This window comes from Hoplias malabaricus, chromosome 16 (assembly GCF_029633855.1).
Source record: "Hoplias malabaricus isolate fHopMal1 chromosome 16, fHopMal1.hap1, whole genome shotgun sequence".
NCBI lineage: Eukaryota > Metazoa > Chordata > Actinopteri > Characiformes > Erythrinidae > Hoplias > Hoplias malabaricus.
In genome coordinates this window covers 4,637,839-4,761,154 of record NC_089815.1, presented here as the reverse complement: position 1 = coordinate 4,761,154, position 123,316 = coordinate 4,637,839, and the positions used below count along the sequence as shown (strand labels likewise).

The 123,316-nt window shown below is 42.4% G+C and overlaps 4 protein-coding genes across 4 annotated transcripts in view; 2 read left to right on the top strand and 2 right to left on the bottom strand.

The window, feature by feature from the left end:
- The window catches only part of LOC136672063 (mesogenin-1-like), a 1,319-nt gene extending 884 nt beyond the window's left edge, over positions 1–435 (top strand). The window contains exon 2 of the mRNA XM_066648005.1: positions 352–435. Coding sequence (XP_066504102.1) covers positions 352–435 — 84 coding nt within the window. The remainder of the gene's footprint in view (positions 1–351) is intronic.
- A 2,640-nt stretch (positions 436–3,075) lies between these two features.
- Positions 3,076–13,791, bottom strand: LOC136671570 (aminopeptidase N-like). Its single transcript, XM_066647304.1, has 20 exons — positions 13,235–13,791; positions 12,202–12,344; positions 11,735–11,874; positions 11,396–11,522; positions 11,039–11,193; positions 10,811–10,924; positions 10,572–10,715; positions 9,918–9,983; positions 9,286–9,351; positions 9,015–9,190; positions 8,222–8,298; positions 7,908–8,038; positions 7,316–7,371; positions 6,972–7,119; positions 5,999–6,090; positions 5,521–5,631; positions 5,153–5,320; positions 4,822–4,959; positions 4,651–4,732; positions 3,076–4,245 (listed from the first exon to the last, which is right to left on the bottom strand). The coding sequence occupies exons 1-20, from the start codon at positions 13,789–13,791 to the stop codon at positions 4,096–4,098; spliced, it is 2,841 nt and encodes a 946-aa protein (XP_066503401.1). The 3' UTR covers positions 3,076–4,095.
- A 7,137-nt stretch (positions 13,792–20,928) lies between these two features.
- anpepa (alanyl (membrane) aminopeptidase a) lies at positions 20,929–47,310 on the bottom strand. The gene is made up of 23 exons (XM_066647150.1): positions 47,194–47,310; positions 39,660–39,802; positions 33,344–34,026; positions 32,468–32,610; positions 31,901–32,043; positions 31,234–31,360; positions 30,378–30,532; positions 30,170–30,283; positions 29,729–29,872; positions 28,982–29,047; positions 28,810–28,875; positions 28,403–28,578; positions 26,785–26,861; positions 26,164–26,297; positions 25,867–25,922; positions 25,612–25,759; positions 25,125–25,216; positions 24,912–25,022; positions 24,367–24,534; positions 22,603–22,743; positions 22,308–22,389; positions 21,832–21,980; positions 20,929–21,120 (listed from the first exon to the last, which is right to left on the bottom strand). Exons 3-23 carry the CDS (start codon positions 33,931–33,933, stop codon positions 21,045–21,047), a joined length of 2,958 nt encoding a protein of 985 aa, XP_066503247.1. The 5' UTR covers positions 33,934–34,026; positions 39,660–39,802; positions 47,194–47,310; the 3' UTR covers positions 20,929–21,044.
- A 5,335-nt stretch (positions 47,311–52,645) lies between these two features.
- On the top strand, positions 52,646–122,313 carry igf1rb (insulin-like growth factor 1b receptor). Its single transcript, XM_066647525.1, has 21 exons — positions 52,646–54,030; positions 57,315–57,875; positions 97,766–98,069; positions 99,661–99,797; positions 100,870–101,014; positions 101,483–101,691; positions 101,957–102,083; positions 102,255–102,496; positions 102,584–102,751; positions 103,657–103,861; positions 107,077–107,342; positions 107,471–107,604; positions 108,397–108,562; positions 109,041–109,134; positions 109,542–109,612; positions 109,926–110,146; positions 110,244–110,351; positions 110,513–110,678; positions 111,013–111,142; positions 113,679–113,813; positions 116,342–122,313. Exons 1-21 carry the CDS (start codon positions 53,937–53,939, stop codon positions 116,802–116,804), a joined length of 4,146 nt encoding a protein of 1,381 aa, XP_066503622.1. The 5' UTR covers positions 52,646–53,936; the 3' UTR covers positions 116,805–122,313.
- Positions 122,314–123,316: the final 1,003 nt, after the last annotated feature.

Sequence of the window (123,316 nt, the reverse complement as noted above, 5' to 3'; positions counted from 1 at the left end):
ATCTGGCCCAGGTCAGGCACCCATTCTGTGATTTCATGGCCCACTATTTACATGGATTGACAGCATGTGAGTAGACATCTCCCATTAATCCCAAATTCCAACATCGCCCGAAGTCACTTTCTGAGCCAGTTTTGGCTCACATCCAGAAGTGGGCAAGATCTGTTTTGGAATGTCATTAACTGAATGAGCATTTTTCAGGCTCAGCAACATTTTATTTCTTCCAGAAGTAGCCCATATCTGAATGCTATCTTGATTATCAATATACTCTGTATAGGTGTGCTATCAAATTATGAATGTATAACTAAAATACTGATATAACATTTATACATTTTGTTTTTTGATGTTTTACAGAATGCAGAATGTGCCCTTCCTCTGTCTCCAGTGGAGGACTACTGGTTTCCCCAGCAACCGTACAGTTACTATGGACAATGCTAATAGGCTAAATGCTAACGGACGCTGTTAGAAATGGAGAACAACATTTCTGGGACGTGGACTTTACTTTGTGCAATGATTTTGAGTCTTTCAAGGCTGTACATAGTTGATCATGTTTATAGGTATTTATATTTTTGTATTGTAAAGGAGAGCTATATATTTATTGATTGTGAATATTTGGGACAATAAAGAACCCAAGATCACTGCATTTGTGTCTTGTGTTTTCACGTCACAGTGGGGACAAATAGCACTGTCCAAACCGACACACGTCTCTAGAATGTTACTTCAAGGGGAAGTCGAAATCACTCTCAGCGTCTCGTTTCTATTGGTCCATCACTAGTGACAGTAACATTCAGTGTAAAGACCTGTTGACTTTTTTAAACAGTGGTTTTCTCTGGATATAGAATATACTGTATATAACTGAGTATCATCTTTTACAATAGATTAATACTCACACTGTCACATCTGTAAAAAGGTGACATGTGATTCTGCCATGATGTAAGACCCTCCTAACGACAGACAGGTGGGTGATGGTGAAATCAGCTTGTAATTAACACCTTAGAGGAAGCTCCCCTGCAGAGTTAAAAATAAGCAGGGCTGGAGAGTAAACTAATTCTCACCACGTGGGTCTTTTAAGGCGGCACTGTCGGTAAACACAGTGGAGCTCTCGGCTCAGTGGGATTCCCTCTGAAATGGAGGAGCCTGATACTTCGTTCCCTATCCCTCCAAAGGCAATATAAACAAAATACAACTTACAACTGACACTGCAATGAACTACATCTTGACATTTGAAGGCAACATATAATACTCCTCACTGTCACATTGATTCAATTTATTGTGATTCAGAAGAAGCCAAACATGAGCCTAAGCCCATGCTCAATAAGAGTCAGCTAGAGGGGTTTAAAACGCCAGTCACTGTGAAACGGTCATGAGTGTTTGTGATCCACATCTAATCGTCTAAAATCAGCACCTAACCTCACTAATGCTGTCACAGCCCCTTGCAGCAACACTCAGAATGCGTTGTGACACATTTTTGAATGCAACTATGTGTGAAACCCAATCTGTGTAGTGCAAAGTGTTTGCATTCGCTTCCTTGCGTGAAGCAAGTTTTGGCCCTAAAGCCTTCCCAAGAAAGTACAAGCTGTCACTGCAGTAAATGGGACAAACTCTTCATTAACACACTGGATATCAGACAAAATATTGGCTGCACAAGTGTCTAAAAACTTTTGGACACACATGGAGTATCACGTTGAGTATTTTTTATTGATCCTACTGCTCTGGCAGAACATATCCCTTCTGGTTCAGTCAATAGTAATAAAATGCCTGGACTGACGTGATGACATGGTTATGACTATGTTAGCATGATATATATTAGCTGTATTTAATATTTTTCCATTTGGGAAGTGTATTGCTGTAGGGTATTTTTCTTTTTCCTGGAAAATGTGTCTGCACTGAAGCAAGGACAGCTGCTTTCCTGAGGTCAGCGTAGACACTTTAACGGTGACAACATTGCAGCTGTTCCCAGACACAACAGTGACACATTACACTTCCTCTGTCCATATGTGCTGTCCTGTCTGTTTCCTCTCAGAGCTTAATTAGAGTCTGCTTCAGAAAATGTTAACCCCATGGGTCTGAATGTGTGTCTGGTGGTTCTCATGCTTATAAATCTGTTTATTACATATTACTACTTGTCTCTGGTACTTATATAGAAGTTACAAATTCATCACTAACTCACTCTACTACAACAATTACTCAGCTTACTACTTATTAGATGCATATTTAATTCACTCTGCTACTGCACTCAGCTATTTATACATTCACAACCACGTATATATTTGTTGCTTATTAATTACTAATTAAAACAGCTGCATATTGGTTGCACATTCATAGATTATTTAAATACCAAAGTCTAATTCAATTAGTTACATACCAATTATAAACTCACAGCAGTTACATATTACTTTATCAGTTTCATGTAAGTTCCATAGTGATCATTAATTCATTCATTTTAATATAAAGTTTCCATGAATGATGAATTGCATAAATAAATACATGAAATTATGTGAACTACATGGTAACTAAGTATTTACTTAATGAGTAATTCATATTACATAGTTACATATACATATTAATTTAATAGGATTGACCAAATCAATTATTTAGTGATTATTATTTACATATTAGTTGACTATATACTACAGGGTTATTAATAGAATTTACTAAAGACAGTCTTAGCCCAGTTTAGCTCAGATTTGTTCCAGTGACAACTTGAGTTTCCAGTGTTTAGCCCTCACTGCTTTTTCAAAAACACAGAGTATTGTTACACAGCTTTTTAAAGATTAGCGAGTTATAATAGAACTATTCTCTATAGGACTTTTAAGCACAAGGATATTGTCTGTGCCTGTATCATCCAGAAAAAAAAAAGTGATCACATGCTTGTATTCAACAAGGTTTACCTGGGACTTAATGGGTTAACTGCATGTTTCTAATTATCACTAATGTGTAAAATACACATTCTTTAAAATGAAAAAAAAAAGTAAAAATGCTCAAAAATCACATTGAAAATATACACTGACCATTTATTACAATTAAAACACTTAAATTTTTTATTTAAAAAAATTATCACAATATATAACTACAGTATTTAGTACATTTTACAAGTCTAGTCCCATCTCCTGTCTTCCCATGACATATACAGTATCATATCATATATGTATTATAACCATTGGAGATAAACAGCATAAATAAATACTAAAAGGCACCATTATTAAAAACACAAACAGGGATCCTTCACTGGGTTCAGCTCTGAACCCGACTCTGATTTCTTCTACGTGCTCTGTTCATGTGTTCACACAGAAACGGACACAGCAGAGTTTCCCAGGAAACTGAACACCAAATCCTTATTTCAACGGTGACAGGTGACAGTATTTTGATGTCATATAATCTCCTAAATAAATATGTGTCATTAAAGGTAACCTTTGTTGTAATGAGGAAACTGGGTTCAGTTTACTGATGAGTTGCTAGGAAACAGCAAAAAAGGTGACCCACGTAAACCTTTTCATTACAGGATTACTGCTGTGCTTATAAACGTGTTAAAAACTCTGTTCAGATTACTGTTTACATGTAAACACCCTGAGTGCTGCGAGAGACAGAGAGAGAGAGAGAGAGAGAGAGAGAGAGAGAGAGAGAGAGAGAGAGAACAGTCAGGTGTAGACACGGTAGTGTGGTCTTCAGTGTCCCAGGATGGAGGCCTGCGCTGATGAACTGCAATTAAATTATGTCCTGGCAAATGAAACCAACTTAAATCTAATCTAGTCCCTGTAAGTAACATTTCTCATTTGGAGATTACAGTAGTTAGAATGTTTAACTATTTTTAAGGCATTATTTACTTGTTTAATGTAAATGTATCAAGTAAAATGGCAGATCGTTTCGACTTTTAAAAATAAGAGAAACATCTGCCAGCAGAATGAGAAAATTCGATGTCATAATTTTCCATAAAACAAGTAAATAACGTCTCCATGAAATTGAATAACCTTATAGCATTCATTAAACAATCCCAAAATGAGAAATCTCTGAAATTTCAGCTTTCAGATCATTTCACTGGCCAATACGTCATGTTGCCATAGAGACCGTGGGACTCACGGGCTTCTCTCCCCCCTCGTCTCAGGCCAATTCTTCACCCAGCCACTTCATCACTTGCTGTCTATTTTCTGCCACCCATTTAATGTTGGCTTTGGTGGTCTCCATGGCCTGGTCCACCGCCAGAGCTGCCGAGCCGAGGCTGGCGGAGTTCTCCACTTTAAACTGCTGCAGCTGTGGAGACAAAGTGGGTTTACAGTTTGATATTCATATCTGCTGCAGCTGTTACACAGAATTACAACTCAAGGTGTTAGACTGAGGCTGTTAATCGGCGGGGTTTGACCCCTTTGCTGCAATAGCAAACTCTCAGCTCCTGGGATGGCTTTAATCGACACTAGCTGTCCAAAGTTGGATGAATTGTTCTGGATCACAATCATAGCTCCTTCTTATCCCACAGGCACTTAGAGAGCACGGTTCCACTTCATTCTGTTCTGAAAGTGTGACTGTATGTTTTGGATGTTGGCTGTTAATTTGGAAATCAACAAGAAATTTCTAAATAAATGAGGTAAATATCGATGGAACTAGCAACAGTTACTGCATTCACTCAAGCAGGAGCCTCACAGCGTCTACTGTACGTACCTGTTTCAGCTCAAATTCTGTGGAGAACCTCTTGGTTACGCCAAGAATAAGTCTTCCAAACGAGAGAGATCCACCTCCATATCTGCAGCACAAACACACAAGAGGATTCCAATCTGAAACTTCATGGTACACCTTAGGATTTCCTGAAAGAACTGGACAAATTTGACTCACTCGAAAATATGACTCCAGTTTGCTCTGATGAAGTCCCAGGCTAACGGCTGTCCGACCACATTGTTGGCAATGTACACGATCACAAAAGTGGCGTCCTGCTTTCTGATCAATTTCGGGTCTAATGTGTACTCCAGGTATCTGCAATCAACGGCAGTGTTGTGGATCATCTTAAATTCATTCAGTTGGGGTTTAGAGCTTAAAAGCCTCTATGCATCTTACACCGAGTGCACTATGAACAGAAATAACTGCACGGTGCTGTTGCCAAATTGGCTGCCAACTACACATTCTTACAGTGAGGTCTATGGGTGACCTCAGACTTTTGGGTCCTCACCTGTTTAACAGCCAGGGCTTTCTGGTGCAAGACAAAGCATGCATCAGTTTATCAGCTTCAGCAGCACTGCTGCTGTTTTTATACATGTTCCAGGCAAACACCCACTCCTTCTCCCCTCCAGATGCCAGAGCGTTGCAGTACACTGTTGACTTCAGGTTCGGATGGATTCTGGAAGATGTTCCAAAGGTCATGGATGAAATGTTAGATGATGGAAAGAAAACACCAATGGAAAAGTTAGGATCAGAGATGATTCTGAAAGAACTGGGCGTGTGCTTCAATCAATGTGTTCAACATTCCTCATTAGAAGATAGTTTTAAAAATAACACGATTCTTCAAACCTTTTTTTTTTAGTTCAGAAAGAGGCTTACGGGTTTTTGTCAGGGTTCTCCATCCACTGCCTGAACCACGCTGTGGTGAGGTTAGTGCATCCCTCCACTTCAGTGGTACACCCCAGTGAGATGGCATTCACCTGGTTATATCTGTGAAGATGTGTGGAAGTGATTATTGATTTTAAAGATGTGATTAAAACAGCATGAGTAGATAACAGCTACTTGTTGAAACCAGTTGCTGAAATGCTAAAATCTCATTACATCAACATTCAGCATGCAACCACAAGATTATTAGTGAGGTCATCTACAGGTGCTGGATGATTAGTTCTAGATCACAAACAGGTCTCCAACCCATTCCCATGAGACTGAATGAAGCTCTGTCACTTCAGAGACCACAGTTCCATTGCACAACAAACATAGACATGCATACTTCCTTTTCCTTTAAGTTACTGCAGTATGTAGTTGTAATGTGTTGTGGTGGGATATGATGCAGATTTTAAAGAGAGCTGGTCTTTACTGGTCTGTGTGACTTGTTGGAATCTCAGTCCAGTCATTGGTGATGTTCTTGAAGTAATTAAACAGAGGTCGAACTTTTCCTCGCAGGTATTTCTGCAATAGTCAGGAAAAAATAACGTCATGAGTTTCAGAACTTCCACAGGGAGGAACGATAGAGGTGGGAAATCACTTGTGACATTTACTCCATTATATACACTTTCTAGATGCTAACAACCTCATGGGACTTGCCTGTAAATCCCTCCTGCACAGGTAGCTCAAAGTGCTCCACAAGGTGGCGCCACTCCCTCACTTTTATTAACTGTTCCACGAGCGATCTATTCTGTGCTCTGCATCAAAAACACTTGTGTGGTGAATCAATTTGCTTTGTAGCCCATTAATGAACCAGTTCATGTTCAAAAGAAGGGTGGGTTAGGGTCTGTTTGGACTACCACAGATTCAGCCCCCTGGACTCGGAGCAACTATCGAAACTCTAACCTGGAGCAGCAAGGTGATTTTGAAGGTTGGCTCGAGTGACAAACATCAAAATTGGGATATGAACCAGGTACAAACTGCTAACTGAGCAAAGTCAATTCACGATCTAGAGACACTGTCTCTTGAGATTGCCTGTTTGAGTTCTGCAGGTTGCAGGCACTCCCTCGCTTAAGGGCAAGGCCTCCCTGTTCCTCCAGGCTGGGGATTCCCTAACCAAGGGTGTCATGAGTTTTAGATTTTAGAGGTTTATCATTTTATTTTAACTCCAAAGTGCATCAAAGTCCCACAGAATTTCAGTTCCCGTGCTGATAGGTTCCGTTCCCTTGCACATATAGAAGACACCCAGTACTTGAGTAGTTTTTGACCTGATTCTTTTACTCTGCTGTTTTTCATTCGAGTTTATTCGACCCAGGTAACTTTCACTCCATTATGAACAGAAGCTACTCTACACACCTGAAATATAATAGTTTCAAATGGACCTACTCTGTAATAAATTCATGTACCTGCATCGTTTCGTAGACGTCAGTCCGATCGAACATCAGAAAGAAGTAGTTGAGGTTTGTAATGGCAGAGTCCCACGGCATGTACTCCCTCTCCTCAGAGAGATATCGGGTGGTGCTCAGAGCCAACGTTGTGTTGATAATCCTTGCCCTTGTGGGAATTAAGAAATGTGTTACAGATTCATTCATTCATTTGTTCAATTCAGTAATTCATCTCCACTAAATTCTATAAAGAATCACTGGGCACAAGGTGTGGACACACCCTGGAGGGCAGTTATGAATTATGTTAGAGTTTCTTTTAACCCTTTATTTGAACTCTTAAATGAACCTTAAATGTGAAGACCTACCTGGCCAGGTTGAAGGCATCGTCCACAATCTGAGCTCTGTTGAGTTCCGGTATGACCTGCATTTAACAGCACAATCACAAACTGGTCAACTTTGATGATTTTAGAATGTGGTTTATGTAAAGCTTCTGCCTTAAATCAAAACAATAAAACAACATGAGGACATTTAGGGCGGCACGGTGGTGGTGAGCATGTTTGCCTCTAAGCACTGGGATCTTGGGTTCAAGTCCCATATGAGTGGAGTTTCCATGTTCTCCCTGTATCTGCATGGGTTTCCTCCGGGGTCTCCGGGTTCCTCCCACAGTCCAAAAACATGGAGGGTAGGTGAATTGGTTTCTAATAAATGTCCTGGTGTGTGAATGAATGTGTGTGTGCCCAGATATGGATTGGTGCTCTGTCCTGGGTGAAATCCTAGTGGCCGATGCTGTTCTCCAGGTGGATGGTCATTTGCTGTGCACGTTTGGCTGCTGCTTCTCGCCAGTGTGTGTGTGTGGATTGAGTGTTCTGTGTGTTCTGAGCAGTGTGGATTGTAAAGCGCCCTTGGGTATCTAGAAAGGCGCTATATAAGTGTAACGATAGATATATAGGAACTCACTGAATGAGCCGTCGCTAACTGGGACAGAAGTCGCTGCCAGTTGATGGAGTCATAGTTCACCCTGTAAAATCCTGACACATTCACATTGGCCAGCACCCACTCAGAGTTGGTCTTCATGGGCTCATGAGTGGCTGTGGGGGTCAAGAGAATAAAAGACATATCAGTAAAGACACTTAAAATGACATTATTATTATTATTTTATTTGTATTAATGTGCTTTATGAAGAGATACATTTAATCTCCCAAAATCAACAATACATCATTTGTCCAGTGGTGTCCAAACGACTGTAGGCCTTAGGCTGCTGTGATTCATACCTGTCTTCTCAAGCAGCCAGTGCTGACCCATGTCCCTGCCATTCTTCATCCACTTGATCGGCACAAACCACTCATAACTGTACAAGCAGAAATGCAGGAGGAGGAGATTAAGGCCCCAATCAACACTTATACTTTCAAAATGAAAACTAATCACTCCAGGTCCCATCTGAGCAGGTTAAACATCCAGCTCAGGAAACAAAAGACCTGTCTTGAGTGGTAACAAACTACAGAGAAGCTGAGAGAAAAGAAGATATATATTTCGGTGATTAAACTGATTATCTTTATTGTTGGATTCTCTGAGACGTTAAGCTGAATTTAGAAATGATGGAGGTTTTGAATCTGGCTTGTAACTCACTCAATCACATTATGCAGGCGAGAGCTTCTCCACATGGGGGCAGTATTAGCACTCAAAAAGCTTTTGGTGGTTTGTAAGAGTGGTACTTTTCATCGGTGTACTGTGTAGCCTCACCCTGGGTCTGGATGATCAGACCTTGATTGAGGCTAAGCCAAGATTGACAGAATTTCTAATATGAATTATTATATTCATAAATAATGAAACTGAAAATAAGATTAGGCTTAATCTGTGAGGGGGACACAAGTTCTGTAATGTAATGTAGAAATAATGTAGATTTCTTGCTTAGTGGCCCTTTAATGTCAGGATGTTGTTTGGCATCTTCAGCTGAAAATATTACATATCATAGCGGTCCATTTTATGCTATATATTTTACATCTATGTGATAATTATAATGGTAAACCAAATCACCACTACTGAAATACTGTGTAAGGAACGCACTTGTACACAGATGGTTTGCCCTGCATTGTGTCTGCCTCCAGCAGGAAGTGTTCCTGGGAGATACTTCCTGTTTGGGTATCGATGGTGACCACTGGGAAACCCATCTGAAGAATCCATCGGTTCATGATCTCGGTCACTGTGGCGGGAAGATTGACCGATGGGTCAGAATCCACCACCTTTGGGAAACATGAGGACAAAACAGTTTGGCACAATGTCCACTCTGTGACCTAGTGCATTCTTATTCACCTGTAAAATGACTACTGCCACTTACTTCTTGGAGCTTTCCCCAAAGGTCGGTGTACACTGTGTTGCTGTACTCATACTGCTTCAGATAAGCCTGTGGAAACGGGGTTTTAAATGAACACATTTTTACCACCAATGAGTCACAAGCAATATTTATAAAATGTATTGTTTATACATTTTTTAAACATTTTTCAATAATGTAGTTACGTCTATTACTTTGATTTCGTAAAGTAATCAGTTTATGCTCCATAGAGTGAGTCTTCTACATGGAGTGGCTATGCTTAAAGTAGGTTGTGTACAGATCTTCTGATACATCCAGGTCATCACTAAGCAAGATTTGGTCATTTTTCTCCTTTGCTACCCCTACAATTAAAAATTGTAACTTTACAGCACTGTCCTGAAACCAAGGGTGAGAATGAGGGATAGGGGGCTGGTTTCCTACCCTCCTTCACAAGTGACATAGTGCAGTTTCTGTAGCAATTACAGAGGCTGTATTATCCAAATTAGAGGCCAGCGAATCATCACAATTATTTTGAAGCTGTAATCTTAGGGTAAAAATACTACCTAATATGACTTTAATGGCATTTTATAACATGAATGAGTGAAGTGTCGGATCTCTCCTTTAAATTAATCAAAGTTGCAAGTAGCGAAATCGCTTACACTGAGTCCTCTGGCAAAAACAGGCTCGGATACGAACTTAGAGAGCATCCTCAGCACAGCAGCTCCCTGCAAATGAGAAAACACAACACAGGAATTTGTTTAACTGGGTTAAGCTGCAGTAATGTGGTTTAAAGATGACAATTTAGACATTATAACCCCTTATTTGTCGATGAAGTAGCATAGTGGGTCTGAACGGGTCGACTAGGTTTCGAATGTATTTTTGGGTAAACACAGGATACTACAAAAACGATCAGTGTGGAGTTACTTTGTTGTAAGGATGTATAATGTTTACAGTTATCAGGGGTCAAGTCTACATAGAACTGGAGACACTGAGCTTGCATTCACAGTACCTCTGTTAGGTACTAGGTGCAAGTACTAGGTGTGGCTAGGTGCAGCCTTAGTGGTGATTGATGTAGTGCTGTAGTGTTGTGCAGTGTTTAAGGTTGTTGGTGTGTGGAAATTCCATATGGTCCTGGTGGCACAGAGCATGCATTAACAGTACCAGTGGGGCTAGGTGCGGTCACCAAAAATCTATTGTGGATTTACAGTTAAGAAATAAATGAAGTGATAAGTCAGTGAATTGAGATTTGCCGGGGATGGTTCAGCTTCATTGTTGAGCATTGTGGAGACATCATAGGCGTAATTCAGGAGTACCTTGCTGTAGGTGATGGCGTCAAACAGACTGTTGATTTGTGCAGGGGTATTGACATCCTTTTCCAGGGAGGACAGAGGGTGAGAGGACGCCAGAGCGTCCACTTCGAAAGCTTGGTGGACCTCTTTCAGCACCATCAGATCTTTCTGGAATGGAAAAGTGCACTCTACATCAGCTGATTGCCATGATCAGATTGTCACTGAAGTTGATGACTTTGTTTAAGGGATGAAGAAGGGCTTACTATGTTCCAAGAGGGCTGAGCGTAATCGACCCCGAGGTACGAGGCGTAGGTGGCAAACCCTTCATTCAGCCACAGGTCGTTCCACCACCTCATGGTCACGAGGTTTCCAAACCACTAAAACAGTCCAAAAATGTCATTCAATTAATTTATTTACTGACCACTCAGAACACAAACTGCACGGTCAGTTGGGCATCAGTAGACGTGTAGGATGAGACGCTGTGGTTTTACCATGTGTGCGAGCTCGTGAGAAATGACGGTGGACACCCATTCTTTATCTCCGTTGGAGGACATGCTGGGGTCGAAGAGAAGAGCCGTCTCTCTGTATGTGATCAGACCCCAGTTCTCCATGGCTCCAGCACTGAAATCAGGCAGAGCGACCTGATCTAAAAGAAGAGACACAGAAATGATCAAACCACTCTTATATAAACAGAGATTATCCGCCATAAGATTAAAACCCTGATAGGTGACGACAGGTGAAACTGTGAAAGGGCCATGTGTTATTCACTCAGTGGTTTTAACCTTGCGGTTAATCTGTATCTGTTTACACATACATTTACAAAAAATAAACTGGAAAAGATGCTCAACCTGATTTTCTTAGTGGGTATTTGGAGTTGTAGTATTGCTGAAAGAAATCAAGGATGCTGCCAGTGATGTTTAGGGCGTAGTCTCCATGTCCAGCTTCAATGGCTTGCCTTCGAGCCCAGATGCGGATCTGAACAAAGACATTTTGTCAAAACAAGTCACAGGGAGCAACACATGAAACCAGATTTAGCCAAGATTAAAGGAGCTTCAAGCAATCAGTCATTTTTCCCAGTTATTTCTCACTTTTCATGCCAAGAAACAGTGACCCTACCACCAAGAGGCAATAGGTTCACCACACTAAGGGAAGGGTGACGACACTGAAGAATTCATCATCTTTCTTACCAAGACTTTGGCCTCTGCTAGGCTCTGTATGGACTTAAAATCACTGACAATAAAGGCTAATAGATACGTGGACATCTTTTTAGTCGGCTCAAACTCGGTCTGTAAAACCTGCTGACTGTTCAGGGAAAAGTTTTTCGTGCCTGAAACAAACAGAAGATGCATTTCCATTAGCTTTCCCTCAATCGCAAAATGCCACGAAGCTGGGGAGGGAGAAGACGTAAAAAGAAGCATGTAATTTCTTTATAACACGAGAATGCTAACAACCACATCTTTTCAAACTGTTGCTCAACACACTTGGAGGAGAACACAAACTGCCCAATCTAGCCCAATCTATCTGTCCTGTAATCTAGCAGACGCGCTGGACTTTGCTTTAAATATCAAATATATATATATAGTAAGGCATAAAATAATGCAAATATTTGCATATTGCATAAATATTGTTAAGAATCTTGGGAATGTCCAGTTACCTGTTTCCATGCCATTAGACAGAGCCACAGTACCATGGGGATGGCGAAGGGTCATGTGGAAAATGGCCTTCATCGCCGGCTCATCAAAACATGGGAAAGCTTTCCTAGCATCAGTGGGCTGCATCTGTGTAGTGGCAACAATCCTGAAGGAATGATATCAATGTGTTTATTCATAATCAGAATCACACTATAGTACAGTATATTATAGAACAGTACAGCACACTGTAGTATAGTACAGTACAGTACAGCACAGTGCAGTACAGTATAGTATAGTATAGTATAGTATGGTATGGTATATTATAGTACAGTACAGTACAGCACAGTGCAGTATAGTTTAGTACAGTAGAGTACAATATATTGCAAAACAGTAGAGTATAAAACAGTACAGTGCAGTATTGTAGTACAGTACAGTACACTACACTACAATGCAGTACATTATAGTGTAGTACATTAAAGCAAAGTACATTACAGTATGGCAAAATGTTGCATAGCGCAGGGTAGTACAGTGCAACATAGTATAGTATAGTATAGTATAGTATAGTATAGTATAGTATAGTACAGTACAGTACAGAACCGCACACTGCAGTATTGTAGTATAGTACAGTACAGTATAGTACAATACACTACACTACAGTGCAGTACATTATAGTGTAGTACATTAAACTACAGTACATTACAGTATGGCAAAATGTTGCATAGCGCAGGGTAGTATAGTGCAACAGAATATAGTATAATACAGTATAGTATATAATAGAAAACAGTATAGTAATGTGCAGGAGTATGTTATACTTGTTTTTTCAGGATACAGTTCACCACACCTGTGTTCAAGCTTTTGTGATTCAGTGTGTTCAATGCACTGGAATCTGCATTTTACATTCTTTAAAATGTAACTAACACAATGTCCCTGGAGAGCTCAAGACGCTTGGAGGAGAACACTAACTGACCATTTCATTATGTGCAACGTCTCATGTACTGAGATCTCTCAATGACAATGCCATTTGATATATACCCAACTTGACATAACCCGCCTTACCTCTTCACTCCATCCACAGTGTATTCACTCCTGTAAAATCCTCCGAGGTCATCAGCCAGCTCTCCCTGGAACTCTGTGTAGAGCCAGTAGTTCTGTCCGACCTCTAGCTTTTCACTGAGCTGAATGACCAGGTACTGAGTGTTCACTTCAAGCCAGGTTTTGGTAATGGCTCGAGCTTTAAAATCATTCAGACCTGTCAGCATTGCGTGGTGTCCATCTGGAGTCAGAGTGTAGTTCAGTTTGTTGGAATGAATCAGGATAAAGGCTGTTTCAGCCATGCAGGTGAAGGCAACCCCTGAAGTTCCAGTGAAGATGTACAAGCCATCGGCGTTCACTGAAAGCCGAGGCCAAAGAGTCACATTATAATAAAGTGGAGATAGTGAAGTAGGTAACCTGTAGCTTTTCCACAGTTCAGTCTCGTTTGTGGGCTGTACGTAAGTTCTGGACTTCTCCTGACTGTAGACCACTGAGAGGGTGATGATGGTGACCACTGCTATAACACTAAACAAAATCACAGCGATCCCCACCGGCCGACTGACATAGAAACCCTTCCCCATGACTGCAGGTCTCAGTGAAGTCTGCGTTTTTTGTTTCTCTCTTTGTCTTATATAGTGTCTCGAGGCGTGGAAGTACTCTGACTTAATAAGTGACTCAGTGTGTCACTGAAAGATAAGCATTTGAAGCATCAAAAAGGTGCATGACAAAAAAAAGTCTGCTGACGTTTATGAACCACACTGACCACTTCCCTACTCTGGAAAATACTCTGGTCACCAAGTGAAAAAAAACAAAACAGAAAAAACTGAAGTCAAAGAGCAACAGTCATTCATGAGCCCATATCTTACCATGTGTTAGGTGTAAAGATTATTATAATAATACATTTATATTAATATATTGTCAGTGTCAAGAAAAACCTTGTATGTCCAAAAAAGTAAAAGTTCAGGATCTTACCGTTTAGCGTATCATTTTTCTCGTTTCCTTTGTTTATCTGAAATTTAAACACAGTGTGAAGGGCAAACGGAATCTTCCTTTCATTAATTTATTCATTCATTTTGTAACCAATTCATCCAAATTAAAGCACTGCAACAAAACAAAAGACATGATTAAAAAATATTCAGACTTATTATAAAGCAAATAATAAACAATTAAAAGAAGATTAAGAAAAAAATATATATATATAACATTAATTATATTAATTACATATTATCAATAATATAAGGGGGCCTACCTGGAATCATTGGGCTCAAGGCGGGAACACACCCTGGAGGCGGCGCAATTGCTTCACAGGGCGACACATACTCACACATTTACTCACACCTATGGACATATATGAGTTGCTAATCCACCTGTGTCAGTGTCTCAAAAACCTGTGTTTTTGGGCTGTGGGAGGAAACCGGAGCACCCGGAGGAAACCCGTGTGGACACAGAGAGGACACACCACACTCCTCACAGACAGTCACCCGGAGGAAACCCATGCAGACACAGGGAGAACACACCACACTCCTCACAGACAGTCACCCGGAGGAAACCCACGCAGACACAGGGAGAACACACCACACTCCTCACAGACAGTCACCCGGAGGAAACCCATGCAGACACAGGGAGAACACACCACACTCCTCACAGACAGTCACCTGGAGCGGGACTCGAACCCACAACCTCCAGGACCCTGGAGCTATGACAGACACTACCTGCTCTGCCATATATAAAATATTAAAATATGAAAATCATTTTCATAAAGTAAAAATGAGAAATCACAAAGTTAATACAATATAAATATGACTAAAAATAAATTTAAAATGTTTTTGCTAAAACCACACGAGCTCCTCAGGAAGAGATCTCCACAGCTTTGGGCCGTAGCGGCTAAAAGCAGCCTCCTCAGTTTTCCACTTAATTTTGGGAATTACCAGCAGATGACTGTGGACAGAACTAAGAGCCCTTGCTGGAACAGATCTAACAGGTGACCAGTGCAGTGATGGAGTGCAGGTGTAATGTAATCTTTCTCTTGAGAGCTCTGGCAGCAGGGTCCTGGACTCACTGCAGGTGTGTAATAAAGCCCTTTGGGAAACCAGATAACAGCATTGCAATAATGTAATCTTGAAGAGATGAACACATGGATGAGTTTCTCACTATCTGTAGGAGAGACCATGTCCTTGGTGATATTTTGAAGGTGCAAGTTGTCATGCTGTGTGACCTAAAGCTGAGCTCCCTATCAACGATAACGCAGTGTTTGGATGTCAGATGCACATTGTTTAAACAGGTCTGAACATCATGTGTGTGTGTGTCACTTCCAAGGACAAGGACTTCAGTCTTATCTTTTTTTAGTTTCAGAAAGTTGTTAGACATCCAAATCTGTGTGTAGCCTGTGCATTCAAACATTTATTCCAGGGCTTTTGGTTCTAAGCAAATTTAAAGCTGGGTGTCACCTGCATGTTGATGATATTGACTCTAAAAGCCCTTCCTTGGAAAGGCTTTAGTAATAGTTCACTAGCTGTAGTTGTTATTGCTGTGGTTACTTTCCTAATCTAACTCTGAAAGTGCAATGTTCATCATGTAATAAGCACTTTAAAGTCATGAGTTTAAGCACAAAAGGTTCTACACTTCAATCAGCCTTATTAGAAATAATCGTTATAAAGTACATTTAGTTATCATCATTATTACTCATTACTGCATTAAGCTGCATTTTTCCATCACAAATTGCATTAAAGGGAACATCTACGATTGTGTGGAAACCCAGCTCTAAGCTCTGAGGTTTTTAAGGTGGAACAGTGTGTTTGAGGAAAAATAACGACTGTTATTTGGACATGTCTCTAAGTTTTTATTTACTGATTGAATCACCACAAAAAACTCATCTGTAACTCGGGTTGTTTAGTGATGTAGCACTTATGGTAATGCAGTTAGCTGTCTCCTGTGTTTGGAGACATTTCTACCTTAAGTGATCTGAAACAGCAAAAATAAGTAAATATTACCCACCTGGAGCAGGACTAGAGCAATATCCTCATTTCACTTCATGTTTTTCGGCATTTGGAGTTCTCTCCATTGTCTAAAACAACTCCAGATGCCTCTGCCATGAGCAGTGATAGAGAGTGTAAGACTAGCATATTGGACCGAGCCAGTTTGTTTTTATTTATTCATTTACAAGACACTGGGGCTTCGTAAACACTTCTTCTGATTTTTATAAATGTATTACCATCCTGTACACCCACACCTTTACTGTGCTTTTTCTGGTCTGTGTTTGTTGTGGCTTTTTGTGTACAGGGACAACAGTTGTGTGTTTTCATGGTCTCATGGGTTCTGTGCAGTGTTGGTGTCCTCCCGTGTTTCATGTGGTTCTGGTAGGGACCGGGTGTGATTTTCTAAAGGCCCCAATGAAAATAAAGCATATTTATACCTAAAGTGAAAAAATGTCCTCACCATCCTTTCAAGGAAGGGCCAGATCGATCCTAAATTATGACCCTAAATCCAAGCTGGTTCGACTTACAGAATAATTTGCCACAGTCAGTCCAGTAAACAGTGATCTACCTCTACTTTACAGTTACACAGAACAAAGACTAAAGTTGGCTGGCTAAGCAAGGAAGTGGTCTAGAAAAAGAAAGAAAAACAGCTAGAAACTAAGATGTGGTCAACAAATTCAATGTTTCCTAGTCATAGATTTGAAAAACAAAGTTGGATATCTTCACTGGAACTGCACACAGACTGTTGGAAAATTTCAACAGAAGACCACTTACATGACCAGATCCGCTTTCGAGAACAAACCAGTGTTTGTAAGAGCCAGCAGCTTCAAGTGCATCCTCCGTTAATTATAATATCACAGCCTGAAAGTGTGGCAGGCGGGAAAACACCCTGGAGGGGGCGACAGTCCTTCACAGGGCAACATTCACTCACACACTCACAACTACGGACACTTTTGAGTCGCCAATCCACCTACCAACGTGTGTTTTTGGACTGTGGGAGGAAACCGAAGCACCCGAAGGAACCCCACGCAGACACAGGGAGAACACACCACACTCCTCACAGACAGTCACCCGGAGGAAACCCATGCGGACACAGGGAGAACACACCACACTCCTCACAGACAGTCACCCGAAGGAAACCCCACGCAGACACAGGGAGAACACACCACACTCCTCACTGACAGTCACCTGTAGGAAACCCACGCAGACACAGGGAGAACACACCACACTCCTCACTGACAGTCACCCGGAGGAAACCCACACAGACACAGGGAGAACACACCACACTCCTCACAGACAGTCACCCGGAGGAAACCCACGCAGACACAGGGAGAACACACCACACTCCTCACAGACAGTCACCTGTAGGAAACCCACGCAAACACAGGGAGAACACACCACACTCCTCACTGACAGTCACCCGAAGGAAACCCAAACAGACACAGGGAGAACACACCACACTCCTCACAGACAGTCACCCGGAGGAAACCCACGCAGACATAGGGAGAACACACCACACTCCTCACAGACAGTCACCCGGAGGAAACCCACGCAGACACAGAGAGAACACACCACACTCCTCACAGACAGTCACCCGGAGGAAACCCACACAGACACAGAGAGAACACATCACACTCCTCACAGACCTCCGCAGGTGTGTGTGACTGAGTGAGCGTGTAAAACTGTCCGCAGGTGTGTGACTGACTGACTGAGCGTGTGAAACTGTCCGCAGGTGTGTGTGACTGAGTGAGTGTGTGAAACTGTCCGCAGGTGTGTGACTGAGTGAGTGTGTGAAACTGTCCACAGGTGTGTGACTAAGTGAGTGTGTGAAACTCTCCGCAGGTGTGTGTGACTGAGTGAGCGTGTGAAACTTTCCGCAGGTGTGTGACTGAGTGAGTGTGTGAAATTCTCCCCAAGTGTGTGTGACTGAGTGAGTGTGTGAAACTGTCTGCAGGTGTGTGTGACTGAGTGAGCGTGTGAAACTCTCCCCAGGTGTGTGTGACTGAGTGAGTGTGTGAAACTGTCCACAGGTGTGTGTGACTGAGTGAGTGTGTGAAACTCTCCGCAGGTGTGTGACTGAGTGAGTGTGTGAAATTCTCCCCAAGTGTGTGTGACTGAGTGAGTGTGTGAAACTGTCTGCAGGTGTGTGTGACTGAGTGAGTGTGTGAAACTGTCCGCAGGTGTGTGTGACTGAGTGAGCGTGTGAAACTCTCCCCAGGTGTGTGTGACTGAGTGAGTGTGTGAAACTGTCCGCAGGTGTGTGTGACTGAGTGAGTGTGTGAAACTGTCCGCAGGTGTGTGTGACTGAGTGAGTGTGTGAAACTCTCCGCAGGTGTGTGACTGAGTGAGTGTGTGAAAGTGTCCGCAGGTGTGTGTGACTGAGTGAGCGTGTGAAACTGTCCCCAGGTGTGTGACTGAGTGAGTGTGTGAAATTCTCCCCAAGTGTGTGTGACTGAGTGAGTGTGTGAAACTCTCCCCAAGTGTGTGTGACTGAGTGAGCGTGTGAAACTGTCCCCAGGTGTGTGTGACTGAGTGAGTGTGTGAAACTCTCCGCAGGTGTGTGACTGAGTGAGTGTGTGAAATTCTCCCCAAGTGTGTGTGACTGAGTGAGTGTGTGAAATTCTCCCCAAGTGTGTGTGACTGAGTGAGCGTGTGAAACTGTCCCCAGGTGTGTGACTGAGTGAGTGTGTGAAATTCTCCCCAAGTGTGTGTGACTGAGTGAGCGTGTGAAACTCTCCCCAGGTGTGTGTGACTGAGTGAGTGTGTGAAACTGTCCACAGGTGTGTGTGACTGAGTGAGTGTGTGAAACTCTCCGCAGGTGTGTGACTGAGTGAGTGTGTGAAATTCTCCCCAAGTGTGTGTGACTGAGTGAGTGTGTGAAACTGTCTGCAGGTGTGTGTGACTGAGTGAGTGTGTGAAACTGTCCGCAGGTGTGTGTGACTGAGTGAGCGTGTGAAACTCTCCCCAGGTGTGTGTGACTGAGTGAGTGTGTGAAACTGTCCGCAGGTGTGTGTGACTGAGTGAGTGTGTGAAACTGTCCGCAGGTGTGTGTGACTGAGTGAGTGTGTGAAACTCTCCCCAGGTGTGTGTGACTGAGTGAGTGTGTGAAAGTGTCCGCAGGTGTGTGTGACTGAGTGAGCGTGTGAAACTGTCCCCAGGTGTGTGTGACTGAGTGAGTGTGTGAAATTCTCCCCAAGTGTGTGTGACTGAGTGAGCGTGTGAAACTCTCCCCAGGTGTGTGTGACTGAGTGAGTGTGTGAAACTGTCCACAGGTGTGTGACTGAGTAAGAGTGTGAACCTCTCCGCAGGTCTGAGGTTTGTCCAATGGACAGGTGCCCTCCTCCAGGTGTGTTCCTGCTTTGAGCACAAAGACTCTGGGAAGGCCCTTGATCCACTGGGACCCTGACTGTAGCGAAGTGGTGACAGAAGATGAATTGACAGAAGATAATCGAATAGCTACTGTACAAACGTGTTAAGGAGAAAAAGGCTTCAGGGGTTGGTTTTATGTTGTTTTTGTTGTATCTCGGATTGGCACAGGTCACTATCTTTAAGCAGGGCATCCGAGTGTGAGGCACAGCTGAGAGCCACGTGCTGAGAGCATGCTTGTGCAGCTGGACTGAAACATCAAGTGCACACCGTGTGGTTCGTCCAACACAAGATTCCTCAGAAAATATAAATCAATAGTGAAGCTGAGAATAGAAAAACAGTGGCGTATCTCTGTGCAGAGAGAAAGAGAGAAAGAGAGAGAGAGAGGAGAAAGAGAGAGAGGAGAGAGAGAGAAAGAGAGAGAGAGAGAGAGGAGAAAGAGAGAGAGAGAGCGAGAGAGAGGAGAGAGAGAGAGAGAGAGAGAGAGGAGAGAGAGAGAAAGAGAGAGAGAGGAGAGAGAGAGAAAGAGAGAGAGAGAGAAAGAGAGAGAGCGAGAGAGAGGAGAGAGAGAGAAAGAGAGAGAGGAGAGAGAGAGAGAAAGAGAGAGAGAGAGAGAGAGAGAGAGAGAGAGAGAGAAGAGAGAGAGAGGAGAGAGAGAGAAAGAGAGAGAGAGAGAGAAGAGAGAGAGCGAGAGAGCGAGAGAGCGGAGAGAGAGAGAGAAAGAGAGAGAGAGGAGAGAGAGAGAAAGAGAGAGAGAGAGAGAGAGAGAGCGAGAGAGCGGAGAGAGAGAGAAAGAGAGAGAGGAGAGAGAGAGAGAAAGAGAGAGAGCGAGAGAGAGGAGAGAGAGAGAAAAAGAGAGAGAGCGAGAGAGAGAGGAGAGAGAGAGTGAGAAAGAGAGAGAGAAAGAGAGAAATAGAGAGAGAGAGAGAGAGAGAGAGAGAAAGAGAGAGAGAGAGAGAGAGAAATAGAGAGAGAGAGAGAGAGAGGAGAAAGAGAGAGAGAGAGAGCGAGAGAGAGAGAGAGAGAGAGAGAGAGAGAGAGAGAAAGAGAGAGAGAGAGAGAGAGAGATAGAGAGAAAGAGAGAGAGAGAAGAGAGAAACAGAAGACTAATATATATATTATAATCTCATTATTATTACTATAATGATGTTATTCACCAGCCTAGCTTTAACTGTCATTTCTTACATAAACATTAATGAAAAGTAACACCAGGCATTAAAGAGTTAAAGCTGGTAGGAGGAGGTGGAGGAGGAAGGTCATTTTTCCGCTTACAAACGTATAATGAGTCTTACTCATTACTCAACATCACGAATGACAGAACACACTCTAAAAGCAGAACTATGGCCAGTGACACCATGATGTGACCAAATGGGTTTATTTATAAAGAGCATTATTATATTTTACAGAAACAAAAGATCTTTTTTTTTCTTTCATGGGGTTGGTTTTTGCGAGCCCTCTGTAGTGTGGAAGGATGTTGTAGGAGAATCCAGTCTTCACCAAAGAGATCCACTGCCTTCAAACGTACTGTAACTGGCAGAGAGGGAGGTCATTCTTCTTTTACATAGGTGCCTTCAAAAAATAAAGAGTCTGAGGTGTCAGTCGTTTGGAGTATACTCCGAACTGAAATAAGCGATGTACTGAATTTACTTGATTCAAATGTGTGCGTCATTCCCATTAGTGAACATATTCTACCCCTGTTCCATAAGGGAACACGGTTCTGAATCTTAATGTCTGTGACACGCTTTGGTCAAAACACCACAAGGATCAAACCACAGAGCAATTTTTGCTGACTGTCTAAACAGCCCTGTTCAAAACGACTGCTTTCAGTGCATGTTCCTTTAAATGATAATGAGCCACACACAGCTCATATGCAGTGGGATGCAGCAGCGTCACGACTATTTAAGGCGCCCTGATGACCTCATAACCTTCCAGACTTGTAGTGTTGTGCCATATTGAGCTGTTTATCTGGTAAGTGCCAGTTTCGGTGTGACATCAGGTCTTGCATGGTTGTTAGCTGCTGCTGTCTCTATTTCTTTTCTGACCTGCAGTTTGGTTTCACTTACTTTTTCCTTGACTTTACCTTTAAATATGGTCCTAATTAATGTCCTGTTGAACTTAATGGACGTTTGACTGGATATTAATGGAAAAGAAATGTGGTCTCTGAATTTTGCTCAGTGCTGTGGGTAAATATTCCATGTGAAAATGCTGTACACATTTGACTGAAGTGAATTCAACGCATTCTTGTTTTCCCTGTAGCTCCAGAAGTGCTGTGTTGCTCACGCTGACTGTGAGGTGAACCACTGCAGAACTTGCTGTTTGTTCTCGTCCAGCCACTTGATCTTGGCCGTGGTCTTCTCGATGGCCTGCTGCAGAGCCTGCGTCCCGGAGCCAAAGCCAACACCGGCGTTGTCCGTCTGGAACTGTTTTAACTGCAAAGCAAATAAAAAACAGCACATGCTGGAGGACATCACACTGAAACAAAGGTCAAACACATTCAGCATGAGTTACACATCATCAACAAGAGCATGGGAAGGTGAAACGGCTTTTGACAGGGGTGCCCAAACTTGTGCATAAAGCTGTATCCCTCATTAGCTCCTTTCACACAGGCGCAGTAACCCAGAAAAGACTACTCAGAGGAGTTGTAGTTCTCAACACGACCACCTCTAACCCTTGTCCTGGACTTCACCAGAGTTCTGTCCACCACTCGAGAAGATAGACAGATCTTATCTGGGCAGTCGAATGAACGTGACAAGTACCTGACTGAGTTCAAACGGTGTGCAGAATCTGGACGTGATGTCACTTATTAAGCTGGAGAATGCAAATGATCCGGCTCCGTACCTGGGAAACACACAACAGCAACTGCTCCTTAATTCCGAATGAAGCATGAATCAACGTTCAGAAGCTCAGTACATATTTATCTTTGTATGAGCTTAAATCTCTAATTCTATCCTTTTCCATTCAGTCAGAGTACATTCATCAATTTCTGACAAAACCCTAACATCTCCAAAATTGTACCTGTAATATTTCTCTATTGTATTAAAAGACTCTTACACTTTAAACAGATACTCCCATCTCGCTCGGACAAAGTTCCAGGCCAGAGGCTGACCCACCACATTCCCGGCAATGTACCCTATCGTGGAGGTCGCGTCCTGCTTGCGAATCTTTGCAGGATCCAGTGTGTATTCAAGGAACCTTCATTTTGAAAAAGAATAAATTAGACATAATGGAAAATACACAGTTGTTTTGTTTACATTATTCATTCATTCATTGTCTTTAAGCTCTAACCAGTTCAGGGTCACGGTGGGTCTGAAAGCCTACCTGGAATCACTGGGTGCAAGGTGGGATCACACCCCAGGGATGGTGTCAGTCCCTCACAGGACAAAACACACACACACATTCTCTCACACACTCACACCTTTTGGCACCTACCAACGTGTGTTCTTGGACTGTGGGAGGAAACCGGAACACCCGGAGGAAACCCACGCAGATACAGGGAGAACACACCACACTCCTCACAGACAGTCACCCGCACCCGGAGGAAACCCACGCAGACACAGGGAGAACACACCACACTCCTCACAGACAGTCACCCGGAGGAAACCCACGCAGACACAGAGAGAACACACCACACTCCTCACAGACAGTCACCCGGAGGACACCCACGCAGACACAGGGAGAACACATCACACTCCTCACAGACAGTCACCCGGAGGAAACCCACGCAGACACAGGGAGAACACGCCACACTCCTTACAGACAGTCACCCGGAGGAAACCCACGTAGACACAGGGAGAACACACCACACTCCTCACAGACAGTCACCCGGAGGAAACCCACACAGACACAGGGAGAACACACCACACTCCTCACAGACAGTCACCCGGAGGAAACCCACGTAGACACAGGGAGAACACACCACACTCCTCACAGACAGTCACCCGGAGGAAACCCACGCAGACACAGGGAGAACACACCACACTCCTCACAGACAGTCACCCGGAGGAAACCCACGCAGACACAGGGAGAACACGCCACACTCCTTACAGACAGTCACCCGGAGGAAACCCACGTAGACACAGGGAGAACACACCACACTCCTCACAGACAGTCACCCGGAGGAAACCCACTCAGACACAGGGAGAACACACCACACTCCTCACAGACAGTCACCCGGAGGAAACCCACGTAGACACAGGGAGAACACACCACACTCCTCACAGACAGTCACCCGGAGGAAACCCACGCAGACACAGGGAGAACACACCACACTCCTCACAGACAGTCACCCGGAGGAAACCCACACAGACACAGGGAGAACACGCCACACTCCTCACAGACAGTCACCCGGAGGAAACCCACACAGACACAGGGAGAACACGCCACACTCCTCACAGACAGTCACTGAAGCAGGACTTGGAGCTGTGTGACTGCACTCCCTGCTGCACCAGCGTGCCGCCCTCTTCTACATTATATTCTTTAAAATATTTAAAAGTATTTTTTACTTGAGCATTTTTCAGTCTCTCTTTGCCCATTAGAACTGAACAAGCTGTTTTAAGTAAATAAAAGCTGTGCTCAGTAAATGTTTTCTTGCAAAAGTGCTTGCGTGTCTTGTATGTTCTGTTTGTTTCCTGTTTTTGTTGTTTGCGTTTTGTCTTTTGTTTGTATCATATGCAAAGAATAAGGTGGTGTCCGTTGACCAGGAACAGCTCAACATTCATCTCTTACTCTTCATTTCAAAAAAGAAAATGAGTTTTTCTTACATGGGCCCTTTAGCTCTTTCACTTATATATACTCTAAACTGAAAGTACAGTTTACCTGTTAAGTAACCAGGGCTCTTTGGTGCAGGACAGAGCTGACCGCAGTTTGACCGCCTCAGCAGCTACTGTGGCTTTCTTTAACATCCTCCAGCCGAATTCCCACTCCTCTACTCCTCCAGAAGCGATGGCATAGCAGTACACTGTGGACCTCAGGTTCGGATGAATCCTTATATTCACAACATAGTAATTATTCATTGTTTTGAAATATGCAGATGCACTGAATATATTGTATTTCCTCCAGTAACCAAATCAGTACAGTTACATACATAAGTACGTTAATAAACATTTCGTCATACTAAAGTTTGAAAGATTTATTTCCATTAATCAAAGTTTTCTATCTACAATTCCCAGCATGCTCTATGTATAAATCATACAACAACATGGGAGTCTCTTCTCTTTAACCAACCTACCTATCTGTAACTAGCCTAGCCATAGCTGTGTGCTAATAAACACCACCAAGCTAGCATTCGTGTTACTTGCAGCTTAAACCGCTTTTTGGTTACCACTGGCAATACCTGCGTATTCTGTCACGGATTTACATACTTATTATTATCCGGGTCCTCCATCCACTGTCTGAACCAGGTTCTGGTGAGGTCACGGCAGCTCTGGACACCGGTTTTACAAGCTAGCGACAGAGCTATGATTTGTGTGAATCTGAGCAGGGAGAGGAAATAAGAACATCACCAATGGGATTCCACCCATGACTGAGAGCATGAGGTACACAGACACTGACTGTAAAAGGCCATAAATCCTTACTGGTCATTGTGGCCTTGAGGCACTGTCGTCCAGTTGTCAGTGACTGTCGCGAAATAATCAAACAGAGGCTTGACCTGTTTCCTGAGGTAGGCCTACGGCGGGAAAACATTTTGTTGTAGTGCATTTTTATGTACGTTCTTATGTCTTGTGAAAACATATATCTAGTCCATATCTAGTCCATATATCTGTCAGTTGTTTAAAGTCAACATAATATGAATAGTACTGAATGTGTCTTGTTGGCACAAGTGTTCATTTAATACATAATTAATTTAATAAATTATTTAATTATTGGTTTAATAACACGTGTACCAAGCTAAATTACTTAACAATGAAATAATACACGTTTACTTCATAAATGTATCTTGAAATAGCTTATTCTTAATATTTATCTCATAAATATGGTATAACTCTCTCATGAGATTTATTAGATTCATATCATTTCACTTTCTAACACATCCTTTTGGCAGAGTGTGGAAAAGGAAGCCACCTGCATCGGTCCGTAAACCTCACTGCGATCAAACATCAGGAATAATGAGTCGAGATTTCTGAGAGCCACTTCCCAGGGAATGTACTCTCTCTCCAGGGAGAGATACTTGGTTGTTCTTAGAGCGAGAGTGATGTTAATGATGGATGCCCTGGAAAAACGGAGCACAAAACTTCCATGTGCCTTCGCAGAGGTGATGCTGAGAGAGAATAAAACTGACACACAGATTCTAGGAGAAATGCAGGACTGCCCTCTCACCTGGCGAGGTTAAAGGCATCATCCAGGACCTGCGCTCTGTTGATCACTGGTATAACCTCGACAAGAGAAACAAGAACATCTTTCTCAAGATCAGATTCACACGGTAGTCTTAACTCTCAGGCCATAAACCCACACCTTAGATTCCTCCTGGATTTAAATCATGAATGGTGTTGGAAATCGCTTAAATACTTGCACTTCAAACATCTTCAGCTGGGTTTATAATGATCATATTTTATATTGTTTTTGTGTCTGTCCATTTACAGACAACAGGAACACACACCTGTCTCTCTGCTTTACCTGGTGGTTGGAGCTGAGTTGACCGAGGAGCCGCTCCCAGTTCTCAGGGTCGTAGTTGACTCGGTAATATCCAGAAACATTTACATTCGCCAGAACCCACTCTCCTCTGCTGACTTTCATAGGTTTGTGCACAACTTGGAGAAACAACAAGAAACTGATCATTCAAGTGCAGAGATTTGTTACACAGTCTAAGACCATAGGTTTGTCCACCACTGAACACTCAGCAGGTCACTAATAAAGAGTTTGTTCGCCTTTTTATGCTGCAGTAACCGCTTCAACTCTTCTTACAAAGCTTTAGAATAGATGGTGAAATATTGGGAGGGTTTGATGGCATTCAGCCAGTGGAAAATTCCACAGTAAGAATTTGCAGTTGCTATGATAGGACAGTTATAGCTACGTCCGTTGCAGTTTCATGCCGGATCACAATCACTCAACATTTGTGACTCTCAGATTGTACAAACTACAATCGAGGCAGATTCGTAAAGTCACACTGGATAAAACCATACGTTTCATTAGTCATTGTTAACTCTCCTGTGAACTCAAACAAGGCCACAGTGCTAGACAAAGCCCAGTCTACCATAGGCTCATCTAGGCCTGGGGTAATGGAGCGGTCTGAGGTACCTGCTTTCTGAAGAAGCCAGAACTGATCCTGTTGTACTCCTCTCTTCATCCATTTGATCGGAATGAACCACTCGTAACTGGAAACAAGCAAACCGTGAAAATACTTTAGCAATTTCTCCAGATCATTTTAGCGTTCATCCTGAGCAAGCAGAGGTGGGAGAAATCTAATCCTATACTCAACTCAATAAATAATTATGCTTTAAAAAAAAGACTCAAGCCCGACCCTCATCTTCTCCAATGACTCTTTTTCACATTTTATAACATTAATGTCATTATAAAGACATCTGGTGGCTTGGATGTGTCAGAGATTTTGTATTAAACCTTTTAAACATTGCCCCAGTAACTAATCACTTTCTAATTTAAGGAGTGATCTAACTGCTAGTGTTTTTATGTGTTACAAAATGAGAGCTAATATTTTGCTAAATTATTTAGATTAATTGTATATATATTGTAACAGTTATAAATATTGCCGTGTTTAGGTGGGAAAAACAGCTTACTGCTCCTGTAAATACACTAATTCATTCATTCAGTCATTGTCTGTATCGCTTATTCAGTTCATAGACGCGGTGGGTCTGGAGCCTACCTGGAATCACTGGGCACAAGGTGGGAAAACACCCTGGAGGGGGCGCCAGTCCTTCATAGGGCGAAACACACTCACACCTACGGACACTTTTGAGTTGGCAGTCCACCTACCCACATGTGTTTTTGGACCGTGGGAGGAACCCGGAGGAAACCCACTCACACACAGGGAGAACACACCACACTCCTCACAGACAGTCACCCGGAGGAAACCCACGCAGACACAGGGAGAACACACCACACTCCTCACAGACAGTCACCCGGAGGAAACCCACACAGACACAGAGAGAACACACCACACTCCTCACAGACAGTCACCCGGAGGAAACCCACGCAGACACAGGGAGAACACACCACACTCCTCACAGACAGTCACACGGAGGAAACCCACGCAGACACAGGGAGAACACACCACACTCCTCACAGACAGTCACCCGGAGGAAACCCACACAGACACAGAGAGAACACACCACACTCCTCACAGACAGTCACCCGGAGGAAACCCACGCAGACACAGGGAGAACACACCACACTCCTCACAGACAGTCACCCGGAGGAAACCCACGCAGACACAGGGAGAACACACCACACTCCTCACAGACAGTCACCCGGAGGAAACCCACGCAGACACAGGGAGAACACATCACACTCCTCACAGACAGTCACCCGGAGGAAACCCACGCAGACAGAGGGAGAACACACCACACTCCTCACAGACAGTCAACCGGAGGAAACCCACGCAGACACAGGGAGAACATACCACACTCCTCACAGACAGTCATCCGGAGGAAACCCACTCAGACACAGGGAGAACACACCACAATCCTCACAGACAGTAACCCGGAGCAGGGCTTGTACCCACAATCCCAGGATCCTGAAGCTGTGGGACAACCACACTACCTGCTGCACCACCGTGCCACCCCCTTTAAATACATGTACTTGAGTAAATGTAAGTAATAACTACCCACCTCTACAACTACCCTGAAGTGTCCTGTACTTTTAGTGTGTTAGTCTAGTGATAAAGTCTAGTGCAACACACTTGAATTCTGAGGCTCTTTCCACCACAGCATTCGGCTCCAGCAGGAAGTGCTTCTGGCTCACATTTCCTGTCCGAGTGTCTACGGTGACCACTGGGAAACCCATCTGAAGAATCCAGCGGTTCATGATGTCGTGGACACTGTGTGGCAGCTTCAGCTGAGGGCTTTTGTCTACAGCCTAGAGAGCAGATTATATTCATTACCTCATTATCTACCCCCTTTAATTAGTATGCCTTGTTAAACAAGTGATTATGTATAGAACTGTGGTCTAGTTACAAATAAACACAGAAAAATGCATTGTCAAGACCCTTGTAGTGTGATGTTAATTCCTGAGCGAGGAATCAAACCCTAGTCTGTCATATGCCGGCCATCCCAGCACTGTTACCCATTATACTCCAACCATACTCACTTTCTGAAGATGATCCCAAAGGTCAGAGTACACAGAGTTCCCAAAAGCGAAATTATTCAGGTAAGTCTGGAGGAGGTAATGCAGAACAGATGTTTTGTTTGAGCATGAATTGTTGAGGAAAATCCCCATTAACCCACAAACTTATGAAATATACGGTTACGGCAAGGCTTACACTAAGACCCTTGACGAAAACTGGCTCAGTCAGGAATTCAGAGAGCATCCTGAGCACTGCAGCCCCCTGTAACAACAAGCACATGAGCACCGTCACCTACACCACATCGCCAGGGTGGACACAAAATGGCCACTTTGCTGCAGTAATAGCTTCTATTATCTTCTATTAACTTTCTACTAAAAGTTAGAACATTGTTGTGGGGATTTGATGGCACTGAGAGTAGTGGTCTTGTATAGGTGAGGGGGTGGTTCCTACGCCCCGCCCCCATCCAGAAATTACATAGTGCAGTTTCTCCAGTGCTGACCTTGGATTAGCAAGAACAGGGGCTCTATTCTCCCAGTTACAGGCCAGTGTGGCATTACAGTGATTTACATAGTGCTGTTTTAAAATGATAATTGTTATTTTATTATAAAGAATAACCAAACATTAAGTGTTAATACAATACATTCACAAACACTCATGCATATTTTTTGATACAGTATTATCCCCCAAGAACAGAACAAAGGGTTGCTCATAATGAATGCACTGACCAAAGGACTCTTCTCACTACATGTTTGGGTTATTATTTGTTGAATCAAAATGGCTATTGTTGTTTTAGTACAATGCAGCAGTTACCACAAATTGACAAAGAAGTGAATCACAGTTATACATTACTCAAAAACATATTTTTACGCCATTAGCCTCAGCTCTGCCACAAAACTAAAGAAGCGTTTGGAGTGAAGTAGATGCAGTAAAGCACTCCTGTACCTTGCTGTAAGAGATGGTGTTGAACATTTGGCTGATCTCCGCTGGCTTGTTGACCTCCTCCTCTTTGCAGGACAGTGGATGGGAAGATACCAGGCTATCTACAGCAAACGCCCGATAAATGTCATACAGTATAATCTGGTCTTTCTGTGGAAGGCAAGAGGGTTCTGTCAGAGTAAAACAAAAGATTTAACCCCTTTGTGTCAGGTGGATCTCAATGAACCAGGCTCCTTTAGATGAGCTAATAAGCTAACACTTAAGCTAACTGCTGCAGCGATCGGCTGTGAATCCGGTGGCTTCTACAGGGACGAGGTGCCTGCCATGGTTAGTTTGTTCAAATAACAATGAGAGGGTACAGCAAATTGATCATAACTTCTAAAAGGTTAATTTGGTTGATCACAAAACAGACAGAGAAAACTGAAGCCTCCCATAAGACGTTCTTACAATGTTCCATGTAGGCTCCGCGTAGTCTGCTCCAAGGTACTCCACATACGAGGCAAACCCCTCGTTCAACCACAGATCGTTCCACCACTTCAGGGTCACCAGGTTCCCAAACCACTGGAGGCCATAAACCACATCAACCACAACAGCACATCAAGTCAAAAGAATAAAAACAATGGTAACCAACCACACTTAATGGACTGTTACATACCATATGAGCAAGCTCGTGAGAAACCACTATCACAATCCTCTGTTTGTTGCCATTGGCGGAGGTTTTGGAGTCATACAGAAGAGCCGTCTCCCTGTATGTGATGAGACCCCAGTTCTCCATGGCACCAGCACTGAAGTCCGGCAGTGCAATCTGGTCTAAGAAAGAAGAACTGCTTCAATAAAATTAGAGGACTGGGCTTGGTACCGGAAGGTTGCCAGTTCAATCCCCAAGACCGGTGGGAACATCCACGGCTGAAGTGCCCTTGAGGAAGGCACTAAACCCACAACTGCTCCCTGGGTGCTGGGGATCGCTGCCCCCCAGCTCTGGGTGTGGGTTCACAGCCCCTAGTGCACTACTGTGTGTGTGTGTGTGTGCGTTGACTGCCACAGATTAGTTAAATGCGGAAGACAAATTTCGTTGTACATGGTATCATTTATTAATTTATTCATTTATTAATCTCCACTCATAAATGCCTTTAACTTCAAATAAAATAATTTGCATTAAGTCAAGTTTAAAAATTGAAATTGGAATCCTAACATGAATCCTGCATTCATGACTTTGATCGTGAGACACCAAAAATGCAATCAACTTCTAGGACTGAACTTTAAAGTGTGGCAAAAAATTCTACAGTTATTTTTGGAGAACTGAGAAGTAATTATTGTGAAAGGAATGGAAGCTGTAATGTAAACAATGTATAGACACAGTATGCATCGGGAAATCACTGGGTAATTGTATTTTAATTATTTACTTTGTAACATAAACATAGTCTTGGGGCATATATTCTGAAGGTTAAATAATTTATTTTTGGTTTCATACTTCTACGTTATACTGTATTTTGTGTGACGTTTTAACCTACCTGACTTAGAGAGTGGATAGATAGTGTTGTAGTACTTCTCAAAGAACTCCAGGATTGGTTGAGTGACGCTGAGGGCGTAGTCACCTTGTCCTTCTTTGATGGCTTTTGGCCGCGCCCATATACGAACCTTCAAGAAAAAACAAGAACTCAGGAGGTAGTCTGGGCCAAAATTAGATGTCCTTTATTTCCCCCTTATTACAAATGTAGTTGATCAGAGAAGACATTTTCGTGTCATTAGTTGTACACTGGAGCTATATTAAGTTATTAAGAAATCTCAGATAAAATTGCTTATGCAGTTTCTGATACTACAACATACTGTTATCTGTTTTATATACTGTCATGTCGTCATGTCCCTCATAAAATCTCATTACATGGATATCAGAATCTTGTACAAACAAGTGAAAGGGTTTATTGGACATTGATTTAGCCATGCTGTTAGCGTACGCTAACTGATGGAGCATAAGCTTTTATTTCCTGTAAGCTACATTAGCTTTGTAGCTACAGTGTAAAACTAAAGCAGCAAAAATCAGACACCAAATATATCTTGGATGATAAAAATACATTAGATTAAGTTAGAATTTTTGGCTGAGCTCATCCTGTATTGTTGGAGTTCGAAGCTAATTTTTCAGTAAGATACTTTTTTTTATTCATAAAAAAAAACAATTACCATGAGATCCTTCTTTTCATTTTGCTTGTCGACAAAAGCGAAGTCGCTGACAACGAACGCAACCAGATAGGTAGACATCTTCTTTGTGGGTTCAAACCTTGTCCTAATAACATCAGTCCCCTCCATTTTGAGGTACTCTGTACCTAAAGGGAAAGGATGTCAATAGCCTTCATCAGATGTAAGCATCTTAAAGAAACAGAATCAAAACCAAGCAATCAGCCACAACATTAATTGTGTTTTGAAGTTCCCTTGGATTTTTTATTTGTTTTAATCGGAGCTTAGGCGCTAATACAAAACATACTTAAATAAACTATTTAGCTGATTGTTACCCAGATGGCCATGGAATGCTGGCACGGAGTTTGGGCCTAAGCCAGTTTCCGACTGGGACTCTGAGCCGAGTGTAGCCGACTTCGGGCCAAATTGTTGGCTATCTGTGTAGTTACAACAACTTTGGAGCACTAGTGCAAAACTAATGACATTAACATGTATTGCCTGATTGTCTAAACTTGCACAGAAACATTTGTTTCAAAGTGTTTGTAGTTATTATCATTTTTGCAATTTTCTCACCTATTTCTCTACTGTTAGAGAGCGCTACAGTTCCTGGCTCATGAATGAGAGTGATGTGAAATATGGCCTTCATGGCTGGTTCATCGAAACAAGGAAAGGCCTTTCTGGCATAGGTGGCTTGCATCTGAGTAATGGCCACGACTCTGAAAAACAGTAAGTTCACAATGGCTGCATTTAAATAGTCTTTCATTTCCTATCTGCCCTCCTTGAATTTTGCCTGCTGTGGTGGCTCATGTGGATCTTAAACATAGCCAGCACTGCCAATATATTAATTCACCTTCTCCTGGGCCTATCTGGAATCCTTGGGCGCAAGCTGGAACCCACGCTGGACAGGGTACCTGTCCACCACCGGGAATCACACACTCACACCTATGGACACTTTTGCACAGCCAATCCACCTTCCAACATGTGTTTCTGGATTGTGGGAGCACTTAGAGGAAACCCACACAGTCACAGGAAAAACACAGGACTCTCCTCACAGACAGTGACCCAAGATGGGGTTTGAACCAACAACCACTGGACGCTGTCTGACAGGATACATATGTATTTAACGAGGCCAAATAAGGCAAAACGTGATAAAAAAAAAAGATCTCTTGAGAGTCTCTTAAAAATTGACATGTGTTAATTATCAAAATGTAAATGTTAAAAATTATATATAAAATTGTTAAAAATCTCAAGAAAGTAATACAACTACAACTGATAAAAACTACAATTGGTTTCGTAATCACTTGCTATATTGATACTATGACTAATTTGAAAGAAGAATATAGAGTAACCAAAAATGTTTGTAAAAGCAACACATTAGGTGTCATATAAACCAAACTGTCACACTTGTTTTAAAAGTCATAATTTGGATGAACGTTTCCAAAGACTTACTTTTTGACCCCATCATCTTCATATTCACTGCGGTAGAATCCCTCCAGGTCATCTGCCAGCTCTCCTCTGAACTTTGTGTGCAGCCAGTAGACTTTATTTGGCTTTAGCGTCCCCTTCAACTGAAGAACCAAGTACTGTGTTTCCAGCTGGAACCAGGTTTTCTTTATGGCTGGAGCTGTTGCGCCTTGTATGCCTAGTAGCTTAGCATGGTGTCCATCGAAAAGTGTCAAGTTGAGCTTGTGGCAGTGAATTATGATCAAGTCTGTCTCTTTCTCGCAGGTGAACGTTACGCCAGATTCGCCGGAGAAGGTATACATCCCTTGGGCATCCATGGTCAGCCTGGGCCAGAGGGTTATATTGTAAAACTGTGGTTTTAAGGTGTCTGGAAGTCTATACTTGTCCCAGGGATTGTTGGAGGGTGGAGAAGTTGGGGACACGTGCAATGTCTTCTCAACATTAAGCTGAGGTGACTTTTTAATCTTTTCTTTCGTGTAAAGAATGGATAATGCTACAGTGGTGGCTAAAGCTGTAGCTGCTAGCAGTGCGGCTGCTATGGCTAGCTGTTTGCTGATGTAGAATCCCTTCCCCATGGCTGAACAAAGCTGGATAAGTGTGGGCAAAGTTCCAGGAACACTGTTCTCCTCCTCTTTACGCTAACAAGGAGATTCTAACATGGCATATGGCTGAAGGAAAAAAAAGTTTAAGGGCATTAGCATTGCAAGTCTTTACTACCAGTTTTTGCATGACAAATCATGTGCTAACTGTGGGTACTGATAAAGCTGTTTTGACTGTCCTTACTCTCCTGGAAGAATGAATGTCTACACACTGACAAGAAACAGAATATGTAAGCAATTCAGAGGCCTTCAAAGCCTCACGTGTGGTTTCCGAACTGTATCTAACACCTGATAATGATATAAATACTGATAGCATTGACTACTAGAAGATAATCTATATTATGGGCTTATGTTTATGACAATTTATTGACTTAAATATCAGCTTCCATAGAGTCAGTTCATATTACAAAAGGACAGTACTAAAAGAGGAATAATAGTGACTACCAGACAGGACAGTGTTGTACAATATACAGTAGTAGCAGGTTTGTTCACACAGTCTTCTCAGAACTGTGTGACAGCGGCATTACCTGATTTGTCACCATCAGAAACCAACAGTTTTCATTGTAACATGTGCCTGTTTTTTTGTTCTGTTTTGCATTGTCTCTTTTTTTTGCTCCCCTGTCTTGTGCCTGGTTCCTGCTTGTTCCCCAGCCATGTGATACCCTTCCCTTGTGTTTCTAGTGTCATGTGTCTTACAGTTTTTCTCAGTCGCTTTGGAGCATTTTATTCATTCATTATCTGTAACCGCGGTGGGTCCAGAGCCTACCTGGAATCATTGGGAACGAGGCAGGAACACACCCTGGAGGGGGCGCCAGTTCTTCACAGGGCAACACACACACACTCACACCTACAGACACTTTTGAGTCGCCAATCCACCTACTAACGTGTGTTTTTGGACTGTGGGAGGAAACCAGAACTCACCCAGATGAACACACCAAACGTCTCACAGACAGTCACCCGGAGCAGGACTCGAACCCACAACCTCCAGGACACTGGAGCTGTGTGACTGCGACACCTACCTGCTGCGCCACCGTGCATTCATTTTGGACAAACAGCACATGCTTTGGTTGATGGTGCAGCTGATGTTGTACAGGTGTCTGCTCTTTCTTACATTATCAGTTGCTTTTATTATGTTGATCACAATGTAATAGACTGGTCCTCTATTGAATGGTTCAACCCCCAAAACATTCCAGGCACAAGTTCCTTGCCTAAGTCAGTACTCTCAGAAATGCTGATCCAGTCATGAGCTGTGAAGCATATTTTTACATTTCTGTATAATTCTGACATATTTGGTAAACGTCTACTGAACTGATGAGTAGCTCTAAGGTTAACCATGACATTCACTGACAAAGGGAGGTGTTCATCCATCTACCAGTCCTCTAAAATAGCTCAGAGGTGAATCATAAACCTTCAGTTCAGTCTCTTTCAGTACATCTCCCACACACACTAATGAAATATACACCTCACAGTACAAATGTAGTCTTGTGCACTTTCACTGTCATCAAAAACATTCAGAAATAACTTAGAGTTACTGACGTACTGACAATGTGGCTAAACACCCTGACTGTCCTGTTCATAATCAACGACACAAGGGCTTGTCATTCTGGGACATGAACTAAGGATTTTGCATCTTACAGGCATTTTACAGCCAGGGTGTGATGTCAGTCTTCTGTTCATGCTTCATGCTTTCTGTGTTTGTTATTTTTATTGTTTGTACTTTTATTGCTCTGTGTTTACTCTCTTTTCTTTGTTTCTTGTTGAGTGTTTAGACTTTGTGTTTAGCCTCTCTGCCCAGCCTTTAGCCTTCCTACCTAGTCTTTAGCCTCCCTGCCTAGTCTTTAGCCTCCCTGCCCAGCCTTTAGCCTCCCTGCCTAGCCTTTAGCCTCCCTGCCTAGCCTTTAGCCTCCCTACCTAGTCTTTAGCCTCCTTGCCTCGACTTTAGCCTCCCTGCCTAGTCTTTAGCCTCCCTACCTAGTCTTTAGCCTCCCTGCCTAGTCTTTAGCCTCCCTACCTAGTCTTTAGCCTCCCTGCCTAGTCTTTAGCCTCCCTGCCCAGCCTTTAGCCTCCCTGCCCAGCCTTTAGCCTCCCTGCCCAGCCTTTAGCCTCCCTACCTAGTCTTTAGCCTCCCTACCTAGCCTTTAGCCTCCCTGCCCAGCCTTTAGCCTCCCTGCCTAGCCTTTAGCCTCCATGTCTAGTCTTTAGCCTCCCTGCCCAGCCTTTAGCCTCCCTGCCCAGCCTTTAGCCTCCCTGCCTAGCCTTTAGCCTCCCTACCTAGTCTTTAGCCTCCATGTCTAGTCATTAGCCTCCAAGTCTAGTCTTTAGCCTCCCTGCCCAGCCTTTAGCCTCCCTACCTAGTCTTTAGCCTCCCTGTTTAGTGTCTGTGCTCTGTGTTTAGTGTTGATTTATAATGAGTTGTGTTGAATTGTGTTGAGGCTGTGCAATGTCACAAATAGGTAGATAAACAGATTGGATGATTAGGTTTCATCATAAGGGCATTGTTCCACTTTGCAGTCCTGTACTGGGTCATTCATTACCCCTGTGGGCTCATCTGCTGCTGCTCTAGCACTGCTTGCTGTACACCTTTTAATGGGGATTAAACAAGGTGTGTGTGAGAGAGAGAGAGAGCACGTCTGAGCACTTGTGGACATACAGTGTGCATTAAGTGCACATTTCTGATGACATGCCTGGCTCTACCATGGTCCCACACTAAGGCTGTATTATTTTGTGCTGTACCTCACAGATGCTGCTGCAAAGTTCAGCAGTTCAAGAAAATGACCGCCTTCCCACCATCCAGTCACAGTGACCTCACTAAAGTCCACCTTCACTGACCATCAAGCTTGTATTTACGCTCATTCAACACTTCACTTTTCCTAATAGGGCCAGTTTAAGTGCACGGTGGCAATCTCTGTCTACCTCATCTGTCAATGTCAGTGTTTGTTGAATAGGTGTTTTTTAGGTGATGGGCCAGTCTCACTCAGCAGTGGAACAACTTTTACACACATCAAGGTCACTGCACTCAAAACTGCCATGATACATGAGTTTATTACAAACAAACCATAAACCGTGCAGATGAACAGTGCTAAATGGACCTTTATGGATCCTGCTAGAAAACCCAGCATAGACCACTAGAGACCAACATGGACTAGCATAGTTTGTCACCAGCAAGATGTTATATTTTGGATTGTGGTGGTATTTATCTAGCATAAAAAGTTTATATTGTGTTTAGGACATCAGCATGACAGTGTTAACTAAAGAGAAAACCTCCAGAGCAACAGCATACCCAATTAAACCAGCATATGCCAGTTTGGACCAGCATAAGCCTGATTTGAATGTCATAACACAGCTAAGAAAATTAAAGCCAGCTTTGGTCTGTTTAAACCAGCATAGGCCAGCAAAACAAAGTTTAGATAAACACAAATCAGCGGTGTATCTTCTGCTAAAATGGTCTTTAGGAACAAAAGCTGGTTCATCTGTGGTTTGTTTAAAAATCAAAGTAGCATGAGAGTGTTTCACTGCCCAACAGTATCCAAGCAGACTGTCTATACGTTTCTCTATGTATAAAGGCAGCACTCTGCAGCTCACGCTCTTGATCTCATGACAAAATATAGCAAAACCTTTAGGAGGTTCTGACATTGGTGAAGATAAAATACAACCCAGATGTCAATGGAATAATCTTAGGAAAATTAATATTTTGAAAAGCTGTATCTGATCGCACAGGACAGGGAGAAGTCCTCCCTCAGATGATTATAGAAGTGTTGTGGAAGGTGATCTGGGCAAAAGTTCATCTCACATATGTTCTGCTTTGGAAAAAAAAAAGCCTTTGGTCTCATGAGGAGGCAGTGAAAAAATGTCATTGCTTTAAAGACGACAGGAACAGCACATGCCTAGCTTTTAATTATCATCAAGACAGAGGTGGGAGACATCATAAGACTAAGGAAGTCTCTTCGGATATTTGGACATTGGGATTTTTCTTCTGGCACCCGTTCTCTTTTCTCCTCCTCTTAAATTACAGCACTGTTGACACCAGGCTTTTCCAAAAAAAGTCTAAGGTTTCAAATGGCTTGAGCAAACAAGACTAGGGGAAAAATAAATTGGATGTAATATGAACACCACATGGTGTCCTTTAAGAATTAAAGAATACGATGCATTTTTAATGGAACATGATATTCAGGCAAGGTGTTTTTAATAATTGTAATCCAAACCCATTGGGGAAAAAAGTTGGAAACTTGCGAAATAAACCTGGACCAGGCACGTAGTCTACAGTCAAATGTAAAGTACTATTTATGTCTGAATTTCTCAATGTTTCAGGGTCCTGGGTTTGTGGGTTTAAGGCCCGCTTCACGTGTCTGTAAGGAGTGTGGTGTGTTCTCTCTGTGTCTGCGTGGGTTTCCTCTGGGTGACTGTCTGTGAGGAGTGTGGTGTGTTCTCTCTGTGTCTGCGTGGGTTTCCTTCGGGTGACTGTCTGTAAGGAGTGTGGTGTGTTCTCCCTGTGTCTGTGTGGGTTTCCTCCGGGTGACTGTCTGTGAGGAGTGTGGTGTGTTCTCCCTGTGTCTGCGTGGGTTTACTCCGGGTGACTGTCTGTGAGGAGTGTCGTGTGTTCTCCCTGTGTCTGCGTGGGTTTCCTCTGGGTGACTGTCTGTTAGGAGTGTGGTGTGTTCTCCCTGTGTCTGCGTGGGTTTCCTCCGGGTGACTGTCTGTGAGGAGTGTGGTGTGTTCTCTCTGTGTCTGCGTGGGTTTCCTCCGGGTGACTGTCTGTAAGGAGTTTGGTGTGTTCTCCCTGAGTCTATATGGGTTTCCTCCGGGTGCTCCAGTTTCCTTCCACGGTCCAGAAAAAACACACGTTGGTAGGTGGATTGGCGATTCAAAAGTGTCTGAATGTGTGAGTGAATGTGTGAGCGTGTGTCGCGCTGTGAAGGACTGGCACCCCCTCCAGGGTGTGTTCCTGCCTTGCGCCCTGTGATTCCAGGTAGGCTCCGGAGCCACCGTGACCCTGAACTGGATAAAAGGTTACAGAGAATGAACGAATGAATGAATAAAGAATGCTCTCCATTAAATCATCAGCACTTTTAAATTTGCAGACAGAAATGTAGCTTCGCCCTCATTTCAGCAGGGATCTGTGTCCATTCTTCCACAGTTCAGTGCTATGAGTCTTTAAGAGCGTGCAGCAATCAAGAAACTCTTACTGAGAAAAGGAAACTGACAAAAAAGGAAGACCAAACAAAGTAGCGATTGGTGTTCTCAGAACCATGGACTGGAGGCCGGACATCAACACTGATCACTGAATGGATTTGGATTACGCCGATTGTAAGAAGCAGAAATTTTGACCAATTCGGTGTGTAATTCCTTGGGATGTTAAACTTGAACTTGAACGTCTAAACTGGAAAAGAAATGAATGAATGATGGTCGGTCTCTGACTTTTGCACAGTGCTGTGTGTGCACCTGGAGCTCGTGAGGTTAGTGACTATAAATAAACACATATCTCAAGGCAATTCAGCAACTCTCCACAGTGAACACCCACATTCCGTCCACAGCTGAGAGGCGCTTGGGGTTAAAATTCCTCCCGTTCACCAGATGCTGGATCAATTCATGGCAGAATTGTAGAAACCTTTGTGCATGCTGCATTTATTAAAAAGTCCCTGCAAATCGCAAGAGCTGAATTAAAGATGGCTAAAGTGGAGCAGAGAAAGTAGAGCAGTACATACCAGGTGTTCATGAAGAAATGTGCCTCCACCAAGCAGAGAGGTGCAGACTGAGTTGCAATGATGGAGCTGATGAGAAACACACTCCTTCTCCCCCACCCCCTCTCTTTCTCTCTCTCTCTCTCTCTCTCTCTCTGAGTTCACATCTGGGAAAAGGGGGAGGAAGTGGCTTATTCAAGTCTTCACACACAAACACACACTGACATTTTTTCTCATAAATTTCTTTTACACCTAGCTGTAATTTTACTGGGGTTTGTGTGTGGGGGCAGGGATTTAGAAGAATACACTCTCTGAAATATGGCTTCAGCCCCTCAGACCAAGCGTAATCTTGGCGTCAACATGCTAGCTAGGACAGGGCAACAAGGCATGTTGTGCAAGCAGACTGTGTTCTGCAGAACCATACGTCACAAACCTCTGTCATTTGAGGTTTCGTCTGTGTCCCGTTCGCCTTGAGCTCATTCCACATGTCTCATACCTCATCTTTGGAAAAACAAGGTCAGCACAGGATGACCGTTCTTCTAGACCTCATCTCTGAGGACGGCAAATGGCCACAAGAATAACTGAGGGTCAATAACTGTTATTTGGGAACCACACAGGTTTAAAGGAACCAGCCCATCGCAGCCTGTAGGTTCAGGACCAAAAGTTAGCAATAAAGCTAAACACTGAAGAGTGAGGTGTACGAGTTATATTTAAGTAGATGAGGGACACACAGTCATACTCTCAAAGTAAATGCCCGTTATTGCGCTTGGGGCAACAAGGGAATAAGTGAACAAGCAGTGATGAGGCTTGGTTTAGTCTAGAGAAATAGGGGACCTTACTCACCAGCACACACTGTTGATTCACTGGCACATATGTGTGTGTAAATCAAGCTAACAGAATTATTTAAAACTAGTACAAACTAGTACACACATTATAATAATACCCCAATTTCCCATAGAATATACATCCAAACCACCAACAAGTTCCAAACTACTACAATATTTTCCTGCTTACCTCAAATGTAGCACATTAGCCAAGGCCTGTTTGCTATCTGAACACTTCTTCTTTAGCTTAGCACTTTGTAGCTAACAAGTAATGGAAGCTAGCTATCGGTTAGCATGAAACAATCATCACAGACCTCACATATATTGCATTATTAAGTAATCACTGATTAACTTGGGATGTTTTTATGAAACAGGCTAAGCATTGACGCAACATCATTTTGTCCTTTTTATAGATTTCAGGGTATTACACAGTTTCAGAAACTGAACAAATAAGTGAGTTACTAAACAACTCACTGTGTGGCTATGAAGCAACTTCTGAATGTGGTTTATTTTTTTGCCGAAACCAGATTTGAACAGAATACGGACTCAAGGGACGTAAAAATGATGAGGAAAAAACACGTAACTGCTGAGCAGAGCAAACTAAAAGTTATGAGCAGGCAAATGGATGCACATTCTTGAGAATGTTTGAGAGAAGAAAGTAAGAAAGATGGGGCACATTACACTGTCTACTGACACAAATTACAGCATCACTCATTTCAGTTATGAATCGCAGAGTGCTGACTGTACACCAGAAAAAGCAGCGTATGTTGTGTTTTGGATGCTGGTATGCTGGTCAACCAGCATGACTCGGCTGGGTGACCTGCCAAACCAACAACAGAATTGCAAAAACCAGCTTAGGCTAGCACTGAATTCACAGTGGTCTAAGTGGTCACTCTGAATGAGAGTGTCTGCTAAATGTTGTATATGTAAATTGAAATAGTACATTAAGTACAAACAGGCTACAATTAAAGGGCATATCACTGTTGAGTATTAGTACACTGTATGAGTACAGCCCAGCTCCGCTGATAAAGTCGTTCAATTCATTTCAGAACTCCAGTAAATGGAACCTGAGCAAAATCCACATCTTAAGCCTTAATATTCTTACAGGCTTGAAGGGCACGGTAAGCCATCTGCCTCCAGAGACCACCCACCCCACACCAATGTTAGCCTGTTCATTTCCTGCCGATTTAAATCTGCAGTTTTGCAACATTTACATCAACTGTCTTGCCATACGACTTCTCCAAATAAAATTAAAATATGGAAATCCTGCTAGGATACATTTGCAGTGGCAGTTCTTATATCTCATTGGATTTGCTTCGTCCCTCAGTCAGCAGAATGCAATAAAACATCTCAGTAAATGACTGCAGACCCCGGGCCCTGAGCTCCTGCCACTGAGCCAAAGTCATGCTGAGATTCGGAAGAAAACTGGAAAAAGCACAAAGCAAAAAAATAAACCATAATGGAAGACTTATCACAACAGGACATTTTTTTATTTATTTATTGATGGATTGATTGCTTTATTTATTTCGTAACCAGATGCAGAGCATTGTCATGTTCATCCAACAATGATTTTGCAATTTTGGGGGGATGGGGGATGGGGGGGGGGGCAGTATGTGCTCCTATGTGCAGCTGCTCCAGTTCCATTTGCTTCTCCATGGAGATTATAGCAAATTCACTAGGTGTCTATAGAGCGTCAGCCATACAGCAACAGGGGGGGTTCCGTTTGCATGTGTACACGCTGAGGTTCTTGCAGGAAAACTGCATTCCAAGTGGACCGAAGAAGTCAGGTTTGTTATTGTATCCCGTTGAACCAGTAATGGACTTTCCAGGCAAACACTTCCAGGAATGTGCTCTGAGGAAAGAAATACCACCACAAGCCACTCTCCCCCCCAATGGTTCAACTGTGTCAGAGTTTCTCCTCCATTTGAGAGCGGCTTCCCCCAAAATCTTTGCACATCTCAGCCACCGAGACGTAAATATGACACCAGTTCCCACTACTATACTCATAAAAATGAGTGCCATAGAAAGGCGCCATAGTGCACCCTGCCACAGAAGAACCACTTTACTTCCCTAGGGTTCCTTGGAGAACGTTTTCTTTTCTTTAAACAGAACATATGAGTGAAGTAAAGGTTAAAGGAACAGCTCTTAAATGATTTGAAGGTTCATTAAACCTCTGAAAGATTCGTGGCATGCTCAGATTTTTTACAGCATGGTGTTTCGGTGTTTTATGGCGTCCCTTTCAAGAGCCCTATGTAACCTCTTGTTTTTATGGAGTGAACAGTCTGTTCTTTGATGTTGGATGCAGGTAAAATAGGCAAGCACGAAAAATGAGTGATTTAGACATGGTCCAAATGGTGATGGGTCGACGAAGCGCAGACCACACACAAGACATAACAGGACACGATGTACCCCTTTCCTCCACAACTTAATTATGTGGTCAAAATACCACAAGGATCAAATAACACAGCCCTATTTTTGCCCTGACTTAATAGACTTGGCCAAAAGTTTCCATTCTCTCTTTCACTGTGTTTGTGAGATTATTACGAGCAGTTGTTCAGTGTCAGCACCAAAGGCAGAGTGAGTCTCCTCAGTTTTCCATCGCTTTATTTCCGTTCTCTAATTGTTACGTACGTCAAACGCTGAGGCATGAGTCAAACATGAGTCAGGCTCTTCTTCACCTCGTCTTTCTTAGGCGTGACACTGGCCAAACAGCTACTCTAGGCTCCAGAGTAAACACACTGGTTGCTGTATTGTCCAGAAACCTGATCTAAGAACATCCCGGATTAGTTTTATTTACCAACTTGCTAGACAGGAAACAGGGGCAAGTATCACTCGAATGTTGTTTGTAGGAGTGAGAGCGAGTGTTGACCTGGCAACTGTAATATATCATTCAAGTGGGTAGCTTTTAACTTGTTTATATTAGAGAAGAAAAATACAGTCTACATAGAGAGGAAACTACAAAAGTCTTCATTGTTTTTTATTTACTTGTATTTGAAAATGCATGAAAGATGCAGTGACATTGCCTCTTGATTCGTGTGAAGCTTTTACATTATGCCGACTAGTTTAAAGATAATATGGAAAACCAAATATGGAGAAATTAATAAAACTTTCTCTAGGGAACTGAAGCTTATGGTTTTTCCAGGCATCGCTCCACTCCCTTTTTAAATGGAGATACACGCAACGTGGTCAAAAGACGACTGGCTGAACCATGTCAACGGGTTAAATGCTCCTCCAGCTCACAGTAATCAGTCAAGTGGTCAGCGAAATTAATTTGTTTACAGAATACGTTTATATCCCACAGTGGTTGGGTGCTTGGGTTTGGAGCAGCTGTACGAATGCTGTAAACAGTTATAATGAGGAAAAAACAGAGGAGTATTACACTGAGTGGTAACTGATGGAAGTAATCCTTTGTCCAGAGATAATAAATGGAACACTTAAGTGAGAAGAAACGTTTTAAGAATAATATCTAAATGAGAATCTGCAACTTTGTATGGGGGGCGGCACGGTGGTGCAGCAGGTAGTGTCGCAGTCACACAGCTCCGGGGGCCTCTCACAGCACCCTCCCTCTACGGGTGACTGTCTGTGAGGAGTGTGGTGTGTTCTCCCTGTGTCTGCGTGGGTTTCCTCCGGGTGACTGTCTGTGAGGAGTGTGGTGTGTTCTCTCCGTGTCTTCGTGGGGTTCCTCCGGGTGACTGTCTGTGAGGAGTGTGGTGTGTTCTCCCTGTGTCTGTGTGGGTTTCCTCCGGGTGACTGTCTGTGAGGAGTGTGGTGTGTTCTCTCTGTGTCTGTGTGGGTTTCCTCCGGGTGACTGTCTGTGAGGAGTGTGGTGTGTTCTCTCTGTGTCTGTGTGGGTTTCCTCCGGGTGACTGTCTGTGAGGAGTGTGGTGTGTTCTCCCTGTGTCTGCGTGGGTTTCCTCCGGGTGACTGTCTGTGAGGAGTGTGGTGTGTTCTCTCTGTGTCTGTGTGGGTTTCCTCCGGGTGACTGTCTGTGAGGAGTGTGGTGTGTTCTCCCTGTGTCTGAGTGGGTTTCCTCCGGGTGACTGTCTGTGAGGAGTGTGGTGTGTTCTCTCTGTGTCTGTGTGGGTTTCCTCCGGGTGACTGTCTGTGAGGAGTGTGGTGTGTTCTCCCTGTGTCTGCGTGGGTTTACTCCGGGTGACTGTCTGTGAGGAGTGTGGTGTGTTCTCTCTGTGTCTGTGTGGGTTTCCTCCGGGTGACTGTCTGTGAGGAGTGTGGTGTGTTCTCCCTGTGTCTGCGTGGGTTTACTCCGGGTGACTGTCTGTGAGGAGTGTGGTGTGTTCTTTCTGTGTCTGTGAGGGTTTCCTCCGGGTGACTGTCTGTGAGGAGTGTGGTGTGTTCTCCCTGTGTCTGTATGGGTTTCCTCCGGGTGACTGTCTGTGAGGAGTGTGGTGTGTTCTCTCTGTGTCTGTGAGGGTTTCCTCCGGGTGACTGTCTGTGAGGAGTGTGGTGTGTTCTCTCTGTGTCTGGGAGGATTTCCTCCGGGTGACTGTCTGTGAGGAGTGTGGTGTGTTCTCCCTGTGTCTGCGTGGGTTTCCTCCGGGTGACTGTCTGTGAGGAATGTGGTGTGTTCTCTCTGTATCTGTGTGGGTTTCCTCCGGGTGACTGTCTGTGAGGAGTGTGGTGTGTTCTCCCTGTGTCTGCGAGGGTTTCCTCCGGGTGACTGTCTGTGAGGAGTGTGGTGTGTTCTCTCTGTGTCTGTGTGGGTTTCCTCCGGGTGACTGTCTGTGAGGAGTGTGGTGTGTTCTCCCTGTGTCTGCGTGGGTTTACTCCGGGTGACTGTCTGTGAGGAGTGTGGTGTGTTCTCCCTGTGTCTGCGTGGGTTTACTCTGGGTGACTGTCTGTGAGGAGTGTGGTGTGTTCTCCCTGTGTCTGCGTGGGTTTCCTCCGGGTGACTGTCTGTGAGGAGTGTGGTGTGTTCTCCCTGTGTCTGCGTGGGTTTCCTCCGGGTGCTCCGGTTTCCTCCCACAGTCCAAAAACACACGTTGGTAGGTGGATTGGTGACTCAAAAGTGTCCGTAAGTGTGAGTGAATGTGTGAGTGTGTGTGTTGCCCTGTGAAGGACTGGCGCCCCCTCCAGGGTGTATTCCCTCCTTGCACCCAATGATTCCAGGTAGGCTCTGGACCCACCGCGACCCTAAACTGGATAAGGGTTACTGATAATGAATGAATGAACGTTCTATGGGTTTAACGTTGTATAAAACATGCGAAAAACTTCCATTATTGTAGGCTATTGTTCTCTTCGTCCTTTGTTTTTCCAGTCGTTTCAAGACACAAGCAAGCTCTAACCATTCAGGTTTGTTAGATTGTGTTATTTAACACATAAGATAAACACAGCAACGTTCGGAAATTGCTCATTTACAGAAAGGAGTGAAACCGCAAAAACAGTCACAAACACAAACAAATTTACAGAGTGTTTTAGGTCTCAGTAATCACCCATAAGAGACATCATTCTGTAATGTGGAGAAGATGAGGACACAGGATTCAGATGTGAATGTGGCTTTATTACACAGATGAAAGTCAGAAGAAGCACTGAGATTAACAGCACACACACACACACACACACACTACTACAGACCTGACCCAAGACACATCGCTTTTAACATGAACACACAGTGAACTCACATGACACCGATAGCTCACAGGTGCAGGGCATGGCTAAAGGGACCTGAGAGGATCGGAAAAAAACACAATAACACATGGACAGAATAAGCACAAGGCATAAGGGCAGGGTGTGATAACACTGTGACGCTATATCAGTGATCAGATCAAAGTCTGAGATGGAATCTTATCACACTTCCAAAGGTTAACGATGCTAATAATGACTGATAGCCAGAGTTCACACACTGTACTTCTGTCTGATTGATGTTTATCGCACTCTAAGGTAGCACTGGTTATTCTCAGGAAATTCAATCTGAAGTATATTGATATTTCATGTATTTTTTATTTTTATTTATTTATTATTTGTCATATAATTTGCCCCAGCACTCCAAAGTCATGCTGACTATGAGTGTGTTTACATGCACTTAATATGATCAGAAAATAAGATTTTGTCTGTAATCTGATCAACATATTTACATGCACTCGGATAATCAGATAATCAGAAACTCGGGGTTTACATCAGTCAAACTAGAATCAGATTTCTACTTTTGCAACCAGCCAATAACATCACAGAAAATGTGATATGGACCCACTTTAACCGCTTATATTAAAAACGCTTATATTTAAACTTATATTAAAGATAGGGACACGTTTTTTTGAACAAGCAGCTGTTCTTGGAATTGTCAGAAACACGATGGCGAACTTGTGGGCATGTGCAGACTGAGAAAACCAAAAGACATCGAGGTAAGCGTCTACAGCAGGGGTGGGCAATCTTATCCACAAAGAGCTGGTGTGGCTGCTGGTTTATATTCCAACCAACCAGGAGGTCACATGATCATTTGTTGTACTAATACTAACTAATTAAAGGAGTGAAATCAGGTGCCTGGCCCTTTGCAGTTAAGATTGCCCACCCCTGGTCTACAGGCGCTAAAAAATCTGATAACTGAGCTACATTCCAGCTTCAGTCCTTTTCAGATTTCTTAATCAGATTTCTAAGCCTTAAAATAACACTAGGTAGTATTTTTAAACACAACCTGTAACATCTGACTGGAGTCACTGAATACATATTAGAAGAAAATATCACACACATGGACACTTCCTTTTGTTGTTGCTACTCACAGCCCAGCACTGCAGAAACTGCACTGTGTAACTTTTAGAGGAGGGTAGGCACCACCAGCTACGTGTCCACTTGGATCATCGGGTAACTGCCGAAATCCTGAAATTATGATCGGATTATTACGTTCCTTTAAATGCACTCCATGTACCGTGACAGTGATCTCAGATTAAGCAACAGCAGTATGACTTGCATGAATGGGTTAAGTAAGATTTATAAGAACATGTAAGAACACATTTCATAATACACACTGAGTCCGGCAAGATGATCTGGGTTAATGCATTACTTTTCTATTGATGATTAATTGTTGACACTTTACAGTCCCTTCATCAGTCGCACAGTAGATATCACCATTTATAGCTTCCTGCGGTTGGCCTTGAATTCTTTAGCCTCACAATCAGTGGAGAGCAATATGTCTTTTTTATTTTTATATGATGAGACTTTGTGGTCTCTAATGTAATCGGAACAGATGAATGCTCACTCTGTTAAATCACACCTACGGACACTTTTGAGTCGCCAATTCACCTACCAACGTGTGTTTTTGGACTGTGGGAGGAATCCGGAGCACCCGGGGGAAACCCACGCAGACACAGGGAGAACACACCACACTCCTCACAGACAGTCACCCGGAGGAAACCCACGCAGACACAGAGAGAACACACCACACTCCTCACAGACAGTCACCCGGAGGAAACCCACACAGACACAGGGAGAACACACCACACTCCTCACAGACAGTCACCCGGAGGAAACCCACGCGGACACAGGGAGAACACACCACACTCATCACAGACAGTCACCCGGAGCGGGAATCAAACCCACAACCTCCAGGCCCCTGGAGCTGCATTACTGCGACACCTACCTGCTGCGCCACCCTGCCGCATATATGAGAATTCAGGGATTCATTTACCATAATGCTAATTAGCAAAGATATGAGCTTCCATATTTTGTTAGCAACTTTAGCCTCATAACTCTGTCTTAACTCATCAAATGCATTTAAAGTGAAGGGGAAATTGTGTGAAACTCAATTTAATTGTGCAATAGGTCAAGAAACAGAAAAAGAGTGGAAGATTTTGCTAGCTCACATATGTGAGGAAATGAATGACAGGGGGCATGCTCACCATTCTGAAAAAAGAGAAGTTATTTCTCAACTAATGTGCTGTAACATCCTTCAGAAGGTCCATATTGCGGTGGCATCAACTAGTACCTTTAAAAAGCAGCTAGAAATGTGGCCTATCTGCAGTTCTCTATGGCCCACTTTTGGCCTTGAATGAACCACTCAGCCACAGGTCCACCTTTTATGAAGCAGATGTGAGGTGCAGTATACAACACAGAGACACAGGTCAAGTCAAGTGACGGTGTGCCCGTGTGTAGTAATGCTGAGCAAAGCTTATTTGGAAAGTGCACCCCCCTTTACATGCATACCCGGTAAAGGCCAGTGTGAAATACGTTTATGATTCTCCTTCTCCTTTAATGCCATATGCATTACACTCCTACTACTGCACAAAGTGCTGGATCCACAATGCCAACAGTGCAGTGTGTTTCTGTAGTTTTTGCCCCTGTGCTTGAACAATATTTCGTTCCAGTGTGTACAAGTTATGGTGAGTTTCTGTAATAAAAATCACTTGACTTGATTACTGCCATCATAGAAGTGTAAGGTCAGGTGTCACGTGAAATAACTACACCATTGTCCATTTTTAATGAATAGATATTGTAAAATACTGCTCACTCTGTGTTTGTTTACGGCTCAGACTCTACTAACAGTGAAAGCACTTACTGCCATCTAGTGGTTAAAAAAACATTTGTTTATAATCTGTTATTCTCATTGGGCTTATTCTGCATTGTAAATGCTGGTCTAACCAGGTTAATGATGGGTAACTCTGGTCTGGTGCTGGTTAGCTCTTTTACTGGTTGACCATCAGTGGAGCTTCCAGAACACAACATTTAACCCCTCGATAAACTCTTCAATGTTCAGTTTAATCTGCGCTTTATACTACATCAAAAATCAAGGTGAGCCAACAAACAGAAGTGGTCCAAACTTACTTAACTTGATGTTTAAAAATCCATTTAAAGCTCTTGTTTAAAGCTAAGAGGGTGTTTTCCTTTTCATGTAAAGGTACTATTTCAGTGGCACGAACTGCTCAGAACTGTCCTGGCATTGTGCAGCTTATTGAACACACACACGTGCTGAAGGTTGCCAGGTCATGCCAGTCCAGCTCTCCTGTTTCACCTGTGCTCACTCAGTTATTTTGGAGTTTGATGAGCCTGTGGTCTGCGTCCTTCACTGTGAGGAACCAGCGCCCCCCTGTGGTGGTAGAAGTGATTACAACAGAATCATGTCTGACCTCTGCTCATTCCAGCTGTGTGATTACTTTTGATGTCTGTGTGTAGTGAATGTCCACAAGGTAGAGTCGCTGAGGCCGAGGACGCCTTGGGTCTGACTTCAGGTCGCTGTCGGTGAGGAGTTTGATGTGTTCTCCCTCTGTCTGTGTGGGTTTCCTTCAGGTGCTCCAGTTTGCTTCCACAGACCCAACACACATGCTGTGTTATTGTCCTCAAGTGTGAGTGACTGGGTGAGTGTGTGTGTGTGTTATTGTCCTCAAGTGTGAGTGACTGGGTGAGTGTGTGTGTGTGTTATTGTCCTCAAGTGTGAGTGTGTGAGTGACTGGGTGAGTGTGTGATGTCCTGTGACGTACTGTTGCCCTGTCCAGGGTGTGTTCCTGCTTAGTTCCCACTAATTCTGTGTAGGCTCTGACCCCAATGTGACCCTGAACAGGATGAAGCAGTTACACTGAATGAATGAATGTAATTACTGTGGTGTATAAATGTGTACTTCACTTTAACTTTGTGTTTAAGCCTTCAAACATTTTCACAAGCAACAAGGCCGTAAGCAAAGAAGGAGATCATGAATTCAATCCCCGGTGATGCCTCTGCCTTCTGAGTCCACGAGAGCACAGCTGGGCCGGCCAACACAGACACAGTGTTCTCCTCCGAGCGCGTTGGTGCTGTATTATTAGCCATTTGGAAAAGAAGCAGTGGCTGGCTTAACGTCTGAAGGGAAGCGTGTTCTTTCTGTGGACTGTGGGAGTTCCAGACAGCAGGTGGAATAGGCACTGACAAAAATATGACTAAATTTGGGAAGACAATTGGGTAAAAATCAAAAAATGCCAGTGGATCATTAATAATACACCCCCACCACCACCACCACAAACACAGCCCCCTCCCCCAAACCCGCTTCATCCCACATTCCATTCCTCCTCAGAAAACAAACAGCCGCTCATTAGCATGTGTGACCTGCTGGCGGTAAACAGGCTGATTTCCACTCGAGTGCAGGGGCAGAATGAGGCTGGAAAAGAGGCACTCCAAGTAGGTGGGCTTGCTCACTGTCTTTATGGGGGCTTTTATGAGGACTTAACAAATGCGAGTGGACAGGCAAAACATTTGGGCTTGGGGTGCGGGGGTGTGGGGGCGTGGGGTACACACTTTTTCACAGTGTGTGTTTGTGTGTATCTGCTTATTCCTGTACATCTAGTCTTGGGTGGTCACTGATGATCAGTACATTGCTTAATGTGCACATGAGAGAGGGAGTGGGAGAGAGAGAGAGAGAGAGAGCCAGAAAGAAGTGAGAGAGGAAGATGAGGTAGATACAGATAGAAGATCAAGAGAGAAAAGAGAACAGGGGGGAAAGGGATGAGGATATACACAAGAGCAGGTGAGAAAATGGAGGAGAGTGAGAGGAAAGACAAGGAAGAGAGAGAGAGAAAGCGATAGAGCAGCAGGGAGAGAGAGAGTTAGTTTTCTCTCTCTCTCTCTTTTTGTCCTCTGTAATTGTAGGAATGCAGCAGAAGCTTAACTGTGTGTGTATGCCAGAGCTGAGGTAATGTGTGGCATTAAAATAATTCTTTTGTGCTCTTGTCTATGGGCCGATGAAAGAGCTCTGTAATTACGGAGATAATCAAAACTGTCACAGATTATACCACAGCAGAAAGGCCTTTCTTGTTTCATAACAGAGTGGACCACCAACGTCCAAGCACTTTTCACTCCCTGTGGAGGGCTCTTCTGTGCTGGAAAACATGCTTTATGCTGCAATGTACTTTAATGTATACAACCGAGAGGAGCTCATCTGTCACATGATTTCAGGCTTATCGGCAGAACCCCGCACGATATGGTCGTTTACTATGGACAATGCATTCAACATGTTTCCCTCTGCTTACAATAGAAGAGACCTGTTGGACACATTTACAGTTCTGCCCCTGTTCGTTTGGGCCCTGTTATAGTTTACTTAACAAAGCCGTGTTGGATTATTGTCCATGCCGCTCACCTCAGTGACACAGACGGAAGTCAGGCTGAAATAAATATGGAAATATTCAGGGTTTGTCACTGATTATTTAAATATTTTGAGTATTTCAGTCTCTCGGAATGGCAATATTTACAATGCAAATATAAATCACCTCCACCTGGGGAAGGCATGGCACTCAGTGGGATGTCTATTATTGCACCACTTATGGTAGGTACTAACCTTTTTTTATTTTGCCATTTTACACTGAATTAACTACCTGTTCCTCATTCACTCATTAAGGGCATTCACAAGTTTTAAATGGTTTTTGTGTAACATACCGTTGTAATTCAAAATTCAGATATTTTTGAGCTCATTTGTTATTTGTTGGTTACGGTTGTTTAGTATTTAATAAGTTAAAATGAATTATTAATAAGCTACATTATCTATCACAAGCTCTCACTATCACTAACATCGAACTCTCCATCTTTAAATCCTCTAAACCAAACTCACGCATGGTTTTGAATACAAAATTATCCCAAAAACAGAACAAAAAAATGTTTGTTTGTATGAGAGAAGGTTTGAATTATAGCTCTTTTTCACACACACAAGCTTTACAAATGTTTATTATATATATATATATATAGGGCGGCACGATGGCGGAGGTTGTGGGTTCGATTCCCGCTCCGGGTGACTGTCTGTGAGGAGTGTGGTGTGTTCTCTCTGTGTCTGCGTGGGTTTCCTCCGGGTGACTGTCTGTGAGGAGTGTGGTGTGTTCTCCCTGTGTCTGCGTGGGTTTCCTCCGGGTGACTGTCTGTGAGGAGTGTGGTGTGTTCTCCCTGTGTCTGCGTGGGTTTCCTCCGGGTGACTGTCTCTGAGGAGTGTGGTGTGTTCTCCCTGTGTCTGCGTGGGTTTCCTCCGGGTGACTGTCTGTGAGGAGTGTGGTGTGTTCTCCCTGTGTCTGCGTGGGTTTCCTTTTTTTTTTCCACAGTCCAAAAACACACGTTAGTAGGTGGATTGGCGACTCAAAAGTTGTGTGAATGTGTGTGTTGCCCTGTGAAGGACTGGCGCCCCCTCCAGGGTGTATTCCTGCCTTGACCCCAATGATTCCAGGTAGGCTCTGGACCCACGAGACCCTGAATTGGATAGGCGCTTACAGACAATGAATGGATGGATATATATATATATAATTTTTTAATGTATAAATTTAATTAAGACAATATATATTTTATTATAATTTGTTTAATTAAGTGGTATATAATGTATCCAGACTTATACTCTCACTCTGTCTCAGGGCAGGTTTTACAGGGAGAGACCTGTATCTAAACAAACAAGAAATCCCTGTGATCCAGTCCAGTTTTTCTGTGCGCCTCTAGTTTTGCTCAGCGTAACCCACTAACGCTGTGAGTGTGTGTGTGTGTGAGAGAGAGATATTCACACATACAAGGAGAGAGGGAGAGAGAGAAATACCGAGCCTTGTTTACGGCGCCGAGCTGCAGATACACGACTTTACTACGAGCTTTATCTGATAAACGATACCAGAGATAAACACTGCGAGGAGGACAGAGCTCCGTGGGTGTGTGAGGAGGCGTTTCATGTGGGAAACTGGAGAAGATGAGAATTGGGAAACTGGGAAATATCGCAGCCTTTTGCTTGGGAACAGCGTAATTGAGAAAATCTGAGTAAAGCGGAGTGGAGAGAGGGGGAAAACGGAGCGCGTACAGTGGAAGAAAACCGTTTATTTCCAGCCTTAACGGTCGGGTACTTTCTACATGTTCGCCGCCGTGCGCTGTGATTTTGTCCGTCTCAATTCAGCGGGCGAAAACTAAAGGAGTCGCTGCTTTTATGAAGGAGATCAGCACCACGCAGCAAATCCCTCCCTCCGCATCCACGTCTCACCGCGGTTAGCCCAGCGCTAGCCTCGCCTTAGCTTTGGCTTTAGCCGGCGTCAATGGAGTGCGAAGATGCGGCTTTCCACATCGCCTCGTCGCGGTTTTCTTTGCTTTATCTCTCCTCTTCTGGGGTTTTTCACGGATAGTAACCGAGGCGGAGTAGCGCCCGAGCGGCTGAATCCTCCGTTCCTGGTCCATGCTGAAGAAAAGGCGAGCTGAAGCTAAGCTACAGCTAAGCTAAAGCTAACTGTATTAAGAGTGCGAGAGAGAATCACTTTAAACCAACGGACGAATTCCTCCAGCCCTCAGTAGCTCTGTCTGGCTCTGCCTTCTCCATCCCCCCGAAAATACCACATTTCATCGCCAAGAAACACTCCCAAAGCTGAGCCAGGCGGATAAACTAACGTTTAATAAAATCTTTTATATAAAATTTAATTTTGGAGGCTGCTTTTCAGAGAGAAAATACAAAAAAAACGCCGAAGCGCAGACCACGAGACCCAGCGAGTATTTCTCACAGTTGAAGAGTCTTATTCGTCTTTATCTTTTTATCTCTCTTTCTCCAGCTCTAGTGTTTACAGGAATGAGGTCTTGGAGAGTAAGGAACCGTTTGACCTTGTTCTGTGGTCTGCTGCTGTCCCTCTCCACTATTTGTCCCTGGCCCGCAAATGGAGAAAGTAAGTAATACTAAGAAATGATAGTCCCACATTGGAAGTTTTCAGAGTCCTTATGTATATGAGAAAAACGGGATTATAACTTTCACACACTTTTAAAACTTGGTCAGCACAGTCTTTGCACATTGTAAGAGGAGTTGGAGAGTTGTATAAAAGGCTTACTGTGGGCAAAAAAAACTTGTTTGTCATGTAAACCATATTAAAGGTGCACTAGGCGATTTTACTCTATTTTCCAAGTGGTACGTGTAAGTCTAAAATAGGAAGAGCATGGTTAAAAACAAGTCTTTTGGTAATGGCATCAGCACAAGTGCGTTCTGCGCCTGAGAAAACCTGCTTGGAAAAACTGCACTCTGGGGAAGAAACAGATGTCTTTGTTGTTGTGGTTCACCTACTTGGCCACTGGAGGTCACTTTGACTAACGCTGTTTCATTGATCAGGATTTTGGATATGTAACATTTGGCGATTAGGTATCAGGTGAGCTACAATGACATACCCAGGCTTTCTGGTAAAATTGCCTACTGCACTGTTAAAGTACCCAAACCGATTAGAAATGGAGTCCCCGTATGGCCTGTTTTGATTTCGCTCTTTTTGTGCTATCAGAAGAATCAACACATTTACATAAGCCATATTGCCCTCTTCACAGGCTACAACAGTCTTAGGCTCGCTAGGAAGTTATATCAATGTTTCAGCTCGGACTGCCCTTTGAGTGAGGTGTGATACAGAGCAACCAGTCAGAGCAAGGTCATTTACATATCATTGCCAGTCAAACAAAGCCTCGCGCCCTCATTCAGCTGTTTTTGTTTTTTAAATTTTACAATGAATAGAGCAGCAGAGGAGAGCTCTGAAAATAATTGAGAAGTTAATCATTCTTAAAGCTACAGAGACTAACAACAACCCTACACATTTTTGTTTTGACATTAAAACAGTAAACAAAAATAACATTAGAGAGAAAAAACACAGGAATGTAGCCTATGAGGGCCTTTTTATTGCTGCAAGAAAAAACACAAAGCAGGTAATTACTGTGAGTTATGGGCTGCATAGCAATGTTAGTCTACCTTTTAAAGATAGTCTGAATATTACAAATGCTAAAACCCTCAAAGGACTCAGTGGAGTATAGTCTATCACTGCTAATTTGACAGTTTGCCTATAGTTAAAGTTTCTAGTTGTTTTCCAAGATACTTACACGGAATAATTGAGTTTGGGCAGGTAGTTTGTTTAACTAAGTGTACCACCTGGTTTTGGGAGTCTAAATGGCCTGGGTACCGTACAGAGACTTAATTAGACAGAAGAATGATTGGTAGATTTAGCTCTGTGATCATTGTCATTAAGGTTTGGCTTATTCAGGTCAAGTCTTTCACTTTTTTGTTTTAACATCTGGTGACATTTGTCACCTCTTGGTTTAAGCAGCCATCATGTAACACCGTCTATTGACTGAAATACCATCTGCTGTGAAGGTCAGAATAAGTTACTGTGAAAAGCAAGTACTTATCCAACATATTCTGATGGTTCAAAGGTAGATCGAGGACAGAACTGACCTCTGATCTGTGTATTTAAGATGGGGAATCTAGTTTTTCTTTTGTTTTTGCCCCCAGTAATGCTTTTCCTAAATATGACCGATTAGGCATTTAAGACATTTAAAATCTTTGATTATTACTTGGATTTATATTTTGACCAGTATTTGGATTATTCTTGGACTTGGGTGAATGTCTAGATGTGTTTTCTGGCTTATTTGTTCTGTGGGTTATCTAGCTTTTTGCTTTTGTTGCTGTAAAGATGCGAAAAAGCAAACAGCTGTCATTAATTTCTAATAAAAGGAAAGAGAATTACATTTGTAATCATTTCAGTGTGTTGTATGAGCAGAGGCCATGTAATAAGTCTATTTTAAATCAATTACTTTGTCAATGCAGAGAGAGAGGGAGAGAGGGAGGAAAAAAGGCGATTTTTGCTTTTCCCTTCATGTTTCGCCACCACAAAATTTCCATGTTTCCAAGTCAACTGCAAACAAGCCTCCCTGATTCATCCAGTTCATCAAGTGAGGGAAAAAAAGCTAAGGTTTTAAAATAGAACATGTAAAAACACCTTCCCTAGCAAAACAGACTTGGTTCTGTTGATTGGAAGAGTGAGGAGTTTGTGAAGCATGTGTAATTGGGTTTTACTGTTAACCCCAGTGGTTGCAGGGCAGGGTGGCAGCGGAGGTTCGCCATCGAGGTCCTAAGTATAACCTACCTTTTGCTGCTGGGACAGAGAAAAAATTCTTAGTGTGGTTGAAATTGGGCTCAGTGACTTATCACTTCACACTTGAACCTGGTTAACCCTCTTGTTTGCGATTTGTTCAAATTAAATCTTGAATTTGAAAGTGTTGTGAAGCGACTGCATTGATCTGGTCATGGGTATCATCAGCCTATTCCTTGTGCTGAAATGTGGAAAGCTCTGGCACAGGTTTGTGGTTGACACACAAAGCGCATCGGCATGTGATTTAAGGTTTTAGACTTTTTGGCACCCAAACATCTCTCGTAAAATACTTAAATTAGCTTTCTAGATCTTTCTAGATATTTGTAGAGGCATTACTGAACATTAATGTTGTTTCCTCAATTACTCACTTATCTACAATAAGAGAATTAAATGATTGCGTGGCTACTATAATAGATTTATCTAAACGGTGATTTAATAATATGTTAATTCATGCTATCTTGGTTTTTCTGTGCAAAGATAGCCAGTGTCATCAAGGTCAGTAGCCCAGCATATGTCACGTTGTCATTTGAGAGTTTTAAATCCCATCGTTTCCATTACCCTCTAAGTCGTGTCTGGCTGCCAGGCCGGGGTTGTTATTGTTTGCTCTGGCATTTAGGCTTTCAGGTTTTTTTGTTTATTAATTCCAAACAGCGACATCAATGATTGACCTAGTTTTGGAGCTCCGAAAGCCCGCTACCTATGAGAGCAAACGGTGGCCAGCCAGGATGTGGTTATCAAATGTAAACAAGAGATTTCTAGTACCATCAAAGCAATAAAGATAGCAATGTTTACTTAACAGTGTGAACATGGAAGAGTCTGCAGACAGACTGGACAGTTTTAGGCTACAAGAAGAGCAGGGTGTTAAGATTTGCTAAATAGTTTTATAACGTGGTCAACTCTTTGATTTCCTTAAAAGTTGACAAAGAATGTAAATGGTGCATATAAGAGTCAAGATTTTTATTTATTTATTAATATATTTGTATTAATCTCTCAGTATCCTAAGAAGACATTGGTTGACATTAAACTCCATCTTCATTGTTGCTTTCCTCTTCTAGTCTGTGGTCCAGCTATCGACATTGGAAATGACATCAGTGATTTCAAGAAACTGGAGAACTGTACGGTGGTTGAGGGCTACCTGCAGATTCTCCTCATCGGAGGCAAAAACAACAACAATCAGGAGGTCTTCCGCACCCTCAGTTTCCCTAAGCTGACCATGATTACAGACTATCTTCTCCTCTTCCGTGTTGTTGGCCTGGACAGCCTGAGCACCCTCTTCCCAAATCTTACAGTCATCCGAGGCCGCAATCTCTTCTACAACTATGCTCTGGTCATATTTGAAATGAAAAACTTGAAGGACATTGGGCTCTACAATTTACGCAACATCACTCGAGGCGGGATACGGATCGAGAAGAACACGGAGCTTTGTTACTTGGATTCTGTCGATTGGTCGCTCATTATGGATGCTGATTTCAACAACTTCATTGCTGGAAACAAGCCCTCCAAAGAGTGTGGAGATGTTTGCCCAGGAATCTTGGAGGATAAGACCCCATGCATCAAGACCACCTTCAACGATAACCACAGAGACCGCTGCTGGACCTCCAACCACTGCCAGAAAGGTAAGAGCTAGTGGGAACTTCAGAAGTACTTTGGTCCACTCTGCGTTTAGGTTACATTCTCGGCTTAATCGCGTAATCTTTTTGGATTCTAGAAAAGCTGATTTAAATCGTTAACATACATAACCGATGTTATGAGGTTTCCAGATGAAATTAACAGTGTTTAATGTACATTTAAAGATCTATTCTAGTTTTACTAACTCTGGATCAGCTAGATATTTGCAGTCTGGTCTAGTCCAGCCTTCTCAGCCTTAGCTGCAGTCAGTTATTTATCTCTCTACTTGAAATAAAATATGTTGAATAGATGAATAAAGATGAATAAATTAAGAGTTCATCCTCACGCAGGCTGTTTTCAGACTAGCTAATGCATTGTAGTTAATTTGCAGAGCAATGAGGTTGCATCGTACACTCTCTCCCTCTCTCTATATCTCATCTTTGTGTATTCTTCCAATCAGAATTGAGAGGTAACAGTGACAATGAACTTCAAGTATAGGCTAACAGCTTTATTTTGAGGGTATCTACATCGACATCGATCACAGTGGCTTTTATACTTCTACCTCCCATTTTAGGATGTCATAAGTAGTTTCTTGGCCAGCTGTGCATCCTTTTATTGTCATCTTGTGTATAAACACTACTTTAGAACTAAATGTGTTCAGGACTGTCAAAAAAAAAAAGGGCAAACCCCATTATGTCTTCAGAGGGTTATCCTCAAGATGTGAACTACATGTCATTTTCAAGAACAAAAAGCATGTCATCCTCAGAGGTCTGGGTGCATCTTCAAGAAGGACAAGAAGCATATTATCCTGAGGAAGAAAATAGCAGCACATGCATTGATCCAAAGCAAAGTACCTCCTCTGTGAAACTTGGTGGCATGGGTCTGTAAGACTGCCAGGGAACTGGATCTCATGTCCTAATTGATGATGTAACTGTTGACAGCAACGGGAGGACAAATTCCCAAGCTGAAGTATCCTGTGGTATGTCCCTGAGTGGCCAAGTCTGTCACCTGACCTGAACCCCACTGAGCGGTGTTTCACATACTGAAAATGAGACTGACCACAGAACCCCCCCCCCCAACAAAATAAGCAAGAAAGTTCATACCTGCTAGAGGTCTTCAATTGTCTGACGATATCTGTGGGTTATAGTGTGTACACTGTCATTAATTGTGATCTTCAGCAAATGACTTTTTGTTCTGTACACATTTATTCTGGCCTCTGATGTGGGAGAGTTGCATATAATCCATTTCAGAACATTCCCTGCATTTTCTTACAAAATACATCTTTCTTAAAAAGAGACAGAATTCCACATACAATACTGTGTGTGTATAAATAAAGGACTGTGATTTCTGTCTAGTTCACACTGTCTAGGTGTAAATATGTTTAAATGAAAGATCTGCATCAAATCCAAATGCAACAGAAATTGTCCCATTGTCCAGACACTTGCAGACTGCGCATATTTCCGAGCTGCTGTGGAAAGTATCCTGTCTCCATACACTCCTCGTTTTCACTCCTGATCCTTTGTTCATCTGACTTCATAACCTAATGCATATTTATATGTCAAATTATATCATATTTATAATATTAGCAATCAGAGTCCCTGTTAAATGTCTTACCAAGTCTGTGTTTAAAAACCAAATTTCTCTTCTAGAAGCAAGCATCAGCTTTGATTTACATAGGACTGTTGTCTAATGACATTCACTACATCAGTGTTTAAGTCCTGCACTTACACAGCCCTGATCTTGTGTGTGCGCAATGTAGATGGTAGCGATTTGTATTTTGCACATGTAGTGCTGGTCTGGGAAATGTTTTTCCAAGTGCAGACCTGCATTTTCCATGGCTGGACTAAGCATCACATGCCACCCATATTTTATGTCTTATTGTTTTTTGGCTTGTTCAGCATCGACTACCTCAAAGGGCATAGCCCGTAGTAACATGAAGCTCGGGAGAGTAAAAGAAGCATGACCAGACATGACTTGTCGCATACATTTCCTAAAGTGAATTTGTCACACTCCCGTTGACTAACTCTGATTGCTCTAACTTTACACGGCTCGGGAGAAAACATGGAATGTCTGCAATGCCAATGCCGTATTTGCTGGAAATATTGCCCTCCCAGTGGCAGCACTCCACAGACTGGCTGTTGCCACATATCTTGATAGCCAAGGGCATCAACCTCATGCCGGCCTCCAAGTGGGCCACATTAAGCTACATCCACTTATCTCTGGATACATACTTCTAGGATGTGCATATCTTAGTGATATCATTGTCTTTATACATGTAATGTGGGTATGTGCTTTGACTTTAAAGGATCCAGTAAGAAAACTTAACAGGACTGAATGAGCCAAGTTAGAAACCTTTTTATTTACTACAGGAAGCAATATTGGCCATTTCTTCCACAGACTAAATCACATCAGGGCCAGAGTTCATAATGTGAGCATGATGCAGACTACAGAATGATGTAGTACTACAGTGGTCTGTTACAAAAAGCCTGTAAACAACCACTGGATAGTAACTCAAACTCTTCATTTTTATTCATAGACTTCTAAACTCTGTCAGTACGCTGTTGCGGGTGGCCAGTTTTAATCTGCAATTTAGAAAAACAAATTATGTTTTTGTTTGCTTTCCTGGTGCTTACGCATAACTTACTTTCCATCATGTAGGTCTTTTTGTGGATGTAAGGTGAACAGATCAAATCAGGATCTTATATACACACACACCAGTGAGATATCTTCTGTATCATCTTATACTTTCAAGAGAATGTAAGATGGAGAACTTTATCTAGCTTCATGGGTATAATCAAGAATTTTATTCTAAACGTGATCATTTTTCTCAGTACTACCCTCTGTCTCTGTCAAAATAAATAAACGATATATCCAGTACGACTCATGAAGTTGCAGTGCATCACCATAGACAATCAGAAATGACTAGAAAGACAGTGTCCGAAGCATGTTTTCCCTGAGCCCCTATGTAAGCCTTACTGTGTTTGACTTGTTTATATGAACAGTCATGTCAACAGCATACTTCCTACAGTGACAACTGGAAATGTCTGGTTTTGCAGCAGCATGGCGTGTGAAAGTTGTCTGAGAATGTAAATTAGAGGAAAGAACCAATCAAAACAGGAAAAAGCAGCTTGAAACCACTGCATATTTTCAGGTTTTGTATGCAGATTAATTCCAAATACCACCAAATATATTCAGTGTGTACAGGAATTCAGAATGGCACCACAGCGTGTGCTTTGTTGTTACTTTGTTTTTTTCTTCTTTGCATTTCTATTCCACCGAAGTAGTGTTACCTTAAAGTAGGGTTAAGGTATGTTCTCAGTTCGTTGTGTGTTGTTTCCCCTGAAAGAACAGGTTTGGTTTTATGAAGCACAACAGCCGTTTTTCCTTTCTTAATCTTTTTAGAGGTAAACCTGCGCATTGGTATGTAAATGAGCCCTGGGGGAAATTCCACAAAGCGGGATTTCTTTCTTAAAATATTTTTAGCCCAAAATGAATACTAACAAACAAAAGGATAGGTGCTGACTCACTCACTGTGGGCTTAAGTTATCTGGTTAACTGTAAAATTCTGTTTTGTGAAATACGCCATTTTCTGATTGGCAGGCCCAAGCTAAAACCTAACAGTGAATGTGCAGGTCTTAAACACTTGTATTTGTGATGTCATAAAAGACCATTATATGTTTTTTTTCTGTTGAAAATGTAACAGCGCTTACAAACCACGTCCAACTGAGACACATTTGACTTCTATGGTGTGGACTCTACAGGTAGGGTACAGCAGGTAGAGAGTGGGCTTGCTGAAAGCTGGCGAGTCACTGCCTGCCTCTATAGTGGTCTCCATGGATTACGGGATGTTACTATGGCAGACATGGTGCCTCTCTCTGAGGGAAAAATACTTTAGCAGTTCCTCCTTCCTTCCATATAATTACCTTGTTTTTCTTGGACACAGATGTTTCTTCAAGGGCTTGTGGTGGTTTCCAGTCAGTCTGCCTGGCCTTTCTTCTCTCCATGTCTTTAATTACCCAGCTAGGGCTTGCTGTCCAGCCGGCCATCACTGAACTTTTCAGAAGAGTTTAGAATAGATAAAAGTTTACCTTTACCTCGGTTGCCTCCTAAAAACACACCCAATGAGAAAATCTTGTTAGTTAATGGTGCTGAGTGGTCATTAAGATTTTCCCCTTGTGAATTTGGAGCATGACATTAACAGTTCTAGTGTTATGTGAACATGTGTATAGAGTATGTGTTTGAATAGTAGTCTGATGAGCTTCAGATGTCTTGTGATGTCTGTTATCCTCAGATGCTCTTTGTCCTATCGACACTTGTTGGAATTTAGGCTTTCGTTCACTCCAGATTTTTTATGGCTTGTTGAAGCAAGGATGATTTGAGGCTAACTTCCTCAGCTTATTATCGTTATTATCTATCATAGCTTATTATCCTTAGTTTAGAGTCCAAGATGGCGCCGCACTAATGGCAGCCCTGTGCAGCAGTTCTCTGTGTTATGTATTTCTTTTTTTTTTTTTTTTTAAAGTCTTGTTGGCTCTACTTTGCGAAACAAGTGTCTGTTTAGAATCTCCATTTCCTGCATTCCCACTGTGTTTTATAAATGTCTCAGTGTGTTTAATGTGTTAAGTGTGGTGGGTTTTTTGTTTATTTGTTTTTGTTCAACCAAAATGAACCGTGACTTTTGTGTACTTTTACACTCCTAGTTTCTTCACCAGGAACAGTTAATTGTAAACATTTTGACCTTATTCTTACTAAAAGGCAAGAAGTTCTGGAGAACTACTGTCTTCACAGAAAAACAAACTCCCCCCTCCTGTTTGTGTTCATTCACAAGCTCTGTGTTTTTTAAGGTGGAACAGTAAGTTTGAGTAAGAAACTGACTGCAGCATGTTCATGATTGAGGTTTAACCTGTCTGTGAATTTTATGCAGTGTTTGAATTACCACATAAGCAATTTTTTACATGATTTTTATTTATTTATTTTTTTAGTCTTTTCAGTTAGTGTTTACTTTCATCCAAATTTAAGTCTCAAATTTTGAGTCACTTGCACAACAAGTAATGCATCTGAAACAGCAGAAATAAGTCAGTGTTACCCATATATGGAGCAGGAATAGAGCAACACCCTCATCTCATTACATGCTTTTCAAAGTTCTGAGGTCTCTCCACCATTCAGACTCCTCCAGATGTTGTTTCTGTGCTGTGCTTGAAAGGGCATCAGAGTGAGCCACTGAGCCAATTTAAATTGAGAAGCTTTGTTTTCCCCATTCACAGAGCCAGGGCTGCATGTAAACACTGGACCTTTTTCCAGTGTGCAAACAGACTGAAGAGATGGCATATAGTGAGGAAAAAGTGTATTGGATTAAAATTCCCATTGAATTCTTGATGTTTTACACCTTCTTTAAATTATTTGAGTCATTTGATTGAGTCAGTTCCGCAGAGCGCAGGTTTAAGTTAGTGTCACGCTGATGTTTGCTTGATAAACCTTATGAAATACGTACTGCATGTGTTACATTAACCAGCAATGTGTGTTGCAACATAAAATATAGATGGTTGTGTGGAGGGTTTGTGCAGTTCGCAGAAAGTTCAGTCAACACTCCCCTGTTGTCCAGCTGAAGTGTGAGCAGCCTCGGCGGGAGGCCCAGGGGAGGGGAGGCAGAAGGAAAGCTCTCATCACTTAATGAGCCGTCTCTGAGTGATCTCATCCGCTCTGCATCACCACCGGAAACATTCAACTCCTAGCCAACACATGAGGAGGGGTTTTGAAGTGGGGGTGTGTGTGTGGGATGTGCGTGAGGAAGGTTTGGTTAGAAGGCCAGTCGGAGCTTTAGACCGGAGAATGGAGCCTTGTTTTAATTACTGCCCGTTTATCTGCCCACATGTTAAAGGCCAACTTTCTGCATGGCCGGGCAAAGGGATAGTGTGACTTCCAATTGTGTGTCTCGGTGCTCTGATTCTGCCCACATACTTCATTAACCTCTCCTTGTGAAGTGATAAAGACCTCTCCCTGGTTTGGGTGTTGTGTCTTTGCCAGGCCTGTTCAATGCCAGAGTCAAGGTGAAAAAGATCGGTCCATCAGCGAGTGCTTCTTAGCCTCAGGGACAGGATCTTCGTGAAGGAGACGTGTTTGAGTTTGCTATCTGTGTGATAAAATGTGTCCGCGCCACATGTGGTTGCTACAAATTTCAGTGTCAGGACCGTCTGCGTTAGTCATTAGATTGCAGAAGCCTGTGGTAGATTGAAGAGGCCTTCAGCAATTTTGTTGGTCACCAATAGCTTTATCACAGATGCGTTTTCTCTTCTGTTTCTTCATCATTTTCTCTACAGACTGGAACGTGTGTGTTTCATTCTTGTGTTCCGTCCTTTTTAGTTACACACTCCATTCATTTCAGATATTTATTTAAATTTTAGGAATTTTGTTGCTCAGGTGGCTTCAGATAACCTTGTTGGCCAATGAGGCCATTTCAAGTGCTGAGGTTAGAAATGAAGGCTAACCAGTGTTTTTATTGATCAACTCTAGGTCTCGAGGAGAACTGCTACTCTCACATGCCGTGGTAATCCAAGTAAAATATTCCAGACATATTTTTACTCATGGTATTACTGGATTGCTCTGAGGTTATTAAGTGGAATATCAAGTTCAGGTTAGTTTATATGTACACATGGGTACATTAGATTTACAGTATACTCTCAGGAAAAAGGTACTGCACGGGTACATTGTTGCCCACTGAAGGACAAACGGGGTCAATGTACATTGTAAAGGCACAGCAGTGGTTTTTGAGTCCGATTGTGTTTAAAGATTACATTACTTTACATTCTCTTCTCCAGAATGTGAAGTAAACATTTGTAAGCTTTCATACTAGAACTGTGTAAAGTAAATAAAATCTTTTTGAAAAAGGTGCACATGAAATCACAACTTAAAAATCTGCAATTAATGTAGAATATGGTACAATTATCTTAACTTACTCAAAGTGTGAACGTGTACCCCTAAGTCATTTACTGTTTTTGACAACAAACATAATCAAGTTTGATATAAAGTACTCTCCAGTCGTCTGTGTGTTAGTGCTATAGGGTGTATGTTCAGCACTTTTAGTAAGGGAAGATAATGGTAGATTTTTATACCATTATTTTCTGCATTTTGGGACTTGACCTATTCATCCAATTAAAAAAACCCACTGAAATTCAGTGAACAAACGGAGGGATTTATTGTGTATGAAGTCCGCTATACCATATCAGTGCCTGGCGTGCAGGGGCTCTAATTTACATAGTGACAAATTATATTACTGATATAGTGTTATGTAAGTTAACATTTCTTTACATTCAAACACATGCAAATACTGAGTTTCAGCCCATGAGTGTGAGTTTGATCAGTGTCTGGATGTGGTGTTGTTCATATTTTAAGTTCGCAGTAACCATATAATTCAGAGAATGCAAGAAAATTGAAAGGAACAATGTGCCCAAGACTATAGAGAAGTTGTTTGCATTTAATATTTTAATACTTTAACATTTTAATACTTTAAATGTGGGGGTTGTTTATTGGCTGCCGCTGTCACTCATTTGTTTGAATGAGGTTTTATCATTAACCTAAACTCTAGTGACTTTTTCTCCAAAATACTTCTTCACCTCACAGGAGGGGGAAGAAAAAAACCGTGCTTTGAATCATCACAGTCCATACTAGCCTGCTTTATCATCCTGCAAGAATGTGTGTTGTGTGAAAATGACTGGTGGGGGTAGGAGTAGCTGTGGCAGTGGTGAGGAAAGGGCGAGGGGGGCAGACTGGGCTTGTGTCATCCTGGGACTGCTTGTTTAAACAGCAGGATTCCAGTCTTTTGCCCAAACATGTTAGGAATGGTCTAGCGAAGGGCGATGGTTAAAAACAGGAAGCGCTGTCGCTTTTGTCCCTTTTGATGCTGTGTTTGAGTGTGGTCTGGGGATGAGTGGGGGAGGAAGTTCAAGGTTAGTCTGAGCGGACACCACACGATGCCACAACCCGCAAAGTACGAGAGATTAACTGAGCCGTGGTTTAATAGCCCCTACAGGCAGAGGAGTGCGTGCTCCACTGCAGGTCTTGTTGGAGTTGCATTTTTAAACTTTTGTTTGTTGGGGCGGCTGCTGCTCGGAGGCGTGACTTTCATAAACTGTTGACATTAGAAATGGGCAGTGTGGTGTGTTAAAGTTGGCACATTAGGTTTGATTGTTGTACGTTGTGCAGTGACAGTAAAAAGCATTTTTAAGACTTTGTAAAATAAAGATTAGATACACAATAGAGCTAGGGTTATGTGTAAGAAATACTCAGTGCTTAAATGCTACTGAATATTAAATATATTTGCCGTTCTGTATCTATAATGTACATAGTTGATTTTATTTGCATCTGTGAGCCGATTGGCTGTCTAAATTACATCATGTGCTTTTTTTAATTAACATTGTCACATACTTATCTGGAGTCATAAGCAATCTAGAAGTTCATTCATGCATTCTGCTTTCATTGGTTTAAAAAGAAGTAGAAATATGTTCAGAAATTGTAACTGATATTGAATTTGGAACATTCAGAACTATTTCCAGCTTTACACAAAAGCCATACTGTTTCAAAAGCATGCCCTTGATTCCAGAAGGGTGTCACCAAATCATGGCAATTATCCTTTCTGTTTCTTGTGCACAAGTACATTAGTCAAAGGCCTTCGCTATTGTTCGCTCCAGGAGACTTCAGTGAAGTGTTAAGTGCAATGGCTTATGCCAGTGCCTGAGGTCTTAACCTGGGCAGAGATCTTATAATGCTTGCCTGCCCTTATTTAGCCTAGCCTATTTTTAGTTTGATAGTCATTAAAGGATTAAATCTGTGTGTGGTATTCATGTGATGATTAGGCTTTCTTGATCCCAAACACTGCTCAAAGCAAGTCTTAGAATAAAGAGGGTTTCTTTAGTGAGGGAGTGCTGTTCAAAGTGTGCTTTAGTGCAAGTGTAGGCTCTGCCTCTTTTTGAATTACACAGGATTTTGACTGGTTTGGAGTCAGTTATCAAAAAATTACATCGCTAATTGTGTTGTTAGCGTTCAGTTAACCTCACTGAAACCTGTTGCGAGATTGTTATTGCTAATTCTGCTTTTGGTATGGGCGGTATCCACATTTTTCATACCGTCATAACTTCTCAAAATATCGTGGTACAGTGATCCCCCGTTTTTCGCGGGGGATGCGTTCCAAGACGCATTTCCGCGAAGTAGAGGAAAGATATTTTTGTATGTATTTAACGAGTATTTGGACTTTTGGACCCTCCCTGTTACTTTTAACAACCCACTCTTTGCATTAAACAGTCATTCTATAATGTTTTTCAGCTGGAACTACATGTGATATCCTACCAGTTTCTTTAATAGTCATTCCTAAGCTGTGATTTAGCGTAAGTAAATTTCACTCGGATGTGGACATGAACAATACATGTACTGTACGTACGAAATACTTGTAAATGATATATGACCTACAGGCCTAGTCTAATACATTTAAATAATAATTTAAAAAATAATTTTAATTTACACACCATAAGAAAATGATATTTTTAGGCGATATAGCGGCCGTAAGCCCCCTTGAAAAAACCCCGTGAAGTAGCGAATCCGCGAAATAGTGAGGGATTGCTGTATTACCGTGGGGAGAGGGTGCTGTCAGGCTGCGCTGACCCTTTGATATCTGTGAGCACGTAGTTGAGTGAATTTTACTAAACACAGCCTGACATTGCACACCGACACACGTGTTGCCGATTAAAATCCTATTTCTGAGAGAGAGCAAATTTCAGCGACTAGTGCTGGAGGAATAGAAAAGTTCGAAAATAAGTGCGAAATAAGACGGTTCTAAAGTGTTTAGAAGCACAGCTGGTGCTAACATGCTCTTGTGGTTAGCACACCACAGCAGATTTTTCAGCGAACTGAGGCTCAAAACACACACATTTAGAGGATAAAGACATACACCTGTGATCACAAAGTCGAGTGAAGGATTTTCTGAGTATTTTGTCTGTTTACAGCTTTCTTCCTCTCTCTTTTAACTCAGCGCTAAACATACAACAGCGGTGGGCTTGTGTTTTATTCCCCCTGTTTTCAGACAGTGACATCAGCAGTCATTTACCTCCGGCAACGCCCCCTCCCTAGCCTCATTCTTAAAGACACAGAACAGACGTTTGGCCATGCCACACACACACCCAACCCTACTCTGCTTAAAGTTGTGATTTGAAAATTGCACATCTTTATATTGCAGTTTTGACAATTAAACAACAATTAATCTTGCAGGCCTAATATACAACTTATTTCCTCATCTAAAGCCTTTTGTAACACATTGTTGATGGTGTTACTTACTTCTGCATGGTTGTCTGAATATTGATCAGATAGTGACAACACAATAAAAGTGAGAATATAAAAAGCCTTAAAACGATTCTAATATTAATTGTACTGATGTAGCATAATGCATGGTTTTGTAATGTAATATTGAATGTTAACCTATATCAACCTAAACTTACATGAGAATATTGCCTCCAAACAGTGCTTTCCTCTTCTGAGGAACAGTGCTTTTTGCTCTTCAGACCTAATTTGCCTCTGATCAGTTCTCACAGTCTACATTCAGTGAATTTGATTGCTCCACCTTAGTCCACTGTGATAAATCTATGGTTTTGACAGGTTTTAATCTGAATTTTATCTGTTTAGCCCAACTCTTTGAATCTCTTTTACTCTTTCAAATGTATTCTCTCTGGATTGCCTGTCATAAATCCAGCAGGAGATGTGCAGGAAGAGCAGTAAATAGCTCTGCTTCTGACTGTAATTTGCCTCTGCCTCGTGTTTATATATATATATGTATATATATATATATATATATATATATATATATATATTTTTTTTTTTTTTTCTGTCTCTCGCGGCTGTTGCTCGTGAAGAGGAAATTAGGTCTGCTGTGTGGAGTGAGCTGCCTGCAGACTACGTTACAGGGTGATTCAACCCACGCACTTAATGTTTCATTCATAAAATCGCAAGCTTTCTATTGCTTCCTGTTAGCAGCCTGGCTTCTGTAGTGTGTTCCATACAGTCTGAGCTAAATGCCAGAAGTGTTGTTTCTCCTCCCCCTCTTTTTTTTTTCCCCTTCAGACTGCTAGCAATAAGCCAGTGGCCAATGTGCTGCACTCATCTTAGCTTTCCCCACAGCATCTGTAAGGATATTGTTCAGTGCTGGTCTAATGGCACCCGTAGATAAATTGTTAGTGCTCCCGTTCTCCCACACGCAGTCACAACATGGTCGTCCTGCACCAGACTGCTGATACACAACGGGCAGTTCTAGATCTGTAAGGCCCGATGCTGGTGTAGCAGTGCCATTCTGGGACAGTGGCTGTCGCTGCTTGTAATATGTACTCTGTTGTAGCCTCTCCATTCTCTCTGTTCACTGTTCACACTGAGATGATCACTCTGCAATACAAATTCCATTGAAATGAATGTCCATTTTCCCAGTGCCCTACTGGAATGCCCAGTATCCTACCATGCACTTAAACTGCATGGGTCAGTGTGTCTGCTGTCAGGACCATAGAGTTCAGCTCAGACACTGATGTAGAGGAGTTTGGTCATCCTTGTTCCTCCCAGAGAAGATGCTTTTCATGTAATGCTGGACTTCATTAGAGTTGTCAGTGCTGTCCCTGGTGGTTGCAGGTGGCCGGTGGAAGTGTCTTACTGACGCACACATTTCTTCTGCAGCTGTTAACCCTGTAATTCTGTACTGTTATTGTTGTTAAGTTGTATTCATTATACCCAAGCTCACGTACTAGGTCCTTGTCAGTAAACATGAGCATGTTGCTAAGGATGTGTTGTTAAGGACCTGTCTGTGAAAACAGATAGAGCAGCCAGCTCAGATGCTGCTTTTTTTGAAATCTAGGCTAACATCTTTAGCCGATGCTGGCCAGGAATATCTAGCTAGATCAGCATCTAATGTTGTACTGGTTGGTTGCCATAGCTCATTAGCTCATCTGTAGAGGCCAACCAACACAGTGTGATTTTACACTGGGATTTTTGCTTAAAAAAATAAATAAATAAATGTTTATATATATTTATAAAAAAGCACACATAAGCACATTAATTTGGGGACCTGGAACTATTACCAGCCCCACACTGTGAAACAAAACAACCCATTGAGTTTGTTGATCCATGTAAGCCTGAAAACATTCTCCCAATATTTTACTTGGATGACAGGCATTTAATAGTTGTCCCTCTTCATTTGAGTCTCTACCATCACAGCACTGGACCCACTTATGTGAGTGCGAAAGGACAAGGTTAAACTAAGCAAAACATACTCAATTAGCACTGAGAAGAAATGAAACCAATTGAGAGGGACTAAATATCCTTGTGCCTCATTTCTGGGCACCTTGTGTTGGGTCTATAGAGAAGCTCATTCTCAACAGGGACCGAAAGAGCCGTGCTGAACAGGGCTGTTTAGACTTGGGGAGAAATGCACTATTTTCATGTGTTTCATTAAGACCCTGTGGAAAGGGGAAAATATATTCACAAAATTTCAGATTTTGCAACTGGAAATTCTGAATTTACTGAACGCCTGTATGCCCCTTTAGTCTTTATTTCCTTCATTGTTTATTGCCTTTGAGTCAGTAGTGTTCAAGCTTCTCGCTGGTATTGTTGTCTTGTGCTAGATGCCTGCAGGAAGACGCAGGAAGTGCAACTTTGCACTTTACGGCATTATGCAATTAAGTGTGAGGAGCATGAGGCGGTCCGGGGGTTTGCTAAGTGGCCTACGGTCCAACTGTGATATCCCACAGGTGAAAGCTGGCATGTGTGAGCTTTAGCCGGATGTAATCAGGTACTGGGCTTTACCTTACTCCAATAAGGTAAGAGATTATTTGTGAATCACCGAAGTATTTTACGATTGCATCATCAGAAGGTGAGCGTATAGCCAGAGAGGAGGGTACGGCCTGTACCTTTTTATAGGTCTTTAAAAGCTGATCTATATGAAGCTTTTAAAGCAAGGACACAATGTGTGGGTTTCCTGCTCACCCTGTTCTCCCTTAAAATGAATATTTTTGCAAGAAATATACATTTCAGCTAACGTTTTATTCCTCCTCAATAAACACATTTAAATATTTTGTATTATCCTTTGTTCTCTGTAGTTTTTACCATTGTTCTGTGAGACCCCAGTGAAAAGTGACCAGGGGTTTTAGTCAGTTTGTCACAGACTGGAAATCACATCACATCTTCACATACTTTTTTTTTAGAAATCTGAAGATGGAGGAAAAAAAACTCAAGCCAAGATGTGTCTACAGTAACTGTCATGTCTTTATTGTGAGGTTAACTATGGCCTAAACACAATAAATAAAGCTAAGGGTTGACATCTTTATTGAAATCAGCTTTCCACCTTAAATCAGACCCTAAATGCTGTTGCCGTTTGAAGTGGAATGGAAAATTCCAATAAGATGCTTGTGAACATGATGCTAGTCGGCTAGCTCCAGGTCTTGAACCACATAATAAATGGTGTATTCATTTTACAGACAAAAGAACACTTTGAAGAGGCTGGAAATGGGAAAAATATGCAGCCAGTGGAGAGTGGATTAACTGCGGCTGACTAAGCGACCCGCTACAAAACACACCACTTCGCGGAAACACGATAACTTCAGCCAGGGCCAGAAAAGTGACCCAGGTTAAAGGGCTCTGGTTCTCTGAAATATAAATGTGCGATATGTCGTAGTAGCTTTACGTCAAGAAAAGCAGTGCAGAGCTTGAGAAGTGCGGAAGGGTCAGTTGATTTCACAGTTCATTAGCATGCAATGTAAGGTAGCTATGTGATTCGCTACAGTCAGTTCATATTTACTGTGATGTCTAAGATCTTGGCAAGTAAAGTGTAATTCCTATTCAGTGGTTAGGGGGCAGTATAGAAAAATGAAATCAGATATTTCATGCACTCTGTAAGTGGCTGGGACAAAATTCTACAGAATATACGACACTTCATGTGTATATAACATATCATTTTGAAGAGGATTAATAGTGAGCTGGGTCTTCTAAACTGACCTAAACTTTTCCTCTTTATTATGCGAATGCCCTGCCTCGCAAAATTGAAACTAAATGTATAAGTAAAGGTGGTAGAATTGGCTTTTCCCTTTCATGTTATTGGAAGTACTTGTGTCAAACAATTTCTCTGACATTCTTTTTTTTTTAAATGACTTGGATTCTGGAGTTAATAATCAGTTAGCTCTTAAGTCATCCTTCTGTTCTGTCTCAGAGTAAATTGCATAAATATTGTTGTGTGGATAGTGTTGTGAATGATCTAAAGGAACCACAAAGGCTCTTGTAGCTGGTCTGAAGTCATCTGACTTCAGGGATTAAGGGGCATCCTAAGGATAACCCATGGCATAAAGGTGGATCTCTCTCTGTGAGCGCACTGGAGCACTGCCAGGCTTTGGATTGAGGGTTCACCTGTGATTAGGACGAGCAAGGCTTCTGCTCTTGCATCAGTGCAGCATCTTTGCGTGACCTAAAGGAAGAATTATTGTGTGAAAATGACAGGAAAACACGGGTATTAACAATGTATTACATCATATTACTTGTTAGGTGTTTAGAGTTAAATATAAAAAAAAAAAAATTCTCAAAAGTTTCCACTGTATCTGACTCTGAGGTGATTTATTTTTTTTTTAAAGAAGACATTAGGAGATACCATTTTGGTGTTTCTTCGTTACTACAGTTTGTAAATACTGGTTGTATATGCACTCTTACAGTAAAAGCACAGCTTCTGTAAATGTATATGTGTTCATTTAATTACAGGGGGTCCTCGACTTACAACCTTGATCCGTTCCTACGTCGCGTCGTAAACCGATTGTCGGTGTAAGTCAGAACATACGTACATACTGTATGTAAATAACATACTGTAATCACACGTGAGAGAGAACGACGTAGCAGCAAGCTAAAATGGCGTCCAATGCGGCTGGGGTGACGCCGTCCTCCTCGGTCGAAACAAGGCTTTATACAGTAAATGGGAGATGTGTCGTAACCACGAAACATCGTAACTCGGGACTGACGTAACCCGAGGACCTCCTGTATAATGTAACTACATGCAAGTACAAAAGTAAAAACTGAAGTAGGTACATATGTGCATTTACAGAAGCTGGGCTACTTTAATCCACCAGGAGTTACATATTTGTTAGATTAGTTGTTAGTGTAACTACATTTATGAGAGATACGTAATAAAAGTGGGACCAGTAATAATACATGGCTAGGGAGGATGGTTGGTTTCCTACCTTCCTCCAAAGATGGCATAGTTCCATTTCTGCATCGCAGAGCCCAGAGTAGCAATGGCAGAGGCTCTAGTCTCCCTGTTACAGGTCAGTGAAACATCACAATGGTTTTAAAGCTGTAATTTTAAGATAAAAGTGATATGTAACGTTTCTTTAAATTCAGTTTAATTAAGTGATGAGAATTACGTTTAAAAGAGCCGGCCAGAAGAGTCACTGAACCCGCCAGGTGTCACCTGACAAAACTTCACATCTCAGTATGTAGACTGTTTTTTTTAGAAATGGAAAGGCTTTAAATCCATGTGTGTGATTTTTGTTTTTAATATTTATTTAGTGAGTCCAGTTCAATGTTGGAGGTTGTGTTTTAAAATGAAATACATAAGTGTTTCACTCTGTGTGAAAGTCCCTCCTTCTGAAAAACGGTGGCATCGTCGTCACACAACTGAAAAGCGTCTTTGATTGAATAGAGGAAGTGAAGGGGATACTCTTTCACCTGAGTCCCAAACAATCAATGAAGTGTTGAATGGTGGTGAGTGCTGTCCTCATCTGACCTCCGCCGTTGGCCTGTCCTTCTGTGGAGTCTGTTGTGTTTAAAGGCGTTAATGTCTCTCTCTGCTTATGTATTCATTCGGCTGCATTGTGGTCGGTGGTTGATGGGGAAGGTAGTAAACTGTTGTCCATTACTCAGCCTTTTATTGCTCTCTGTTTGTGTCCGAAGCCTTTGAGGTTCTTGTGTTCCAGTCTGATCCAATAAAGGAATCAGTGAAAGTAAAGAGGAAAGACGTTTTCCAGTGCTCTTAAAACTATTTTTTTTGCTTAGCAAATGGGATATTTGTTCCATACTTTATAACCTCTGCTTTCGAATGTAATAGATACTGCAATAATAAAAATATAATAGCCAAAAGAAGAGTGAAAAACTCACACAGCTTGTGTTTTGCAGTGGATTTGCTTGCTTGGTAATTGTGCCGTTTGGAAACTATTCCCCATTGCAAACCTTCAAAATAAAATCAGTGATTACTTCCAATATCTATCCCACAACAAACAGACTCCTCCATGGTTTTATAACTCGGTGCTTTTCTTATTTTTGCAAGAGTGGATACACAAAGGCAAATTATGGCTTACCACTTTTAGTTTTAGTGGCAGAACTGCACTAGCATATTTTCCACCCCCTTTTAAAGTCATAGTGAGAGACAGGTTAGTCCAAGCGCTGTCCTCCGTTTTGTCACCGAGGATTTCTCAAATATCTGCAAATGGTAATTTGTAATTACGTAGTATCTTTGTCCTCCATGTGAGCCGTTTAAAACTGCCACTGCTTGTAACATGCAGCTGTATTTGAACTTGTGCAGAACATCTGTGAAGACTCATGGGACCCCTCACTTGTCTCTCCATTTCTCTTGCGTTCGTTTTTCTAGCTGCTTCCAGGCACAGGTGCTAAATTTCCCAGGCCCTGCTCCAGCACTAAGAGTTCTAGCCACACAGACATGGTAGAACATCATAGAGGCTTGGCACAGGGCTGCATGCCATTTGAGCGGGTAAAGCCAGCATTCAGGTGCCTCCCTGCTCCCTTGACCTTGAGACAAAGGTTTGTTTCTGAATACAATAATGTGAAACTTTCTGTGCCTGGGTTTTTTAAGAGCGGGTGAACTCAAAGCTCAGTCTTCTAGGGTTTCAGAGTTTGGGCCAACACCCAGACAGATCTCCATGCATGACTGGCGTGTGAAAGATGGAAATATTGTCAGCACTGTCTAATGTAATTCAGTATAAAGAGATTCAGGCTGAGCTCCTGCTGTTTACCGTATCCAGACTGTGTTAGGAGCCCCGGAGAGTGTAAATTAGAATGAAAACGAATAAAGTCATTTTTACCAAGTATAAGTGGAGTAGATTAATGTACACTAAATGCTATAAGAGTTGCCAAAAAATTATAGAAAATCCAACAGTATTTCAGTGTGAATGGCCTAATGTGTAATATCTGTGGTCTAATGGTTCCTGAAGGGGAGCAGGAGGTTGTCTGTTCAGTCCCCAGAAAAAAATCAGCAGAAAGAACAGGGGCATGAGTAGTGAATGAACAAGTGCAGCCCACCACTCCAGGTGTGTGTGCATGCATACTACTCTCTGGTACATTAGTGTGCGCACTTGTGTATTTTACTTTTTTTAAAATGAAATGAAATGTGATGAACCACATTTCCAGCCACCGTCTCCAGCTCCTCCGGGGGTTTACCGAGGTGTTCCCAGGCCAGTCAAGACATGTAGTCTCTCCAGCGTGTTCTTGGTCTGCCCCGGGGCCTCCTCCCCGTTGGACATGCCTGGAACACCTCACCAGGAAGGCGTCCAGGAGGCATCTGAACCATATGCCCGAACCACCTCAACTGGCTCCTCTCGACGTGGAGGAGCAGCGGCTCCACTCTGAGTCTCTCCCGGACGCCCGAGCTCCTAACCCTGTCTCCCAAAGGAGAGTCCAGACACCCTTCAGAGAGAACTAATTTCAGCCGCTTGTACCCGGGATCTCGTTCTTTCGGTCACTACCCAACGCTCCTGACCATAGGTGAGGGTTGGCACGTAGATCGAACGATAAATTGAGAGCTTTGCTTTTCTGCTCAGCTCTCTCTTCACCACAACGGACCGGTACCGAGCCCGCATTACTGCTGACGCTGCACCGATCCGCCTGTGAATCTCCCGCTCCATCTTTCCCTCACTCGTGGACGAGACCCCAAGGTATTTAAACTCCTCCACTTGAGGCAGGATCTCACTTCCAACCTGGAGAGAGCACTCCACTCTTTTCCGACTGAGTACCATGGACTCGGACTTGGAGGTGCTGATCCTCATCCCTACCGCCATGAACAATAAAATCTCGCCCAGTGACCAGAGTATGTTCTTCTCTGTAAACTCTACTGGCTGTTAAGTGTTGCGTGTAGATCTTCAGATTTTAAAGCTGCAGTCCATTTGAAAGAAGAAGCATTGACAGAGAAGCATTTAGAGACACAGTAGTTGGCTGTTAGCAGTGCTCCACTGATCCATTGCAGAGTGGGGAATAGTCTATATATATTTACACAGATTTTTTTGTTCCTTATTACTTCTGAATAAATAATAGACCAACTAATGCCTATTATTAAATAATTGATTTTTTTTATGCAAATATATTTACTGCCTTAATACTGCTGTTTTGGCATCAAAATGACAATATCCTGATGTCCCCACCTTCTCCAGGGTTTCCTTTTAATAGTTTGGTCATTGTAATACAAGGTTTTAAATATTACTGAGATTGTGGTAAGATCTGTTTACGTGATAACTTGCTACTCGTCTCTTTGTTCCAAAATATAAAACCCCAGCGAAGCTTAATTCTGTACTGCAGTGTTATATAAAGTCCCTATCATAATTGCTCCATGTGAACCACCTCTAAGCATAAACTCCTGTTCCTTTATAAGTCCTTCCCAGCACTTTTAATGGAACAGTGGGATTTTTCAAGACGAGTGTGAAGAATCAGTAGACACTCGAGAACTGGAAGTGATTACTCTCAGATGGTGAGGAGGTGGCGAGCAGGATGGCATGGATAGCACACAGAATGCAGAGTATTTACTGGACAAGCATTCACCTCGCCACAGGAACATAAGTGGGCCTAGCGCGTCGAGGTCTTAACGCTGGTCCAGCAGCAGACAGTCACCACAGTTACGTTTACGCATATATTCCTCATTGCCAGTAAAGTCGTATTGTTTTTCTAGTGTGGTCAGAGAAAAGGTCACGGAGAGGAAGAACGGTTCCGTTAGGATGGTAGACAGAGCTGTTAAAAGGGAAAAGAGGAGCAGTCTTGGGACCTCATACAAATAAATAGAAGCCATCTGTTCTTCTTTGATGAAATGCATAGGTTCATAGTAAGTCTTTGTGGCTGAAGAAGGTCACTGTGCACCAGCCAGCTTTTCTTCTTCTCATACGCTGTGTGGTGCTTCTTAAAGAGCATTACTCACACTGCTGCTGTGAATCTCACTCCATAAGTTTCAAGAGTCTAAGGAGCTGGAGATGCACACCTGATCTGAACTTTAATTTTTAAATCAAAATCTCAATTAAAAACACAGCAGTCTTTCACCCCTAATTATGTGTGTGTTGTTTTTGTTTTGTTTTGATATAATGTTGCAATAAAATGTACAGGCCCTGTCGTTATTTCACGGTTCAGAGCTGCTTCTCTGCTGTAGTTTCTTAGAGTAAATTCAGTCATGTTTTAGTGATCGTGGGCCCTTTAACAATGAAAGCTGTGTGCTGATATTTACATGATATTTAAGATTATTTCCTGTAGAGGATGTGTTTACTTCTTTTCACTTGGCAAATCAGTGGCATATGTCATTAGATCTGGGGCTGTTCAGACTCTATGAAAGCGTATTCATTTTCCGAACCAAGTTAGAGCACAGTCAGTTAACACACTAGCTCCTACTGGTAATCTACAAGTTTGTTTTGTTTATAAATAAAAACCTATAAGAAAAGTATGATCTACTGATGGACAGATCTGTGGTTGTTTCTAAAATGTAAAAACACAGAACTAGCAGAACTGACTGCTACAGTTCGTTTAACATCCACGCCTCTGGTTTAAAGAAATTCAATGAGAATGTGTCTGTGTTTAAATCTGTACTTGAGTTTGAATAAAAATAATAACAACAAAAATAGTGCGGCACGGTGGCGCAGCAGGTAGTGTCGCAGTCACACAACTCCAGGGACCTGGAGGTTGTGGGTTCGATTCCCGCTCCGGGTGACTGTCTGTGAGGAGTTGGTGTGTTCTCTCTGTGTCTGCGTGGGTTTCCTCCGGGTGACTGTCTGTGAGGAGTTGGTGTGTTCTCCCTGTGTCCGCGTGGGTTTCCTCCGGGTGCTCCGGTTTCCTCCCACAGTCCAAAAACACACGTTAGTAGGTGGATTGGCGACTCAAAAGTGTCCGTAGGTGTGAGTGAATGTGTGTGTCTGTGTTGCCCTGTGAAGGACTGGCGCCCCCTCCAGGGTGTATTCCCGCCTTGCGCCCAATGATTCCAGTTAGGCTCTGGACCCCCCGCAACCCTGAATTGGATAAACGCTTACAGATAATGAATGAATGAAACAACAAAAATATTAACACTCAGAAGCCCTGTCTTTTAGAAGTGATGAACGCAACTTTGAGAGAGCTCAGCAGTTTCTGATCTTGAAACTTGAATCATTTGTGAACTAAATAAATTATAAATTTGACAGCCCTTGAACCTGGCACTTGGTCTGAACATTGCAACCACACTTGCTGTGTAGCTGACAGATCGCGCCCCCTCCTCTCGACAGCAGTCACACAGTGACCCCCTCATTTACGAAGTGCTGCTCCAGTTCAGCGTAGGCTGTTCGTCTAATTGAACAACATGTTTTCTCACAGTGAGCCTGATAACAAGCCTCGCAGATCTGGCACGGCACTCACATTTCACAGGGTTGTTCAAAACGAGCCGTTTTAGCTGATGGGCTTATTCTGGTAAAAGTTCTTATCGGTTGTTTAATCAAACCGTGGTTAACCGTTAACATCTTCGGCAACCACTGCGCACTCTCTCAGGGACTTGTTGTTTTTTTTCCCGTGAGAATAATGCCCATTAAAGATAAATCATAGCCCCTCGGTTTATAGAGCATCATTAACCAGGCCTTTCATTTCCCACTCAACAGGATCCTACGCATGCAGTAAATTTTGAGCAGGGAGGAGATGATTTGCACGTTTGGAAGAAGGTAGCACCAGTAGATCAGGGAGTGTCTTATGGTTCTGTTTGCAAATCGCATGGTGAGGTCTGTAAAGTAAATCCAACACGCCCCTTGAAATGCCGTAAAGGGGAGAACACCTCACTTCCTGTAGTGATGGCCTAATCCTGTTCCCCTGCTGGCTAACACCTTGCCCAGCCTTCTTAGTAAGATTTATAGCCCTTGCCCAAGCTGTAATTATCAGCGTGAAGTTCTTTGGCTCTTTATTAAAACTCCAGTCTCAAGCCAGAGAGCCTGAGGGATACTTTTAGAGTTGAGTGAGGCTCCCTTTGATGTGCTTCAGGAGAATAAGGGCTCATTTTCAGCTTAGTACTTACATCTGTGAACCTGGTACTTACATCTGGGAGCTTATTCCGTGTCCCCGGGCTTCGATTCTATCTGCACACAGGAGGAAGTTGGCACCCCATGCTGTGATTGATTCGTTCTTGAATTTGATCCGATCTCGGTGCTAACGCGGTTCCACTCTGTTGGTTGAGTTTTTGAGTGAAAGGTTGTAATACTTTTGACAAGAATCTGCATATTTTTAAAGGTTGTGAATGGTGGCTGCCATTGACGATCATGTTTCCTGGGCTCCGAGCACTGTTAGTTGTAATTTGTGTTCCTCATAATGACTTTGATTTGGAGTACGATTGTGCCAACTGAAAACACACCATAAATATTGAACGTATGTTCTCCTCAGGTGAGAGAGAGAGAGAGAGAGAGAGAGAGAGAGACTTTCATGATTTTCCTCTAAAAGACCATTCATATCTGTAAACTTGAGGCTTCCCATGGAGCAAGGTTTCCTTCCACACACGTCGCAATTTAAACGAAATATAACCACATGTAACCATATATTTTCTGTAAATGAAAGTTCAGACCTGTTTTTATAACCAAGATTAAGATGTGGCTTTAATTTTAAGCGCTGAATGCCAAATATCCCCATTTAAAGCACGACATTGTACTTGACATTGTTGCCTATGATACTGTATCTTTACAGCTCATGCGTTTTTGTTTTATTTATCGTTACACTTGTATAGCGCCTTTGTAGACACCCAAGGACGTTTTACAATCAACACTACTCAGAACGCCATTCCATTCAACGCTCAGTCCACACACGCACTGGGTACAGAACTGTATCTGTTGTGTTTTGGGTACAGAACTGTATCTGTGCTTTATATTTCTTAGAGTAAACTCAGTCATATGCTAATGTTTGCATGCTAATATTTTCTCGTGGTCAAATGGCATGTTTAACATGTGTAAACAAAAATTCTTATGGCATCTAAAGCCTGCATTTTATTTTTTTTTCTCACAGAAATTGGTGGAAATTCTCCATTTGACATTGCGATGAGGAAACGATGTATTGTGTGCAGCCTTAGCATTCATACTTCAAACCAAATTTACCCACAGTTGGTTCCCTCCTAATATCAGTTAACATTATTGTTCCTTGTTAATTCATCAGGTATAATAGTGCCATGAACTTTATTGTTACTGTGGGTGACATTATTGTGCCCAGCTGTGACTCACCCTGGTCGTGAAGTTCTCTGAGGTGTCCAATTGCACATTGAGGAATTTGGTGTGGGTGTGTGTTGGGAGGCAGGGTTGATGGGGTGTATATAACACCCCCACACATACACCGCCCACCCTGTGAGCTTTCCCTCCCTGACCCCCACTCCCGCTTGCACTTGTGACAAACAACATGGCCTAGTTTCTCCACACAGTTCGACCTGTGGCTGCAGCATGGAGCCTCCACAAAGGCCCCGGAACTCCTTACGTTTGGGCCTTTTCAAAAAGCCTTTTGTGTGGAAGGCTGTTCATCTGGCCTCCCCCACAGCTCCACTTCTGTGTGAAAACACACACATGTGCACTGGCATCACTCTCGCACCTCCTCATTTACCCTCCTGGCTCAACATAATTAGCAGCTAAAATATTTATGCCACCCTATGAAAGCTTCTGTGTGTAGTGTGTTTGGTTTTGTTTTGTTTTAGACATTTTCAGGACAAAAAGTCATGAAGAGAAAGAGGAAAACCACTTTCATGACCAAAGAAAAGGCCCTCGTTTGCAAAGATTATTTGCTAAAGTGCAATATTATATGAACATGAAATAATTATTTTTGATATGGATGTATTGATGTGGAAGAAAATAGCTATTTGAAAATTGTAATTATATATTAGTTGTGGATGAGTGTGGTTGACAAACCTGGGGGGTATTCAGCAAAGCAGGATTTCTCAGTTTAGCCTGATATCTTAGGCACAAACTGACAGCAGAACTTTGGGCATAAGTTAACTGGCTAACTGAGAAATCCAGCTTCGTGGGATACTCCCAGGATTCAGTTCCATGCGTGGATAAGCACGGGAAAACTGTAAATGCTGTGCTTTCTTAAGGACAGCTTTGAAAAGTGTTGAACTGACACACTCACATCCTCGCATCAAACTGCACTGTGGTTTTTATTTATCTTTATGTTGATGAACAATCTAATGCTTACTGCCCAGGTAAATAGATTTTGAAGTTTATTTTAGGCAAGTGGATTAGGGTTTTTGCGCAGTGTTGTGTATTACACATATATGACCCGTGGGTGTGTGTGTGTGTGTGCATGCGCAGCTCTTGGTAGACTGCTGTAAGTCTGTCACGGTTCTGTAATGAATGGAGAAGGTGCTACATACGCTTACACCGTAATCAAAACATTCGCTGTTGGAGCCTGAGGGGCCGGGGGGATTTTTTAAGAGAACAGGAGACAGTCTTTTTACGTTGTGTAATACTGTGTGTGTGTGCGCGCGGAGGGAGGAAGGGGGATGAAAACAAGCACTCCAGCCTTCTCCTCACTCTCCTTTATCCATAAATCCCATGTCAGCAGTTGGTGTAGTGTAGCGGCCATTTTATGAATGAGGGAGGCGTAGGGGGAGCGGGGGAAGACCGCGTTGCAGAGAGAGCGTAGAATCATAGTTCATCGGAGTGCGTACAACCTCGCTGCTCCACCGCGTCTTTACTGAGGGGCGGCCGGCTGTTCTCATTGGCCACTTTTCTGCCGGTGACGCCGTGTGTTTCACACATGCACAGTCATGGCTTGTTATGGCTTCACACCCTGCATCCAGTCCTGGCGCCAGTTAAGGACAGACAAGACACTGCGAGGTGTTCATTCATCCACGTTTGTTTATGAAGTGGATTACCATTTTTGTCTGTGTTGGTCTCATTCCTGCATTTCTTCTTTTTTTTTAAACTCTCTTCACATTTGTGTATTGCTCTGACATTCACAGGAAAAAAAAAATGAAGCTCACTTTACATCGGTGGAGCTCAATAGAACAAAAGAAATCTGAAACTACCCCCTAACATTGGGAGGAGAAAGTAGAATGATGAAGGTTCGGAATAATAACCTCAATATCTTTTTACCAGTAGGTGCTGTTTTCACTCCCAATATACAGCTACAATACAGCACTGCTACAGTAACAACCTCGTATCTCTGAAATGGTCAGTTAATAGGGCTGTCGCAGTGAATACATTTCCCGTGCTGGGTTTTAACAGGGTTCAAAACTGTGATATGCGATAGAGATTACTTAATTCGCCTTGATTCTAGTGCTACACTCCTAATTGTCACATGGAACGGGCTTTAACTGTTCCTTTTGAGGCGGCTCCATGACTCCGTGCAGGTGGAGGCAGTAGGGCTTCGATAGCTGGATTATAGGTAGCTAAATGAGATCTCAAACTTCAGATTTCCCTGTTTCACAGCGACTTTTGTTGTACAGGTTTTACATATTGCCTGGCTCCCCCTTTTCATTTGGTTGAAAGCTGAAATGCTCCCAAACTGTTGACGTTCCATTTAGGTTTGTGACTAGGTTCGCTGCCATTGTATCCATTTTATAAAAGCTGTTCAGATGCCAACAGTTGGGAGAACATTCATTACACGCACACACATCAAAGTGTAAAACAAGAAAGACCATGCAATGAGAGGGATAACATGTATACACTGCGGTGGTGAGGGTTCTTGCCCTTCCTTGCAGTTGGCTGATGAATAGACCGGTATTGCCTTATTGCGGTTATTGCCATGGCCATATCAGTTAAATATAAGTTGTTTTTACAATTTTTAGATTTTTGACCATTTCCTTTTGCTCAGCTGTGAGTAACTGTGGAAGCAGGAGTTGTGTGTGGACATCAGTCAGTGGAACTTTTTTTTTTAAACTACTGCATGAGTGCCTTAGCATAATAGGAAATACTAGTCTTACGTGGGCTCCTAGCCCAATGGTCACATAGCCACCACACTCATAGCACCTGTCCCTGTGATGACAGCATGTGCTTCCACATAGCTGGCATTGTAGCTGTAGTCCTTAGAAAGTGCTGCATAACAAAGTCCTTTCCATACGCATGTTCCCAGCCACTCTTACGCAGACAGAGGGCATGCCTTAGGTCTGTTTTAGACCGGTCTGCTGAACCTGAATATTGGGTCATTCTTTAGTACCTGTTTATTCTGATTCTATCTCGAGTGGTGCCCTTTGGGCTTGATATAGTCGAGGCAAGCTGCTGAATATGACAAGGACAAAATACTGCTAAGAAACACCTCATGTAGCAGTCCTTAAATGTGAGTGAATGTGTTAGTTACCCGCTAGTGCCATGAAATTTTTCACCTCTGAGAAGTGCTTGAGCGGATCTGTTCCCACAGTCCTAACGGCTGAGTGGAATGGTCAGAGATTTGGGGGGGGTGGGTCTATATTTCTTTGGGCAGGTTCAGCCACCATGCTATATACCCTTCACCTAGATCCAGGATGACGCTCAGCACTGATAAAGAGCTTTTTCTGTCCTACTCTTTGTCTTCTGAAAGGTTATTCATTTAAGAGCTGACTATCTAACTGCATTTCTCTCTCTCTCTCTCTCTCTCTCTCTCTCTCTCTCTCTCTCTCTCTCCTTACATGATCTCTGTTTTGAAACGGAGCCATGAAAGCCTGACGTCATGGACACATGTTTGAATTACATTGACATTGGGCAAGAAAAAGTCCAGCACTCGTTGAATTAAACATGATGGTGTGATCCCACTAGTGGTGGCTTCCACAAATTAAGTAGAGTTTAGAGAAGGCAGCAAGGATTACTGTTGATTACTTTGAAATATTAGGTATTGTATAGTGACAAAGAAAAATTACTTAAACTATAGATGAGTTCGGATTTCATTGTTAAATCAAAAGCAGGGTCAAACGTTTTATAAATAATTCTGAAAAGCATATCCTCTGGTGAAATATCAATCACAAGCATGTTGCATCGTCTAAAAATATAAAAAGTCCAACACAAGCTTCTTCCTTTGTCATTTTCCCATACTTGTGCCATGATGATGAACCATTTGAACAGTTGTAAACGCAGAATAAACTGTAACTGATGTTCTTGCCTCAGAAACGTGAATATAACAAAAACCAACAGATGACATTTGCTTTGGCACCCGAAGCAGAGTGAGGCGAATGTGGTGTTCACCTTAAATGGACGCACCGTTTAGGATCTTCCTCGACTTTGAAGACTGGCTTGTTTACGATTAGATAAGCCAATTTGCCTTTACCTTGGTCTGGGTCTCTTCTGCGACTTATTTGGTTGGAAATGGGCTTGCTGTGAGGTGAACTCTGTGCTCTGGGGCTTTGGCAGTGTGCTCTAGCGTGGAAGTGTCAAGATGGCCACTTCAAACATGAAAGGCATGGTGAATTCCAGCAGAGTAATGTCTGCATGCTCAGTGCTCTGAAAAGCCCCCAGACGCCACACCGGAGCAATCAACATGCTGAGAGGATGAATCAGTCCTGCGGGAAATCAGCCCCCGCGTTCAGAAAGACTGACTCATTTGTTATGCTTTAAGGTGTCCACATACTTTTCCCAATACAGCAAAGTTTAGAAAAGAAGCTTAAAGAAAGTTATCGGACTCGACTCGGCAAGTCAGCATCTTCATTTCCTCTCGTTCCTTGCTTGTGTGGGTTGGAGGTATCGGTTAAGATGCAGCACAACGTTGAAGTTCACCCATGTTCGTTTCGTTCTTGCTCGCTTTTCCTTGATTTTTACTCCACTTTAACACAATGTACTGTTTCTGCCAATAATACGGAGTCTCTGAGGAGAGCATGGTATCTGCATCACAGTTCCTCCATGCTGATTCCTGCCCTGCCCCCACCTCCTCAGTGCAGCAGCAGCCGAAACAGTTCTTCTCTTTTAGTTTAGTCATCAGCGTGTACAAAGGAAGGGCCATGTTCTGCTTGAGCAAGTCCTCTCCAGTGTCCCACTATCTGGGCGAGCACACTGGCTGCCTGTTCTACTCTGAATTGACTGGGCTTTGTCTGCTGGCTCCTGCCTCATGTTGCAGCGTAGGGGACCGGTGCCACATCGTTGCTTTTGGAACCAATGTCTTGGCTGCGTTGTACATTCTTAAAGAAACATGTCGCAGGATAGACCCCAGTATTGTCTGGTGAGCGACTTTGCCATGCCAGACACCTCTACCTAGGGCTGGCTGGTATTAATGTTATTCTTTGTCCTGATACGCTTCCTATATACGTTTATTCAGAGGGGTTGGGTGTGAAATGCTGTATTATACTTCTCAGCAGCTGATTTGTTCTCAGCGATGGCTATGTCTACAACACACATGGCATGTTTTATCTGCAGCTACACAACATCAGAGTTTCTGTATTTTGCGTTACAGTTTTGTTTATAATTCTGTGCCTTGAATGTTCCTTAAATAACTAACTGCATCATGTTCATAGACATTTAATGTGATACATTTGCGAATAGCTTTTTAAGACTGTGAATAGATCTAATGTTTCTCCAGAAATAAATCCGAAATTGTAAGAAAAAAGTAACATTTTCTATAGGTTTTTATTAATAAATGAATGGAATACATATTAGTTCCTGCATACCACAGATAAATTGTTCACATCCTTCCAGTGCCACTAAAATCAATATTATAGCACATATAAAGGTGTAGGTGTTATTTCTCCCATCACCTCAATCCATTCACCATTTCACTCTCTCAATCTTCCTGGCAGAGCTAATCCTGATGGCTTTAGGCAGGCTGCCTGACTCAGAGAGTGCACATCCTGTGCCTGCAGGAACAGGACACCTGTCTGGTACAGGGATCAATCCTTATGATTCAGACGTGGCTAAGCTGCATGCTGTTTAGTGCCACTACCACACTGCCCCACCCTCCACTCGACTGCCACGTGCAACCCCGTGCTAACCTCCCCCCACACAACCATTACTGCTGAACAAGCAGAGTGATGAAATGGGTCACAACCCGATTGTGGAATCATGATCAAGTGGAAATTGAGAATAAGGCTCTTTAGTTGTGGTAAGTCGTGATTCAGGTGGTGGGTCCCTGAGGCTGAGCAGATGGACCAAATATGGCGTGCGTAGCTGGGCTCGGCGCTAAGTTACTTGTGGGTTATTAGGTTATGAATTAGTGTCTTAATATTATTTACATTCAACACATTAGAGCTTTCAGTCAGTCGCCTTAGAGCAGAGGTCTTCAAACTGTGGGCCTCGCACCCCTTGTGGAGCGTGAAGGAATTGCAGAGGGGGCAGAGTTGAGAGAGGTGAGTTTGCATATTTAAACGTCTGCGCTATGAAACCATTTTTATTTATTTATTTATTTTTATTGACAGGTCTCTTTTAGATGAGGTTAGTGTTTACTGTGTTAATATACTGTCTTTTACTGTCACAGGTCTATTTAAGGATAACTCCAGATTGGGACTAGAGAAGCAATAGCATAAACCTAGCCTATTTGTAGACCTGTTTTAATTGCTCACTTTGAATATAAATAGACTCGATTACTGCTAAAGCAACCACTCTTTCTCCAGATGTAAGTAACAGGAAGAGTAGAAGCGTGACCTGTCCTGCTAAAGTCTACCACCAGGCTCAGCTGTCCTTCTCCAGTCCCTCCTCAGCTGCCTCTTTTGGTGGGTTGGACAGGCAGCAGTCCTCTTGGCAGGCTAGAGCAAGGCCCTGCTCTCTCACCTTTCATGGCCCACTTCACTGGATGAAATTTCATGTTTTTGTGTGGTGCCCCCTTCGAGAACCCCAAGTATCAGCTGATACTCTGTATCCTTAAAGAGGTAATGTGAGACTGGGCCCTGCAGTCAGGCAACCAGTTACTAAACAACTCTTAAAACAGAGCTGAAGCCCGTTTGTGTCATGGTGCTTAGTTTACCACTGCTCTGATCCAAATGTTATGCATTTGGAAACTGTATGTATTTATTTTATTTTATGTTATGTGTGTAGAAATGCTGCATTTTGTTGACTGTTTGAATCATGCCATTAAACGATACATATTTGAACTATTTTCCACAAATTAACACAATTCTGGGGTCATAATAAAACCTTGTGCAAAATACCACAAGGATCAAACACTACAGCAGTGTCCTCTGGTTTTAAGCCATTTTTGCTCTGTTGTCTGTCTTCTCAGTACTGAGTTTTTATTCATTATGGGTTATACAGTGGGCTATATAAATGCATCCACAAGACTCGTATCACAATCTCCAGTCCGATAGTATTAAACATCTGGCTAAAATGCTTTTTCCAAATTTTGATTTCTGTTGGGGTGGCACGGTGGCGCAGCAGGTAGTGTCGCAGTCACACAGCTCCAGGGACCTGTAGGTTGTGGGTTCGATTCCTGTTCCAGGTGACTGTCTGTGAGGTGTACGGTGTGTTCTCCCTGTGTCTGTGTGGGTTTCCTCCCACAGTCCAAAAACACACATTGGTAGGTGAATTGGCGACACAAAAGTGTCCGTAGGAGTGTGTGTGTGTGTCTGTGTTGCCCTGTGAAGGACTTCCAGGTAGGCTCTGGACCCACCACGGTTACAGATAATGAATGAATGAATGAATGATTTCTGGTGTAGCATTTCAAATGGCAGTGTTGTGATAACAGATAACAAGCTTTATTTCTTGACGTTTTAATTGTTTAAGTCAACTATTTTGTAGTTTCTGTGTAGCTTACAGAGCTAAAGTCCTGGTTATCGTAGGCTCAGCTACAGCAGGAGTAGGTAAAACAGAGGTGACAGCTCCGGCAGACAAGCCAGCCTGTTGTGCCAAACTCCAGGAGGTGGGCGACCTGCATCGCTCTATTTAAACATCATGCACCTTCAAAAGCCTGTGGGTGCACTGAGCAAACAGGTACCCTCTGGCCTTTTCTCCGATTTTAATGGCAGCACACTACCAGGGACACATTCTCGTTTGTCCTTTGGTTTACCTGCCGACACATTTATTTTAAATAATTATACATTTACATATTTATAATATATTATATCCAACTATATACCTTCTGTATAATTACTGAGATAAGCAAAGTCATTCGAGCTGTGTGTGTAATGTATAGTCTGAAATGATTCATTGTACAGAAATGAACACAATCCTATTTCATTCCATTGGTTCTGATGGCATCTACACTTTTGCTTACACATGTTCAAACCCTATTCAGCTTTTTCATTTTCTCAGTGAATGTGTGTCTTCAGAGTTTTGTGTGAAATGTTGCTGTTTTCCCTACAGCCCTGAGTTTACAGTTGTCTTTAGTTAAATTGTCATAGAACCACGTCTGGCACAAGACGTGTGTTTGTAACAATTTCATGTAATTGCTTTTTTGTGAAGTAGGTTTAGGAGGCATTAAATATTTTGAACGTCTGCGTCTGGTTCCTATCGCCACCATATAGAACAACCGTCATTTCCAGAGCTGTGCATTTCATATCTGTCCACACAGAATGACTGTTTACATCTCAATAATTAGGCAGATGAATTATAGTTGGAATTAACTCATTTTCATTTTAATCCTATTGTTTTAATTATCATCTTAAATAGTGATCAGAATCGCTGTTTTTATTTAATCACACAGAATGTAAATGTCTTTCCGAGCCCAGTGCTGGGTAACTCCTATTCCTTGTTCCGTTGTGTTGATGATGATATAACAGCAGCCAAGTCTGTAGGGTTTGTGATTATGGTGGTCACAATGTTTATGGGAGTGCTCTGTTATTAGTGCCAGTGACATCGAGCGAGTCAGTCCCAAGGCAGAGGTAGTGCTGAACTGTTCATTAAGAGGCACTTGGACTCGCCAAAAACAGCCATGGCTCGTGGCTAAGTGCAGGAGGTTGTGGAGGAAATGGCCCTTGAACACTTAGGCCTAAATCTGGAAGTTGTTAGGCAATGTTATGGTAGATTGTTAGCTGTCCAGCTGTCTGCTTTACAGTAACTGTCCCGTCTTCCCTCAGCTCTCTGGCTCTGAGTAGTTCCCTCATTATTATTTCCCTTGTTAAAAGAGGGAAAAGAAAGCACAGGCCCTGGTTTCAGAGGATGGGGCTGGAAAGATGTGTCTATTATTTTACTGAAAGGAAGCAGCAGTCAAGATACAGTTGTGTCTTTAACAAATTTCTCTCTCTCTTTTTCACAAACTCTGTCTCTCTCTTTTATTCCCCCCCACACACTTATACATTCACACTATCGAGATGAGTGGATCAGACACAGAAGGTGCTGCTAGAGTTTTCATCCACTCACTTCATTGGTCCACCTTATAGGTTTAAGGTCAGAGAAAGTAGCTCATCTGTTGCAGTGTGTGTGTGTGTGTGGGTGGGTGTCACCCCACCATGCTACCATTATTAGCTGCTTATTTCTTGTAAGGTAATTGTATATGTATTTATAGACAGAACACAGGAAACAGAAGCTAGCATCAGCATTTTTTACCTAGATCTGTCTGCACTCTGTTTGGTGGGAGATCCTCTGTTTGTCCTTAGCTCCTCAGTGTACAGTGTTATTTCATACTGCTCAGTTACCTTAGCTTAGTTAATTACCACACACTTTTTTTTCTAAGATTACTCACTTATTACTGTAATCAGTAGTGACAGGCCTAAAGACTGCTGTTATTGCCTGGTTTGTAGCGGGTTTGAGGCCTCAAGCTATAATTACGCAAGTCCTTTTGTTGATATTAAATGTTGAGGCAAGTGACCTGAAACCTTCGGGCAAGCAGGAAATGTTTTTGCTCTCTTACAGCCAGCCCCTTCTCTTTGAGGGAAGAATGATGTCTCACGTTCTCCTCACGTCCTCACTGTGTCAGTGCTACAGCAGTAGTGTAACTACTTTACGTTAGCTGGGGATAGACAGGAGAAGAGGGAACAGTCCTACACTTTCTGGCAGCACTCTTTAATCCACTGACTTTCAGAGCGCCTCTAATAATGTGGGACCACCCCAGAGGAGGGAAGCACTCTAACCCATAATGCACTGCCACCCTCCTAACACAGTGCAGCCCTTTCTTCTTGCTTCTCAGATGGAAGGTGCTCTAGTTGATGTGTATAGTGATCAGTGATCATTCTGTTATTCAGTGTCACAGCTCCGCCTTGCTTTGGGAGATGGATGATGAAGAGCTGATGAAGGAAACTTGATCTTGATCCCCGGTGTGCGGTTTCAGACTTGAGGCAGTATGAGCAGGAAGTTCACACAGTGACTGTTTTGTTTTCGTGTGCCAGAGCAAGACAATCTCCTCTCTGGATTTTCATTGTCACTTCACTGAGCTTTCCTGGCGATGAATATCTTAATGCGACCTTGTCGCTTTCAGCTTATTTCAATGTCGTGATGTGGGAGCCACACCTTGGTGTTTTTCCATTGCTGCACTTTTCTTTTCACTCCTCTACAGCTGGTGATGTGTGCTGTCGCCTATAACAGTTACACCTGTATAGTGCTGGGCAATATGACCTCAAATCAATATCACGATTAATTGAAAATGATTCCTCAGTTACGGTTAAAGAACGATTATTTTGTTTTCGTTCTTTTGCCCCCATAGTTCACTGTAGGGTAAATATGCTGAAGTATTATATTTTGGTGTAAGTATTATATGTTGCTGGGAGCTTGTCAAGTGGACAGTACATAAACACAGTGTGTGTGTGTGTGTGTGTGTGTGTGTGTGTGTGTGATTATTTTATAGGTAAATCTATTGCAGAAATAAGTTACCTTTCTGTAAATCCATCTAGGTAACCTCTATAATATTGTGAGGGTGTTTAACATAAAGTACTAGTACTACTAGTAATAATTTATATAAACTTAAATATCAAATGATACCATGCTATACATGATGCCATTATGTATTTGGAAGATATGAAGAGTTGTGTCAATGCCACCCAGCACTCCCCCTCCCCTCATGTAGCACTGTATATAATAATAAAAAAGTCTTGTGGCATAATTCATCACAATAACATTGTCATTTTAGCCTCTCCATAAAATCCGGCATGCTTACTGTGCCCTCCTTGTCCTTTACATCTCCTGCGCATGCTCCTTGATGCACTCTCGTTTCAGAGTGAGGAAGAGAAGCAGAAAGAACGCACTGTGCCAGCGAATGCAACCTGTTTTCCTCAGACATGCTGGTTTATGGCAGCCAAGATCAGCAGAGATGGAAAGACCTCAGATGAACTTGGAGAGTTTCCTGAATTAATAAGGAAGAGAGGCCAAGGTGACGATGTTGACTAAAAATAAAAAAGGCCCGAGGCGTCTGTTCCGTGGCTCTACTGTTTATGCCATGATGCTGTAGGCTCAGGGGTGGAGGTGGAGGTCTAGTTTGCAGACTTTCTTAGCAATACAGTGAGTAGAGAGCACTTAAGACAGTCTGCAGTGTTTAGTACTGACATGACGGACATACTCTTGTGTGTGTTAGACCCATGCGTCAGCTGGAGTTTGCAGTAAGATCACAATTAAAAAAAGGTTTCAGATTAGACTAAATTAAAGGTGGACAATGTATTCAGATGACGTAGGTGAAGTAACGTCAAACTCATCTACCGTTGGCCTGCAGGAACAGCATAACCGCATGTGTGGTGGTTAGCTGGGAAAGGGATGCTCTATGGGAAGCAAAGGCAGTGCAGGGAGTGCGACGCTCAGGGCTGTCCTTGACGTCAGTTAGACATGGAACACCAGGCTGGTTCAGTGTTAGCTTGTCATGCTAATGGACATATCCTAAATGTGCATTACTACTTTCAATAAAATTAAGAACAAAAATCATTGCACTTGTTTGTATTTCAGCTTGTGTACTTTAATAAAGATTGTGTACCGGGAAGATGCATCCTTGTCATGTCACTCTCCCGCTACACTAATCTAAAAGGAAAGCCCACTGATGAACAGACAGAAGCACATTGTCCATGCGATTCCTATCAGACATGGATATGCCCTGACATGTTTTCCTGACAGGTATTCACTATAGTTCAGCTGACGTATGAGTGGAAATGCAGTGCTTTGGTTTGTTGCAGAGTATTGATCTCATCTTCATTGTCCTCAGCCGTACTCACCAGTGACGTGTACGCGCTTTTCAACAGAGCATCCACCAGCAGGCGAGGAAATATTCAGTCAACCCAGGGAAAATTAGTGTAATCTATCATTGTTCTGTGTATGGATCCAAGATTCTGCCACCTAATGATTATCGACTTTTACCCTGTTAAAAGTAATTCAGAGGCCGAAAAATTGCTGGTAAAAAAAAAAAAACATTAAAAGAAGCGCTGAATTTACAGATGTGCTTTCACGGTTATCAGGGCTGCATAGGACTGTCACAGTTAATACACAATCCCTGATCACAGTTATTGAAACAGACTGCGGTTAAGATCCACTGTTCTTCACCTTCACGTAACTAATATCCCTCATGTCCATTTTAGGCTTGTAATAGTTTGTAATGGTTGCATACAAAACCATTATTGTTTGACTGTTTATCGTCCAAAATTTCCTGATTGTGACACATTTAAGGAAGTATCAAAATAGGAACTACGAGATAACAGTACCTGATGTTCTTGTATGTAGGATTTTATCAAATATCACGAGCAATATAACAGTTATATCTACAGGAAAAGAAATAAAACCGTAAGCCGATTATGACCCCAACATCTGACTTATCCAATGTGCTGTAGATCTCCATGTGTTTGTTTGAAATTTGAATATCTTACCAATGCTGGTAATTGATTTTAATCTCATCTACAGCACATACCTCAGCGTACAATCCATTAGATGAAAGACTACCTTCTAATTCAGGGAGTCCAGCAGAATGGCCGCACAAGTTTAAAAGACTTGGACAAAACAGCGAAGCCAATACACAGGGGGAAAAAAAAAGATATGCTCTGCACGTTCTGTGAAGTCTTGAGGCTCATGCGTCGCAGCTGTTGTAAGGAACCAATGAACAGTTTTGACTTTTCCAGCTGCCGCGACGTGCGCAACAAACTCTGATGCAACAAAGTAAACATTCAGTCAAATGTTTATGCAAGATGAATTAGTCTGTGATGAGTTAAATCTGGCAGACTTAGACAGTAATAGGAGGCAGTCGAGTTGTGTGTACAAGTTGTTCAGATGGGTTTAAAGAAATAGTTGGTTGTAGATATTAGTGTTTGTCATTACTCAGTTGAACTCTGTTGAGTTAAATCAGCAGTGGTTGTTGCCCATTCGTATGATGATGATTCATGTAATGATTCATTTTCCAGTAAATTATTCCATAGTTTAAGTGACATCACTAGTTGATATATATTTATTAAATGTGTACGTTGTTGTTTTCTTCTTGAGTTAAAGCCATTACACATTTTTTAAAGCCATTACACATATGCTGTTTTTTTTATCCTGATCAGAGCAGAGCAATAATTTGAGTTTCCTGGAGTCGAACCCTAAAGCTAGGATTGCGAAGTAGTAAAGTGAACAGATGATTGAGCCTACAGTCTGTGCATGTGCTTGGTTGAGCACTGAAAAGTTGAAAACAAATGTTTGAGCGCTGCTGCTGCTCTGGCTGTAGGCTAGTGGGAACACCCCTTGGTATTATTACTGAATGCCAGTAAGGTGATAGGAAATACCAAGCATGCATGCACTCGCTGACCAGTCTGTCTTTGTTTAAAAAAAAAAAAAAAAAACCCTGACTGCTCCTGAGTCCACACAGTCGACTGTGACCATCAACTCTAGATGTGTGCAGGTTCATTACAATATAACAATTTGCACATATTTGTCATTTCTGTGTCTCAAACCTTCTTCTCATTCGGAAAACAGTAAATAAATTCTTAATCAAGTATTGGTTTGAAATATCAGTCGAATCTGAAGATCTTTAAAAGGCTGTGTTTAATTTTAAAGTTAGATTGAAAAGTTGAAAGGCTGAAAGAATAGTGAGTACTTGTAATTAATAATTTATTTGGCACACCTACTGTTTACCTACATGTTTTCACGGTAAAGCCTCTCATGGAGGCTGCTTAGGTATTCCAGGTGCCGTAATCTACACCGACACAGCAGGTTTGGTGCCCTGAGGCAAGCAGTCCGCCCATATGAAGAATAGTTTCCATGCTTAAACTGAGACTGACTGACGTATTCACAGGTAGGAGCCACTTGCTAAGACCTCAGGGGGTCTGTGTTATTTAAATCGTCTTTTGTGTATTCAGAAGAATTCAGGAAGAGAGTGGTGTCCATGTGGTTGCAGTTTAAATGAAATCACAATACGATAACCACATGGCAAAGGCCTCCTGAATGTATCCAGCCTCTGTTGCAGGCACAGACGTTACAAATGACATATCTAAGGCATGTCTGCAATCTGGGAATCTTGTTTACCACACATTAGCCCACAAATCAGCGACTGGTGTCTTAGACCATTGTCCTTCAAACCGAGAGTTAAATGTCTCCAGAGTGACACGTTCTCTTTTTCTTCCTGTTTTTACCCGTCTCCCAGTGACCTGCTCGAGATCGCCTCAAGGTTGTCTGCATCTTCACAGCCTCTAACCTTTTATCACTGTTCTTTTTTTCCTCTCTCTCTCTCTCTCTCTCTCTCTCTCTCTCTCACATTTGCTTCGCTTTGTGCTCTTTTTTCAACATTCATATCATGGTAAATATCTTCAGATACAAGTCAATATCCTGCCAGGGGTGGTGTGTATAAACTCTTGTGTTTTGATCACGAGTTGTAATATGATAGTGGTGTAGAGACTGAAAGTGGGTGCAGTGAGTTTGTTGCTAATGTTTGTGTGGTGGTATTGACGTTCCCCTTTTAAAAGAACCATTATACCCCTCAGCCGAGGATGTGTCTATTTAATGAAGTACATCTCTGGACGCAAGACAAAATGAAATTTGCACGTGGCACATTTTGCAATAACACAGCGTTTAAAGATGGCATACCAAACATTTCCTTAAACCTTCATTGCTGAAATTAAGCTAATTATGGAAAGCAGTACAAACTGTAGTCGGGGAAGACGTTGCCTTTTCATGCTTGGGTTACATCACATGAACCACTCAACTCTGCTCCATCCGATTCTGAATACTTCTGTGTTGTGCCCTTCTGCAATTATGAGCAGTTTTAAAATGTTGTTCCCGTCATAAGAGCGTAGTTTCTCTAAAGTGGAAACTTCACAGTAGAAAGAAAAACATGTTTAACTTTGTTGTGCCCCTGGGTTAAAAAGTAATTTTACCAGTCTTTAAATTGTCTTCATAATTAAATTGTCAACGTTTAAGCAAAGTGCTTCAGAGTGGTTTGGATGTGAAATGGATATATTTTCAGCCAGATTTTTTTGCAGTGGCAATGGGAACCGGCGGTGTATTAAATATAAATATTAGTTAGATTAGTTACAAATATATATATTTTTATATACTATACCAAAACACCGGTGAAGCTGCACTTCAAAAATTCTAAATAGAGTCACACCAGTGTTTTGCCAGAAAATATTCAAGGAATTTTTAGATGTCTGGTTCCTACCTCCACCCCTGACTCCTGTGTTTTCTCGAATGCCGTACTTCACTTGACCCATTCTAGAAGACTGTTTGCGTCTTTAATTATGTAGGAATTTCGAGACATCTGTGTAGCCTCCCACATTTATGTAATGGATTTCTTCCAAGTTTCTTCTGCATTTCTGTTAGCATTGCTAATCCTGAAAATATGTGGTGGTCTTTTTAAGTGGATTCAGATGAAATAAGAAATTAGAGGTTAAATTCTCACTCAGACCCAAAAATTCAATTATTTCCCGTCAGTGTTTTGATACCACCTCTATCCCCCCCCCCCTCACTTAGTTTGCAGTACCCATTCCTCATGCCTGCCCATGGCCATTTTGGAAACTGTGAATGTGTCCTCCATCAGGAGCCACGTTATGTGCACATGAGTGAGGAGCTCTGAGCCCGAGTGGTTCTTCTAAATGTAGGGCAGTCTTGTGCTAAAGCTGGTGTTTTCCTTGCTGGTGCTCTGACCTGAATCAGTTTTTCCTCTCCCCCGTTACAATGCGCTCTTATTTAGAATGATAGCAGAGGACTCGTGTTGAGTTATACGTAGTCCTGGTTGGGTGCAATCTGTGGACTGGATTTCCGTGTGAAATGGAACAGGTCTCTTAGCTTATGTTTGCTCTGCAGTCAGACTCCCTGAGAAATCCCAGCAAGGGAAATTATTATTGCTATTATTATTATTTATAGTGCTTAAATAAGAATTTGATGTAGTAGAATTGCATTTTTTCACACTATTTGTTCCACCATATAATGGGCCTGCTGCATGGTTATTTTTAATTAAGAGTTAATTAAATTACAGTATGTTTAAAGTAAAGCAAACAAAATCCTGTTATAAAATACAGGAAATGATCGTTACTGTACAAAACATCTGCAGTACACATGGCTAAAGTAAATAGAAAAAAACAATTGCCTGATTATGGATTGTGTGTTTGGAAGGAAACTGACATCTTGGCCGTATCTGGGCGTGCGTTCATGATTGTTATCATAATTTAATAAAGAATCGGCAGGATTGGTTATACATTTATTCATTCATTTTTCTTAAGTCAAGAGACTCTGAAATGCTATGCAGTTTCCTTGATTCTCAGAGTTGTTGGTAATTGATTTCTGATGTGGTTCATAAGAATGTTGATATAGTGGAGAAAGTATTTGTCTGTGGGTAAAAGCCTTGATGTTTTTGAGACGACGTGAGTGAATTCAGAGGTTGAAAATACTGAATGAGGGCGGAGCGGTGACACGGACGAGAGAAATACCTTCATAAATGTTGAATTCTGCCCCACCACCTGTGGAGCTTGTATACACTACAAGGGTACTTGTGAAACATGCCCTAGGTAATGTGGGTTCAGAAAACAGGTCAAAATTCATGCAGTGCAAATTTGTCAGTAATCTAAATCCTAGTTCAAGTAGGGACTTAATGGCTTTTCTGAGTAAATGAGATGGGATTGTGCCCTGATATTAATGGGATAGGCTTGCCCTTTTCTCAGTAAATGAGATTTATTAGAAAGCACATTTTGATTCATTTTAATTCCACAATAATTAATAAAATAGCCATGCCTGTTTATCCCTTATTTTTAGCTTTTGTTCTGTATTACCAATCTGTTTCTGGTCGTTAGCTTTAAACAAACAAAAATCTGTCTGTGTGTTTATGGTTGTTACTGCTCAGAATTGCAGTATGTAGTAATGTGTACCCTACTTTGCGATGTCAGACATGACGCCAAATTTAATTTGAATCCAGTTAGATTTGGTTGGAGAGTCCAAAACCTGGTGTTGCTTTTGTTTTGTTTTTCTTGTGTTTAAAGCAGTGCAAGGCCTGGAGTAAAGGCTCTTTAGCACCCATCAAACCTTCTCAAAGCAGAGGCGCCACCTTTACTCCAAATCTCAGGAAAACAGCTGGGTCTCTCGTTCACTCACAATGCCACTGGCGCCTCTGGCAAAACCAAAACAGTCCTCTCAAATGACTGTGGTGGATTTGTTGTGGCTACGGCTGCACTTTGATGGCTGAATCTTTAAGTCTATTTAAAACTTTGCTTCTATTTCCTCATCGGCCTTGTAACACCCAAAGAACACATATTGGAGTCCAGAAGAGCCCGAAGTACAGTTACAATAATCATTACACACTGGATGAAACGCTAAGCTACAACTCTTTATAATCATCTGCTAATCAACTATTAATAACTTCAGATCCGCTGCCAAAAAAGTGATATTCCTATTAATTTGTTAAATATAATATGTTGGAACAAAATGCTTATGCGAGCACAGCTTTAATGTCTTCCTCCTTGCCTTTCCCTCCGCAGTATGTCCGAAGGAGTGTGGGCAGCAGGCGTGCACGGCTAATAATGAGTGCTGCCACCCTCAGTGCCTGGGTAGCTGCACAGTCCCCAACAATGACCGGGCCTGTGCTGCCTGCCAGCACTACTACCACGAGGGACGCTGCGTGTCCGACTGTCCTCCGGGAACCTACAAGTTTGAGGGCTGGCGCTGCATCACCATGGACCTCTGCTCCAAAGTCCACCTGCTGGAATACGAGCGCTTCGTCATCCACGGAGGAGAGTGCATGTCTGACTGTCCTCCAGGATTTACTCGCAACGAGAGCCACAGGTATGAACCCCAGAAGGACGTTGGTGGTGTTATAGTAATATCGGGTTTATCAGCTAAGTACAGGAAGTAGCCTTGACAGGAGGTCATCTGTTACGAATGCCGATTCTCGCCAGTGTTTTTGTGGATTGTAAAGCGTCCTTGGGTGTCTAGAAAGGCGCTGTATAAGTGTAAAGATAGATAGGTTAAGTTCTGTTCATTTACTAAGCCTCCTGATGTTATCATAGATGGATTTAAACCACCACCCGATACATAACACTTTAAATAGAGCTATTTGTAATAAAAACGCTTTGACTAAAAGTAGATAACAGCTACTCAAAGTTATCGATCCTAAACGAAATAACACATTACGCAAAATGTCACATCACACTATTTTTTTGCGCTATTTCAGGATAAATTTGTTACAGCAGGATGTACTGCTTTATTCCTGTTCATCCCACTGATATCTGGTCATCTTCAGTACACTCTGTTTGTCATACGTCACCTCTCTGTTCTTTTAAAGTTTAAAAAGAAGAGCCCTAAGTATTATGTTGTGTATTGTGAAGATGTTTTTAAATATCGTAGTGTCACATTTTTGCCGTATCACCTACCCCTAGGGATACACTGTCGGTTGTTGGTCAGATTAACACTGACAGCAAGGCCTGGTGCCAAGATGCTAGCCTTTGGTCTTTGAGCCAGTGGCCTTTGAAATGAGTTGGTAGGCTAATCCATTCCTGTCTGCAGTTATTTTAATCTCTGCACGCAGTTGCCACATGATCATTAGGCCAGTTGGCTCTGCACAGGTCCTGTTAGCGTGTCGAGGAACTGTACAGTGTTAAGAGCCAATGCTGATGCACCTTTCCAACTTGCTGATGTTCCGCCGTGGTTGTAAGCGCTCAGCTGTAAACTTGAAGTAGGCTAGTCCAATAAAGCCGTAGTGGCCTGGGAATGCAGCAAGCTTGCAGTATACAAGTCGTCTGCTAGGCCAGGAATAGCTATTTGTAATTCAATAAGCCTATTAAGAGGCATTTTGTAGACCACTCTCTATAGCATCGCCTCTTCTGTGGATAGGTTGTGACATTTAAATCTATTAACAAACATTTTAATCTGTGGATGAAGTTTAAGGCTTCGGGTACATGTTGAACTCCGAGAGACGGTCTTTCTGACTTTTCACTCAGTGCGAGAGTAGGGGAAAATAAATATTGCCAAATTTTTTTAATGATTCCACATGAACAAGCTTTACTGCACTTTTAGAAAATTGCTCAATGTCAAAAGTGGTGTCTACTGTCAGAAGTAAATCACTTCCTCAATTTTTTATGAAATCCCAAAGGAATATTACGTTTTGCTCTTGATCTAGAAGACAGCAGAGTCTTTACAAATAAGTGAGAATACCTAGAAAACAGTTGGATATTTAGACATGATTTCTGGTTTACATAGTTGTGAAAGAAGTCCACAGTATTTTCCCTCCATATTGGTGTTTTGTACAACTTTATTTAACATGAAGAAGAATCTACTTTCAGGGCTAATTATTTTTAACGCTTAAAGTTAAATTGCATTACGTTAAATGTCTCCGTGCTGATACTAATTATTTTCTTGACACTTTCCTGTGTTGCAGCATGTTCTGCAGTCCCTGTGATGGCTTATGCGACAAATTCTGTGATGGAAAAGTGATTGACTCTGTGGATTCAGCACAGTCTCTAAAAGGCTGCACTGTTCTTAAAGGCAACCTGCACATCAACATCCGCCGTGGCAGTAAGTACTTTTTTTACTTGTTTATTGGATTAAAACAGATTACCTTCAGTAATGACTGAATGAGTAAAATGATAAACATTTTAGAATACCATCAATAAATCTATTTTCCTGACACAAATTTGCAATAATCAGACAACACCGTTATAAGTTATTGAGTGTAAATATGGTACTTTCAGAAATATTCAGCTGATGTTTGTGTATAACGAGTACATCAGAGGCTACAAACATAGCACAGCCAATCACATTTAAGAGAGAGATATAATTTAATGATCCCAAATTAAATTTAGAAGCCTGTATCTGAAAAAATATACAAACACAGTACAGTTAAGGGTTGTGGTAAAAATATACAAAAAGTATAAAAGTAAAAAAAGAGTCAGGCCTACGTTATACAGTGGAACCTCTACTTACGAACGCATCTACTAACGAACTTTCCAAGATACAAACCGGGCATTTTAATTTTTTATATTTTTGCCACCACCAACGAACCACGACTCTAGAAACGAACCCGAGCCGCCGTCGACTGGAAATGGCCACTGACCCCAATAGGCGAGTCTCCCAGCGCCCCCAGACTTGAGTGAGCTTTTAAGATTAGCAAATTGTAGTTTTAGCAATTTAGCATTAGCGTAAATAGCAGACACTGAAATTCGTGCTAAGTTAAGCCGTATCTACGCTTTGTCTCCCCACATTCACCGCCTACTCTCCGTTATTCCACCCACCCCCACCTCCCGTCATACAGCCAGTGCCTGTGTTACTCCTCCAGCCAGTCGTCACGTCTTCAAGGTAGCGATGTGTAACCACTTACAACTTTATTTCTTTTTTATTTTTAGTAACGCTACATGTATTTTTTTTTTTACTAATTTGAGAGTGTTGTAAACATATATCAGTGCAAAAAGGGTGACTTTCAGTGGCGGGGGCTGGAACACATTAATTGCTTTTCCATTATTTTAAAAGGGGAAAATTGACTCGAGAAACTAACTTTTCCACTTACGAACCGGGTCACAGAACGGATCAAGTTCGTAAGTAGAGGTTCCACTGTACTGTATCTCTCAATCACTCTCTCATACACTTTTAGATAACATAGCATCAGAGCTGGAGAACTTCCTTGGCCTCATCAAGACGGTGACAGGATACGTGAGGATTCGTCATTCTCATACGCTGGGCTCACTCTCCTTCCTGAAGAGCCTTCGCTACATCAACGGAGAGGACCTGTATGATGAGTAAGTGTTTGTAATGGTATTCTCAATGGCTTTAGCACACAGAGGTACAATAATATCCTTGTCCACCTTATTTTCAGCTTTTCAAAGGGAGTCAAAAGAATATTCAAAGCCCCATCTGACCTTGCTAAACTGACTATATTAATTCGTCTATGATTTAAATGGTGGCAAAGTGTATATATAATAAACGCTGATTGTATGGTGACCTGTGCCATCAGTGGAAAGTTTTCAGCATTTGTCATGGTCAGCACAGGCTTTCTGTCCCCTGCCATTCCTAAAGCATTACATTTGTGCAGGTTAAGCATTCGCATTCCAAACATAGCTGCTGTTTTTCCTGCTGTTCCACGTCACTGAAGTGCATCTCTAATTCTGCAGAGCGTGATCCACCATTGTTCTTCTCACCTACCAGACATTCAACTCCATAGGGACGTACCGAAACAACATAACATTTGAATGGTCTCTTTCTTGCAGGTTGTATGCCTTTTCTGCAGTGGATAACCAGCATCTCCAGTTCCTGTGGGACTGGTCACAGCACAATCTGACCATCCATGCCGGGAAACTCTTCTTCCGATTCAACCACAAACTGTGCATGTCCGAGATTCGCAAGATGTGGCAGAATACAGGCATCAAGGAGAAGTTTGTTGAGGAGGATTTCCGGAACAATGGCGACCGTGCAAGCTGTGAGAGCCTGCTTGTTTATTTACTCATGTTCGGACTTACACACTCACTGATTTACTGACTTGCTGACTCACTTAATGACTTTCTCACTTACTACTCAATTGTTGCCTGACTCACTCACTCACTTCCTCAGATATAGACTTACTACTTTATTCACTCATTGCCTACTTTCTCAGTAACTGATTAATTACAGTTTTTAGTAGAAGCTCTGTGATATCGGTCACACTTGTTAATAACATTCGTGGTGTTTTGTTTTTTTTTCCCTAGGTGAAAGCAAAATCCTGGCGTTCATCTCCAACAGCACAGGGAGTAACACAATAAGACTGACGTGGGAGCGCTATCGACCGCCAGATTACAGGGACCTTGTCAGTTTTGTAGTGTTCTACAAAGAAGCGTAAGTTCTCTGTCTAAACTTTTTCAGAGTTCACTCATAATTCTGTTCAAATGACACAGCAAGGAGAGTTCGTTTTATTGTTATTAATCTGGGAATAAGTCCTTTATCCTCCTGAAATATTACTGAATTAGTCTGTGCTCCTGAATTACTGACTTTTACATTATGTGACAGGCCTTTTCAGAACATCACAGAGTTTGATGGTCAGGATGGCTGTGGATCCAACAGTTGGATGACCATGGATGTGGACTTGCCCCAGGACGAAAATGAAAACCCCAGCGTTTTCCTGTCTGGCCTCCGGCCCTGGACCCAGTACGCCATCTTTGTGAAAGCTGTCACGTTGGTGGTGGAAGACAAAGACAGACACATCCTTGGGGCCAAGAGCGAGTTGGTTTACGTTCGGACAAAGCCTTCAGGTAAAACGGAAGCTCCAGCTCAAAGCAGAATATAACGTTTTCTCTGGTAATGTTTGAAGATGTTAAACCTTTTTTATTTTACATTAGCTCCCACGATGCCTGTTGAGCTCCGTGCCTACTCCAACTCGTCCATGAGTCTCGTGATCCGTTGGTCTCCTCCTGTGTCCCCCAATGGGAATCACACGTACTATCTACTGCGCTGGCAGCAGAAAGGGGAAGACCCTGAACTCTACCAGCACAACTACTGTTCCAAAGGTCTGTCTCGAAACCTGAAAAGACACTCATTTTAAATATTTTTCCTTATAGTTTTGGGATTTTTTTTAAATTAGTTTTCACTTTTTGTTAATTTTAATCATAAATATTATTTTGTCACAGCATTACTCTATTTAATAACACTTCAAATTAAAAAAGAGTAGACGTTTTTGGAAACACCGCCCCAGTATTAAGAGATGAATTCCTGAAAGTCACTGATTTTTACTCTTCTTACATTTGGTACCTAAAATAACCCGCTGGCTTACCCTGCTGATTGCATTGCCAGTCTGTGCTAGGGGATATGCATGTGCAGACAAGTGTTCTATTTAAGGTGTGAGCATTCAGATATAGTCATCACTAATTGGATATTCATTACATTTCTTTATGGGGAGAGACAGAGGGAGAAAACAAAACAATTCAGAGGGACAGTGTGCAGAAACCGTGACTATATGTTTGTCTGCCTAGCGAATAGGAACAAAGGGCCTCTTAAATCCACTGTTAGCTGTAGTGTTTTCCATGAACTAATCTGAAAGTCAGCCGATTTGTTAATCTGTGACACGTTTAACACTGAACCGTTTATTCAGATGCATATGGTGCTAAACACTGATACTCTGATTACACACAGGGTATTACCCTAGGTAGTGCTGTAGTGAACGGATGGGCAGATGGCGTCTCTATGGGGTAAAAGACACACCAAACGTACTTGAGCGTCTGAGTGTAGTTAAATAGTTACACCACCTTTGATGCTAAAACCGAATTAAGAATCAGAAAGACCATTTCATTTGTGTATCACCTATGCTTCTAAACCGATGCTTATGATAACAGCCTTTTTTCCAGTGTACTGCCTTGTTGATTGTTGGATTGTAAAATTATTCCTGTAACTTATTTGTTCACTTTTCTCCTCCCAGAGCTAAAAGTTCCCATCAGGTTGTCTGCCACGGGGGCTGACAACGCGGTGGACACAAAGCCCACCAGTACAGACTCGGGGGCACGAGACAAAACCCCTTGCTGTCCATGCCCTAAGACAGAAAAGGAGCTGAAACTGATTGAAGACGACACTTATTACCGCAAAGCGTTCGAAAACTTCCTCCATAACTCCATCTTCCAGATCAGGTAAAAAAAGATTCGGAGGGACACAAGAAAACTAATTTCAACGTAACGTCACAGCTTTATTCGCCTTGAATTTGGTCTCAGACTCAAGGCCTGTGGAGCTGAAGCTATCACGACTGCCGTCCCCTTTTGTTCCCACCCACACAACACAACCTTGGGATGCTGTGTTAGATGCGTCACTTGGCTGATTTTCCTTGGCACTAAAACGATGTTGAGAAGCTTAGTGTAGACTCAATGTAAGGAAGGGTAGTAAGAGCAGTAGTGTGAATGCAGGGCTCCTCTTTGGTTTAACGCATGGATGTTTTTTTTTTTCCTTGTGTGAGCACACGTTTGGGAATGTTTTTTTTACCCCAGTGCTCATTCAGTAATTGCCTCCTTCGAACCTTAAGCCTGACCTGTGGCCTCTCAAGGGTGAAGTAGAGCAGGGAGGTGTGTTAAATGAATGAAGGATTCAGAGCCTTGAGTGTTCTGTCTGATCTCAAAGGTGTAACACATTGAGTGTTCTGTGCTACAACTAGGAAGCACATCTGCGTCTCATTACCTGCCAGCTTTTGTATGAGCTGTTGGATGCAGCGCACACACACAGACAGATGCTCCTCATTCAGCTTGACTGTACAAAACATGGGGTTAAAGACCTGGGTCTGCTCAAACAACCATAGATTCTTTATTATAGATCCTCGTGTTCCCTAAAGCATAATTATACTGTTAATTTCTGGTGTAAATATTAGTTCAGTTTGGCTAAGGAGATTATGGATAATGGTATTCTCCCAATACTGACTTTTAGCTGCAAATATTTAGTTTTTATAGATAAGCATTTCAGCCAAATTTATGCCATTAATATAAATAGCTAGCATCCAAACGGAGACATTTCAAACCAAATCTGATGTTCAACATCTCTCAGCTGGTAGGTGAACCGCAGTAACACCGACAGGTGCTCTACACTTCCTCTACTACGCTGAGGGCTTAGTGTGTTTGTACGTTTCTGTGCGTGTCCATATTTTTCCATTGTCCTGACCATAGCTAGTTAACTCTTAACTTTTCTTCACCAACTGCTTATTGAAATGAATGTCTGTGAGTGCGATGCGCTGCCTCCATGGCCTACTTTTAAAGCAGTGCAAGGAAAAAAAAATGACTTGGAGACACAAATGGCACCCAGTCTCCACCCTGCATTGTTCTGGAGCAGATCGTCTTGTGCTTGTCTTGCCTTTTTCTCTGCTTGTTTGTCATTGTCTGGCTGTCACAAAAAGTGCTGGTGCCAGACACATGACAGGCAAGTAAAAAATATGTCTGTAGCTATGCTAGCAGCTAGCACAATGTGTTTTTGTTTTATTTGTTTTTTTTATTGCTCACTGAAATATTGAAGAATGCGCACAGTTTCCTCGAAGTTTTCACTGACAGAAAGACAGAAAGCAGTGGAAATCATATTCATTCAGTTGCAGTCCCCCCCCCCAAACCCCCCCCCCCCCCTTCCATCTCTAAACAGCTCGGGCTGGACCAGCTGCCAGGAAATGCGCAGTAATGCCATCTGGAATACCGATGAAATAAAGGGAATATCCCCTCCAGCCGGAGAACAGGCCGGATCAATGACTGCCGCTCTGCAGGCAGGGGGCCAGCTGGGGAACTGGAGCTAGAGAGAGAGAGAGAGAGAGAGAGAGAGATAAGAGCATCTGAGAAGATAGGGAAATATGTTAAGGATATGGTAGGTGGCAAGAGATAACTGAAGAGACAGTGAAGAGAAGGAAAGAAAGGGTGTGGAAGAAGCGAGAGTATGTAAAGATGGATTATCTCGTGTTATGAAGCGGTCATGGGAGAGGAAAAAAGGCATTCTGTAATGTCCATATGTGCCATGTGCTCTATGTTATATAAAATCAGCTAAAGCTCATTCTTGCTTTGTAAAGGAACAATAATACAGCACAGGATACAACAGAAACCCTACAAATGAAAACCTAATGCAGCATGAGCTGCACTCAGAGTACACATGGCTGTAGTTTTACTAACTAGCTATTATTCCGACCGGTAGTTAAATCTGCTTTCTGGGTTCATTAATGACATGTGGTTGATCCCACTGCCTCGTTTTTCTGAGAGCACAGTACTAACAGTTTGTTCTTTCGAACATTTCAGTCCGTAACCTCAGTGGTATGCGCATATATTAAGCCTACAGGGTGACATGACAACACTCATCATTTTTAGATTAAATCAAATCTGCACAGAACCCCTAATAGCTTGATCAGAGAGTTAATCGAGTAGTAATCGATTGTTTAATCCTTTACATAATGGCAGCCTCAATGTGTAATAGGCATTCGAGCGTCTTCTAGGCTGGTTAGTTTAGCCCTGAAGTGTTGCAGTGTAATAGTGTGGTGGAATGGAGACCAGCTGTGTTGGTGTGTGCGTGAGTGTATGGAAGGAGGGTTTGTGGGGGTGTTGTAGCGTCCTTGCCAGATCATCTGAGGACAGTCCATGCTTGCTTTGGCAACCAATTGTGTGACTCGCTCCCATGGGGAGGATTAGAACAGGCAGGCGGCTGTCGCTCCTTACCCCCAGCCCCTGTACTCCCACCCCCACACACACACACACACGCATTCCTCCAGTACCCCCTGTGTTTTATGAAGCTGCTCCAAATGGGCCAACTTTACAGTTCTTAAGGATAGACAACAAAACTATTGAGTATAATATTCAATATCCCATCATAACTGAGACGGCCTGTAACTTCATCATATTTACTACATGCTCTCGGTGCAAGTTAGGCACTGTTCATACTTGGAATTAACATCTGTCTCCTGTGATCTGATCACAGGTGGACGGCAGAGCAAATAACTGTTTACACGTGGCATTTTCATGGCTCTCAAAAGAATCTCCAGTGACTGCTTATGATTTTATGACCGGAGGACAGCTGTATTTACTCCATCAGTCTTTGCGTTTGCTGAATTGGAAAAGTCAGTTGTGTTTAGTCTCAGTCTGACGGTAATTTCATCCGGTTCATGGCAGCTCTGTCCATAGCATCAGATTATTCCAGTCTGATCTAGGGCTGAACAATTAGAGGAAGATGTCTAAATGTAACTTCTCTTGGCACTATTGTGATTAAGACTATATTAGATTATTTTCTTCCAGCTCTGTGGTACCAGGCATAACGTCTCCACCTATGTTTTACAAAACTGGGAATAATGTGGGGTCTTCAGTGTCTTCATACCTGTGCTAAACACGAATGTGCTCTCTTTCAGGCCTCCAGATCGTCGGAGGAGGGACCTGATGGGTGTGGCTAACAGCACGTTCATTTTCAATGAGAGCTTACCAGAAGGCAACTTCTCTCACTCTGAGCAACCCAAGCAGGAATACCCTTTTCACGACAGGAACGTGGAGGAGAACAGCGCTGATATCACCAACCTGCTGCCCTTTACCATCTACCGCATTGACCTGCACGCCTGCGACAAGGAAGTCCTGCAGTGCAGCGCGCCAGCCTTCGTCTTTTCCAGGACCAAACCAGCTGGTGAGAAGCGCATGCGTGCCTTTATTTATTTATTCATTTATGTTTCTGTCACACTGGATTTATAGCATTAAGTCAAAAGTTCTGTGAGCAGGCTGTGTGAGCAGTTTTTTTTGGTTTCTCTCTTTCAGAACGAGCAGATGACATCCCTGGCGAAGTGAAGTGGGAAAGTTTGGAGGACTCTGTTATTCTGAGGTGGCCAGAACCGGTCAGGCCTAATGGCCTCATCCTGCTCTATGAGATCCAGTACCGCCTGGGAAATGAGGTGATACTTTCTCACATTCTCTCACTGTTGCAGGCCTTACACCTGCAGTTATAGCTGGTATTGGTTACTGCAGCTGTTTACCATGGACACTGAGTATGCAGACTGGGACATTGGCAGATTTCAGGAATAGTCTTAAAGGGATACGTTTTGAAGTAATGAATGACAGTATAGTATAACTGGGTGCAAGGCGGGAATACACCCTGGAGGGGGCGCCAGTCCTTCACAGGGCAACACATACACACATTCACTCACACACTCACACCTACTGACACACTTGAGTCGCCAATCCACCTACCAACGTGTGTTTTTGGACTGTGGGAGGAAACCGGAGCACCCGGAGGAAACCCACGCAGACACAGGGAGAACACACCACACTCCTCACAGACAGTCACCCGGAGGAAACCCATGCAGACACAGGGAGAACACACCACACTCCTCACAGACAGTCACCCTGAGGAAACCCACGCAGACACAGGGAGAACACGCCACACTCCTCACAGACTGTCACCCGGAGGACACCCACGCGGACACAGGGAGAACACGCCACACTCCTCACAGACAGTCACCTGGAGCGGGAACCAAACCCACAACCTCCAGGACCCTGGAGCTGTGTGAAAGCGACACTACCTGCTGCGTCACCGTGCCACAGTGTTAAACATGTGATCTAATATAATTATTGACTAATTAATAACTGCACTCTTCTCATCTGTTGAGTTATTTATTCAGATCATAAAGGACTGATTAGGGAAGCCTGGGATAACAGTCCTTGCGTTTGGCCTTGTTGTGTTTCAGCTGGAGAAACACGAATGTGTGTCACGTCAACATTACAAGGAATACCTAGGAGTGCAGCTCACCAACTTGGCACCGGGGAACTACTCTGCTCGTGTGCGGGCCACCTCGCTGGCTGGGAACGGATCATGGACCGAACCCATACCTTTTTACGTGCCACAGCAGGAACGTGAGTATCTTCCACAGCTCTTTCTGGAGGCGACAACCAGCCTGGCAAATAAATATGTGTTAATAGCATGGTTTTGCAGTGTAATTACACATAATTAACTGTGATTAAACTTTTCTGAAAGAGTTTTGAAACTCTTTAGTACACAAGAACAATATAACAGGACAAACAGGCTATTTCCAAATAGTAATTACGAAACAAAGTTGTTCTTAATTTCTGAGGTTGTTTTGGACGGGAACAGTTGTTTTTTTCCCCCTTTTTTCCATTATTTTATGTTTATTTATTAATTTTATTTATTAATATCCCTCTATTCAGCCGTCTACTAAAGTACTCTCTCTGAGTTGAGTTTTAAGAGCTTTTCTGTCATGTTTCCTGACTGCGGTGTTGTATACGGTGCTCTGTCCTGTAATTGGTATCAAAATAAATATCTTGAATGAACCCAAATAATAATGACGTGTTTCCTTTTCCTTTGGAAATCCAGGGTATGAAAACTTCCTGTATTTAATAATCATCAACATTGTTGTGATCCTCCTGGCCATCCTTGGAGTGACGCTGGCTCTGGTCAATAAGAAAAGGTATGTGTTTTTTTTTTTTAACTCATCGTCACCCCCTACAGTCTTGTAATTACTATCAGCAGCTCACATACAGAAAAAAAAACACACAAAATAACGCACTATTTTTAGTCTCTGCTTGGAGAAGCCAGGCTGTACTTTACTTTCCACTCAACGTGTTTAATAGCGCAACACTAATGAAGGGCTTTTTCACACTTTTCACACAGTGTGAGCTTCAGGGGTTTGTCTGAAACATTGCAGCTTGCTTTTTCCTTTTTTTTGAGGGTAGACTGAGGTGAGGTTTCATTAGCCCAGCAAGGCAAAGGAAAAACAGAGTAATTGTTACAAAACGCTTTCCATTTGTTTCCATTCTGAGTTGAGTGTTTTTAGTATTGTTTTTTGGTGAATTAAATGGTCGTCTGAAATTGCAGGAACAACGATCGCCTGGGAAATGGAGTCCTGTATGCCTCCGTCAACCCTGAGTACTTGAGTGCGGCTGAAAGTGAGTACCGTCCCTGGAAGAGATTCCCTGGAAGACCTTAATATGAGGACTTGCTTTTAAACAACACTGGAAGATCATTTTAATAACGTTGTTGTTATTTAGAAGGACAGAGAGACCTTGGTTAATGTTAACACTGAGCCACTGATAACTAGATTTCTCAGGCTCTCTGGCAAAAAAACAGGTCCGTGTGCTAGTAACGGCATGTAACTAGAGCTGTGAACTGAAATTAAAATGTGTAGCATATTCAGGTTTTCCTCCGTTTTATTTATTCAGATGCATCAGTCAATAAACATGTCCTGCTTACGTTTTCCAGTGTATGTACCAGATGAGTGGGAAGTGGCACGAGAAAAAATCACAATGTGCAGAGAACTAGGCCAGGGCTCCTTCGGAATGGTGTATGAGGGCATTGCAAAGGGCGTGGTCAAGGATGAGCCTGAAACCAGGGTCGCCATCAAAACGGTCAACAAGTCGGCCAGCATGCACGAGTTCCTCAACGAAGCCTCCGTCATGAAGGAGTTCAACTGTCACCATGTGGTGAGGATGAGGAACGATATTAGTGTACATTGTAACTCGATATTTAAGTGTTTTATCGATTCTGACGGTGAGTTCTGTTTCGTGGTAATTGTCGCAGGTGCGTCTGCTGGGCGTGGTCTCACAGGGACAGCCCACTCTAGTGATCATGGAGCTCATGACACGGGGAGATCTCAAGAGTTATCTTCGAACGCTACGGTCCAAAGAGGCAAGCGAACACAAAGAACCCTCCCCCTCCCTCCCTTAATTTCATATAATGTTTGTGGCTGTGCAACTGCTTGTGAACAGTTTTTCCCTGTTCATTGCTAGTGTTTTTAGCGGATTTATTAGCAGTAGTAGAATGAATCTTCTCTGATCTCTCCTCCTCAGAGCACGCCCAACCAGCCTTTGCCTCTGCCTCCGCTGAAAAAGATGATTCAGATGGCTGGAGAGATTGCAGACGGCATGGCGTACCTCAACTCAAACAAGTTTGTCCACCGAGACCTGGCAGCGAGGAACTGCATGGTGGCGGAGGACTTCACAGTTAAAATCGGAGGTATGCGACACAGAGTTTTAAAAAGGTGTAGTCCGGTTGGTGCTGACGCACATCGAGCCAAAGAGAGAGAAAGGTTTTTATTAAATTAGCACTTGTGTATTCATTCTGTAGCTAGGCTGCAACATCTGTTTTTGATGCGTAGACTGTTTTTTATGTGTATTCTGTTCCTTCAAATGAATTTCGCTGTCTGGCAAAGCTGTGCTCGGAAGGCTTTTTTTTTCTATCAATCAGTAACGAACCAGTGAAAGATTTGCACAAACGTAAGCGTATAAGCTTTGGCTGTCGGACAGCTCTCGCCGTATAGAATCTCACCTCATTTGTCCTGGCTCTGTAGATTTTGGCATGACGCGGGACATTTATGAGACTGATTACTACAGAAAGGGCGGGAAGGGCCTGCTGCCTGTGCGCTGGATGTCTCCAGAGTCCCTCAAAGATGGAGTCTTCACTACTATGTCGGACGTGTGGTAAGCGCAGGACTTTTAAAGCACACAAGCTTGTGTCTCTGTATCGGTGCCGCACCTTGTTTAATCCCTTAATATCTCAGAATTGCTGTATTGCACGGCTTATTACTCACCTACTTCATGGGATACAGTGTAAACCAGTCTAGTTATTCCTAATGTAAATGGGGAATGTGTAAATGTGGTTGTGTGTGTATAAAAGGGGGTGCACACGTCGGGACGTTACGGCCAACCGTCAAACTTGCTGATGAACATTAGTTTTTTTTTATTTAATTTTACATAAATTCGCTGTAAATGAAGATATTCGTTCCCTCGAATCAAATTAATCATTTTTGTTATTACTGGTTTTGAGGGATTCATAGTTGAGCACAGACAAGACATGTATTTTTCCAGCTGCTCTCACAGATGCACAGGCACCATGTGGTTATAATGTATATATGGAGGAAATGAGGAAAATCTCTCCCTATATATTTCAAGCAGATTTGGCAGGAAAGCCTCATCAGTGAACATGAGGTAGAAACATTGGCCTCCTGCACGTTCACTTCTCCCCTTTGGCTCCCCCCAAATTATTATTATTATTATTATTATTCAACTGTTCGTAAGTACAATCCCAGATGGATGTACACAGCTGCACATTGTGTATCTCCTGTTAAATAACTCTCCCATGCACGGTTGTCACAGTACCACACATTTTTTACGTTAATAGCAAGTGTAGCTTCACGATACAGTGACTTTTTCTTATCGGACACTGATATAGACATGTTTTTAAGGTTATAATTTGGTAGCATCATTTCACATCAACTTAGAAATGTAGAACAGAAACGTACACATCTTGCAATTTTTAAAAACAAGTACCAAATACATCTTGCGCTTCTGATTCTGTTTCTACATAAGGTTCGTTAAAATTATTGGATTTTAAAATGTATTGAATCGTTGTTATGTGAATGGCTCTGTTCATTAACCACTCCATCATCGTGCATTTGTTTAAATCACACACACAAAAGTAAGCTGCTACAATCGTTCATCGTGATAAACTATTGAGAAACCTTTTTATTACAACGCGCATTTATTTAATTGCTTTATTTTTCATCCAGTCATTTCCAATATTTGAATTAGTGTCAGCTTAAGGCTTGAGTGAGTAATAAAGCCTGCTTGGATTAGGCTTAAATGTTTACAGATAGTTTGATTTTAGTGCTCTGGTGAGTAACAGACCTTTTCCTTGCATGGACTGGGCTCTAAGCAGATCTACACAGCAGATGCCAAGCTGATCACTTCATATGTTAAGAAAACAAGGCTGAGTAATGTGTGTGTGGTGGGGAACACACTACAGATTATAGCTCGAGTGACTAACAACTAAATGCGTCATGGTTTGTCGTCATTTTCAGCGCCGCCGGGCTCTTTAACATTAAACCTAGTTATGCTTTAGTCGCCTCTGAGTTAAACCATAAACATTTCTAATACCCGTCAGTAATGAGTGCTTAATTCATCTGTTTTATGCATCCGGTTTCCTCCCACAGTCCAAAAAACATGGAGGGTAGGTGAATTGGCTTCTGTAATAACTGTCCTGGTGTGTGAGTGAATGAGTGTGAATGTGTGTGCCCAGATATGGATTGGCGCTCTGTCCTGGGTGAAATCCTAGTGCCCGACGCAGTCCTCCAGGTGGACGATCGTTTCTGGTTGAGAGTACGCTGTGCACGCTTCTCGCCAGTGTGTGTGTGTGAATTGAGCGTTCTGAGCAGTGTAGATTGTAAAAGCGTCCTTGGGTGTCTAGAAAGGCGCTATATAAGTGTAACGATAATAATAATAATAATAATAATCTTCACACACTCCTGTAAATCTCAGCATGTCGACCTTTGGGACTTGTGCTTTACAAGTAATTTACATTAAATAATTGAATATTTTTGTTATTTTATGTTTGTCTCTAAAACAACTTTGACATTTCATTATCAAACTCAAGTCATAGCCATGTCTTATTTGTAAAAATGTAATATTTAAAGCTGAAATATTTCAGAATTCCTCTTGTCTCAGTAAGCAATATTAAAATTATATTAAACATTAAAATAAATTACATTTGCTTTTGATTAATCACTTACTATAACAGTAACAACTTACTCTCTCTCTCTCTCTCTCTTACTCTTGCTCTCTCTTACTGTCTCTCTCTTTCTCTGTCTCTTACTCTCTCTCTCTCTCTCTCTTACTGTCTCTCTTTCTCTGTCTCTTACTCTCACTCTTTCTCTCTTTCTTACTCTGTCTCTCTTTCTCTCTCTCTTACTCTTTCTCTCTCTCTTACTCTTGCTCTCTCTTACTCTCTCTCTCTTTCTCTCTGTCTCTTTCTCTCACTCTTTCTCTCACTCTTTCTCTTTCTCTCTCTTACTCTCTTTCTCTCTTACACTCACTTTTTCTCTCTCTTGCTCTCTTTCTTACTCTCTCTTACTCTGTCTCTCTTTCTCTCTCTTTTACTCTCACTCTTTCTCACTCTCTCTCTTACTCTTTCTCTCTCTCTCTCTCTCTCTCTCTCTCTCTCTCTCTCTCTCTCTCTCAGGTCATTTGGGGTGGTGTTATGGGAGATTGCCACCTTGGCAGAGCAGCCCTATCAGGGCATGTCCAATGAGCAGGTATTGCGCTTCGTCATGGAGGGAGGCCTGCTGGACAAGCCTGACAAATGCCCAGATATGCTGTGAGTCTCCTCACCCCTCTCTCTGTTATTATATCTGCTGCTGAGGTCAGGAGCTGGACAGTTAATGCAAGTAGAACTGATGTAACTTAATGCAAGAACCAAGCCTGCCACCTGCTGTGTTACTATCGTCAGTATTCTGCCGGATTAGGGCTTCCACAGAGCAGTGTTTAAACCAGCTATTTACTGGAAATCGAGGCGGGTCTTTTATAGCACTTTCTTCATTTTAGTTACGACACATTTTAGCCTCTACACAGGAAAATCAACAAAACTTTACATTTATTTATTCAAATAATGAATACAATTGATTGAAGGGGGATAAAGAAACTGCTTCCGGGTCCCGGCTTTGGTTCCTTACTTTCTGTCTTAGATCGGTCCACACCACATTGGCTCACTTAGGGTTGTTTTTGTGCACTTCAAGCAGAACCAACAGACTCCATTAACCTTAGACATTCAGCCTCCTGCCTTTCTGGGGTCCAGTTTTTGCCCATCTCTTTGCATCCAATTAAAGCAGCTAGCTCTTGGCTGTTGTCCCACTCAGCCGTGCCTGAGAGTTTGCGTGGCTGGCAATGACCAGCTGTCCATAGCTATATCACAAGACATGCTGCGGTTTTACCCAGCTGAACTAAGTGACTTGTTTTAAATAACGTGAGGCTGACGTCATGGAGCTATGTGTGTGTGTGTGTGTGTGTGTGTGTGTGTGTGTGTGTGAGAGATTACTCCTCAGTAAAATGAAACCAGAAGAAGGAGTTGCTACTTTGACAGTATTCCTGTAACTTATACTCACTTATAATTCGATTTGCTTCTCTAGTCTGTCAATACTTTGCTCAAGCATTAAAATCATATTAATATTCATACCCGCCTGTTTAGCTTGCCATCATCTCATGACACGGAGTATAACGGTCCATGCCAAATAATAGAAACACTGTAAACAGCAGCCGTATGAACCAGAAGAGACTCTGGGTTTATTGTACTCCAAAACAACACAGCATTTAGATGTTGTTCTACAGCTTTTGTTTTTATTTGATTGGTGTTTTTCGGGTTGAATGTGATTTAATGTTCAGCTGTTTTAAATGCGATAGCGAAAACGTCGGAGGGTGATGAATTGTTTACCACGTTGTAAACTGGAAGAAGCTTTGAACGCGCCGTGTGTTGTGCAACAGCGGAGTGCAGCGTCTGCAGCCATTTTAGCTGCGGAGGTCCCGGAGCCTCTCCCCCTCAGTGGAAAGCTCATAAAGTGGCATGCAGGAAAAACAAGCTCAGGGCACTGGGTCCACTCTCTCAGCGGTGGGGCAGAGTGGACTGGGGTTTATTTGAAGTAGTGTGTTTTAGCATGTGTACCGCGCTCAAGACTCTGAGCAGTGTGCGCTTGTGTGTTTGAGTGTGAGTGTGTGTGTGTGTGTGTGTGTGCACGCAAATACAGAAGTAAATGTAATTTGTCGTCAGCTGATGAAGAGAGTAGTTTGTGTGTGCGGGAGCTGCGCGGTTATTTAATGTGTTTGTCTCGTTTCTTTCGGACAAAAATAAAACTGAAAATTAACCCATGATCTAAGAGTAATTTGCGATTTTTACTGTATTTTTCATTCTTTTATTTTGTTATGAATAAGACTAGATTTAGAAAATCCCCAATACCTCTGGGTCTATATTTGTTCAGCATATGGGACAAATTATATAAAAATACAGTAGTTAAGCGCGCACTCTCTCTCTCTCACACACACACACCGTCACTGTCGGAACAAAACATTGTATTGCCAAGAAGCTACATTTTGAGAAGAAGGGAAAATATTCTTAAGTTTCACTGTAAGTGGATTTTACACGAGTTTATTTTAAAGACTTTTTGGCCAAATACTCTTTCCAAATGATGTTAAAAGAAATGGAGACCTTCTGCTCCAAAAGTACAGTGATAATTTACCACATATATAGGATGTCGGTGTGTGTGTGTGTGTAGGAAAGGAATGAAGCTGGTGAAGGGAGCAGGGTGGTATTTATTGCAGCAGTCTGTAGACTCCTCTGGTATTCTTAGCTTGTTTGTGTATAATTAAAAGTGGTGAACTGGAATGCTCCACAGTATAAACTCTAGCCCTAGCTCTCTTTACTCTCTTTACTTTTACTCCTCTCTCTCTCCTCCTCTCTCACTCTCTCTCTCTCTGGCCGTGTAAGAATAAGAGCAGGCCACTCTCCTGTGTTTTTTCTGCCAGACTCAGACTCTCTTACGGCTGTTTAACGGCTTGGCCGAGCAATTTCATCACAAGTGCTGTGTTTGCTTTGCAGTGCAGCAGGCCTTTGGAATCCACTATGAGATCACTGCAGCTGTGTTTGGCCCATAGCTGCTGTCAGGGAGCATGTTTTATTCAAGCTCTCCCTCATACCGCCACCTGTTGGTCAGAGCTGGAAACACTTCAAAGCGTTTTTATCTCACGGAATGACTCAGAGCTAAAATTCATATTTTTGTTTACAAGCAGCAGCCGGTCACGGGTTGTGTTCAGACGTCTTTAGGTGTGTAATCCTGTACGTGTCCTGTGTTTGTTTAGATTTGAGCTGATGCGCATGTGCTGGCAGTACAACCCCAAGATGAGGCCGTCCTTCCTGGAGATAATCAGCAGCATCAAAGAGGACCTGGAACCGGCCTTCAAGGAGGTCAGCTTCTTCTACAGTGAAGAGAACAAGCCGCCTGACACAGAGGAGCTGGACATGGAGAAGGTGGGCACCATGGAGAACGTTCCACTGGAGCCTTCCACCAGCCTGCAGCCGCTCACGCCTGCCTCGGCATCGCCTCAGCAGTGCGTCCCGGGGCCTTCCTCACCCCCTCCTTCATCCCCAGGCTCTTCGGGGCTGGACAAGAGCTCGGGCTCTGCCTCCGGGTCCGTTTCCTCTGCCAACGGCCCTGCCCTGTTGCTGAGGAGCCCGTTCGACGAGAGCCTGCCTTACGCACATATGAACGGCGGGCGTAAAAACGAGCGTGCCTTGCCCTTGCCCCAATCATCAGCGTGCTGATCCACACTCCCCCTTCCCATTTCGCCCTCAAATCTCTTTCCTAGGTCACATTGAGCCTCTCTCTCTCTCTCTCTCTCTCTCTCTCTTTTTTTTTTGCCTGGGGCACCTTAGAGCCTCCACCTTTGTCTGTGTCCCTTCTGGAACAGAACGACCAGACGAGGAAGTGAGCATGGCTTAATGGTGGGGGGGAAGAAAAAAAAATAGAAAATAGTACGGCTTAAGGTGTCCAGGCCATACCTTCAATCATACCTCAATGGATGCTGTTTTTGTTTTTTGTTTTTTTTTGGTTTTGTTTGTTTCTTCCTTATGTATTTCTGACCTGCAATGAACTCACAGCAGGTGGCGCAGACCTCCAGAAAGTGCTGAGACGTGCTGTAGAAGTACAACCTGGAAAACCGAGAAGAAGAAAAGGAGGAAAAAAAATACAAAACACAAATAACTTCCAAGGAGCTCACACTCCCTCCTGAAGAGAGCTGAACTGCTTTTATACTGTTTTTGTTACTTTTATACATTTCCAAATAGGGAAAGAAAAAAAAAGAGTTTAGATGCCTACAAATCAGTCATTGGTGAGGTGGCATTATTGTACCGACAAAATGGAGCATATCTTTAAGCAAATCCAACAGAGGAGCACTCGGGGGAGGGGAGGGGACGACCATGTCTTTGTTTCTGTTGTGTGTGTCCAAAGACATGCTGTACAGTGCATGGTAGCTCTGAAGAGAGAGTGCCAGAGAGGTTAGTGAGGGTGTGTGCTGTCGTGTCCCTGTATCCCCACAGGGGGCGCCCTTTCAGTGGCCCTTTAGAAAGTTTGGCTTAAAGCCAGGGGCCACTGTGAAAGAGGTGAAGCTGAGCAATGGAAAAAAAAAAAAACACCCCCATACTGTTGGAGTCAGATTTTCAAAATAGTCGAGAAGAAAAGTTCTCAAACCTGCCATTTCTTTTTCTTTTCTTTCTATTTGTTTAATTTTTTTTGGCCCTTTCGTGTTCTTCAGAGAACCTGAGAGCAAATGCAACACTCCACATTTTTTATTTTTTTTTTTTACACTGGTGTAAAATATATATAATTTTTTTTTTCCAGCTCTTTTTGTGCTTAACAGTTGCGATCAGTAGAGAGGTATTTCAGCAATTCACCGAACATGCCTCCTCTTTATTTTGTTGACCAGATGTCTGTTGTTTTTTTGTTTTCTTAGTTTTTGTTTAGTTTTTTTTATTCAGAGTCCTACTGCAGAACTTCCTTTGGGGTGAGCTAGCCGCGTTCAGATAGAAACCAGATGCAAAAATCAAAAGGAGTACCAATGAAGAATGGAAAAACAAATGCAATGGCCACATCGCAAGAAAAGTAACCCCAGAAGAGATTCGCATTGAAAAATGCTTAAACTGAAGGTTTTTTTGTGTGTTTTCAGACATCGTAGCGAGCAGGTATTTTTGTAAGTCCCGTCACATTTCCCCCTAGAGCGTAATTCAGACATCTCTCTATTGGTCTTTCAGTTGTATGTCGGACCACGGAGTGTACACATCATTTTCTTTGTCACTTTTGTACCTTTTTTACAGTTCAGATGAACATCTGTGTGTCTGTAACTGAAAGAAGCTGCTATTTTATTCTCATTTTCTTTTGTGGTTGTAATATATATATCTATATGTAAGAGAGATCCTTCGGGTTGAATCCTTTACTGTGTCCACTACAGTCCATTTTCTTATGCTTGTACTTTTTGCAGAAAAAAAAAAAAAGAAAAAAGAAAAAATATATACTATTTATAATTTGTGCCCCTAAGTGGAAAGCTTTTTTCCCCTCCCCCTCTTCACCTACTGTTTTTGGTTTTTTGTTGTTGTTTTTTTTCCCCGTAACTGAGATTTTTTGTTAATTTTATTAAACACATTGGCCTTTCTAGTATTTATGTTATTGGGAAAAAGTTCCAAACATTTTTTATTCATGGTGGCATCATCTGAAAACACCGTCAACAGTCCAGCACTGTGTCTTATAAAGAATCAACCAAAATCTCAGGTCAAATTCAAAGTTTTAGACGTCATTTTCCATCATTCGACACTGATTTCACTAAATTTTTGCGTGTACCAGTGGGTTATACATGGGTTCTCAGGCACCCGGAGAGTGCTGTCGACCGGTTTGAGGACCCCCCCACCCCCTGAAACGGTGCGTTAAGTGGTCGTCAGTTTTCCCAGATAAGGATCCTACTAAATCCAAAACAAAACACCAAATTGTTCCATTCACACTACTTCTGTGCCTCAAAACCAGGTTCAGCGTCAATTACATTAAACGGCCTCTTAATTAACGTGAAGATATAAACGGCTGAGACTTCAGTTCCTTATTTGAGCGCGATGCTGACCTCGAAACCGCGATCATGTCTTCTCATACCGCGTTTGTGACACTGCCGCCATGTTTATGAACCCATCTGCCCACTTCCCAACACTGAAACGCATTAAAGGATAGGATTCTTTCATATCTGTGCAGGTCTTGGTTTTGACATGGAACTGTTACAATTGTTCATTCAAGAGGTCACTTTCATACATTTCACAGTCCGGGTCGATCAGCGAGTGCCAGTCACGTGTTGTTGTGAAGGAAATGTTCATCGTCTAATTCACTACGTCTTTCCCTTTTGATTTTCATTATTTATTTTGATGAATTTTTTTGTGATATGTTTAAAAATCACTGTAAAAATCCCCTTTTGATTGTTACATTTTGAGATATTTTTATATTTTTTTCATGACTTTGGGACTTTTTTTTTCCTTTTCATTTCTCCTTCAAGCATTTATCTACCTCACCCTTTTTTATGAATATATATGTAACTGTATATAAAGAAAATACATCTGATTCCTTTCTCTGCCCCCTACCACCACCATCACCACCGCCACAAACTCACGGAAAAAAAAAGACAATGTCACTGCTCGGTGTATCTGGGGTAAACCTGAAACACTACAGAGACCATGAAACCTAGCAGTGGAGAAGTGCTGGCTTTGTGGATGTTTGTACAAACTGGCTGCTTTCTTATTTCCTTTATAACAACCTCCAATTTGTTCTTTATTTATTTGAGAGAGTAAACCGAGAAAGGACAGGCCTTATGAGTTAGTTTCGAATCTGCTGGAACTTTGCTGATGTTTAATTTATGCATCTTTGTTTTGCAGCGACAGGGGGGAAAAAAAACCATCGGTACAGAAACGTTCAGCGGTCAAAACGGGACGTCCCGAGTTACTGAGTTAGAGCTGGAGTGAAGCGGTTGTTCGTGTTTAACCCTCCTCCGGTGTTCAGTTGTTTAGCGAGTCTTTTCTCTCAAGCTTTGTTTATGTTGTATGTTCCCTATTTTTATTATTATTATTTTTTTATGCAGTTTGTTGGAATCCAAACTTTAATCGAAATGAAAAACACTTCTGCTGCAAATCGTATCGAACGCTGTGGACTGTGTATTGGTGGCCTATGATCCGGTGCTGTTCGTCAGGTGTATCGAATGTATGTTCTGGTGAGATTTCATTGATGTTTTTTCACGTGTTCTGGGCCTTGGATATCTGAACCACTTTCCAAAACACAAATTTGCAGATGACGTTATCGGACTGTTCACTGTAACTGTAATTTACAAACAAAGCTCCCCTTGTTTCTTTACATTATGCAGCCAACAATCAGAATGGACAGGGCTTGTTTAAAAACGGGTTTGTTGTCAGGTGGTCACGGTCATTATTGTTATTATTACTGGGTTTTTTTTTTTTTTTATATATATATATATATATATAAATAAATACAGCCATCCTCATCATCACCCTCTCTTTCCACAGTCGCTGCTTTTAATGAGACAGAAAAATATGTACCGATCAGAGCAAGTTCAGGACTGTGATTAAACCAGAGGCTTAATAAACATACAGAAGAATCATAAACGTTTAAGGAAGGCGTCAGCGTTTTAAACCTCACTCTCTCTGCCACGTTTGTTGCCCAATGGTTGATCATCAGTCTTTTATTAAATGATTTTAAAAGTCATTAATGAAACATCCAGAAATGCGAAGCAGGTGTCAGTGGACAGACTGATGTTGTAGATTTAGGAGCAGTGCCCTCTACGTAGGAAAAGAAAAACAGAAACGAGGAGGTGTCGGTGAATTTACGTAATTTTCTGTGATTCATTTCAAAACAACAACGGTTACAATCAAAAATTCAGTGCATTTGGACATGATTTTATTCACAATTTGTTTGGAAAAAGTGGGCGGTTCAATGTAGTGATGTTGTTATTATCGGTTAATGTGATTTTTCCACGCTCACGGGGTACCGCTGATGTCATCAGACATCGTTAAGACGTTTATACGAAGACAATTTCAGCTCATTTTTTGTTTTGTTTTTTTGAAGGAGCAACAAATTTAATTGATATAGAATGATGAATTATACTTAATATGAACTGTGACATGAAACAAAGTTATTTCTTATTATAGATTGACTTTAAAGATGGACTTCCCGAGCTGGGAATTGAACCCCGAACCCCGGTCTGTCGTGTGGAGGGCAGTGTGATTATCCATGTTTCTTTACAATTGTACGGCCTCGTTGTTAACATCATAAAACATCAACGTAAATCTAAATTAAAGACGAATACAGTTAGATGTTACACGTTTGGAGCAAACTAAAATGCCCCATACTTCCTTCCACTGAGTTGGTTTGTGATGATCAACCGTTTGCTACAGATGCCGAAGTCAGAGCAATCGCAGGGGAACGCTGGAGTGTTTAAGGTTAAAGTTAGGATTAGAGCAGATGAAGCTTGTTCTACAGACTCGGGGTTAACTTAAAGATTTGATGATGTTCCGTCTCCTCCTCCAGATTGTTTTTACCCAAACACCCTCACTCTGTTGTTTTTCTTTCTCTTTCTAATCCGCAATACCATTCCAAGTGATGCCCCCATCCACTCTGGGCTCGATGAACTCAGGGCTGAAGGTTGACCTTCTTCGCTCTGCTGCTGCTGATGATGATATTGCTGCTTCCAATCATTTTTACTTAACCCATTTTATCAAATTCCTGGACTCTTACGGTGTGCTCTACGAGTGCACGACGTCCAGCGAGAGAGGGCAGGTGATGGTGATGGGAAACGATGGCTTACTCTAGATCTATATAGATGAAAAAAAAAATGTTTTGTACACTTTATTCCATGTGAACGTTTTTACCAATGACCATTCTGATATTTGTACAAGCGCAACGGGGTTCTGCCGTACATGTGACGAGAAGCAAGTGTGTGAGAGGAAACAGTTCAGACGTGTTTAACACAGGATATATTATAGATGCAGAAATTCACATGTTGCATATTGAGAGGGGAGGGTCCTGAAAGGTTTGTGGTCCAAGCCTCTATAAAGCCTGGTTGTTCCATGTTTTCAAATAAATAGAAAGAAAGAACTTGTTTCTTTGTTTTCACTTTCCATTGTAATACAAGGGGAAAAAAAGGTGAATAAAACTCAGTGCCCTGAGAATATAACCAGGAGACTGATAATGAAGATTTTGTTTATAGTGGCACCTTGCTGGAGTGAGTGTGTGTGTGTGTGGGTGGATGTTATATTAAGAAAATAAATGCAATCACTTCACTGGCTCTGTTCAGTTTTTCTGTATGCACATTTTAAAGCCAAATCGAGTTATGAGTCCCTATGTTTTAAAGTAGGAAGAGGGGGTCGCCTCATTCAAACTAAACATATCTCATACCTCTAAAGCCCCCTCCAGTGAAAATCCAGTGTTTAACCTTGTTATCGTGGGCATGGGGAGGTGTTCAGAGGTTAGAGGGTGTGTGTCGAGGTAAATAAGCAGCCAACACCATGACTGTTCATTTCCATTTAGAAACGTCCCCATTTCAAAAACATTTTTAGAAAGACAGTGACTGGGACATCATCAATTTAAGGAACCAATCCCATCAACTAGGGGGGAGGAGGGGTGGTTGGAGATGTGCACATAATTAAGCCAACCTGTTTTAAAGCATTAGTGGATGTTTTTAATCATTGCTACATGTGTGATTCTGAATAGTTTATATGAGTTTAATTAACTGAAGACTGAAGGGTCTGATATATAATAATCTTGGTTTGGTGTGTTCTCCCTGTGTCTGTGTGGGTTTCCTCCGGGTGCTCCGGTTTCCTCTCACGGCCCAAAAACACACAGTGGTAGGTGGATGGGTGACTCAAAAGTGTCCCTAGGTGTGAGTGTGTCGCACTGCGAAGGACTGGCGCCACCTACAGGGTGTGTTCCTGCCTTGCACCCAGTGATTATGGGTAGGCTCCCAACCCACTGTGACCCTGAACTGGATGAGCGCTTACAGACAATGAATGAATTTTTAGAACAGTTCTCTGCACACTAAACAACTTAATGCATAATGAATTTAAATAAGTGTAAAATTTGGAATAGTTATTCATTCATTCATTATCTGTAACCCTTATCCAGTTCAAGGTCGCAGTGGGTCCAGAGCCTACCTGGGATTATTGGGCGCAAGGTGGGAATACACCCTGGAGGGGGCGCCAGTCCTTCACAGGGCAACACACACATTCATTCACACACTCACACC

Coding starts and splice junctions, on each gene's coding strand:
- anpepa (XM_066647150.1), bottom strand. CDS start 33,933: ATGGGGAAGGGATTCTACATCAGCAAACAGCTAGCCATAGCAGCCGCA. Junction 30,284..30,377: donor CTCACGAGCTTGCTCATATG/GTATGTAACAGT, acceptor TATGGCCTCCAG/TGGTTTGGGAACCTGGTGAC. Junction 21,121..21,831: donor TGGTTCACCTCACAGTCAGC/GTGAGCAACACA, acceptor TATTTTTTGAAG/GCACCTATGTAAAAGAAGAA.
- igf1rb (XM_066647525.1), top strand. CDS start 53,937: ATGAGGTCTTGGAGAGTAAGGAACCGTTTGACCTTGTTCTGTGGTCTG. Junction 57,876..97,765: donor CTCCAACCACTGCCAGAAAG/GTAAGAGCTAGT, acceptor TTCCCTCCGCAG/TATGTCCGAAGGAGTGTGGG. Junction 98,070..99,660: donor ACTCGCAACGAGAGCCACAG/GTATGAACCCCA, acceptor CCTGTGTTGCAG/CATGTTCTGCAGTCCCTGTG.
- LOC136671570 (XM_066647304.1), bottom strand. CDS start 13,791: ATGGGGAAGGGTTTCTATGTCAGTCGGCCGGTGGGGATCGCTGTGATT. Junction 10,925..11,038: donor CTCACGAGCTCGCACACATG/GTAAAACCACAG, acceptor GGACTGTTTTAG/TGGTTTGGAAACCTCGTGAC. Junction 8,299..9,014: donor GGCAAACCATCTGTGTACAA/GTGCGTTCCTTA, acceptor CTGCTTGTACAG/TTATGAGTGGTTTGTGCCGA.